The 130,144-nt window shown below is 44.2% G+C and overlaps 4 protein-coding genes and 1 pseudogene across 13 annotated transcripts; 2 read left to right on the forward strand and 3 right to left on the reverse strand.

Annotated features, from left to right (window-relative positions):
* Positions 1-1,478: 1,478 nt before the first annotated feature.
* LOC119159520 (rhodanese domain-containing protein CG4456) lies at positions 1,479-10,574 on the reverse strand. 4 transcript variants are annotated; one of them, XM_075891629.1, is made up of 7 exons: positions 10,453-10,574; positions 7,875-7,980; positions 6,095-6,223; positions 4,701-4,751; positions 3,609-3,728; positions 3,021-3,183; positions 1,479-2,166 (listed from the first exon to the last, which is right to left on the reverse strand). In XM_075891629.1, exons 2-7 carry the CDS (start codon positions 7,975-7,977, stop codon positions 2,100-2,102), a joined length of 633 nt encoding a protein of 210 aa, XP_075747744.1. In that variant the 5' UTR covers positions 7,978-7,980; positions 10,453-10,574; the 3' UTR covers positions 1,479-2,099. The 4 variants fall into 4 exon arrangements, with proteins under 4 accessions (XP_075747744.1, XP_037268210.2, XP_037268209.2 ...); XM_037412313.2 differs by lacking the exon at positions 10,453-10,574 and adding an exon at positions 9,974-10,177 and having other exon boundaries at positions 4,701-4,748; XM_037412312.2 differs by lacking the exon at positions 10,453-10,574 and adding an exon at positions 9,974-10,176.
* A 68-nt stretch (positions 10,575-10,642) lies between these two features.
* LOC119159519 (rhodanese domain-containing protein CG4456) lies at positions 10,643-19,248 on the forward strand. 3 transcript variants are annotated; one of them, XM_075891632.1, is made up of 5 exons: positions 10,644-10,779; positions 11,138-11,207; positions 11,832-11,993; positions 16,341-16,503; positions 19,065-19,248. In XM_075891632.1, exons 3-5 carry the CDS (start codon positions 11,840-11,842, stop codon positions 19,213-19,215), a joined length of 468 nt encoding a protein of 155 aa, XP_075747747.1. In that variant the 5' UTR covers positions 10,644-10,779; positions 11,138-11,207; positions 11,832-11,839; the 3' UTR covers positions 19,216-19,248. The 3 variants fall into 3 exon arrangements, with proteins under 3 accessions (XP_075747748.1, XP_075747747.1, XP_075747746.1); XM_075891633.1 differs by lacking the exon at positions 11,138-11,207 and having other exon boundaries at positions 10,643-10,779; XM_075891631.1 differs by lacking the exon at positions 10,644-10,779 and having other exon boundaries at positions 10,878-11,207.
* A 1,560-nt stretch (positions 19,249-20,808) lies between these two features.
* Positions 20,809-36,588, reverse strand: LOC119166349 (uncharacterized). Its single transcript, XM_037417938.2, has 7 exons — positions 36,453-36,588; positions 35,950-36,117; positions 32,619-32,747; positions 31,508-31,984; positions 30,482-30,793; positions 22,492-22,720; positions 20,809-21,759 (listed from the first exon to the last, which is right to left on the reverse strand). Exons 2-7 carry the CDS (start codon positions 36,055-36,057, stop codon positions 21,011-21,013), a joined length of 2,004 nt encoding a protein of 667 aa, XP_037273835.2. The 5' UTR covers positions 36,058-36,117; positions 36,453-36,588; the 3' UTR covers positions 20,809-21,010.
* Positions 36,589-36,823: 235 nt separating this feature from the next.
* On the forward strand, positions 36,824-121,032 carry msn (serine/threonine-protein kinase msn). Of its 5 annotated transcripts, none has more exons than XM_037412308.2 (29): positions 36,824-37,190; positions 49,485-49,550; positions 49,649-49,705; positions 50,065-50,109; positions 50,740-50,820; positions 50,901-50,949; positions 52,487-52,548; positions 52,668-52,758; positions 53,976-54,048; positions 55,384-55,441; positions 55,652-55,706; positions 56,986-57,182; positions 59,448-59,560; positions 60,357-60,568; positions 67,781-67,959; positions 74,039-74,256; positions 82,875-83,013; positions 84,122-84,625; positions 92,195-92,341; positions 95,161-95,419; positions 96,219-96,430; positions 101,441-101,507; positions 103,770-103,939; positions 105,867-105,947; positions 106,851-106,871; positions 107,691-107,769; positions 111,913-111,993; positions 115,080-115,219; positions 117,044-121,032. In XM_037412308.2, exons 1-29 carry the CDS (start codon positions 37,128-37,130, stop codon positions 117,125-117,127), a joined length of 3,603 nt encoding a protein of 1,200 aa, XP_037268205.2. In that variant the 5' UTR covers positions 36,824-37,127; the 3' UTR covers positions 117,128-121,032. The 5 variants fall into 5 exon arrangements, with proteins under 5 accessions (XP_037268205.2, XP_075747738.1, XP_037268206.2 ...); XM_075891623.1 differs by having other exon boundaries at positions 95,197-95,419; XM_037412309.2 differs by lacking the exon at positions 106,851-106,871.
* LOC142812562 (uncharacterized) lies at positions 68,783-71,429 on the reverse strand (annotated as a pseudogene).
* Positions 121,033-130,144: the final 9,112 nt, after the last annotated feature.

A 130,144-nucleotide genomic window follows, 5' to 3' on the forward strand; every position in this document is an offset into this window, starting at 1 on the left:
CAAATGCTGTCTACCTCTACACTCCCTTCAGGCTTGGCATCACTAGTGCGAAACTGCCTTTTTTATTCTTTTTTTAAACACAAATACGCTCAATTTTACTTGCACTTAGTAAGCAAAAGTAAATACAAGGAGCAGGTGCGTTTGCATAAAAAAATGACGGTGAAAAAGCCACGTTTTACTACGTTTGAACGTCTCGATAAGCGAGGGGATCACTCTTGACGCAGTGTCCTATTCATTTCCCATCAAGTTTGCATCATTGCGCAGCGGATTCCACTCCAGCTTCGTGCGAGGCAATGGAAAATGAAAGAAGAAAGGAAAACGATATCTAAAATAATCCCTACATTTTTTAGGTTCGAACTCGACTGACCCCGCCTATGTTCATTTGTGTACGTGCTTATCGTTCAGAGGCTCGCCATCAGCGCTGGCACCTCATACCAAGATATTGTCGCACTGCTGCGTTCATAGTTTCTTCACAACTATACAATGGCTACATTTACCATTTTTCGCAGCAGCGTATTCGATAAAATACATGTAGGTTCTTACACTACACGCGTAATTGCTTGCAAATATTTGTAAAGTTGGCTTTTTTCACAATGATTCTTAATATACAGAAGACAGCTTTACAGAAGGCGCTTCTGTAAGCTTGCAATGATCTCGCATGGGGCGGTTGGTTTGTGCGACCAACGCCCACGCCCACAACTTCAAGTTGCGGCTCTTCTAAGAAGCGTTTGTTGATATATCCTGTTGTGTACTGCATCAGGCGACAGTGGTGGCGTTATATTACCCCGACAATGCCTCAAAGATTCCTTTGTTGCGCTGGTAAAAAGAAAAAAAGATAACATCACCTGAGGGTGATTCACGGGATAACATAACATTATGCTCGCGAACTTTGGCTTGAAACACAGCCGGAATGCTGGTACCAGCGATGTCGGTTGTCTCCGCAGACCACACGCACTGGTCATATTTGCTTACGCTGCCACTCTTGGAGTACGCTGCAACATGATCCGGGCCCCTCAAGCCACAGCTATCAGATTAACTCATTGAATATACCTACCTTATATTTGTATGTAGCACCCATAAAACACATTCGTTCTTCAGAATGCCTCGGTGTTTTAGAGCAAATACAACTTTGGAACATTACTCTTGCACGATGTCATACCTACTGAAAGCATGGCAGCTCCTTGTATTAGGGACTGCTATATCATTTCTAATAAGCCAAAGGGGCAGCAGCAACAGGCAAGCAGATGCTGCATGGCCATTGTAAGTCACGGGGACGGCGCCACCTTCGACCACGGAGCTTGGGTGCTTCTAAGCATACCATATTATATTTAATGAATCCACAGTAACAGAACACTTTCAACCTCGTAGGCATTTTAATTTATTGACACACAATTGTGGCATGCAGCAGACTGTTTCAACAGGAAATCGTTTATTTTAGGGTTCATGCTTGGAGCTTCAATGAGTAATGAACACAGAGAGACACCAACTGAAGACTTTTATTGCATACTGCACCTGCAGAAATCAGGGCGAATGATCTTTGATTTTTACGTGCGACAGATGGTGAGGGTACATAGCACAGCCAAAGGTAGTTTCCCATGCAAATAACTTTCAGTGTCTTGCATAAACAAGAGTAGGTTGTCACAAGAAACACGACACTGCTCATGATTCAATTAGCACTTTTCTGTTAAGTTATAAAATGCTATATAGCACTACAGGCTGCCTAAACAGAAAGTGTGTACGCAGGGGGCTTTCGAAATTCTCAGAAATTAAGGCATCTGCAGTTATACAATTGGACACAAAGCCACAATAAATCTACAGCAGGTCATTTTTCATAGGGCTATGCTTCATTGTACTAAAGACTATATATTAAATAGGTTCTCGTGCTGTAATATACGCATTTAATGGCAGCGTTAATTTTGCTAGAGGTCAGTTAGCAGTAACAAAGCCCAAGTGGCCATATATAGTTGTGCTTAATTCTCTGAGGCAGCATGCATTTTAAGGAAATGGCCGCACTACTCAGTCTAAAAGCCAAAATAGTTTTGTAAACTATCAATTCTGCTAGCTATTCCTCCAAGAGACTCAATTGAATATGGCAGCATTCATCCCTTGATCACCTCTCCTCCACGTTGCTCCCAGTCACAGAAGCTGCCTCTGTAGAACCGGGCACTGTGAGACATACGGTGAACAGATGTTAGTTGAAATAAGCAATATTTTCACAGTAGAATATCTGATTAATTTCATTATCACAGTTCGAGAAAACTACAACTGAGAGTGCACCAAAATACGATTAAAAGGATGTTGCACATCATACTAGGATAACAAGAGCGACAAAACATTTCCATTAATGCTATGTTGTAAATCAGTGCGAGCAGCCAGAGGCTGCGCCCTAGTTAATGTCAAAGTGAGGTTTTCAGTGCTATTCTCTCTACACATTAAAGAAGCAAAGCCGCTGCTGAATGCCCCAATCACAAAGTAACGAAACTACTCTCCAACGCAAAATACTTTAGATGTTAAAGTGGGCTTCTCCACTCATAAAGTACCGTTGCGGAGAAGCCAAACATTTACAACTGAGGGCCAGTTTCAGAACTTGGGATGATGTCACAATCATATCATTGGCGACACCACCCTGAAGTTTGCGCACCGAAGCCCACGATGTCGCAGATCTAGATGATACCTACTAGGTACTGCAGTACCTAATCAGTAACAATAGGCACAGTATCCTCTGATGGGGCCACAAACTTAAAATCCCAAGTTTCAAGGCGCTTCACTCAGCCAATGTCACCAAAATACCAAAAACGCAACTTGAAATCGATGAAATCGCAAGTCGAATTTTAAGAACGAAACTTTGACCTCGACTTTTTCCTCTATTAGTAAGCCTATGATTGTGAAACTGATGACATTACAGTTCTCAGAGCACAATTTATCAATCTAAACTGACTTTTTATTTTACTTTAGCGTCCTTTTAACTGTGATGACTAATTTCTGAGGGTGAAGAGCCCAGACAACTCAAATAAGCTTACGCATGGTATCCTCTGGCATGAGCTGTCTGCATGGCACTCGTAGCACGAACACCTTTTCGGCAGGAAAAAATAACGTTGGGATCATCTGGAGAAGGCTTGTCACGACCATACTTTTCCTTGAACTTCTCTGGTGGTAGCTCCAAGGCAGCACCGACTTCATTCACTAGCCAATTAAAAGACACAACACAGAGGTTCACTTAGTGCAGAACAACTGAATATCCTTTGTTTATTCCACACAAGATGCGTGAAATACGAAGACCGTGCCCCATTAACTTATGCAAAGATAGCACAAACATGATGATTGAAATCGGTTACATCCTCACAGCCATCAACAACACCAGGCATCACTGAGCACAATACACTTTAATAAAGAGCCAATGCCACAAGATGTCTAAATCTGTGCTTTCCATATCTTAGTGGACTCCTAGCAACTGTGCCGATTTTTAAAAGCTCCCAGTTTTGAAATTTTATTATTATAACCACTAAAAAGATGCAAATAGGCTTAGTAATCCACACATGTAATTCACATGTGCACAAAGGTACAACTGTATCAAGAATAGAATGTTACTAACGAACTATAGCACTCACATGGAATGTTGACGCAACCTGGTATGCGCCCATCATTGACAAGTTCTTTCGGCTCCCTCACATCGACAAAGAAGGCTTTCCCTTTCTCCAGTAGGTCCTTGACTTCCTCATAGTCACAACCTGCAATGCATAGTTGGGCATCATAAGCTCTCATAAAAGTTTGCTGCTTCAGGCTCTAATGAATAGTAACATTTGATTGATATAAGATAAATGAGCAGAGTTGAGTTAAAAACTAGAAATTTTTGCACAATTAAGTACCAAATTGTTAAGGGACCTTGATCACTCCTGAAATGCTTTGAGCACCACTGTTCTGAACCAAGAAATAAAAAATTTAGAGCAGGTTTACCCAAAAATGAAACCTAGTGAGTCGTGGAAGGAACTTAAGATACTTGGCAGTTAAAGTTGCCTGCACATGATATGGTTTGTAGCTAACACTTGAAACAAGCCATACTTCAAATTTTCTTTACAATTAGCAAAATTACTTTCAATCAAATGTGCAAACATTCTTTACAAAAGCTTACTAAACCAGAACTCTACTCAATATGGACCTATATTGCTACTTAGTCAGCTATATGCTCATTTCAATGTCACATAATGTCCACTTCAACATCTCTATAGAGTTCTAGGCACTTTGTTTACTCATGAATCAGCAGATGCATACTTGAAGCTATATCCTTGAAAGTGACATGTCAGGAATACAAAATCAGACAAGGATCTGATGAAAGTGGTACATGCAGAGTTTCACCTCCATCAGCCATTGCGAAGAAAGCCTGTTCCTTTGGTCGTCACCACGATGCAGTATGCAGCCCCAATGCAAATGTTGAGCCCTTTTATATGAAGCTTGCCTTTCACTCCTCCTCAGTGAGGTTAGCATGGACATAATTGCTTTGCAAACAGATCTTTAAATGGGTGGCCAGTGAAACGGAAGTTTGCTGGGCTAATGACCCGACAAAAGATATCCCCATTACGGCCCCTCATCAGTAACACAAGACCCACCCCTCAATGTCTCTAATGATACAGGGTGTCTTAGCAGTAGCTTAGTAATGGTTCTACCATACAGTAAAGAAAACAAGCTTCTTTTTAAAGACTTACTCAACTTATCCAACGAAGCAGCATCCTCGTAATTACTAGTGCTATAACCTGCTAAAGTAGGAAACAAAAAGAAGCAAGATATTACAAATGTACTCTACACACTTGAAAAGAACACAAAGCTGTAGCTTAGAATTTATGCTGTCAGGTGCAAAAGTTATTCAGGTTACCTTTTTTCATCAGTAGCCAATATAATAACTCAGAAGTTTAAGGACATAATTCATAGCAGAATTATTAGATGTTGTATACATTAAGTATTGAGCAAGAAGGACATACTAACATGAAATGGTCTGCTAAACTCTATAAAGGGCTTCCCCACTTTGTTAATTAGATCATTGGACTGACTACAGGCAAAATTAATAGGACTCACTCTAACCATAGCGATGCATGAATAATGAGTGCCAAGGTCTTAAGTAATGTGGCATCAATGCGACAACTATAAAAGGTTTAAAACCATATGATCTGTTCTGTAAATGCTAAACATAGAACAGCCATTAGTGGTAAGTCATTATAACTTACTTAACAGCATTACAGTTCGTTGCTGTCTGTTAACGACTAATGCAAAACGAAATGGGCAAATTTGACTGTATTGAACACAAAACTTGTGCAAGTTATGTACCCTTCGTAGTTGCAAAGTGTTTCTAAATCTTATGCCTAGTCCTTATGAGTTTAATCCGAGATTTTGTCAACGTATCCTATTACTGCTAAGTCAAAGGGGGACACTCAACTATATTTGTAAATACAGACGAAACTGCGACAATGCAGCAGTGCATGTTGTCAGCAATGACTGAAAAAAGTGCAGGAGAATAAAAAGTTGACACACATGTTGCTGTATTAAATGTTTCCTCAATCCATTCACATAATGTCAATTTTACTTATTGGTGGTTACAGGAAGCATGATACTGAAGCTTTGTTTATGTCTGCTAGTACTATATGAAACACTACTTATCAGTTTGTTCACAGATAAACTAAATGCAGGCTTTTCCAGAACATATCAGTTAAAAAAGGCCACAGAAAGTCCATAGCAGCTGTATTTGATCCCTGAATACACAGCCAGTTTAATCACGGTCTTACACCCTTTGTTGGCTATGGTCTCTTAAGCTTCTTCATACAACCAAATGGTATTCTGTAAATATTGCAGATAAAAAAAAATGTGTATTGTCAATTTTAATAAAAAATAACAAGCTTTCAAGAAGTAAAATATGCTAGTCTGATTGATATAAACATTCTATATAATGTGCAAATCCATTTTGTGAGGTATGCTATTTTCTTATTCAAAACAAATTACACACAAATAAATGTTGACAGGATTACATTTTTTTACAATAGTTTAAAAATAGCCAGAATAAATAAACAAGTCTTTTCTTCTCCCTTGAAAACTGTATTCATACACGAACCTTTTGTCTCCTGATGTAATATTTTAGCATAGTCAGGATTCATGAATGGTCTCCTCTTCGGAACATTTAATCTGACTGCTTCTTGTACAAGTGTATTGCTTCTGGAGGTTGAACAAAATTGCAGACATGCTGAAAGGAACATTTTGTGATGGATATATAAAGCGCAATTTAAAAGTGGCAGAACTTAGACAGTGCCTAGTAGAAGCAGAAAGATACATTCAAGAGCAGTTGCAGTTTGCAGTTGACAACAGCTGGAGTTTAATCTATAAGCTCCCCAGTTTTCGTAACAACACTCACACCATGTTCGTATGCAGGAACTTACAAAACAGACAAAAAAAGCTTCCCGTAAGTCTCGAACTACGTTGGCAAAACACTCAAACCTCAATATAACAAAGTGACATATTACGCAAAAATCGGTGTGTTATGTTCAAAAATTTGTTATAAAAATTTATTCCTCACACTATATCAATTACAAGACTATTTTTACTTAGTTATAACCAATGTTCGTTATATCGAGGTATGAGTGTATAGAGCACCATAATGCTGTCAGTGAATGAAGCAAAGAAATTTTCGAGGGCTCGCTTCTTTTGATAGAAAACAAGGTAATGCAGTAAAAAAAGATATAGAAGGCACTAATTGTTTTTTTTATAATTGTAATTGTTTTTTTTTTTTGCTTGGAGTCTAGATCATCTGCCAGTCATCATCGTCATACCCAGCCAGACAGACTTCTGTCAAAAGTTTACATTGAAGTCTAGTTTCATACTACTATAAAAGCTAAGAGCTTGTTTGCTTGCTCTACAAACATCTGACATAGTCCTTAGAAACCCTTACAAAATGTCATGTACAGTCAAACACAAAAGTTGACGAACCATGCGAGCGCATGCTCAAGAACTTCTCTGCTACAAAAGTGGCGATCGACAGCAGTGTTCAGCCCAAGAGGCATATCTCCCCTAATCGATGGCCTGACTTTTTCGCCACCAGGCACGAATGTTTTCCACCTCCAACTTTTTAACATGACGAGCTCTTTGGCAGCCATCGCTATGTACTTTTATCTTGAGAACAGTCTCAGCATAACTGTTATCAGGTGCAGTCGTGCTCCAAACGTGACATCAACCTAATGTATTCTGGTATCGAAATATAGATGTGGCGCTCATACTCACCTTACATACTAGTAAATAATAAGACGCCCTGTTTCCACCCTTCCATTCGACAGTAGATGACACACCGCTAGGTGACACACACGCAATTCAGCACGCCTGACCGTGATTCGTAAAGTTATGTGCTTGACTGTACATGATACTCTTAAAACTGGATGACAATCCATTCTGCCATTGTCAGACTAAGACCTCATGTCCCTCTTTCCCAGTGGTGTAGCCAGGAGACCCCCTCATCCTCTTTTTCAAAACAAATTTTCGTCTATGCCACTGCTCTTTCACAGTAGCACATACAGCTTTGGCGTTAGGTCTGGCAGGACATAGCCTCTTGTAAAAAAAAGAGTTGAAACACAAGTGAAAGCACAGCCCTGCAATAAATACAGACGTCAAAGTGTATAGCTTTTTTTGATTTTGCAGTTTTCCAGATATTACATGTTACTGTTCCATGTACAGAGTGCAGTCTGAGCACTGTTGAAAATCTGTTTCTCATGCTGCCTTACTGCCGTTATCCGATATACTACATGTGACATTTTTGATAAACTTATTTTTGTTTACCACTGAGAACCAAGATGAGCTCATTAAGTAAAGCACTAATCGATTGTGATGTGCCAAAGTAAGGATGTTACCCTGCTCCTCCAGGAAGGATCGATTCCTAAGCAGCAATACAGGCTTCCAAAGACATCTGGAAGCTCGGTTTCCCAGCACAGCTTGTAGCCGGCACATTGCCATAATCTGTTAATATGAAACAGCAAGGAAGGACAACTTAGACTTGAAAGAATAACGAAGACACAAATGTAAAGATGCAAAAAGAAAAGAGAAAAACATCAAGCAGGAGCGCCAGAGGCTCAGTGGTATGTGACTGACTGGCTAAGGTGAGAAATCTTTTAGGATAGCTTGTCGTTGGCCTATACTCTGCTTTACAATTAAGAGGCAAGACAGTGTAGCCACAGAAGCTGCTCTTCACACATTTTACAGTTGGGTTGTTTTCACTCGCGACAACTAACAAAAAATGATTGCTTACTGCACCTACCACTAGCAAGTGCAAGATTACATGAAGTTACTATTGTGCCCACTTGCAGTTACATACAACGTCTGAGCCAAAAGTGCAAGTGGTACACTGCGGCTACTGGTCGCAGAATTGTGCGATTTCACTTGTGCACTGGAAAACTGGCTCGTATGTGCAGCGCCTTTTCTACAATAGTAAGCACAATCAGCGTCAAATGAAACTCGGAACAGCAGCAAGCCTTCGCGATGGTATAGTGCACGCCGTCCACTTATTACTACGAACAGGCACGCATATATGCGCAAAGCTGCTGAACAAGATTCAATTGTGGGCTGCCAATCGTGCTTTCAATTGTGACTTGTCCCTGTTCGGGTTTCATTTGACGCTGATAGTACACCACATATTGCAAGATAAAAAGTACAAGATTCATTGCTCCGTCGAGTCATGTGTGATGCGGCTGATGCAACACCACTAACTTTTCATTCGAGAACTCAAGGGCACATTTTTCAATGTAAAACTTCAGTAATGATGACCCTTGCAGCACTGTTTACAGTATAGCACACAATGCAACTTTAAAGATAATGACATGAAGAAATGAGCCCTTAATCCAACAAAAAAGTGCTCGATATGTTTATCAATGTATGTCTCTCTACTTCAACCTTACACATACTCGTGTTTGTGGACAAAAAAAAAAAAACACTGGCTACAGAACCAAAAGTAATTGTCTCGCCTGACAAAGGCGATGCACCATATGTACAATAGTATAGAATACTGCTTATAAGCAAAGAGCAGTACTTATAATGCAATATATATATATTTTTAAGCCTTTGCAGAATACTGCTACAATTCCACCTTTACAGATAGACAGTACTTTACGCTGCAAGCACTTATGCAGATTCGCTGTAAATAGTACAGCACTAGCAGTTGGCATGCATGTACTGCTCTGTTTTTTTCTCTGCTGCACTGTTTCTTGTCTGGCCAGTTAGCTGGCCATTATTTAATGTGAACACATGTGTGCCAAACAAACTAAAGCTCAGAGAGCACATAAGCTACATCGACTTGTGGTATGTTCCTGCTTGTATGCATATGTTTAAACGAAAACAAAAATGGGAAGTAAAAGGCAATGGTTTTGTTCGTGTTGCTCGCTCGGTGTTGTTACGGGCACAAGAAAACCGCACGCGTTCACCAGTTGTGCATACACGGCCGGTGCCACACCTTGCACATTGAATTAAATTTCTCATTTGAAAATAAACAGTCATTATTGCAGCGTTGCAGCCCCGCTTAAAGCAGTTCATACTTTTGTTTTCTTTCTCTCAACTAAATGAGATGAGCGAGCGGACCCGCACTTCAAATGCAAGTGCTTCTCATCACGGCACTGCGATTATTAGCATGACAGCGTTTCCTTCTATTCAGAGGATCTTAAATTGTCTTTATTTCTCATCTCGCGCTGTATTCACGTACACCAATTTAGCCGATGTAAGTAATACTTTTCCCACGCATAACACATAGCACCCTAATAAAATCACGCAGTAATATCTTCCCTGGTGCATTCTTGCGTCTGCTGTTCGTCAACAATGACGGCAGCTGATGCCGTTGATACTTCGACTGCATGTTTCTTCAGAACGCAGCACCGATTGACTTGTTTTGTGGAAATTAAAACAAAGTATCACATGCACTGGGCCGATGACACGGCAAGCCAACTAACACGAACACGTTACAAACCGCTGGCCAGGCTCCGCGATGCACAGAGGCGCAGAACACCACACAACTATTAGGTATTTGCAGAACCGACGGTACAGCCAACGTTACCACGTTGGTACAGGCAGTTGGTACCGCAAGCACCACCACTGCAGCAACTTTCGTCTGCTCGCGAGTGCAACAGTCTAGTTATTGCCGTATCTCAGCCCATGGCTGATTCGACACAACAGGTCTCTGTTATAGCTTAAAAAATTTAAAAATATATTTACGTAATTTTTTGCATTTTTTAGAGGAGACAACAATAGAAAAATAAACATTTTATATAAACGTTTTTAGTTAGCAGTTACATTATGCTAATAGTAGCATGCCAGCGATGAATTACAAACGTATGAGCGCAAAGAAAAATGACGAATAGAAACTGAAACCACTGAAACCACGGCAGTGCAATAAAACAATAATCGCAGTGAAACTAAAACAAAAGCGTCAAACCAACAGTGTCTTACCGTCTAACTTTACTTTGTGTTTCCTTGTGTTTCGAACACTAAAGAGCGGCGGCGATGTTGCGATTCTGATGATGTGCTAGCTTAATAGTAGCTAATTGTAAAGCTTTTGTTGCGGATGAAATGAGCACGTGGGTGATGCGAGAGCAGTCACCATGACAACACAACCACGCAACCGACGCTTTTCGGCCACCGTTGGTACAGTCGCCGTTCAAGCGTTCAAGGTCGCTACGACCTGGAGATAGCTCTTTAGATGGATTGTTGAGTGGGTCGGAAAATCTTCTGTCGATCGATATCTTTAAGGACGGAGAAGTCTCTCGACCGTAGCCGGTGAGTATCGAGAGTGATACGCCTATTCTTTAGCTTCGATTTCGATTTCTTGTGATCGTACGAAGGTTTTTTTTGTGGGCCGATCGCGCAAACAGTGAAACGTTTTCGCCAGAAATTTCCTGTTTTTCCAGTTCCCATGTTTTCTGCTGGCGCGCGTGCACCGACTGGTGGCAACAGGAAGGTTGTGTGAAAGAAAAAGACAACCGTGCATAAAGGATGCGTGTAGAGCGCGTTCGCAGCCTTATGCGTATCTGACGTTATCACAGCATTGCCGCAGCTTCTCAGGCCGGAGTTAACGATCAAAATGCGGTGTGAAATTTTGTTAATGCTCTGTCTCGTGTCCCTGCCCTGTTGGCAGCTGGCTGATGGTGCTCCGCACCAGCGTCTAATCAAAAGGCCGCACAGAGTTCCGAGGACCAAGCATTCAGGTGAGGGCGTCGCGAGAGCATGGTTTGGAGCATGCACCGTGTTTTGAATTAATACCAGTGTGTGGTATTAGGCGAACTCTGTAGCAATGTCACAAGATTTAGGATATCTTGGCAGCTGTAAGCAAAAGTGCAATAAAATGTGCATAACTTGGGGGTCCCGTTGCGGCCTTGTATTTCTGAACCTCTTGGCTGTATAATTTGTACCTAGCAACCAACCGTGTAAACATAACGCGTGATTGTTAGTTTGTTAAATTGTTTTCTTGTTCGATTAATTGGGTTGTATGGACTGAAATGGCGCTCTTTGGCCATCAATTTTGCCCTTGCGCCATTAAGCACCACACATCATCAATTGGGTTGCATGGTCCCGTTCTAAATTCATGGATGGGCATGTTTTTTTCTCAATTTTAGAAAAAGAGATTTTATGTTTACTGATGCTATTGCCCTGCTCAAATAAATTTCATCCTTACATCCTTACACTTGGCACTATTTGCCTTGTCTACATGACTAAATAAAAAGTTACTCGAGCTGAACTTCATATATCGTCTGCTCATTATTTTGAGTGTTTCCATAATTATAGACTTTATCATTGATTATCAACTGTTATCTCTTTGTTCTTTTTTGTAGCCCCAGAGATGACTGAAGTAAAGGCTCGCTTTCCAGAGGTTACCTTTGAGCAAGTGCAGGATGTTTTAAAACATCATGGCAAGAAAGGAGCCGTGATTGATGTTCGTGAACCCCAGGAGCTCATCGATGATGGCAGAGTCAAAGGCTTTATCAACATTCCTTGCAAGTCTCTTTTTTATGTTCTTTTCTTTTGTAAATGAGATGCACGCTCCAGTACGTCTTAGATAATAGCATTGCAGCTTAGGGATGAATTTGTAGATGGGGCCGGATTAACAGTTCGGAGGGCCCGGTTCAAGAAAATAAGGGGGCTCCTCGCCCCACCCCCTTTCTTTCTAGCTTTGTCATCTGGTCATGCTTGAGACTTGATGCTTCTTAGATTTACCTGCAAAGAACACTAGCCATATTTATTCTAAGTCTCTAAGACTCCCACCACAATGCTCAAGCAATTGCAGTGAGGGTCTGCTGGCAGTCAGATAGCAGGTATAGCTTGTAGATATTTTCTGTGCACAATCTTTACCAAGTGATGGTCTCTTAAGTTTACCTAGATAACCACCAAGCAGGAATTAAAACAGAACGGTAATGCCAGAAGTGAAGAATCAACAATTACTCCTTCGAAGTCATAGCATAATGGGGAAGTTTCGTACCATACAAATATTTCTTGGTGGATTGTTTACACTATAATGAAACCATACTATAGCATACCTATGCATCAGCTTCATACTGGTTATTTTCATTCAGTGCATTAAAGGATATTTCAAACAGGAACCATTTTCTATGCACCTTCGCATTGCGTGTTGGACCGTAGCTGCTAAAATCCTCATCAGGCTACTCTGTGTGTTTATCCGCTGGATCAGCCAGCTCCTTCCCTCTACACGATGCATGGTCTTGGGCGAGTAGAAGGCTTTTATTACAGATTGCAGAACTGTGAGCTGACTTGAAGGTTATGCACATTATGCAATGAACTATCTCTTAGAAGCATGTATTTTGATTATTGAAATAGATAATCTGTTTCTATCAGGAGAACCCAGAAGGAGGGTTAAATTTTTTGAACAAAAGAACAAAGTCAGCCATTTTTTCTGGCCCTCTGGGGGCCCCCTAAAACCAGAGGGCCCGGTTCATTTGAACCCTTTAAACCCTGGATAATCTGCCCCTGTTTGTAGACACAAAACAAAACAGGAACGTTTTTGTAGTTGTGGACTCGTACACAACAATAGAGCAAGTGTGTAGTGCATGTTAGTATTTAGTAGAGCTTGCAAATATTCCGCAGATTGGTTGTGAAGTTTTGCAAATACTCGGACATAACTTCACTATAAAAAAGTATCTCTCTGGGACCATCAGTAGTACTGTAATCATAAACATACTAATCCTCAGCTTCATAACCTCTCTTAAAAGTTTGCATATGAGTTGGAAATTACCTGGCAGTGACCGTCTACTGCGAATTTTTTAGCTGTTTGGGCAATAAAATTAATGTCACAACTTGCGCACATATTTGAATTGTTAGGCTTGATTTTATTTACGATATTTTGAAAATGCTGATCAGTACAAAATATCTATCATCTGTTTCTTGTTCCAAGATCAAGTGTTATATAAGCTTTTCTATTTAGTTACCAGATTGTTATTTTAGTCATTTAGCTGTGAATAACTTCATCGCAAAAGCACAAGTTTCCTATTTAATGTATGAATTAGTCACTCCAGAGTTCACTGTGCATTGGTTGAGCTCGGAAGGACAGGCTGGTTGGCTAGTGGAATAAATCAGACAGTAGCGCAAAAAACCACATGAATTTTGAATCGTCAAGACAGGACACAATGGCGGTGCTGGGTCTCATCTTGATTTTTCGTCGTCCGTGTGATTCTTTGTGCCGCCGTCCAAATTATTGGCTGAATCAATTAAAGTAAATCTGTCATAATCAAAATGAGAAAGTTGCTTTGTGCAGAGTTCATTTCAGGAAAGAAGTACTATTGTAAGACAGAATGAAGCTAGTAAAATTGATCGTTAACCCTTTGCCCCTCCCCCCCTTTAGGAACACACACTATAACTGGCATATGTGGTACTATGAACTGAAGGAAAAGAGGTTCCGTTATTGTCTATAGCCACAGAACACATATATTACAACACTTTGACTGCTATATGAATCTGTCAAGCATATGTGTGCGTAAGTGGACAGTAAGTGTTTTACTCAATCATGAAAAGAATCTTAATGCCATATCTGAAATCCGTGAGGCAATGTAGTGAAAAAAAATTGTTTTCTTGCGAACACTGTAAAGGCTGTTTTGAAATGTTTACCTATTCAACTTTTTCATACAACTATACTTGATTATACATCCTTTTTTTTGTTGTTTTTGCTGGATAGTAAAGAAAGCCCATCTGCAGCATCTGTTGCACTATACTGTAATATGCCTCCTCTCTCCAACTGGTACTGAAGTTCTGCATCTATGAAAGTTCATTTTGCCTTTATGACCTATTGATGTGTCGCTATCAAGCTTCTTAATTTATAATGATGCGAGTTGTGGAAAAGGTACAAAATCGATTAAATTATGGAGATACTGCAAGGAAATACTAAACAAGTTTAGACTGAAGAAGTATTGCGGGGCACGATGCCAGCAGACGGTAGCAAATGGAAGTGTTCCACTCACGCCGTCATAGCTACGATCTGTGCTGACCCAGGTATCAATGCACAGGTATACCCAATGAAGTGGATGGAGGGTGACGACCGCTTTAGCTCAATCGGTAGAGAATCGGACGTGTAATTTGAAGATTGCAGGTTCGGTGCCTGCAGGTGGCAGAGTGAGTGAGATTGACTTTAATAAACATATCCTGAGGAGTCTGAGAAGGGGCCATTCGGACCCTTAATTCAGCCTGGAGGCTCCGCCCAGGATGGCGCTGGCAGCCGAAGGTTTGTAGCGATGTCCCAGGCCCTCTGGACCGCCTATAATTGCTGCTTGTATTTGTTGCTCTTGAGGGCTTCCTGCCAATCCTCTTGGGCATTTTTACTCCCTTTGCAACCATTCCTATTGCAATTTCGAACACATGCTTTGGCTGTGCCCTACCCACAGCGCTGCAGGTGGCAAGTTATCTTTTTATCCGCTCCACTTTCTGCACATCTATATAGTAATAACTACAAATAGCATCCCTCTTACTTTCCATGGCATTATTTGTTATTTCTCATTAATGTACTTGACCAAGAAAAATTAGCACCTTAATTTTCTCTTCTTTTCTTAATGCCAGTGATAGATAGTTTCAGCATTTTTAGTGTTCTGGTATACACAAATGCTTTTGCATAGTATTGGTGCCGGACAATGGTAGCAACATTGTTACGTGCTTCATTTGACCACATTGCCGTGTACCCGTTCCCGTGTTCAGTGATTTTTGTTGACAAAGTGCTTAAACAATCAACATATAAACAATTGCAGCAATGCCGATAATTTACGCCACTAGTGCAGCACAATGCTGTTGGTTTGCAATGACAACTGTGTATTAGCCTGGTTGATTTGTGCATCTTTGTGAACCATCGGCAATTTCAACGCTCATGTTTATGGCTCCAAGCATGGGTAAAGAAGTTTACAGGGGCAATAAAGCACACTAAGCAGTGTGATGTCATAGATTTCAAGGTATTCGTTCGTGTACCCGATCACTGCGTGATGTGCGTGTGCACGTTCAAGTGCAAGTTTAGCAATTGCAGTGTTGGGATAATTAGCCAAAAGGCGTGGATTTCCTACTGGCTGCAGCGGTCGCAATTCAATGAAGGTGGAATGCGATATGTCCGTGTATTTTTATTTAGGTGCACGAATCTCAGGTGGTGGAAATTTGTGAAGACCTTTGCCATGTTGTGCCTCATATTAATAATAATGTGGTATTGACACATAAAACCCCCCAAATTATTATTATTATTATTATTATTATTATTATTATTATTATTATTATTATTATTATTATTATTATTATTATTATTATTATTATTATTATTATGTCAGGGGTTATATGTGCCAATATCATGCTATTAACATGAGGCACAACATGGCAAAGGGCATCACAAATTTTCACCACCTGAGATTATTACTACTACTACTACTACTACTACTACTACTACTACTACTACTACTACTACTACCACTACTAGCTTTTTTTTGCCGCATTTGCTCACTAAAGACTCTTCAAGTTTGCCAGACTAAACCTCGGGCTCCTTTATTGCCATTATAACCATTAAAGAATTATATGGGCCCCTGTAAATGCCACTGAAACACATCACCTTTGAGTGATCTAGCTGGGGAACTTGACCAGCGCAGCACCACCAAGGTACCCTTTCTTTTTTTTCCCTCACTTTTCCTGGCCTACCGTGCATATTCTGGTGCCAAGAGGGGTCTTTTTAATGTTTCAGAAGTTTTCATCAGTTTTCCTCACTGTAGCTAATGGACCTATTGAATCAGCAAGTTCTCATAAATTTTTCCATATGTTCAGTGAGTTTACTTCGACTGTGCATTTTATTTTTACTCTTGTTATGGTTATTGCAGTAAAAGATGTGCAGGAAGCATTTGGGATGCACCCTGAAGATTTCAAGAACCGTTACCACGTGGAGAAGCCCGACCCGAAAAAAGACATCATCTTTAGCTGCCGCTCTGGAAGAAGGGCAGCGATTGCCGCAGAGAAGCTAGAAGAACTGGGCACCTATCACAAGTGAGCCTAAGATGTGTCTTGATTAGTTTATGAATATTGAGCAGATCAGGTGCCCTATGCAAAGCAGCGTATAGAAGTCATCATGACATGCCTACAACTTGGAACACATTATGGCCATATGTATTTAGGCAGATCTATGTGCCTTTTTTAACAACAAAAAAAGTTAATCTCTCCGTCATAGCAATCGGTTTAACACACAGGTAAAACATATTCTTACAGAAGGGAGTCTAATTTTCACTGTACATTGACATGAGAGCTGAATGCAGACCTTGAACTAAGCTCGCCATCCCAAAGGATGTTCAAGAATTCTTGAACATCACGGCTTAACTGCAAGAGAATTCAACATGCATCCTGCCCCCATGTAGCCTGGCCCCGACTTTTCTTGGGGCAAGTGTAAGCGGGGAACACGGTGTCACAACCAGGCAAAGTAAGCGTGTGCCGCATAGATAATTTGGGAATTGATGGATGGATGCTACAATCAAGGCCGATAGTTACGTTGTGGCCACCTCGCGGTGCGTTAAAGCGTTAGCCAAACTGCACCTTTCCAACTCGTCAAATGGGACGGACGCATTGCAGGAGCTTTTCGGGGAGGCCACAGTAATGTTATATTCATTAGATTTACCGCTCCCAGAGGCTGACACCACCCCGCCAACCAAGACTACTGTGCGAGATGTAGAAAAGTGAGAAAAGTGTGAGATGTAAAAGGCGCCCTTGTAAAACCTCCAGAATGTGTGACCATAGTACATTAGATAGCGTGCCTGACATCTATTGTTGCTGATTGAGGGTTCATGGGTTCAACTCCAGTTGATAAAACTTTTTCGTTTGCCATCTAATCATAGGCATTTTTCATGGTCATTTCCATGATAGATATAAGTGACTGAAGTCGTGGTGGACCCCTGCATAAATCACTTTTATGTTAACAATGTTCTTGCTCTGACAAGATGAGTGAGTTATAAAAGCCATTAAATCTAGCCAAATTTTATTATGCATGCCTTTGATGTATGAACATAAGCTATCCTCTGACTTGCAATGGTTATGATGATATGAAGCAGTAGTTGGTTGCATGCAGGACATCAGGCAGATGGAATAAGTATACTGATTGATATGTGGGGTTTAACATCCCATAACCACTACATATATGATTATGAGAGACACTGTAGTGGAGGGCTCCGGAAATTTCGAATACCCGGGGTTCTTTAACGTGCACCCAAATCTGAGCCCACAGGCCTACAATATTTTTGCCTTCATTGGAAATACAGCTGCCGCAGCGGGGGTTCGATCCCGGGACGTGCGGGTCAGCAGTCGAGTACCTTAGCCACTAGACCACCGCGGTGGGGCCGGAATAAGTATACTGAAATGTGATTGCATCAATTGAACAAGTCTTTTTTTTTTTGTAGTAATATGCTAAGTTTAGATTGGCAAGCTAGCAATCTAAATGGCTTATTTTATTATAAGCAATTTAAACACTAGAAATATATTTGGACAGAGCAGTGATGAATAAAACATTGGCACCACACTAGTAATTGCTTTTTACTACTGTGGCGATGCTGCCCTGTCACCACTGATTGCAGGTTTGATCTTTAGCTGCCACGGCAACATTCTGACTGTGGTGTGAAAATGCTTGTGTAGTTGAACTAAGATGTACTTTGGCTCTTATACAGCATTTATCTCTTATCTAGCTGTAGTCACAGATCTTTGTACCAGTGTTGCCAAAGACAAGCCTACTCATTCAAAGTGGACAATTAGGCCAGTTTAAGTATACTACGCGGTAGAAAACAGAGACTGGAAAAAGACATGGTCAAGAAAAAGACACGTACAGGAAAAAGACGAGGACATGCTACGCTTGCCCTTGTCTTTTCCCTGTCAGTGTTTTCTACCACAAAGTATACTTAAATCTACTCATTCAGAACCCCTTTTTGATGGGTGTAGCAGGTGTGCAGCAAAAAATATTTTTCGACGTCACATCTATTGTGGACGTCATAAAGTTGTTTCGCCCACTCACTCACCGAGGGGGGGGGGGGGGGGTCAACTTCCATTTAATATGTATGCTTGATCGTACTTATGTTTGTATGTGTGTGATGAAACATACAAAATGTAAAAATTTCAAGGGAGGCTTGAATCTCCCAAACCACTTCCCAGGCGCTATGCCACTGCCGTTTTTCAAACCAGTCCGAAGTTTCTTGACATGTGAGCCAACAGTGGTGAAGCTTGAAGAGCAAGATAGTGACAGCAGCTTTCATCATCATTATGTCGACAATGCAATAGATTGACAAGAAAAGTCTGTGCATCTGGCACATGACAAAAGAGTACATGCTAATATATCATGTATGCACATTTTATCTATGTTCTTATCTCAGTTTTACGTTCAGTTTTTCGTAATGTAGGAGGGATCCTATGCTTACAACTTGCTCGTTTTAGTGGTATAAACACACACGTCTTTACAACACAATAGGATCATTTTTTATAGTGGTCAGTACTGGTGAGCAACACTCCACTGTAGAGGGCCCTCTGCCTTCTATAGGTTCATAACTTGTGTACGCTTTTGTGTCACCCTCCAACAGGATCAAAGTGTATGCTGGGAGCTTCCAAGACTGGTTTATGCGAAAGGGTGAGTTCATTCAAGGACCTGAAGAGAACACCAAGGCTGCCGGGGATATGAAGAAAAAGGAGAAAAAGGAAAGTGATGGCGCAGATGAAGACAAAGAGGATTAGTCGCATAATAAATGCTGCTTACTATGAAGAAAACATTTTTGATCGCGTGTATCCTTCTGTCAAAAGCCAAGAAAGCAATATCACAATAATGCTTTAGTAAAGTTTGTCAATCCGGTGTGATACGATTCTTAGATAAGGAGTAGTATTTTAAGTAAGGGCTTGTAAAAGTAACGTGCTAGCATGTAGCAATTCTAGAATTTTAGTTCTTTCATAATGCTTTTTTTATATCCTTTGTCTCCCTTCTTTTCAGTCTGTTGGTGGCCCACAGGAGGGGTTTTACATGAATAGCACTTTGACTTTGACGAGTTGGTACATACCCGAATAGGCTTCAGTGCGAATTTGACGAAGACAAATTCTGTTTTTCGTGTGTCTCCTTTGTCTTCGTCAAATTCGCGCTGACGCCTATCCGAGTTTTACATGGAGCTGTGAGCACTTACAGCAGCATTAAGTACTGACTAGTTGTGCAATCATTGACCTAAAGTCGCTCTTACCATATTCCATATTACAAATAAGGGTGCTAATGACTCGAGAAACATCTCTAGTGATTTGCGACAGGTTCATCCATTTAAATTGCAAAAAGTGTGAGGCAGTGCATGGAGATTGTACTTCCTCCAGAAATTTTCGGATTTTTCCTTTATCAGAAGAGATTGAGGAAATTTAAATGTTATGTGACCAGCTGTCAAGAATTGACCATCAGTGGAAGTCTTCCTTCTTTGTATAGTGACTTTCTTGCCTTCTCTTCTACTGAAGCCGACGTACTACGTCACCCTTACATCACGAACCCCTCACCACAAACTCCTCATCACAGTCTTTTGCACTTTTTATTGAGTTCAAGCTTTGTATCTTTTCAATTAAATTTGTTAATGAAGTCACACACTGCAACTAGAAATGTGAACGGTGCCACCGGTGCGAATGAACGCATGCAGGCTTCTTCGGAAGAGCATAACGGATTCTGTTCAAAATTTCAGCTCTTTTCACGCCAGATAGAGATTTCTTATGATACTATGCGGATATGATTGTTATCACGTGATCTACAGCTTGTTTGGTAACTTATCTCATTAGTTGAGGTTAGCGACATTCTAGGCACTCTGGCCCCACTGCTATATTTTACTGCTCCTGGAGGGCTAAAAGCAAAGCCAAACAAAAGCAAAAACAAAAAAATGGCATTAGTGACTGTACAACTTAGTTGTTGAACATAACTTCTGTTGTAAATATTATCATTTTAATGATATTAACTATGGGTGATGGTGCAAGTATGCACTTGTATTTGGTAGAAAATGGAGTTGCATGAGTGCATTTCATGCAACCTGATATGTATGGGTGAGAAGCATGAATTTGCCTGTACATACATATTTGCACTCGGTTAGAAATACCTTGATATGATGGTATAGTTTATATAGCATGCAATATTAGTCATTTACCTCCAAAAAATGCTTCTGGTCAAACTACTGATTTAAAAAAAGTAGCTATATTTTGATATAGCACTTGCTTGCTCCTGCATAAATTCAGTATATTCCCAGCATTTTTTTCGGACTGGCTGATAATTTTTTGAAAGTGCCACTTAACATAAATAATAGTGAAGGTACATAGAAAAAACAGCTATTGGGTTTTATTTGTGCATAATGAAAAAAACAAACAAAAGCAACATGTAAAATGTCAAAATGCTAAACAATGTTTTTCAGCCCAGGGAAGCCTGCGTCCATCTGCAGAGTCAAGCTCTACTGCTGCCTCAGCTTCTTTATAAACGCCTTCACTTGTTTGTCCTGTTTGGCTTCTTTCCTGCTGTAAGTTGTCATCAAGTTCCTAGGCTGGTGCTAGACATGCTCATCATGTCATAGAGGGTCTGTGGATCTGTCACCGTGACACTGTCGTCACTGTCGTCACTGTCTGTGTCCGAGTTGTATTGTGGGTAGAGAGGCGGATCAGACTCTAAGTGGTACCTCAGGTCTTGTGTCAGGTCTAGTGGGCAGCCTAGGTGCGGGTCCAACTCCGCCTGCACTCTGTTCTGCATTTCAGCTGGGATGTTTGCACGCATGGCCATTTCCATGCGCGCTTGCATGTTTGCGACTTCTCGAGGCTGCATGGCCAGCCTGCCGTGTTGGCGGGGAACCTTGTGAGCCTCGACTTGCATCTTGTGTGGCAAACTGGCATGCGTTTCCACCACCACCACGTCGTTCGGCACGTTACTTGGTATCCCGGCTTGCTGCTTATCAATCATGGAAGCCAATGCTGGCTCCAAGATTGGCATGCTCTCCTGCGGCAGTGCCACTGAAGTCCTGCAGGCCATCTGTATGCCTGTACTCTGTCCGCTGGGGTTCCAGCCTCCGCTGTGCTGGGTGTCGTCTAAAGGCTCATTTTTGGACAAATCTGGCAACATCTGCTGCGGTTGCTCTTCTTTGGGTTTGTTTTTCTCATCCTGTTGTTCTTGTTCCTCTTCCTGACCGGCGGGAGTCAACTTGATTATGTGCGGTGCTGGCCGCGGCGGAGGTGGAATGCCGCCTAGTCGTCCCGTGCAGGATGTGCTCGATGCACCAAGGGTGAGACCTGTGGGAAGACAACAATGGTTTATTGGGCCACAGCTATGTATTTTCAACAGCAAAGCATGTCAAGCTGATCATTCCAGCTTCTCATGCTGGACCTTTATTGACAAGGATACCTGCCAGGGTAACTTAACGGCTGAGGTGTTGCTTTTCTGAGTACGAGGGCATGAGTTCGATTGGTGGCCACTGCAGTCTCGCTTTGGTGGGGCCTCAACGCAAAAACAGTCTTGTACCTGAATTTTGCTTCATCTCAAAGTTTCCACGTGATAGAAATTAATCTAGAGTCTTCTGCTGAGCCAACTGAATGATTTTACATAATTTCATCAAACTGTATGAAAATTAAGTTCCTTTTTGTGCCAAAATTTTGTGCAAAAGTTGCCAGTTTTGCCATTGCATGTTTTCTAATAGCAAAGTAAGAAAACTTTCTTGTTCATTCTGTAAAGTACCGAAAAGAATAGGCTAAAGCATCAACAGCAACATCACTGAAAAAAAGCCACTATGATCAAAGGAACTGGGTTTCTCGCGAATTTGCATGATTCAAAGTTTGCTGCTGATGCATTGTGTCTGCACTACGTCGTGAGGTAAATCACTGTTAGTATTTCACAATGGGCATGTACATAGCACAAAACAGAAATAGAAAGGCATGCCATTACCGCATCTCCCGTTTTTCCGTGTTATGCAAGCCCAGTTTCAAAGGTTCGTATGTTGGCAGACATGCACAATTGTCAGCCATTACCTTGGTGCGAGCGCAGGTGGCTGGCCAAGTGTCCACTCTGAGCGAAGGCCTTGTCACAAATGAGGCAGTCATAAGGGCGCTCGCCCGTGTGCATGCGCATGTGGTTGCTCAGGTGGCCCGTCTGGGTGAAGCGCTTCTGGCACACCGGGCATGCGTGCGGGCGTCCACCAGTGTGAAGGCGCATGTGGTTGTTCAGGTGCCCACTCTGAGTGAAGGTCTTGGTGCACACCTGTTGGACGTGTCCAAACACACAGTATTGTCACCGCTTATATTAAATGAAAAAGCAGTAAAAAAGTGCAGCGGTGTTCTAGTGGCTAAGGTACTCGGCTGCTGACCCGCAGGTCGCTGGATAGAATACCGGCAGCAGTGGCTGCAATTTCGAGATAAGTGAAAATGCTGCAGGCCCGTGTGTTCAGATTTTAGTGCACATTAGAGAACCCCAGGTGGTCGAAATTCTTGAAGCCCTCCACAACGGCATTTCATCCTCATAATCATATGGTGGTATTGGGACATTAAACCCCAAGTATCTATCAGTTTAAATGAATTTAACTTGGAGCATATGTAACATGCAACAGTCACGTTAACGGATCAAGAAAAAGGCTAAAATATTTATCTGCATAAAATATTGTGAAATGGAAAGAAGGTCATTTTTATGACGTAATTGCTGACTATTGTAACAAATAGATAAATGCTTTGCTGGCAACAAATATAGCACATTATTTTCATGTGAATGTTTTCATCATATTTTGACCTAGGAACTGCAGCTTACCATGACTCGGTGAACACTAAGTGTCCAAAATTTATATGATGATATCTCGCATGAAATGAATGTGTTCATCAAATTTTTATCTATAAACTGCAGCTTACCAAGACTAGGTAAATAAATACGAAATCCTCAAAATTTATTTCAGGGTATCTTGCATTTGAGTATTTATGTGCATAACGTTTCAAATGGACGAATTCATTGTTAACAATTGCAGCTTGCAGCGTGAACCACAATTTAATGTTGCAGGCCTCTATAAGCTTTTCCTCCATGTTTTTTCTTCATTCTCACAGCATAGAGAGACATAGTGTAATAATTTTCTTTAACCGTTGGTAGAAAATTTTCTCTTCAAATATTTTGTCGCCTCTGAAAGAAAGAGTAATGTTGCAAGTTGAATGCCAAATACATATTTGTGTAAACAAAGTGATATTATACCAAACCACAATTCATCACCGCCACATGTACCTAGCTCACTTTTATGGAAGTGTGAAGTGCTCGCCGCTAACGTCATTGCCAAAAAATAAATTGTGAAGTGCGGGACATTTTTTAGAATTTTTGTATCCCTGTGGAACACGCAACAATAGCCCTTAATGTGGGACAATTCTGCGAATGCACGGGGCTGTCCTGCACCGAGTGCTTTTGTTTCACGCATAGGCGGAGAGAACAGGGGGAAGCTGAGGGGCTCGGGCCCCCTCTGGGCTGCATCATGAGAGACAGAGGTTCCCCCCCCCCTCCCTTGGCACTAGCCTGAGATATTTTTTAAGAGCCTGATCTAGGCTCTCAACCATTGTCAGCAGACTTTTCACCATCCTGTCTCGCAGCTATTTTAAGCTATCAAGTCATAGGGTGTGTTGTGACCGGCGCCGGAGCTGAAGAGGGAGCGGCGCTCCTTTAATCTTCAAACAAGTAACCGAACGACCGGCTGCCTACTGTTAGGACCGGCGCCAGGTCTGACAATGGATCGGCGTTCCTTTTGATGTTCCTTTTTTAGTCGCCAAACGGGTTGGCGGCCTGTGTCCGCCATGTATTGTTCCCCCCTGGCCGGAGGGTGCGGCGTCTTGCCGCCACGACACCGTGAGCAGTTCGGGAGACCACAAGTGCAGCTTCTTCTTTGGAAGATGACGGCGGCGGCGGCGGCCGGAAATCGTCCCGCTAATTGAACGAGTCGTTCGGCGACCATTTGAAGCTTGTTTACGGCGACCCTTTCGATGGATGCAGTCATCAACTTCAGACCCCTCGCCCAGCGACACCCCCTTGACGAGGAGGAGCCACGTTCGTGCCACATGGCCGTGCAGTGACCACGCTTCAATTTTGAACGTTCACGTGGACCGTGCGTGCTCGTCACCCTCGCGGGTAATGTGTGATCCGTGGTTGGACGGTGCCCTCTGTACGCGGTCCCCGATCTAGGGATCTGGGGAGGACAGACCCTTTATAATGAGCCCCCACGGCTCATTCGGTGTGCTTTTTTTCGAGAAGAGAACCAGGCAGAACAGAGCAGAACCGAGCAGAACCATGTAGAACCAAGCACCATGGAGCGCTATGTTAGGCAGAACAGAGCAGAACCGAGCAGAACCATGTAGAACCAAGCACCATGGAGCGCTATGTTAGGAGTCATGTAGAGGCCTGCCACGTTTGAGGGCTCACCGTGTAGGGAGTTCGCAATGTATATATTGTAAATAAACCCTCTTCAAGTCTCTCTTCCTCCTGCCTCGACAACTTCATCCCGGACCTCCGGTGTCTGGAAACCCCGGTCGCAACAACTGGTTGGCAGCGGTGGGATACGAGTCTGCGACGGAGAGCGACATGTACCGGAGGCCAGCCGAAAGCCCTGGAACTCGGCGGGATCGAAGCAGCGTACCACCACCGCACGTAATGGGGTGAGTGCCTGGCTTTGTGCTTGAGATATATCGAGTCTTTTAGCCTAGATTCGTTAAAAGATAGATATAACCAACAACTGCCTGGCCACTGTGGTTGTTATCTCAGCACAAGGCAGCACTGGATGATTATCTGAGCAAGTACGCTAAAGCAGGAAAGCTTAGATGATTCAATAGGAACAAGTGGTAATGTTTCAAAATTTCTAAGGGTACGTTGCGGGTTAAATTTTAGGATGTTGTAAAAAGCAGGAGTGAAAAATTAACAAGAAAAAGTAGAGAGGGATGTTGGCCACGTAGTGCTACTTGGGTGCTTAAGCTTGTGGTCTCCGCTGTGAGATTTGCCAGGCTTCAATTTCTCTAGACCCAGAATTGAAACGCTGGTGGGTTTGTGTTTTGTCACAGCTGAGCCAAAGCAAAGTAGTCGCCATGGATCTTACGAGATTGACGAGAGAGGACCTGCTGAACCTGTGTTGGGATCTGGAGCTAGATTTTAATGATGATATGCCTGCTTCTAAACTCCGCGAAGTGATTCTCGAAAGCAATAGTGACAATGAGGAAATCGAGCACTTCGGGAATATGTACTTATTGGACCAGGAGGAGGAAGTACAAAGGGCGCAAAGAAAGGAAAGATGGCGCCAGGAGGAATTGGAAGCTGAGCGCAGGCATGAAGAACATATAAAAAGGATGCAGGAATTAGATGAAGAGATAGAAAGGCTTAATTGTGAATTGGTGGCATTGCAGCAGAGTGGTCAATCCATAGATGTAGCGCACGAACGGTGCGATGTAGCGGCGGTGCCATTTAAGACCGAAGCGAAGGCTACAGGTCAGACATCTGTAGATGAAGTGCACGAACGGTGCGACGTAGCGGCGGTGCCGATTAAGGCCGAAGAGAGGGCTACAGGTCAGAAATTTGCAGATGTACCGCACGAACGGTGCGTTTCAGCAGCGGTGCCGTTTAGGGCCGAAGAGAGTGCTGCGGGTCTGATATCTGTAGATATAGCGGCGGTGCCGTTTGAGGCCAAAGAGAAGGCTAGTGCCTGTAAGGGAATGGAACAGGTTTTAACCCATTCTGAGGGAAAAGAGCTCGCGGTCACAGCAGGGTGTGAGGGTTCCGTGGTGGTGGAAACGAAGTTAAGATTAACAGAGTGTTCCATCGAACCTTGCAGCCCTGTAGACCATGTTGATGAGCGTCAGAGGCGGACGAAAGGCTCCAGGTTTGGCACCAAGGAATGTGCCAAACGGAGAAAGCGTCCGAAAAACAGAAGCGCGGCAAGGCTCGCGATCAGCGCGGCGCGTTTGACGAGGACCTTCAAACGGCGTGGCGGATTTGCGAGAAAAGGCCCGTTGTCTTCTCTGACTGGCTTAAATCGCATGCGTCTGAGCGGCCGGAGAGTAAGGAACAGAAGTGCGCAATCTACGCGGCCGCGGTCTAACGATGAACTGATAGGCAATCATCAGGACTGGGCGCGCGAGATGGCGGAGGAGCATATCGGTGATGAAGAACGTCAGAGTAGGACGAAAGGCTCCCAGGTCCGCACAAAGAAGCGTGCACAGGGGAGAAAGCGTCCGAAGGGCAACAAAAAGGCAAAGCTCGAGATGAGCACAACGCATTTGAGTAAGGGTTTCAAACGGCGTGGTAAAATCGCGAGAAAAGTGCCGTTGTCATCTCTGACGGGTCTGTATCGTATGCGTCCGAACCGCCGGAAAAGAAAAGCGCATCGTACGCGGCAGTGTTTGAAGGATAGATTGCTAGGCAATTATCCAGACAGTCCGCGCGAAAAATCAGATGAGCATGTGGGTGCTGGTGAGCATCAGAGATGGGCGAAAGGCTCCGTAGACGGCACCAAGAGACGTGCAAAACGGAGAAAACGCCGTAAAAACAGGCAGGCAAAAATCGCGACGCGTTTGAGGAATGTATTCAAATGGCGGAGCGAAATTTCAAGAAAGTTGCCGTATCGCAAGCGTCCAAGCGGCCAGAGAACAAAGAAAAGAGAAGCGCATTGTGTGCGTAAGTGGTCGAGGGGCAAGAGACCCTTCCGTTGTTCTCGCGGTGCATTGGACGGGGTGCGGGGCAAAAGAGTCGGTGGTTTTCGAGGGGCAGGAAGCGACAGCAAGTCGGCTTCGAGGAACGTCGCGGGGTTCGGTAGCAGGGCGATTGACGCGTGTTGTAGACCCCGCTTCTCGAGAAAATCGTTCCGGGCGCGACCACCGCGAGTTCGACTCAGAGTTGTTGCGAACAGCTGTTAGCCTCTCGGAAAACGTCGACTCGGGACTGTTGAAAGGAACATTTTGTTTGTTTTTGTGATTTTGTAAATAACTCGTTTGTACTTTGTTTTCGTTAGCGCTCTATCATTTTGGTAGCCTATATGCGTTGTATAGATCTATTGGAAGGATAGTGACACGCATTAGAGCGTACAGAATTAGGCGTTTGTCATCGGCACCGGAGTTGGTTTGTATGCGTCCGAGCCGCCGGACAAAACGAAAAAAAAAAAAAAAAAGCACGTTGGGTAGAAAGGCAGACCCTTTCGTCGCTCTATCGACGGCATGTTTGATGGACTGCGGGAGTGCGAGGTACTCAGCGAGAGTAAGAACGCAGGTTGTCGGCGCAGAGCTTTGCGGGGGTCGGAGGCGAAGCGAATGGGTTTTGCCATTGTTCCATTTCCCGTTCGCCTAGAAAGACCCACAGGGCGCGACACCGCGCGTTAGTCCCAAAAAGGAGTAGACATCCGTGAGCTTTTGACGATGGTCATTAGTGGATTTATTTTGTTTTGAAATTTGCTTTTGACTGTTTAAGTTGTTTTGGATTTTAATGTGTTTTTTAAGAATCTCGTCTACCAAATAGTGTTTAGGTAACACATTTTTGGTTTTGTTCATTTCTTGGGCGTTGTACGTTTAGCTAAGGTAAGCGTTGTGCGATTGCATAAACGACACGCATAGGAGCCTGCGTCATGGTAGATACGTGTAAATGAGCAGGAGCAACGTTATGAACTAATTATGACTGAGCGTAGAGACGCAAAGTTATTGCTTGCGAGATTTTTCAGGATTCATGCGAAACTTTTTTTGTTGTTCATTTAATGTTTTGTTCGCATGTGTCCGGTGTGTAAGAAAAGCTAGCTCGTGAGTTTATATGTATGCTTTGTGAAAGTGGCAACAGCAAGGGAACGGTTAGGTGGTATCTCCTCCAGGCAGGAGCACTGTGATGTGCGTTTGCGGATGTATAATAAAGATGTTCCTAATGCAGGTGCAGCACGGCAGTTATGCTTTCGTCTTCTCAAAAGGAATTGACGACTGGCTTTGGCGGCACTAAATTTCGGGAACTAAAAGATAGCGTGAAGTAAAATGCTTTATTTTATGAGTATGATACCTGGTGGGTTACGGCGGATTACTCACGCAAGCACTCGGGTATGCCACGGTGAGCGCATCACTTGACAATTAGTTTTCTTGAAAGCAGTTTGATGGGAAGATTATTATCGGATCGGGATTAGGAGTTTTGGTGAAACCTCAGAGAAACGTCCCGATTGCTGCTTTGTGTTTGGTAATACTGCTTAAGTAAGGTTGCTTTTGGATAATTTGTCGGACTCGACGTGTCTCAGTGCGGGCAGGGTGCTCTCCCGTGCCTGTGGTGGTGTGTATGAATGCTTTTCCCAGAGGGGAGCCACAAGGAACGAGAGGGAAAGAGTCCTTGGCTGGGCGTCATCAGCAGTGGCCTGGAAGACAGCACTACACAGCGACACTTCGAGCAACCTGTGCAGCTGGTCACCCTCAGGTCGCTTCTCCCGCCGGCGGACGAGCTGTTGTGACCGGCGCCGGAGCTGAAGAGGGAGCGGCGCTCCTTTAATCTTCAAACAAGTAACCGAACGACCGGCTGCCTACTGTTAGGACCGGCGCCAGGTCTGACAATGGATCGGCGTTCCTTTTGATGTTCCTTTTTTAGTCGCCAAACGGGTTGGCGGCCTGTGTCCGCCATGTATTGTTCCCCCCTGGCCGGAGGGTGCGGCGTCTTGCCGCCACGACACCGTGAGCAGTTCGGGAGACCACAAGTGCAGCTTCTTCTTTGGAAGATGACGGCGGCGGCGGCGGCCGGAAATCGTCCCGCTAATTGAACGAGTCGTTCGGCGACCATTTGAAGCTTGTTTACGGCGACCCTTTCGATGGATGCAGTCATCAACTTCAGACCCCTCGCCCAGCGACACCCCCTTGACGAGGAGGAGCCACGTTCGTGCCACATGGCCGTGCAGTGACCACGCTTCAATTTTGAACGTTCACGTGGACCGTGCGTGCTCGTCACCCTCGCGGGTAATGTGTGATCCGTGGTTGGACGGTGCCCTCTGTACGCGGTCCCCGATCTAGGGATCTGGGGAGGACAGACCCTTTATAATGAGCCCCCACGGCTCATTCGGTGTGCTTTTTTTCGAGAAGAGAACCAGGCAGAACAGAGCAGAACCGAGCAGAACCATGTAGAACCAAGCACCATGGAGCGCTATGTTAGGCAGAACAGAGCAGAACCGAGCAGAACCATGTAGAACCAAGCACCATGGAGCGCTATGTTAGGAGTCATGTAGAGGCCTGCCACGTTTGAGGGCTCACCGTGTAGGGAGTTCGCAATGTATATATTGTAAATAAACCCTCTTCAAGTCTCTCTTCCTCCTGCCTCGACAACTTCATCCCGGACCTCCGGTGTCTGGAAACCCCGGTCGCAACAGGTGACGAAAATTGCAGCTCTTGCACGGCTCTTGTGCTAAGTATGGGATGTATGCAAAAAAAAATTAAAGTTTTGTTTTATGGAACAGACAATTGCTTATTGTCTTCTTAATATTTTCTACAAGTCTCTCTCTCAATATATATATATAGAGAGAGAGAAAGAGAGAATGTGCAAGAGCAAGATGGGTGCCCTGCCCCCTATGTTCCACAAGAGATAACAAAAATTTTCAGAAATGTGCCACATTTCACAATTTATTACTTTTTGGCAGCGCCCCGAGTTCAGTTTTATCTGGCTACTGTGTTTGACGATCTTAGCTGTACGCTCCCCAAGCTTCCGAAAAACCTCCCACGGGTGTCTAGTGGTTATGATACTCCACTGCCGGCCGATCATAAGGTCTTGCGACTAAAACCCAGTTGCGGTGGCCATATTTGGATGGCCAGAGGCCTGTGTGCTTAGATTTAGATGCACATTAGGAAACAATAGAAGGTACAAATTTCTGGAGCCCTTTGATACGGCGTCTCTCATAATCATGGCAAGGTTTTGGGATGTAGAACCCAGACAATTATTTGTTAAACTTCCGATAAGGTCCGATCGTCACATAGTTCAGGGGTGAACTTCACCGATGGTCACCATGTCTGCTTGGGCACATACCTGGCACTCGAAAGGGCGTTCACCCGAGTGGAGGCGCATGTGGTTGGACAGGTGGCCACTCTGGGTGAACCGCTTGGAGCAGACGGTGCACTGGTAGGGCCGCTCGCCCGAGTGCAGCCTCTCGTGGTTGTTCAGGTGGCCACTCTGGGTGAAGCTCTTGTTGCAGTACTTGCACTCGTACGGCCTCTGATTGGTGTGCATGCGTGTGTGGCTCAACAGGTGGCCACTCTGCGTGAACTTCTTCTTGCACACCTGGCACTCATAGGGCTTCTCGCCCGTGTGGAGTCGCACGTGGTTGTTCAGGTGGCCCACCTGGGAGGCAGCGCAACCAAAAAGCTCAACATTGCTGCTCTTAATTTTATGGCGACATGCGCTAAAGCCGCTTTCCCAAGTTCTCACTGCGTCGTCATGACATTTCCTTCAAGAAAAGAAAGCAATCGTGCAGCAGTAGGCATAAAAAGGATGTTGAAAAACTGAGTATGTTCTGGGGAGGGGGTTCTTGTGAGAAGTTCTTGTATAGTATTGAAGAACTTAAATTTTGTGCCTTCATCACATGAACAATGTAACAAAGGTGGGAGAAAGAAGGAACTGACCCAACTTCCATTTCATTTTTTTTTGTGTATATTACTGAAATTAATAGCAGTGAAATTAGCCGGTAAAACAGTTGAGCCGAACCAAGAAGGGCCTGAAAATTTCTGTACTCCAAGTATAATGTACTAACAAAACTGCATGTAAAAGAGAGAGCAAGATTCACGCTACACTTTGTGCCATGTTCTTGGCAATAATTTTGTACACAGTACATTCTTAGCTTCCCTGAACTTGCTCATAGTACCTTTTTTACCCCAAGTCCCCCACACGTGGATATCGGCGACATGCCAGCACCAATTACCTGACAATAGGTAAAAAGCTGCAGAATATGAAGTACAAAATTCCCAATAAGTGCAGCAGAAAATGTGTATGAACTACAAATTTAAAAATGGTGCCCACTTCAAAGCAGTCAACTTTACCGTAGCTATAGGTATGCACCTGTTTAAACTTCTTGGTGCATATGTAGCAGGAGTGCAGTGTTCCCTGATGGGAGCCCCGGCCTGATGAGCTCCGACGAGATGGCGCTCGCGGTGGGGGTGGTGGTGGTGCGTCGGGCAACAGCGGCAGCGGTGGAATCTTGTCGTCGTCTCCAGAGGCCATTGAATGGCCCTCCCCCGTGAATGGGGCATGGAGCTCCATGTGTCTACGCAGGTGCACGGGGTGCTCGAACTTCTTGCCACAGACATAGCACTGGGGCCGCATGTATGACCCCATGGAAGCCCGCTTGGAGCGTGTGTTGTGCGCTGGCCCTACCACAGGATTTGGAGGTGGAAACGAAGGTGGTGGTGACGCATCCATTTGAGAGGTGTCAGACGGAGGCCCATAAGGTGTGGGCATAGGTGCTACCACGCACTCGTATTGCACGGGCATTGAGCAGAAGTCCATCAGGTGCATTGGTGGTGTGATTACAAAGTCCTGCACAGTAAGTGCATGCACACTAGCTATTTTAGCCATTCGGTGGAATGCCATAAAAAAGTGCTAGACAGAGTCATAATAATTCGTTTGACTGCAATATACTCGTTCGCGGTGATATTCTGTAAAGATACAGACTTAAGATGGTACAGTGGGTGAGTTTTTAAAAAATAATTTTTGATGAAACGGCGCATTACTGAACGTAGTACAAGAAAAGGATTGTCAGGACATGCATTGAATTTTCTGTGCACTTCTTTTCTTAAACAACGTTTAGTAACACACTTTATCATTATAAATATGAACAGACCAAACAAACAAGCATGAAATGTCAATTTATTGAGAGCGACCATATATAGCACTAGCTGTCAGTGGAGTAGCCAGGGGTAAGACAACAAGCCCATGCCCTCCCCCTCTTTTTTTCATTGCCACGGCATGCAGTGCGAGAAATGACCATTTCAAAGAGGTGCCCCTCTTCGAAAACATATCTGCCTACGCCCCTGCTAGTTGACCCTCTCAACACGTAACTTTCAAATTTTAAATGCATTGTAAGTAATGTAAACACGTGAACAGTTTCCTCATTCTATGTGACCTAGTTTTTTATCACACTAGCTGTGTATGAACATCAGTAAAGCTTTACCTGCATGCTGTCGCCATTCATAGCCATGATTGCTTTGAACGGATTGGTCTCCCGGCAGACCAAGTCCCGCTTCTGGCACAAGGACAAGACTTCACTTGCCGGAAGAAGAATCGGCCAGAGAGCAGGTGTCTGCCAGTGAAAAAAGTACATCTGTCGTAGCTCGAGGCGCATCTCGGTTAATAAGTAAAGGCCAGAACACTTGCACTTGTATCAAAAACTTTATTAATGACTACAACACAGAGACAACAACAACATGTAAAGATAGTCTACAACATTCAAAGGGACACTAACGCAACTATTAAGTCGATGTTGTTTGTTGAAGTAGCAGTCACCTCGTAGTGTTACATTTGTGCCAAAGAAGAGCTTATTTTTAAATAAAATTGCGTTTTAGTGGCCTGCATCGGGTCAGCGTACTTCAAATTACCCGTCTCAAGCAGGACGTTTCGCGTCACTGCTACCGTGCACAACGTTGCCTGGTTTTATTGTGCGCCACCGACACCAGTAGCAGCAGAATGAAAGTAGTGGAATCCACAGCAGCAACAACGACCATTGAACTCTTTCGTGCTATGGCCTCCGCGATGGCAGACGTGCTTGGTTCAACTGTGCCCCAGTAGATGGCATGACCTGTCCGGTTGAACCATTCGCGCCATTCCCCATACTAACGTCCGGTAGTTTTTCTTTTTTCCATGAAACTAACAAAAACAATTAAGTAGCATTCTATTACACCTCTTGATGCACAGGAGGTTCTTTACTTAGTGCAGCTAGATCGATTACTAGTGAATAATTGTAGGCGGTATGTCATCGGGATCATTTTGCGAATTTCTTAGTCCTAGTGGCGCATGTGTTTTCGTCCATTCACCTTAATTTCTCGCTAAGTAGGGCACTGTTGATAATACTGTCACTTTCAACTTGAGCTTTCACTAAGATGTAAATTGCCATTTGACTCTAGTGTCTCTTGAAAGTGATGAACTAACAAGCATAGAAGTAAATGTGGGGCCACTTGGTCTGGCATAAACTTTATTACTTATGACTCCAACACAAAGACTACAATAACAAGGAAAGTAACTGACAAAATTCAAGGTGTTCAACAAACACGAACCGAACTAAAAGTTAGGCAAGTCGGTCTGGCATGATAACTGCAAAGAGTTTTGCAGCTCGTAAACTGGACAATGTAACAGGGTAATCCTGTTCTTCACACAATGCGCGATTCAATTTTCTTTTCTTGTTTTTTCAGTTAGGTGAAGTAACTATGTGAAGTGAAATGCACCAACACAATGGGTAAATAGGAAGAGTCAACTTGCATACACAACTTCTTATATTTGCATCAGAGCATTCATTTAGCCATTAGCAAAACTATTTTGAACCAGAACTGTGTTCTCAATACTACAGAGAGTAGAACGAAGTATATTAAGGCATCAGCTCAGAGCTGGTGTGCTCAGACTTGCTTTGTTCAAGACACCGAGGTACAATCCTGTAAATCAGCTGTGCCAAGTTGCTGCTAATCTAATAAATCATCCTTCAAGACAAAAAATGACTTGTCTGTGACAGCTTATTTATAGTGTTGAATTTCTATAGAATAAGAATTTTTTAGAGCGACAGCTATAAGTTATGGAAATTCATAATGTATGAATAATGCAGGTCCAGTGGCTATTAACAACTGTTTTTGCTTGAGCAAGTATAAGAAGTGTAAAATTGCATGCAAAGCTGGATGCTTCAGTTTTTAAGCTATGACGCGCAGCACGCACAGAAAAACTCAAGATGTTATATATGCCATACCATATTTTAAAAGTGATCAAGCACTAAAGCTTCAGTATGTTAGATATCTGTACAATTAATAATTTAGTGCATGCTAATTAAGTGTGTATTGCTATGTCCAAGTGCATGAATTAATGCAATGCCTGAAAAAGCACCCGTAGGCAACTATGTGAAAGGTCATTGCAAAAATGTAATGGTGTAATAATGTTTATGACTCCATTAGTTAAACTGAAAATTTCGACATAGTGCAACAGATCAAGATAAAAATCTTTGTTGAATGCAAAATTGCAATATGAATTTCAATGAGGAAATGAAAGCAAAAGTCTGTGCACCATGTCTGTGCACCAAAGAAGTGTGTATCCCATGTTATGGAGTACATCGTGTGCTGATTCTACCAGTGTACACCACATTGTACACAGGGCTGTAACTGGAAGGGAGTTGGTGGGGTTCTAATGCGCTCCTCCCCAAATTTTTTCATGCTTAGTTTTTTGGGTGATACAAAAGTATTCATGCACCTTCACATCGGCCACCAGTTGCCAAAGTTAGCCATTCTACACATAAGCACACCCCGAAATAAATTCCTGGGTACGGCCTTGATTGTATGTGGAATGAAATTACAAAAGAGAAAACATTTAATATAAGAAGTGATCTAACGCCCAAGACACCCTAATGTGTTCATATCGCACATATTCTTGTGTGTGAACTGTGAAATTGACCATTTATTCATCTTCATGATTCGCAAAAAAGTGTGAGCTTTCATTTCCTTCCAAATGCATGCACAACCTACATGTCTTCTAACATTTGTCCATCATTCAAATCACTGTCTTTTTTTTTAATTTAAAATCTAAAAAAATTGTGTCCACATGACCAACCACAATTTCATGTGATCACATGTGTTCACCAGCACTCTGTCCTATAAGTTTTCAGGTTGGCTAACAACATACCTCGCATTTCAATACGATTCCTCCAATTACTTTCCCATATTCAGCTAGCTTTTTTCTAGGCCCTGAAATTTCGGGGACATTCGGGATAAAAATTTACACTATGGCACGTCGATCTCAAATGGATATGATACCGTGCCTAAATTCGTCGTTCATTTAAGTGCATGCCCTAAATTCTGACGCTTTCGCCCATAAATGCTTAAGAAATGCGCGATATGTGCGCTTGTGTGCACGGCGCCGTCTCGTCTGCATTGGGTGATCGCCTACAAAACGTCGCGGTCTTGTCTGGAAAATTAATGACGCATTTTTCGAAGTCTAAACCGACACACACGATTGTATATCCTACTAAAAACAGGTAGAAGCCGAATTCGATCACTTTCGGATAAGCTCACTTTATTACGGCTCATCGATGGAGCACAGGCAAATCATGCGCGGGTGTGCAAAATTATTAGTCCTCCGTCTAGCCCACGTCGACAAGCATGGAAGAGCCGGGGCATCGAGATGATGGAGGCACGATTTGAACGACGGTTAGCGACTGCCGCCCAAACGACTACAGAATGCGGTGACAACAGATTTTTCTTTCTCGTTTTCTAATGAGAGGCCCGGCGCCTGTAGGGAGCAGAAAAAGATCTCACCCGCGGATCCAAGCCGTCGTCTTTTTTGCTGGCCCGCTGGCACGGCTGACGTCGCTGAGCAGGCTCGATGCACGCGAAGCGCGTGCCATGGCTTGTGCGCGCGACCATAACCGCCACCAGCGTGGTCCCTCCGTTTTCTTACCACTTGCCCCCGACAACAATCGGTACCTGTAACCAAAGATGAGCACACCAACATTCCGCAACAAACACCAGACAACGATCGAGTGCGTCAAATGATCGACTACTATAGCCACAATCGTCGGCACCTGCGACACAAATGCTTACAAAGACTTCACTATCTAATACTTAGCATTTAAAAACCGATCCCGAATCACTCGGTAAAAGATCACTTAGTTAGACTGGTAGGAAGAAGGACTGATCGTGCTGTACATGGACGATTCCAGGTGTTTTCGTGCATGCACGTACACAATCGTGCACGACAAAAGGTGCGGTACCGCTTCTGTAACTTTTAAGGCCCATGATAACCGTGCAAACGAGCTTACCTTGTATCTGTAAAGCCCATCTTAATCGGTGTAATGAATTCGAACTCATTTTGCGACCGCTTTCACCCAGAAGTTAAACAACGCTAGTTTAGCTTTCTGCTGCACAATCACGTGCGCGCGCCCACAAACCGAAACTAGCTGTGCAACTTGGTTGTCCGATTAGTTGCACGTATCCGGCTACTGTCATGGTGCAGTGTTATCTATGTTTGTGGAGTTCGGAGGCTCCTTAGTTTCTTTGTACTCTTTTATAAATTGTCGCATTTATTAATGTATTGTAACAAAACGCTTATGAGTCTTTAATTATAAAACTGTTCTTCAATGTACTGTATGCAGCGACCTTATACGGCCGTCGTAATAGTCACGCAAGCAAAGTGTGGAGGCGGGGAAAGGCTTGAAGCCATTGCAGCAGGCTTGTGGTTGATGTAGAGCAAGCATTGACGGCCGGTTGTGTTGGTGAGGTGTGTGAGAACATCTGCAATGAGAATCGTGAAACTACATCGTGTTTGACACTGTTCACCCGAGTAACTGTGTAGAACTAATGTGACGTTACACAGCTACGCTCGAGCCGGCCGGAGTCCCTTTCCGTGTTTTATTCGGCAAGGGAGCCTCCGAGAAGGCTCCGAGGGGCGCTTGGGATCTTTTGTTCCTATCGGCATTCTCGCTGCGCTCAACGCCATGGCGCACACTCAGCCGAGTGTAAACTGCAGTCTGGATGACATCGACCTCAATAGTCTAAAGGTATGTGAGACTCTTCTCTCGGCGTTAACTGGTCCTTCACCTAATTTGTTAATGATTGAGCGTATCGGAGTTCCGCAAGTGTCAAGTCGGGCCCTCTACTTTCGCCAGTTTCCGTCGAGCGGATCTGCAACTTCCTGGCCCCCTTTTAGGATCGTTATAAACGCACTCAAGGGAACTGGAAGGCCTCAAATATCTTGGAAAAATAAGTGTACTGAGAGTCAGCTGGGCTGCCGGAATGCCTCCTTGTGTGCTAGGCCTAACACTTTTGGACATCTCGCTAGCTAGTGTGGAGCCTCCGTTCGACATGGAGAGTTATCGTGGACAGTCCCGATCACTGCTTTTTTGATCTGTTAACACTCGGGAGTAAATGCACGCTTGTGGACAGTTTGAACGCCAGCACATAGTCCGAAGGAGCCACTGTTCTAGCATTCGAGAAAGCGCCGCTCACGCCCAACCGGAGGCGAGATCAACATTTCATGCTTTCTACCTTCACTTCCGGCATGGTTGTGTCTCTGCCGCTGTTTCTTGGGTTTCATTCTTTCTCTGTGTGTAATCGCGGGTAGCACCTGCAAAGCGACGCATACGTCCGCAGTAAAGAACTGTTTGTCCCCTTTTCGTATTGTATTCGTTCCGCTGTGTCAAACTTTTGTGTGGGCCCTGTCGCCACTCGCGCTGCTTCCGTCACAACAGCGACTAGGCCGATGCCCTGTCGCGCACGGCTCGCTTTATCGGATGCCGATTCCCCGAGAAAGAGCACGCCTTCTTCTCTGCATACTTTAGCGCGGGTGGGGTATTTTCGTCAGTGAGGCAACTTGATTTTTTTGTTTGTTTTTTTGACATGGGCTACAATTGGGTTCTGGTTAAGTGCATCTGGGCGTGTCGTAGCTTTGTTAACATATAGTATGTAGCTTTCAGTTCGTCACCGTTCCAAAGCACAGCGAAACCACGGCCAACATTTAGCTTTCTCTATTTTCGCGAAAGAATGAACAAGGTATGGCAAGGAATTCCCAAGTACAGGAGGGTTCGTTGCTCTCAGATCAGGTTTCCATGCGTTGCAGAATGTTTTGCTGATGTTTGTGTGCCTGCATTTCGTGGTTGTGCGTAGCTGCTGAGATTGCTTCAGTTCCTGCGCCTCTCCTGAAGGCGTATTCGTGTGCTGCATCTGTAAATAGCATTGAAACGTCCTGCGGTATATTTTTTCAAGATTCGAAAAGGTAGGAAAAAAAAGTGTAGTAAACGAACTGTTCAATGTTAGTCCAAAGTGTGGACCAACTTCGAGACGTCGAATACTCGTGTTTGTTTTCTTTCTGCCTACACGCGATTATTTTTTCTTTTCTTAGAGGGACAGCACACAAGAGCTTAGTTCCGCCAAGCATGCTCGTCAGTGATTCGTAGTGGCCCGTCATAATCACTGGAGTTTGTTACCTGGAATGTTGCCCAAGTGGGTCGCGATAGATGATCCCAAATGAGTCACAACATTGTGTTGCAGCCATTTGGCATGATGCCAGAAAATGAGTACAGATTGCACTGCATCCTCGTTGCAACGCACCGTGATGAAGTGTCTAGATAAAATACCAGTGTATAAGCCGAATATAAAGTATTCGTAATAGGGACTCAACAGTATAGCTTTTATAGTATACACCGTACGTCAACATGGCATGGAAAATAGTGTTTGACGGATATTGTTATTTTGCGCTGTCTCTCTGCATGCAGTTATGAAAGTCGGATAAGGCCGATTAAAATTTGATATAGTTTGTATATATCATTCGTGAATTGGTTTCTGTAACGTGGTATGACAAAGGGTTGCTTTTAATCAGACTGGCATGCAAACCTTGTTTTGACTGCACTCTTGGGACAACGTGGGGTGTATTATGATTTGATGTTATTACTACCTCATCACAAGACAAATCGGCGCATATAGAGTCGGCGCATATAGAGCCCCGCCTCCTTCCTTTGTGTATTGAGTAGGGGCTGAATGTTTCTTCAATAGGGAAAAGATATATATTTTTATTTTGTTAAAGGTAATCACGAGTTTAGGGTCCTTACAGCCTTGAAATGTTTCTTTCAGTTTTATAAGTTCCTGCATACGAGCTGTCGACATACGAGCTGTCGATTACATGTGCGTTCATAAGTAGAGACCGGATTTTTAGGCACTAAAAAAAATGCCATTAGGCGCCAAAGACAGGCAGGTTCGTTTTTGGCGTTTTAGGCCTTCAAAACCATTAATTTAGGCACAAATTTCTACAAACATTGAAATAATTTAGAGCGACGTCGGTGACTTGTATGTAAGACATGAAGACTATTGAAAATAGGCATGCATTTGGCCAAGCGATTCGCAAATTACAGTATTTCGCTTATTACTTGGCATGGTGCGTTAAGTGTCCATTGTCCAGTCGACACTGTCTCTTTTGTTTCATCGTGGCTGGAAAGGGCAGCGCAGGAGCCAATAACCAGACCACTGATATCCCAGAAGAGAGGGATGCCAAATCCAATTGCTTAGGATCAATTTCTCCCCTGTCGGTGAACACCTTAGAGGGCTCCTCACTAGGTTTGGGCATTTCAAGCTTACAAGCGTAAGGGATGCACTGGGCACTCTGGATGATGCCTTTTTAAGATTTTCAACACTGCATGTCGCAGAAAAAGGCTGAATTTCTACTGAAAGCTCCTTGCCCTTCTTGCGGGTGTCCGCCGCGAAGTGGAAGGAGAGACGTACAACAAAAATGGTCCTGCTTTTACGTCGCTCCTTTACGTTAACATTGGTGCTCTGACGTCGCTCACCATAATCTCTTCATCAGAACTTGGTTAAATGCTAGCTATTTCTAGAAAAACAGACAAAAACTTGATTGTATCTTGCATTTTAAGCAGTACATCATTAAGCATTGCATTTGACATTATTCTAGTTGGCATGTGTACTTTGTGCGTTCTGTTATGTAGCATGAATGAGAATTACTTTGGTTTGGGCTAGCTGCTTCATATCAATTTCGAAGGGAAGTGCAAGGTGGAGGCGGTAATGTTGTAGGCCCATGTACTCAGATTTCGACACACATTAAAGAACCCCAGGTGGTCGAAATTTCTGGAGCCCTTCACTACGGCGTCTCTCATAATCATATGGTGGTTTTGGGACGTTAAACCCCGCATATCAATCAATCAAAGGGAAGCGCAAAGACAAAGGGGAAAGAAATACAGCGCTATTTGTCTGTCTTTTTTTTTTTTTTCATGTCTGCATTGCCCTTTCAAGATGAGTATAATGAAGGAAAGCTAAGAAAAATAAAACCCGCAAACTGAAAGTCAGCTTATTATTTTTATATTTGTTTTCAATAGCCGCGAGATGCTACACACTAATCCGCCTTCATTTCGTGTCCACCTCTGTGAACCAGTGGCTTGGGTTCTCCGCCGCTGATCCGAATGTCGCGGGCTCGATTCCGATCGCGGTGGCCGCATCTAGATGTAGGTGAAACAGTAGATGATGAAACGAATGAGTGAATGTCAAAGAACACCACATGGTCAAATTTTCCGGAGACCTCCACTACGGCATCCCTCGTAACTCTATCGGGGTTTATTCACGTAAACCCATACATACTAGCACCACTACTATTACTACTACCACCCCATTTCGGTTGCGTTCGTCTTCTCGCAGTTCGTGCATCGTGCCTTCACCAACCCTGACAACGCTTAGATTGGGTTTGGTGCGTCATTTCTGACCACAGCTTAAGCGGAGCGACGTCGTGTATCGCAGTCCGATACATGATCCATGCCAGCCTCTCCAAAAGTGCGCACACTGACTGATCCATCACACAGAAACGGTTAATACACAACAGAGAATGCCTAAACGACATAACATCGATGGTGGTGTACATGCACGAGTAGGCTGGGGCACGTCATTCGAGTGTGACCTTGTTTACGCATGATGTTCTTGGTGCGTATACATCATGAGACCCTCCAGCCCCGAAACCGAAGAGAGCAGGGAAGGAATTAGGCTTGCGATGGCTACATTGTGCGAGAGGCAAGGGATTCAAGCTTGCCTCTTCGCTTCGTCATTTTGTGGATCGTAGCAAACCAATTTGAAAAATTATAGTGGTAGAACGCTTTTCATTGGGCATGCAAGAACTTCTAGTGTTTAACTACAACTTCTTATGTCGCCTAGAGAGGGATGCTTAAAGGAGTAAATTATAAACAAAACAAAAGCCGCGTGCAAATCACATTTTTTTACCCGAAGGCACTGCAGAAGATAGGTTACATTGTAAAAAAGAAGCACGCCTTCATTGATACAGCACACTTGTTCTCTCTTTTAAGCCATTTCATTTGGTCATGAAACTAACAAAAATGAAATAATATAAAAGTTACATACGATACGACATTCTACAATCTGAAAACATTTACTAGTGTATAAAAAGGACTGTTAAGTACATTTATTTTTTATGCAAGTTTTATCATTAAACCCTTCACATAGGAGCATTAACTGCAGTTTTATTCGACGCAATAATTGCGATTCCCATTCTAGTTCATTCTTCATGTTGGTACAACTGTCATTTTTTTTTAGTAATGGCTTATGACAAACGTTACCACCCTGTTCTGCATTTCTTCATGTTTGTCACTTAAAGACATATGCCAAGGAATCTCATACGGCACAAGCGTATTCGGGCACAGGAAGAATGTATGCTAAATACACCATTGATTGCAAACATGCTGGTGCCTGTTTCAGGCTTCGCTGTACGAATTATAACGATTTGGTGGTTTTTGCCACCGCTGAATCAACACGAGCATTCTATAAGTGGCCCTCTATGGTTTTTCATTCATTCTCCACCTAGCCGCGGCTGTTCATAAAAACCTGCTGTTTCTTTCCCACCGTAACACACAGGTTTTCAGGGGGGTTGTTCAGTTCCTTCAGGACACTGTGCAGCTGTCTGTAGAAGACGGTCGCCGCGTCCTGGGCCATAGACGCCACTTTTATTTTCTTATCCCATCTTTAATTCTCTCTCCTCATTCGCCTGCAGATGCTGAGATGTGCTTTCACTTAAGGCTGCAGAAGTAGCGTCTTTTGCACTCCTCATGCTCTTCCTCCAATCGCTCGCAGCATGTCAGCTCTGTGGTATATGGTGGCCAGCAAGTGCCATTTCATTGCGGTCAGCAGTTATGTTGCGAAAGTTGCTAGAAATAAAGGACTCCGTTGAACCTCGTAGTGTTTGGAAATAGCAATGTCGCCTCTTGTATATGAATAACGGTTTCATACCATGCTTGAAAACAAATTTTGGGCTTAAATAGCGCTCATGTAGGTGCTGATTTGGAAAATAGTCATTTATAGGCACTTATAGGCACTATAGAAACACTATAAAAGCCCTTTTTAACTTCTAATTCATGCTCATATATCAAAATGGCACGATAGGAACGCAAGGAACTAAATGGACATTTGACTATAATGCAGTCTCTATTCATAAGTGTCTCGAAATTCGAAAAATCATAAGCTTTAAACATTATCAATCTCATTACTGCTCATTATTTCAAAAGTTTGACCTGGTATGTGCAGTTTCCAATATAAAATGCAAATGTTCAAAAATTAATTAAAATACATTGGGGTCTTTCATTTTGATTAATGGCTTTGGTCTAGCCAATGAAAAGTATTTCAAGACTGTTAGTAGAGTCTGAGCGTTGTTTTCTCTTAAACAACCATTCCAAAATGAGATCGAAAAGGTGAGACGAGTGGTCAGTCCTGGTTAAGTCGCCTGCCTTGGAGCTTTTCATTTATGCATTGTCTGGGCTTGATGTATTTACCAAGCTACCTTGTTTATTGGTGTATGCAGCCTTGCTGTCAATTTATAAGTGTCATATCATTATCGGGCTTTGCTGTATGTTATCTGGTGAGGTAGGCACGTTCGTAAAATATTATATAGACCTGAGAATTTGTAGTAGGCAGCCATATACTGACCTCTAGCAATGAATGTGCTGTATACAGAGAATTTCAAGTAATTTCTAGGGAGAAATGTGTGATGCTTAATACCTCTATAATTACTCTTTCATTGATGTGAACATCTTGGCATTACTAAAAATTACTAGATATGCTAAATATTAGATTAATCAAAGAAATGAATTTAATTAGCTGTTCAATTAGAGGACACAGGTAGCAGGTTCAAGTAGGCAAATTAGTGTCCCTTCTCTGGATACTCGATTACCACTTTGAGATTTCCAGAAAACAGTGGCTGATAATATTTCGTATAACAAAATTAGCTGGCCAAACCAAAACTGAAGCATATAAGGCTGCAACTACAGTCTCCAGTCGAGACGCCCGAAATGCCTACACTGTTACTGATAGTAACTGCAGTGGTGTTTCTTTCGCATTTGTTAATCTTCATGCATTATGTGCATTATTCAGGCTAGTGCATCCCACACACTCGTTAAGTGAAAATCAACCGTTAATGATAATGCTTGCTCAATGTGGGGGTACCAAGGGGTATGGTAGTTGCTCTCTTCGGCACTCTCGTTTCATCAGTGATCAGATTTGATCACTTGATCAGATTTTATCGCTCTGCAAAAAGTTACCAGTTGTCACTTTTTGTCTCAGTGACATTTGGCTCTTGAGAGGGAAGACTTCAGTTCTCTTGTTTGACCCAATTTCCTGTATGCTCTAATTAATAGCTGATTATCTGAATATCTTTATTTGCTGCTGTAATTAATACAAGCAGCCATATTCGGTAACTGCCACCCCAGAAAAAGTTGTGCCTTTTGGGCTTTGTGTTTACGGAGTTTATTTTTCTTGAAATACGGTAAATGTTTTGAGGCTCTTTATTCTTTTTTTCTTCTGCAGGAATTTATTAGTTATCAGAGTTTAATTTGTGTGAATGAATCCCCGGAAGTAAATCTGACAATGCCCCAGTATCTTAAATACAAGAACATAAGAACGTACAAAGCTTATTTTAGTATCCTAGAAGGTTTGGGTGCACAAACACATGTAAACAATCACAAATACTCCAGACAAGACACCCGTGTTTGTAGGTTGTTTTGTATCCTTAAAGGGCCACTCACCAGGTTTGACAATTTTGAGCTGACAAGCGCAATGCGTAGACGAGGCGTTCATGATCACGTCTGCCAAACTTTGCAACGCTACGCGCTGTGGAAATACGTCAAATTTCAAGATGAACGCTGCTCCCCCTCCCTTCTCCTGCACGCGCCCAGAGAATAAGGGCATGACGTGCGCGTATAAATGGCCATACGTACATGGCAATGCAGTGACGTCGTTGGTCCTCTACGTAGACGACTCTGCTCTGACGTTGCAAACTGTGGCACGTGACATGGCGAAAGTTATTTAACACGGCATGCATAGTTTATTAAATTGTTGCTTGAAGAGATTAATAAAGCTCTAGATAAATAATGAGACGCAATAAGGGAATGTGAGCGTCTTCTTTCCATTCTTCTCCCGTGAATTGCAACGAGATGAGGGGTTAATGTGTCGGCGTTTCGTATGCGTTTGTGTCCCCGCAGTCAGCACATCGAGCAGATGACCGCCGTGGAATGCTCCTACGCGTTCGCGCAACCATTGTGCTCATCTACTCTACCGCATCTAAGAAAGCGTTTCCAAACCATCCTGCAAAAACAGGCAGAAGACCACAAAATAATTCTGGTCAACAAAGTAACGCCGCTCACGTGCTCGGGGGTTGGACTTGTTTGGGCACGTCACGCGCACGTGACCTCATGGTCGCATGCCAGAGAGGGTGAGGAAGAGATCTGCCTTGCGAGGAAACCCTTGCGAGCGGCAAGGGTTCGCCTCCTCTCATCCTCATTTCCCGCTGCTTCAAAAAACCTGTTTTCTCCGCTCGTGATGAACCGATTCAAAATATTTTTGTGGCAAAATGTTCCTCATAAAACACCCTACAGCTTCCACTGTAACCAAAATTTGGTATGGGGCCTGGTGAGTGGCCCTTTAAAGAGTTCCTACAACATTTTTTCAGCATGGTCAGAAAACGACGCCAAGCAGTCGAGGCTCCTGGGAACACGTGAGCCAATTATTATAATGAAGCACGCTACCTGGAATTCACGTTTAATTCTCAGTGAGCTTTCGCTTCTTTTCACAAATGATGCCGTATACCCGTATTACTGCACCACACACCCAAAGTTCACAGTCGTTAGCTGATCTGAGCTTTACAAGCAGCATAGTTACCGTGGCTGCAGTGGGGTGATGCCACTTGCACTTGGGCTCGCAATTACACTGAAAGTAAGCCACACATTCGGTGAAAAAACCAACTGTGCTCCAAGTCGTGAAGCACACTGATAGACGCATCTTCTTGCCCCCTTGACATTTCCCTCCTTATGTAGCTTTCAGTATGCTCCCTGGAACAAATGTAGAGAAAAAGCGACTAAAGGGGCCGACAGCTGGCTTGAATGTGTGGATAAATCCTGGTAGAAATAGAAAGACCTTGAAATATATTTGCAGATTTCAGCATGCTTTTCATGTTGAGTAGGATTTACGTTTTTGAATTGCATGTAAAAGTAACAAAGACCAGTATGTCATGCAGCGTAGTGCTGAAGAGCCTTGAAGCTGGCTACATGACTACACATTTTGCTGTATGCAGTCACATAGTCTGATGGTGTCATGTGTACCATAGTCGCTTTAGTCCATGCTGCTTACGAGGTAAAATTAGTTGCTCGGTGAAAAATCAGCATTGCCTTTGCAGCAGCCAGTGGGTCATAGCAAGCCACAGTGCATGTACATGGAAAGCAGGCACGTGCAGTGAACCACTGTGCTTAGACACAAACCACTCTCGCGCTCATTGTTTGTAGCATGCGATGTCACATGTGTCTACAACTTCATATTCTTTGCAGATAAAAAAAATTGTTATTACAAATGTTTCACAGACTTTTCCCCCTTTTTCATTTTGTAATTAGACACTGCCCGGTTAGTTTTTCATCGCACAGCAAGAAATGGGTACCATAAAAGTTGGTTGAAAGGCATGTGGTGAATCCCTGTAGCTCCGCTCGTGCTTGGTGGATTCTGAAAACTTTTGAGGTGGTCAATTTATGCGGCAATAAGCTCTCTTAATGAAGCCATTAGTTAATAATTGAGAAAAAGTGTGGCAAGGTTCATTTAGTCAAAAGTATTGAATCCGTTTCATAACTTAAAGGCTCGTTGTAATAGATGCAGGCATGCTTTAAAGAGTTACATATATTCGACAGCGTTTATTAGCCTGTGCCAGGAAACTTGTATAAAAATGTCTTCTCTCACTCCCGGGAACCCTACATCGACGACTGCTCTCGCTCCATGCGGAAAAAGCACTTTGTGGAATGTGCGATGAGTGCACTCAGCACAATGTTTTTGAAATGAGGTAAAGTTACATTGGCAAAACCAGCTGAGGTGTCAATCACCACTTAGAACATGCCCTTCGATGAAAAACAGAATAGGGCTATAATGAGTTTATCAAATCGATTCAAATTGTCAAAAAATTTTATACCAGCAAGTGTTGATCATATTTTTTCGGATTTGTCTGAAAACACAGAGCCCTACTAATGTTGTAGCGCGCTGGTATCAGAGTTTCCTTTTACGTAGGTTGATGTGCTGCACCAATTGGGCCATTCCACACCAAACTACCCTTGTTGCACCAAAACATTGTTTTAATGCAGTCTTGTGGGCCAGTTGGTTACACATTTCTATATGACCACACTGTACAAAAACCTAAAAAAAAAAACGGAGGAAGCAGGAACACGAATGCTACATAGTGTCTTCTTAGTCAATCTATGTCAAGATTTAGTGTGCCGACATCATATAGACAGGTACTTTGTTTCAGTTGAACTCGAAAATTAGGCTATGATCATTTCTGCTCAGGCAACATTTGGTGTACGTGCTCTGCTGGTTCTCTCTACTCATGGCAATGCGAATTGCGGGAGAAGGTTTAGTGAAAACATACATATCATTCATCGAAACTGATTGTCCATATCGAGCCTTGAACAAGCCCGAGCCTACATGAATTGCTATGACAATGTCAGAGCTGTTGAAGTTCATGGCAAGGAGTTGCTGAATGTTCCGAAAATGCTTAGACACTGAACAACCAATGCCCCAGAAACGCTAACGTGAAGAGAAGCTGACTGGGAGCTTAGAGAGGAAAAGGCTGATAGATGGGAGGGCAATCCTGCAGAGAGCCTCATGGCTTTTAAATTTAGCCATGCATGCTCAGCAGTGCACGACTGATCATAAATGGAGTGGGATCAGAAGAGGGAAACACGGTGGAGAGTAGGAAACTTCAGCTTGACGTGAATTTACTGCCAGGTGCACTAGACTGAATCAAAGAAATTGACTTGGATCCTAATTCAATGCGAGGTGAAGTTCCATTTTTTGTAAGTAATGACAGCTTCAGCTATCTTAATAATGTGCTTTGTTGAGGCAACCTGGGAAACTTGAGTGGCACCAGCAGTGAGAATACTGATTTCTGCTGTGTATTTCATGCCTCACAAGCTCAACACAGGTCTTTGCTGCTATTGTGTGGTGTTCTCATCCTTAATGTTTTAGAACTTTACTGCTGTTAAAGATTCCTTGGGCTGCAGATTGATTGGATATCTATTTTTAAATTGCTTGAAGAGAAAAGCATTGATTAGTCTGCAGAAATATCACCTTTGAGCAGGAACTTTTCTTTCTTATCATTTACATTTGATGAAAGATATAGTTCGCTAAAAGTATAGCCCTGGGATGGCAAGCGCTCCTAGACTGATTTTTTATGCAGCAAAATTACTCAATTGTTGCTGCTCCAACGCCACTCCAAAAGTAGCGTTTTCATGTTAGATGAGTTAATGCTGTAGTTATTTGTGTTTAGGTCGTAAGGCCGAACTGGTTGTAACATATTTTAATTATTTTTGCAAACCTATGTCAAGTCGGGACTCGATTCCTCTAACCAAACTGGAACCCTGTAAAAGAGAGAGAGAGAGAGAGAGGGTGTGTGTGTGTGTGTGTGTGTGTGTGTGTGTGTGTGTGTGTGTGTGTGTGTGTGATAGAGAGAGAGAGAGAGACATTTTAATGACTATCAGACATTATGAACATAGCAGCCAGTTATTTCTATGCTCAAAATATTTCCTTGCCTTGTCTATGTAGTTTATACAAGATCTAGTGCAACTCTATACAAGATCTAGTGCAACAAGATCTATGTGGCTTTCTTTAAACATTGCAGCCACATGCTGCCCCTGGTTGTAGCAGGTAGATATTTCAAAGTGGGGGCAATGGTGTACCTTCATCTGTCAGGAAATGATGCTGCTGTGTCACATTATAACCAAAGATGACAGACAGTGCAGTAGGCAATTATGTTGCTTTATCTGAACATCATGCCAGCACTAAATACTTGCACGTTCATGGACAGTGTAGTGGACGTTGTACTGTATGCCCGTACTACAATATTACGCACAGCTGTGATTGAGTTGCATTAACGATATTGCATTCTTAGCAGCTGTAGTGTTGGGCCATATTCAGAAACATTTTGTTGGAATAGACTTATGAGTAAAAGTGCCTTTTACTGCCATGCCCAAATCTCGCGTTATATGCCTAATAATTCATGCAGGCCACAGCACTACCCCCTAAGCTTTAAAAGGGACCTGCAATACTTTTTACAGTAGCCATGGAATGGATTCACTAAAAGCTTATTATCTCAGGAATTTGCCGCGCCCCAATATTTTAGAATCCGTCCAGTACGAGCGAGATTACAAACATTTGTGCCCACGAAAGCACTGAAAGCTAAGCAGGGAGGGATGGTATGGGGAAACAAAACATGTCACGTGTGCCTTGTGGCTTTGAGCGCTTTTTCTCTCCCTCTTTCTCCCCCTTTTTTAATTTGCAGACTTTCGGTGCAACAGCGCATGCTCGCATGGCGAAATCGCGGCCTCTCACAACTGCCCCAGTAACGACCGAGCACACCATGCTCAAATTAGCCAATGGCTGATACAATGGCTGTCACGAGTGATTCTTAAGCTTGTAACTTCATTTGTCGAGAGATGAGAAAGCATTTTTAGCTGACTTGGAGAATTTTTTTAGGCTGCCTGCAGCACTATAATGTTTAGCTCGCGTGATCTCGGAAGCCTTGATTACCGATTGGCAGCGCTTTCTGACCATGCTCAAGAAGTGTTGCAGGGCTCCTGTAAGCAGATGGATGTCACTGCAATTGAAGGCATACATTTAAGTTTACTTTGACCAGTTCACAGTCAGGATTTGTAAATCAACAAGACACTTTTTTGAGTGTATGGTTATGTTGTTAGCCTTGATTTTGAAGAGCCACACTGTCTGCAATCAATTTCAGTTGAGTGGTGCTAATTGTTTCATTGTTAATCCTGCAGGACCCCGCTGGTATATTTGAACTAATTGAAGTGGTTGGAAATGGCACCTATGGCCAAGTATACAAGGTTTGTATATTTGCTATGTATTTAATTGTCTGAACCAATTTCTTGTTTTAGTACAGAGAAATTCACGCCCGCCACCATTTTTTCTTTTTTCGTCGTAGGGTCGTCACACCAAAACTGGACAGCTTGCTGCCATCAAGATTATGGATGTCACTGAGGTGGGTATTTTTATTAAGGATAGATGTATTGCACAGAGGTTGCTCACGAGGGGTGTCGTAGTGCTTAGCTAGTAGGGGTCAGTGATACCTGTTCACAAGGCCATTGTGACGCCACATGTAATTTCAGTGTTGTTTTGTCTTGTTGCAGCATTTCCTGTCTCCTGCTCATTAGCATCAAGAATCGATTTTGCTTTAGTCATGAGTTTGCTATTTTTGAAGCACAGATAATAGCCCGAACTACAGAACACTTGCAGTCAAACAGAATCACTTAAATTCATCGGATATAGCTTGTTTCTCCCTCTTTTTTTTTCTTTCAAAAGACCAAAGTATTTATGTTTCTTTGTCTTTTGGCATTGCAGGATGAAGAGGAAGAAATTAAGCTAGAGATTAATGTTCTGAAAAAGGTAAGTGCATCAACGAAGCATTATGCTTACGATTGCAAGTGTTAAGGTTAAACTTTCGTTTATTTGAGAGCAAGTATTGTAATGAGCCCTTTTGGATAGCTGGTAGAAACTTCCTGGAAGTTTCACATGAAACATAGGTGTTTTTTTTCTCTCTCTTGTTCATTATTTTTACGTAAAGAACTTTTCAAACTTGTGTAACAGGACAGTGAGTAATGCACGAGAAATATGATTGTTGAGGTATGTTCAAGTGATGGGAAGACGGCACAGTTTATTCAGTATCAAGTGAATCTGAGTGCTACACCAGCTGGGGATAAGGAGAAAGAAGTGAGATTGGGCAGGTCTTGCAATGCGAAAAAGATAAACTATTCAAAGGTCCAATGAAGCCATAGCTCTGCTAAGACGGGGACCACAGGAAGGGGACAGGACATGCGCTAATTAAAGGTATTTCAGAGTAGCGTAACAAAAAGATGCTCAAAAAGAGTAAATTCAGTCATTTTTTTTCAATGAAGGAATAAAAAATTTGCTGCTCAGGCAGGGTAATTGGAATTGAATTCTTTGGGAGGATCTTTTACTTGCCGTAGTAAATTAGCTGCTGTGGCTTATGTCTGCTTTCTTTTGTTCTCCATGCAGTATTCTCACCACCGCAATATTGCCACCTACTATGGGGCATTCATACAGAAGAGCCCACCGGGCAAAGACGATAAGCTTTGGGTGGGTATTTCACCTTAGTCTGCTACCGAGTAGATGTGTGCGCAGGCTGGGGTCCTCACAGCTGGTTTTGTCATTTTCAGTTGGTCATGGAGTACTGTGGTGCTGGTTCAGTCACAGATCTTGTCAAGTGTAAGTCTTGATACTTTTATTATCCCTCCATTTAAACAAGTGTCTTTCTAGCTCGTTTGGTGTTATACATACAATACCATTGTAGAAATCTTTTTCTTCTATTAGTTCTTTCGTGAAAGCTTTCCGTCGTAGTGGAATTGCCTAGCTAGAGGATCGAGGTTGCCTGGTGCCTTTAAATGGTAGATCGAAAGTTTACCTAGGTAGATTGAAATGCTGTTCGAAGATGTAAAGTGGCTCTAATAATTGCGGCTGCTTTATTAAGGAACAGGCAGCATTTCAGGACGTGCATTTCATTTTGCACAAATTTACTTTTATTGGGATGTTCATTGGATTGATCCCATCCAATCGCTACGTTAAAACATAACCATTGAACAAAAGCTATATTTCAGAATCGGCATTTAGGTTTCAGTCATTTTGAAGATTGAGCTGTACTCATACGAAAGACAAAATTGCTATTTGAGCCTGCGAATCGCTATCTATGTCACCTTATGTCAGCCATTCCGGCGTTCTCGCTTTGGTCTGTGCAAGGCGATTAATGAAACGGTGGAAACCCATATTATAATTGGGATCCTCGGTGAGCGATTCTGAAACGCTCGCCTGTAGCGTTAATTCTTTCTTATCGTGTAAATGCTGGTTGCAGAGGCATCTGAATCACATTGTACAACTGATCCATTCGCAACTATGTTCGTAATGTTGAATATAGCTTTAGTATCAATATTCTTCATGAAACCGGACAAATTCTTTTAAAAAATAACCGATATATGAGATCTTGGAAAAGGCCTGCCAAATGGCAATGTTAGCTGCCATTTTGTCGAAACAAAATGTCAAGTGTATGTGTGTGTGTGTGTGTGTGTGTGTGTGTGTGTGTGCACGCGTGCGTGTGCGTGCGTGCATGTGTGTATGAACACGCGTGCGCGAGGGTGCATGTCTGGTTACCCATCGGTTTCTGAAACAAAGCAACTCATTAAATTTGCATGATTGAAGTGGTCGCTTGTTGCAGTGTGATTGATAGGGGTGGTCCTTGCAGTTTGCAGGTTTATTTTCAAATATTTCTACTCAACAAAGGACTATGGGTATCATGTTTCATGCAGTCATGGGCTTCTATGTCGGAAGCAATATTATATAAAAGTGTTTTCGGCATGAATGCATGAAAATTTAGCAGTGTGCTTGATAATTAAATTTAAAACAACTAATAAAATGCCTCCAACGGTCAAGGACTATTCTTTTAACAGACTACCTGTGCCACTTTAACTAGAACCGGAAAATTCACTACAGTCGGTGAACTTTAGCAGCCTTTATTGCTGTATTGTAGCCGAAACTGCATAGGAGATATGTGTATTTAGCATTCAATAAGTGAATGCTAGACAAGTCAAGGTCACCCTGCATGTGGAAAAATTTATGGAGAACAGCGGCTAGTTCAGTTAAGCTGCGGTATAGCCCTCAACTCTATGTAATAAAGGAACAGGTTTGAAGCTGAAGTGCTTTAGTGTACATTAAAAAGTGCCAGCCATGACTGCAACCAATGTGGTATTTACAGCAACCAAGGGCCAGTCATTGAAGGAAGAGTGGATTGCATACATTTGCAGAGAGATCCTCAGGGTAGGAGATAGTTTGCTGCTGCAATTCTTAGCCTTTTAATTTTTCGGTTTTCCCATTGCCAACTTGCTACTCACTTGTGCCCTCTCTTCCCCTGCACTCCTCTCTTCCTCCTCATTTAGGGCCTGAGCCATTTGCACGCCAACAAGATTATACACAGGGACATCAAGGGACAAAATGTCTTGCTCACCGACAATGCTGAAGTGAAGCTTGGTAAGTAGTGTGGTGTAGTGATGCCTCGAACACATGTTCTTGTTTCAGTTGTTGAAACTAAGCTTGGTTTGATTGTGTTATGCCTGTTCGGTAGGGGGTTAAGCGCTGCACGTGCAATTTACTGTTGTTGGTTATTGGAGATGCGAGAGAACTATGAAGTACTACTTCATGGCTACTATTACCAGAGTAACCAGTTGCATTTATAATGAGCAAATTTAGGTCTCTTTTTTGACCGGGTCACCTGAATTTTCCAGTGGCTCGTCGCAGTTTTAGGCCTTAGTTGCGTTTGCCCAGAAAAGTTATTTTAGTGATCATCACTTCTAGCAACAGCACATTGGTCATACACTGATGGTGCATTATCGATGAATTTGAGTACACAAGTGTTGAAGTCAAACATACGTTGGGAGAATCGACAAGTAACGGTAATCATGCACTGTAAATGTGTATTCAATTAAATGGAGACTACCCTGAATATGTGCTTTCATTCATAGTTGTACACGTTTTTGCTGTACAAAATAGCGATTTTTTTTCAACTCCCCATCATATTTTTGCAATATTGTTTTATTATAGTACAAATATTCTCGAGTGGAAAGATCAATTTTGCACTTCTTCTGGGTTTCTTTGCAAAAGTTGTGCCACTTTTTCTGTATTTCTTTTGAAATGATTATTTGTTTGTTATCTTGGCTACCTCTGGCAAATCTTGGCTACCTCTGGCAAATCTTGACTACTAAACAATGTCTCACTTGGTAATGACAACTCACTTAATATGCATTTGTATCATCTTATGGTCTCTGAGAAAGATGGTGAGATTCAATTATTTGGTCTCTAAATGGTTATGAATCAAGTGGACTACTTCTTATTGGCATTTGAACATTCTCATTAGTGAGATTCAATTATTTGGTCTCTAAATGGTTATGAATCAAATGGACTACTTCTGATTGGCATTTGAACATTCTCATTAGATTGTTCGAAAACCAGATTAGAAAAGTAGACTGAAGCCGCTAGTGAATATTTCTAAATTGCTTTTATTTCTTCTCCTCTCCTTTTTTTAAAGGATTTCGTTTGGAACTTGGGAACTTTGCTTCATGGCAAAATTGAAATAAATTTGTTCCCTTGCACATTGGCCAGCTCGTGCACTGGTTTCAAAAATTCATGCTGTACCTTGCTGTCAATTGTCGCATTCATATTTATATTTGGTATTTCTTTGTTCTGAACAGTGGACTTTGGAGTAAGTGCTCAGTTGGACCGTACAATAGGACGGCGTAACACATTTATTGGAACTCCTTACTGGTAAGTACTGTTCAGAGGTGCTTGGTTATTCGTGCTCTTTTATGAAGCTTCTCATTACTCTATTATTGTTAGTGTTGGGCTGTGGTAATCTTTCAACAGCATTCAATGTAGACGGGCCTATGTTTTAAAGGCTGTCATTAGCCCAATGCAGTCTATTGGCAGCAGTCCATTGTCGGAAGGGGTTAATAAACTTCAAAGGGCTAAAGCCAAAATGAACTGCCCATATATTGCTGTTAGATTTGGGCACAAAATAAATAGCAAAGTAAAGATCCTACGGCCATTAGCGTGGGTCTGGTCTTAGCGAGCCGCAGGGCACGCGTTAACCGTCGCCGTGGCGAGAACACAATACTGCTCAAGGTTGCAACACTTTATTGTCTGTGGCAACACCAAAACGCAGTACAGCCCGTTGCTAAGGCGCGGCGGGAAAGCAAATGGGCTTACCCACGCCACGGGCGGAAAGTACTACACAGGGTGCCACGAGCACGTCTCTATGGTAAAAGTGATTCACGGAGACACCGGGACCAAGGCCCGGTTGCTCAAGCGAAGGCAAAGGCGCTCGCGTTGGCTTCTGAGGGAGACTAGTCAGTGTAGCTTGGCCACGCACTAGGACACCGTACCGCCCTTCGGCCGAGCGTAAGCAAAGGGGCAACAAAAGGTGAGCGTTCGCTCTGGCGCGAGGCGCCGTCAGCGAAATCCCGACCGGCCCCAAGCAACGGGAGTCGACGGACGGAAAAGGGAATGCGTGCTCACCGTAAGCTGTCCTAGATAATCTTTGACCCGCTCCCGACGCACGCGTGATACCTCTCGGGAGACTTCCCACACGGCGCCACAGTCGACATCTGCAATTGGGTGAGGGGGATAAACATCACTCCTCGCCCTCCCAGCGCGGCAGACATCGCAGGAGGGGAGTCATTCATGTTGGGACATGAGAACGGCAGAAAAGGCGGCAGAGCCCACGTGTAGGCAGCGGGCTAGCCTCAATTCCCACAAGAGCAACATAAAAAGCATAGTGAGAAGATATTGCAAAATTTTTGAGCATTTTTTGTCGTAGTTGCTTGCACAAGGCGTGACAGACGATAGCGAGAACTCAGGGAACAGCATTTGTACTGCAGTTTTCAAAACTGAGCCGTTGGTAATAGGGAGAAAATAAATTTCCAGGAAGGAAAGGCATAAGGATGCAGTTCTAGGCGAGTCAGTAAAGGAAGGCAGCTTTAAATTCTGCCGACTTAAGTTAATTTTCTGCTCTTTTTATGCACACATGCTTACATTAGAAATAATAAGTGTCCTCTGCAAAAGACCATGCCTAAGTTGTTTTTAATTTTTTTTAATACGCAGGATGGCTCCAGAAGTAATTGCTTGTGATGAGAACCCAGATGCCACATATGACAACAGGGTAAATATACATTCGGCATGCATTTAGTGCCTACACTGACTAGTTGCATGCAAAAATGGTTCTTCGGCACTTTGCTTTCCTACATTTTCACCTTTATGTTTGTGTGTTTAGGTTGTTGTTATTTTGGTAAGAAACTTGCCATGTATATCGTGGCTTCAACTGCTGCCAAAGTTTTCCTCGGCATCCCCTACATTGTGTGTACTGTTTCAGAGTGATCTGTGGTCACTTGGAATCACTGCGCTGGAAATGGCAGAGTCGCAGCCTCGTGAGTCATTTAGCTTTCCTCATCTCTTAGAACTGTGTTGTACGTAATGACTGGCAGTGATGGAAGCGCTACTTCAATTGCTTCAAACTGCTCCAAAAAAGAAATGCTGCTCCAAGTCGCATTTGTTAATGATTGCTCCATACGTGCTCCAAAATCGCACTTGGAGAGTAAGAATGACGAACTTTTACTGTCAGACCTCCTCATAAATCCTAAAGAAACTGAAATAAATTGTGTATTATCTTCTAAGTATTACTTGTGTGCAACATTATCTGCTCTCATCTTATCTTATATGCAACAAGAACTGGCAAATTAAGCATACAGCTCATTTGGCTGTGTTCTTTTTTTCTAAGCTAGACATGCAGGCTAGTGTGGTAAAATGTAAAAATGAGCATGATTGTTTTTATCTCATACCCATTATCTATTGCTTATTTGGTAACAGTTACATGGGACTGTGGTTACTTCTAAAATGTGGAACTCAGTGTTTCTGGTTTGATTTGATTTCTGCCACAAATAGTTGGATTTTAAATTGTAGCTCATTTTATATCACATTGTAACCATTTGCCATTTTCTGTTTCATGAAATTTGCAATGATTGTTGTCTGTTGAATATATTTCATAATAAATATTAGTTTTTATGAGATGCTTCGGCAATACGCTGCACCCCAATTAAGTATGGCCAATGTAATATCTGCTCCTAAAACAGCAATAGCTTCTCTAAACTAACATTTTTTATTTTGCTCCGAAAACACTTTGGTTACAAAGCAGTACTTTTCCTGTTTCAAGGTATGCTTCAGAAAGTAAAAAGTCGCTTCCATCACTGGGCCGGCTTATCTTGCCTGGCTGCTAATGTGTGCATTGTAACTGAAAGCCCATATTGTAACCTCTGTAATGATTGAAATGCTCTCTATGTAGATGACGCAGCCTGTAGCTTTTTCACTTCCCCGTAAACTCCTTCTTGGGTTAATGACAAGAAATAATGATAAGAAATGCAAATCTCCATTCCAACCTAGTAGTGATTTGTCATAAATAAATTGTGAAGTGCTGTAGGGGCACTTTGCCTCCATTATTTGTATGACTGGATGTGACAAAAAGAGCTAGGACAGGGCTAATAGAAGCGCATACTGTGTCCTGACTTTTTTTCGTATATGTGAAATACCACGCACAGTTGCAACTCCCACAAAACCATGTTTCCAAGCCGCGCAGTTTGTTTTCCTCGTTTTGTTTAATTCCCTTTGGAACAATGTCATTTACCATGTGCATTCCTGCTGCCCTCATTTCAGCTTTGTGCGATATGCATCCAATGCGGGCACTATTCCTGATCCCCCGGAACCCGCCACCTCGGCTCAAGTCACGCAAATGGGCAAAGAAGTTTCACAGCTTCATCGAGACTGTGCTTGTCAAGGACTACCAGCAGAGACCCTACACAGAGCAGCTGCTCAAGCACCCGTTCATCAAAGATCAGCCCACCGAAAGACAGGTACACATCCAGGGTGTTGAAGCCGTTGTCATTTTGGGTTATACAATAGTTAAACCACAACATAATGAAGTTAGTAAAATCTGGGATTCAGAAGTATTGTAAAGTGTTGATGCTTGGGCAAGTTGGTTATCTTAGAACTTAGCTTGTATTAGCGCGGCTCTATCAAAACATCGTTACATTGAAATTAAACCTTTTAACCGAAGTACGGTCACCACAGGTTCCTTTTGGAATCTGGAAATTCAGGAGATTGGTCGAGTAATGCGGCTGCGCAAGTAGTCATTTTATCAACACGCACAAAAAAAAAATTCAATTTACTTAACCCTGAGTTTCAGTGGCAATGGCTTGACCTTGTTTGCTTGTACCACGCGTGCGACTAATTTTATGGTCAAGCCAGGCCAAGCTACATGAAAAGTCGACATAGCTGCTCTTTCCCATGGTCGCTCAGTTGGCTCAAAGTGTACTTCGCAACGGATCAGCAAGGTTATAGTAAATTCTATGGGAGTCATGCCTAGAATGGCAAAACATTATGTGACAGTTGGGTAAATACAGCAGTAAAAAACGTTATGGCAAGGTTCTACTATAGCCCCACCGTGGTGGTCTAGTGGCTAAGGTACGCCTTGCCGCGGTGGTCTAGTGGCTAGGGTACTCGGCTGCTGACCCGCAGGTCGCGGTTCGAATCCCAGCTGCGGCGGCTGCATTTCCGATGGAGGCGGAAATGTTGTAGGCCCGTGTGCTCAGATTTGGATGCACGTTAAAGAACCCCAGGTGGTCTAAATTTCCGGAGCCCTCCACTACGGCGTCTCTCATAATCATATGGTGGTTTTTGGACGCTAAACCCCACATAAAAGTGGCTAAGGTACTCGGCTGCTAACCTGCCAGTTGCGGGATCGAATCCCCGCTGCGGCGACTGCATTTCCCATAGAGGCGGAAATGTTGTAGGCCTGTGTGCTCAGGTTTTGGGTGCACGTTAAAGAACCCCTAATGGACAAAATTTCCGGAGCCCTCCACTACGGCGTCTCTCAATCATATGGTGGTTTTGGGACATGAAACCCCACATATCAATCAATCTGTTCTGGCAGTGAAGTTGTTTTGGCAACTACTAAAGGTCATGCATATACCCAGAAGCAATGCAGGTCCAATGTGTTGTGGTAATATGGGACAAGCATTCACAGAAATCACGTGCAGCTCAACCATATAGCTACAGGCCCAAGCAGACCTGTCAATTTACCTCTTAGCTCTTCCACTAGTGCAGCACTGAAACTATCTGGCGTTAAAATCATGGAAACACTTACTTCATTACATTGAGGTTCAAAATGCATTGCTTTCTATGAACATGGAGTTGAGAAAAGAGACATACTTCATTATATGATGAAGTGAGATCGTTATGATGAAGTGCATCATATCGAGGCTTAGCTGTAGCTGCACTTTTGAGTATTTCATTTTTCAGCCTGTTTAAAAAGTACAAGTATTTGTATTGTAATTTGCATGTGAAACGTGGCATGGGGGCACCCATCGTGGTAGCTCAGCAGCTGTAGTGTTAAGCTACTGTGCATGAGGATTCAGGTTCCCAGCCATAAATTACATTGGAAGCATAATACCAAGGGCACAATGAAAAAACTCCAGTTGATCAAAATTTATCTCATATCTCCTATGGTGGGCCTCATTGTCATATTGATTTTTGCATGTACATCTCCAAAATTTCTTATTTCTAAATCATGAATGTTATTTGTGTGTGTGTGTGTGTGTGTGTGTGTGTTTTCACTAACATCGTGGGGATACCATTGTACTTTCATGGTATGGTACTTACATGGTACATTGTACTGACATGTAGACAAGCTGGTGCATATCCAACTAACATAGCTGCTAAGTTTACTTTCGACTAATGAAACATTGCTAGAACAAGATGAAAGACAAGAGAGCACAAACATGGATGTTTTGCTGGTTCTGCTATTCTGGCGCTGTTTTATCCAAAATCAGTATGTACCAATCAGTCTAAAGCAAGATTCTATTACTGTGAAGTTGACCCTTTCAACCACCACTTTCTGGTCTCACTGTTTGTATTTCATTTATCCTATTCTCTTATTTGTTGCTCAGGGCAACAAGAATGACATAACATTAGGTTGTAATTGTTGTCTCACGTAATAGGTGTTTTTTACAAATGTGTATCGTTTGTGATGTAATTCTGTCTGAGGCGAAGGGGGGGCATTTTCTAAATTTTATTTTTCATCATTTTGCTTAAGTTGCGCTCGTTCCTTCTCGATGCAGGTGCGTATCCAACTCAAAGACCATATGGACCGATGCCGTAAACATAAGCGCTCAGCCACGGGAGCAGGAGGTCCCAGGGAGGTGCCAGGAGGGCCCGATGATTACCGCTACAGGTTCGTGGCTCACTGAAGCCGTTGTTGCTCGCAACCATGGTGGGAAGTGGCACTAGTTCAGACTTGCATGGCTTGATCACTTTCTCGATATGCTGGTGAGTGAATGAGAGTGTGAAGGTTTTGGTAGCCCCATGGATGTGTATTGCACTTGCAACATGGAAACATGTGGGCCTGGCTCCTGCCTGTCACTTTGTGCATTTTCCATCATCTTGCTTCTACATGTCTTTAATTGCTCACTGCCTACTGCCTTTGTAACTAGGAAAAAAAAATACTCTCAGTTCTCCTAAATATCCTCAGTATTTTAAGTCGAAAGCCTCAGACGCCCCATAAAAAGCGAAAATTTATCTCGAACAGTGGCGGCGTCAACACGACTGATGCAAAAAATATTTGTGTGTTGACATCATTACGTCACATACTAGAAAAAGTGTGATGTTATCATGACATCATCACGGTCGAAGATGGGCAGTTGTGGAGGCAGTGCTAAGCCAGGTGAGGTGCCAGAAAGCTTTTAATCCCTCAGATCCTAAAGGCAGTGCCAAAACACGTTAGGTGCAGCAAACATTTGCCTTCTATCTTTAAGGCAGTGCAAAACCATATTAGAGGCAGAAAGCTTTTTCATAGGGGGTGGGGGTAGATAAATAGATAAGGTCACTTTGTCTTTGGGTTGTCTTAGGCGAACAGATAGCAATGCACTACAAAAAGTGTTCTTGGAATTAGTTTGGCAGTCTGCAAAGGAGAGCATACTGGGCATGCCCTAGGGAAAGTGGTTACTAAAATGCGAGTTTCATCTCTGCAGTGGCAGCGAAGGTGAGGACGAAGATGGTACAGCGGGTGAGCCAGGCTCCGTGGAGCCGGCACAGCGTGACTTGACCCTGAAGCGGAACTTCCAGCAGCTACAGGCCCGGGATGGTACACTCACTTCTCCACAGCAGCAGCAGCAGCAGCAACCAAGCAAGCCTCCCGAGCTTCCTGCCAGGCCACCACCAGTGCCACCACAGAGGGTTATAGGTGAGCGGTATCCACATCCTTATAAGCACCGCATATTTTCTTTTGGATGTAAGTCCCGGTATTTAGGTGTTCTTGTTTTTTGTATGTAACTGAGATAAGCCATGCCTCTCTTGTGTACAAGTGCAGTTTTTGAATGTGTACGCCTCCATGCATGCCGCAGTGGGCGGCCTATTCAACCAACCAGTTATGAAAAAGTGTTTAAGGCAGCCGTATTGTGTTTTCAATGGCAAAGCGTAGGCTTAAAGGTTGAAAGAAACCTTTGCCGAGACATCGGTCAATGGCAACCAACCAAGGATGATAGTTGGAAAATCGTGTCCCCCTTTTCTCAGCTTGCAAAATGATTGCCGGAGTGAGGCCAATCACGGTGGCCTGCAGTTACAGTTATTTATGGTAGATCCCATTTGTTTGTATACAAATCAACAAGCTTTTTAGTATTTAAAACTCTATGAATCTTGACTAGACCATGCCTCCTGTTTGAAAATTTGAAAAATCAGGATCACATAGCATTTACTGATCTGCAACTTCATTGAAAACTTTTGAAAACTTCCTTTGTGGGTGCCATGTTGTTCATACTGAATGTAAGAACATAGTAGCTAAATTATTTCTCTAGCATTGTACACATATTCTCTCTCTAATGGCAGGTTGGATGTATTGACAAAACAGTTGATTTCATCTGTTGCTCAGATGGTCAGACTGCTTGCACCCACAAGCAACAGATGTTATCAATACGATGGCACTCCTGTTGACTCTGTAAAGACGTGAGGACGCTCTATCGAAAATCCAGGCAAATGGAATTGCTCCAAGCGTAGTACAAGAAGGGCATTGCTGGCATTCTGGCTTCAAGCCGCTTTAATGGACCAATAAGGGGGGACATAGTGTGTAGAAATATTTTCTGTGTTTTTTAGACCAAACATGATGAAAATATAACGCTTATGTAGTTTTTCCTGCTGATTTCAAATATGCTCTATTGTTTTGGGGGACAATGTGAAAGAAAGTGCTTGTCAAAAAGTGGATATTATTGTACAGCTAGACAGTGCGATTAGCAATAATTGCAATGCTGCAAGCAGATTTCAGATCAAAGAAGAGCTGGTGATTCTGAATATGATGAAAGTTCAGGAGTCATGTCATGGCTATTACATACTAATAAATTTAAAACGTTTTAAATATATATGGGCAGCAAATGGAAATTCTGTTCTCAGCACTTTGTAATACACAGATTGGCCTTTATGTTAACGAAAAAATTGTTGCTCTAGTTCTTCTAGATAGTAAAATATCAACCCGACAAACTAGGAAAGTCACCAAAGAGCATGTTTTGAGAAAACTGAGAAAAAAAAAAACTCATTCATTTACATTGCTGGACTTGAAAATGCTCAGTATGCACCAGGCATAGTCTTTTTGACTACGAGCCCATGTGTGGGGCTTTTTCAGGGACTGGTTGCTCAGGGGCTGGTTCAGTGGCTTGTCGCTTCTTGGCTGATGCTGCCTGTGCTGTCGACTCTTTTTAGCTTTGCGGCTGCGGCTTTGCTAGCTGGGGTTTTGGCTCAGCTCTTTGATTATGTCTCCTGATGCTTTGATTGCTTTCGTTTAACTTGAGTTCTGATTCTGCCACAGCTGCCTCCAATGTGAATAGAGAAGCATGTCGCTTCTTTGGTGCCAGTGCCCAGATGATTGAATGCAGGCATTCATTGTTGTTTTGGGTTTTCCCACGCTGGCATCGTAACTCTTGGCAGACATGTGGAGGCAGCTTTCGACGAAGTTTGGGAACGAGCTCCCCCTTCGCCTTTGCCGCATTTTGTTTACACCAGGAATTTGGGCCAGCTGGTCACGGAGAGTGGTTTGCCATATCATCATTGGACGTGATGTGATGATAAGTGGCCATCACTGCTGTGTGCATAGCATCAACATCACCACTGTGGGTCTTCAGGGCCCACCCATAATGAATGGTGAACTTAGAGGTCGGGTCTCCTGTCAAGCGGCCCTTTCCCCCAGGGCCTTTGTGTTTTGCAATCAAGTTGCGCAAAGCAGTGCCCATACACTTTTGGACGTGATTAATGCAGTCCTCTTTTTCCACTGGTATATAACTGTAATCCTTATCTTGTAGTGCAAGGTAACTACGGCTGTCCCTGTCGCAAAGCACCGTGGTGTAGCGCAGGTTGTGCCGCTCAAGAGACCTCTTGAACAGGATGAGGGCAGCCTCAATCTCCATTTCCCCAGCGTTCTTGTCACTGTTTTTCTGACACTGGTGATGTTCCTTCCACGCTGCATAAGAAGGGTCGCTTCCCTTGGGGCCCGACTCGCATCCAGCACAAAAGTTGCTCAAAACAACGAAGTCAAGCACCAGCCCGCTGAGCAATTCAATGACTGTGCCGCGACAGAGACCAATATGCGACGAATGACGGCGAGTCATCCATGACCCATCAAACGATATCGCGATGTTTCCCATGTGGCCTATATTAAGTTCGGCGTAAAGTTCGCGAACCGACCGCGCGCATTCGCTCGTCAAATTGCGTGCAGCACGATTGGCCGCGGGTGCCAACTTAGTCTTTACGTAGTGTTGCCACGTTTTCGTGTGAAGACCCCGACGACCGATGCCCATCAACGTGAATACATCATCAGTGCGGTCTGTCTGTTCCCCGTAGCCTGCATGGCATGCGCAGTTAAAATGTTCACAGCAAAAGGGTTATGCACGGAGCGCAGCGAGCTCCATAACGACGCAGTCTCACGCAGGTCGAGCACACAAAACTCAACTTCACGGCGAGTCCAATTTCTCGGTCGTCATGGACAATCTGCAGTTTTCCGTTGCATGCGGTGCACTTTGAAAATGCCAACAAAGCGCTGTTCAGTGTGTCCAAATGTACAGTCGAAACCTGCAATAACGAAATCGCTGGGGAAATCGAAAAATTTCGTTTTCGCGAGAATTTTGTTGCCGCGAGTATGAGACTTAAAAACAGTGATACGGCCAGCAGGGGGGAAATTTATTGCCAGAAGTCGGTCAACTTACCTTGCTGACCCTTGCCATGTAACAACTTCAAAGCTCTCCCTTCGCACTGGAAAAAGTGGTCTCTTGCAACGTCGTCGTCATGTGCGCCGAAGAAGGAGCGAAGGGTGTCCAGTGCACCCAAAACAAGCCGCGGGTTGTTTTGGATGCGCTACCGCGTCGTTCTTGCCCGCAGTCTCGCTGTCAGCGGAGTTAAGGCTAAAGCCGACTACGATAACACGACGCGCTCGTAGACCGCACACCCGCTCGTAGTAATCTGATCATGCATCCAGTGCGGCCACTTGTAGTAATCTGACCGTGCTGCTGCTTACAGCTTCGTTGCATGCGACGAAGCACGTCGCCACGAGTGCGCTAGCGCGTCGTTCCTGCCAAGCAGTCTCGCTGTCCGCGGAGTGAGGGCTAAAGACGACTCCGATGACACGCCGCGCTCGTAGTAACCAGATCGCGCATCCGCCTACTGCTCCTAACTGAAGCGTAATTATATCTTCAGTGATCATCGAGCCTTGAACACGTCGTGAAGTAGCAATTTTGAGAGCCATGTCATCGCGATGCACAAGCAGCAGACGACGATCTCCCGGAGCTAGCATCAGGTCAATGGCGAGGCGAGCTGAGGCAACATGGCGGCCACAGCCAATGAAGCGCCTCGAAGCGACCTTCAAATATTTGCTTTTTGTACGCTTGTTTTTAAAGGGAGAAGCCAGCTGAGGCGGGAAAGTTAAACACGGAGAAATGCTCTTTCCAATGAGCCCAAGAAGCCGGCTCCCGGCCTCGTCATCGCGCAGCCATAATTTTTTAAAAATTGCTGTTTTCTCGCGATTTCCAGAAAAAGTTTCGCTACCTAGGTGGGTGAAATTAACTTTCCGAAGCACTTCTGCGCGGTTTTCAGTGTAGATATTTTGGAATCGGATAGAGAAAGGGTTCCAGAAACTGAAAACTTGATTTTCAAAAAATCGATTTTTTCGCCATTTTTCGCAATCCCAAAGTCGTCGCGTCCCCCCCTTAAGTAAACAAAAGTGGCTGTACCCACGCTAGCGCGGCAAAAGCAGACGTTTACAAATTTTGAGTGCACATAACACGCATACGAGCATATTTTCGACAAATAACTTTTGGCGGGAGGGTAAAATAAGACCCGCACCGTGGTAGAAAATTCGTTAATGCGGGATCGCTGTCCAAGAACATTGCGCTGCCACGAGATACGTAATACATGGGCTTCTGTGAACATTCTCCGGGGATCCGGAACTATTTCGTTGCCGCGGGGATTTCGTACTTGCGGGCTTTCGTTATTGCGGGTTTCGACTGTATAATTGTGAACGTGGTTTTATCAGGCGGCCGAGCTGCTCCATCCGCACTGTCACACAGGAATGCGCGTTTTCGCTTTGTCGCTGCAGCCGACGACAACTCTGAGAACTCACCTTCGGCTTTCGCTCGCTCCTTTTCCAAGTCAGCTTATTGCCGATAGATAGTATCTAGAGGCAACGCACCGCTTCTCGAAGGGTCGGCGGCCAACGGACTTTGCACAGGCTCCGTGACAACTGATGTGGGTGCTAGGCCTTACGTGCTTGCATTGACGACATTGCCATGGGACTCTGAGAGCGTAGCGTCTCCGGGGGGGGGGAGGGGGGGGGTTGCGATATCATGGAGCGCTTCTCAAAATTCGCCACTAGCGTCCGTTGCACTTTTTTTTGCACCAAACTTGTGCCGCGTGCGGAATTTGCGCTCAGGATTTGACATCGTGAAAAGTGTTGTTGCTGACTCTAAGGCACGATGGCACGCATGGACACGCGCCTCAATACGCGGAGCAGACGAATCCAGGAGCCTCTACCAATAGGGAGGCAAGCTCAAGTCGCATGTCATAAGTAGTGAATAGGAAGGCGCCCTGATACCTCTTTTTGTCGCGCATTTTCTAAGCTTCCAATGGTTGAATCAGGCCCGTTCTGGCGGGAATTTGGAGGCGAAAGACTTCACTTTCTCATGAGACCAAGCGGGCCACGCTGGCACGCATGGAGAAGCAAGGGTGCGTCACGGAAAGTGTGAGATTTCAACATCGATATTGACTCAGATTTAGCTAAAAAGTGCTGTATAAAGGGTCCTAGCAGCTAAAATATTGACATTATAGGCATGAAATTCACGGTATAAGTTAGAAGCTGTAGATTTCAAAAACGCAAGTAAAAGAAACAAGTTTTTTTCTCGAGATTTTTCAGTCTCCACAAGCAGTGTCTTAAACAGGCTCAGACTTTTTTTTTTACATTCCCAAATAAGCTTTCCAATTCATACAGTGGACTGAGGCAATCGTGTTCTCAGAATATTGCACCGCTGCACGCTGTGCAGGCCCTTTGAAAAGCAATTTTTTCACCCGACTAATTTCTCTCATATGTGCAATGACATTAACTTGCCCTTGACGTACCAACGAGTTCGTTGATTGGTGCTTTGCCCTAAGAAACGGCACCTTGGCCCTGTGGTAATCCACGTTCGGTCATGCAGTCCATATTTTCATTTTTCTGTGCTACCCTCTCCTGTTTTGTAAAGCCCAGGATGACTGGGAGAAGGAGTATTGCCAGAACGAAACCTCCAAAATAAAGTGGCGTCTCGCTACTTTACCGCAAGTGGAAGGGTGCTCCTTTCACCGCACTTTTTGTTTCATGACACCGGCTCATGTGGGAGAAGCCCTACTCGGTCGTTGGCTACCCACCGATGACAAATTGCTGACGTGTCATGTTGCCAAAGTGGGTGAAGTCGCACAAAGCAGGCTGGTTTTTCCCTTTTCTATGGTGATGTGCTTCTGTTACAATAGAATCTCAATGATACAATTACAGTTGTTGTGAATTTCACAATGTCACAAATTTTAAGGTTGGTTGGAATAGACTACATTATGTAAGATACGCCATGATTTGGTGTTATACGAACGTTTTCCCCAGCCACCACAGATGATACGAGCGTGCGATTGACCGCTCCTAACATCTGCACGCAAGCGGCGCAATGCAGCTCGTCTATGGGACCAAGCCCGTTCACACTTCGCCTCGAAGGGAGTGAATGTGGCAAAATTTACCAGAATTTTTCTTACTTTGCCACCTTAGTGGCTGGAAGACCACGCCGCGAGGCCGATTCGACAAAATCAGTCAGAGGCCAACTTTTCCGCCGCACATTGACAGCTCGCCTTTTTGCTTCACAGCTTTGGCTACACCGGCTGCAATAGCTCTCATACCACGTGATGTTAACAACCAGCTGAAAATTCAGCATGGCAAAAGACGTTGATGGAGGCTGGCGTCGGCACGATCATGAACTACCCGTGCAGCACATCAAAACTCACGGCATCTACAAGAATGTGTTCATCAAGAGCCTGGTTTGGATTTCAATTGCCGCGAACATCTGAAGTAGAAGGTGCAGCATTAGTGAGTCTGCATGCCCTAGCGTGTCTCACTTTTGCACTGCTGGCTGAATCTGTTGCCACCATTGCCGGTGCATCCGCTCATGTTGTTTCTGCTAGCTGTTCCTCGAAACAATGTTTGTAAAGGTGTAAACTGTTTCTTCTCAGTGCTTTGCATGCATAATTAGAACTTAGTACAAATTTTATATCATAAAATGGGCAAAATGGAATGAATTTTCGAGCGGTGAAGGCGGTGACAATGGCAATGGCATGTACAAGGGGCAAAACAAAAGTGAACATTTTCGACGTGTGTTCACGTGGTTTCCCAGCTGCTCTGGCATTTTCTTGTTAATTCTCCGGGACTGATTTCTTTCATGTCAACTTCGCAGCGCGATTTTCTGGCTGCTGAAGCGGCGAAACTTCCAAGGAGTTTAGCCACTTTAGCTTGTTCGATGAAAAGTGCGAACACGCCTTTAGTGCCTGCAGTATGAGTGAGAAAACCGCGGCACTTTATTGGGAGATGGTGAAGGCAGGAAAGTTCAAATGAACGTAATGGACTTTTTTCAGCAAGAAGTAGTTGACCCCACTAAATTCCTTGTTCATTTTTATGATCAGCATTAATTTGTTTTTTGTCCATACGAATTTGGGATGATACGAATATTTTGCGTGCTCCCTTCGAATTCGTATAATCAAGATTCTACTGTACTACGAAAGCTGGCACTATGGGAAAGCTATTTCGCATAATGAAGATAGCTGCATCACATTTTTTTTGCATGCTCAAGGGCTGTGACTGAGTACAACAAACGGGTGTCTTCAGTAAGTGCTTTGCCAATGCTTTTACGCCATGCAGTGGTGCCCGATCCTCCGCCACCCAGCAAGCCATTGCCACCAATCCCAGTGGAGGAAGAACGCAAGCCGGCTACACCACCACGCAACCATCAGGCTGGGGGAGCCCGCGGAAGCTCCTCATCTCACCAGCAGCCCCTGCCGCCTCCACCAAACAGCAGAGGCCCCAACCGAAGGCCTGAGGTAGGCTACCTTTTCTTTGCGCTGCTGTTGGAAATCGCTGCACAAATGGGAAGGAAAGACACTTGCACCAAACAGTGCAGACAGGAGAAAAAAACTATTCTCTTTATTCGTTTTGTTTTTTAATAGCATGAAGCTGCTTCGACAATTGGCTGACATAATTTATTACTCTAAATTAGGCTTGTATGAATATTCGAGCTATTCGAATTTAAATAATTGGGAATTTTGGAGTATTCGAAATGAACAAATAGGTGTATACAGTCGGGCCCACATATAACGGCCCCACTTAAAAGACAAACATTTGCTTAAAATGAACAATATCTGTGTGACTATGAAAATATACATTGTTTCAATGACACAAAATCGCACTTACAACGATCGTCTTCAAGCGCCGCCGATCGGTTTCAGCGAACGGCGACGGCGCTCTGCTGACTTCCCGGGAAACCACTTTCAACCACTGATCAGGCATTGGCGAGGTGCCCATAGATTCTTATTGTTAAGGGGAGATGCTACTCGAAAAAGGTTTTTTTTTTTTATTTCATAACCCAGCTCCTTGAAATTTTAGGTGTTAGTAAAGCTTGCAGTGCTGATTTCATAACTGCAATTATTTTTTTGATAGCTATAGTAGTTCCGGAGTTACTACAACTTTGATATCAAAATATAGTGTTTTTTGTGCACATAATAAAGCTTACTAAAAATTTTCACATAGAATTGCAAAATGGCTCATTCTGCTGCACTTGAGCAGTACAATACAGAAAAGTACCTCAAACAGAAAATTTATTTGCTGCATTTAAAAAAAAATTAAAAGTACTAAATGCATATTTTACATCTCTCTATCAGTGTATCAAGTTGTGTAACAAAAAATCTGTGATGTATAATGCAACCTAAAGTAGATACTTGTATTCTAGAGTGGCTGATTAAGCTCTGTGCAAAATTTCATCAAGATAGGACTATTTTATGCCTAAAAAAGATTGTGCACAAGATGAGAGAATTACCTCAAAATGGAAATCGAGAAAAATGCATTTGAAAGTTGTAAATATGTTTACTCATGATTACACAGTGCGATTTGCACAAAACTTGGTGATATCATAGAAGGGACACAGCTAGAGCACCTAAAATTGTCCTGCTCCATATGTGGATCCTTCTCGCCGCTTGAGAAGGGAGTCATCAAGGCGCGCTCTCTTTGCCACGTTCCGCCGATGGGCCCTTGCCTCGGCTGTTTCACACGCAGACATTCTTTCGATTCTCCTCTGGTCGCGGGATTGGCCCAGGGTGATCAGTTAATCTGGTGGGACTACACCAAGCTCCTCTAGCACGTATTCAAAGCTTGAATGTCCTTTATTGAACCACAACACGGCCATAGCAGCTGCAGTTTCCACTGTTGTCCGGGAGGCAAACTTAGTCTTCGGACACAACAACCAGATTTTGCTGTTCAAAGATTCTGCAGCGTTTTGGGTCTTCCCTTGGATACAACGCACCAGCAACTTTTCATCTGTGAGCCGCTTGTAAATGGGAAGCACAGCCAATCCTTGAGCCTTGGTCAAGATTGGTGTGTGGTCGGGTGGGGCCTCCCCAAGCGCTTCGGCTCGCCTATGCTTGCACCAGGAAGTCGCCCCTTCTGGACAGTATCGGTGGCTGCCTGCTGTGTTGCTCGATGATGAATGGAAATATGAGACCCAGATGGCACGATGCATTTTCAGAATATCACCTCTGTTGTTTGTGATTGCAATACGGTAATAGTTCTGCAGCTTCTGAATTGTGCCATCTGTCAGCTTTTCCCCTCGTGGAAGTCGTGTTGGCAGTTTCCGAAGTGCAGTGCCTAGACGCTTGGCCACATGGTTTGTGCACTCCTCCTTGACCACAACAGCTTCACCATATACCTTGGCCTCAGCGACAGCGGTATAAGCTTTGCTGTCCCCATAACTGAGGAACTTGGTGAAGCGCAATGGTGTTGTGTATGAGGATGTCCTGCCCCATATGCGCAAAGCTGCCCCAGTCTCCATGGCATGAGAGGAGCACTCTGTATTTTTTTCGCCGACAGGTGTGTGGAATGCTTGCCATATTTCTTCCTCATCACCCAAGTCCTGGTGCCGGCTACAGGCAAGGCAGTAATTTGATAGCACTTCAAAATCTAGGCACAAACCAGTGTCCACAGACACAGCAGTGCCAATGCCATTGTGGCTCTTGTGCCCTCTTTTTTGCCATGTGCCATCATACATGACAGCAACATCAGCCCCATCCACTTTCTCTTTAGTTATCATCCGCGCTTTCGCCAGGTTTTCTTGCACAGCTTTGGTAGCTGCAGCATGAACTTTTTTGCCGATTGCAATAAAAGTCTTATGATGCATAGGTATTGGCAGTCCAAGAATAGCGCAAAAACGCGACAGCTGTTCATGCCCAATGTCTATTGCACGCGCAGCCACAACTACCTTCACATTGACAGCGAAGCTGTCGGGCGAGCTGCCGCTTCGGTAGCTCCAGTCATCACCGGCATCGGTGGGCTGTCTTTCCGGCAGAACACGCGGAGAACTATGCACGGCAGAAACCCCTGACTCAGGACACTCACTGTTATCACAGTGCAGCTCGAGGAACGAAGAGAGGCCCTTACGTTTACTTGCGGTGTCGCGAACGACGAGTCCAGCGGTGTGGCATGTTGGACAAACAGCACGGCTTACCATCGATGTCAGTGCGCCGATGTCACAAAATACTCCGCTCACAGAGCCACAAACACTCTTCGTTCTTTCGCTTTCGAACTGTTCAATCTTTTTTTCTGATGCGCTGATGAACTTGATCGCGGCGTCGATTTCGTCAAAGTTCCCGCAAGCCGCCGTATCCCCGCTACCTTGATTAGGCCTAGTGGCCCGCGGCTCGCATTCTTCTACCGCTGCTTTGCGCTTCGGTTTACGTCGACGCCCTTGGTACTTGTTCTTGCTTGCAAACTTTCGTGCTCGGAAGTCTCGCTTCTTCGAGTTATCCATGGTAAACTCGGGAAAAACATAGATACGCACGGCAAGTGCCGATCGTCGCAAGCGCTCAGCGAGCGAGGCCAATCAGATGTAGCCAATGGCGGCCTCGGTAGCGTACCATGTGACCGGTAGAGATGCGCAAAGCGGCTGCAGCTTGGCTTTAAACCGACTTGGAAACGACTGTTTTGTGAAATTCCTCACTAAAATACGAAACTAGGGGGACGCCTGTACACTAGAAGGAGCCTTGATCTACATCACCGAACAAATCCCGATGGCAGACGTCATCGTGTTGCCGAGTGGCGGATTTTCAAAAATAGCCGTCGGATGCGTGAATTGGCGACTTTGGCAGCTACCTTCACTAGCGCTGATCGACTTTTTACCACTTTCTTGTTTGAATTCAGCTATGACCTTGGGGGAAATGATAGTTGAATGATCAAAAGTGATTTTAGAAGCAATGTCTCAAAAGTGGAAATTTTCGCAAAAAAACGCGATTTTTCGACCCGCATCTCCCCTTAAACGCTGATCCTGCCTCCGCGCACATCTAGTTGCCGCCCTCCCCAACCGCTTTTGTTACGCACCCTCCGTTCTTTGTCCCCTCGCTACTCTGAGCACCCTGCATCACCAGACGCGGCCCGTGTTTTCACACTGCTACTAATCCGTCGAAGACCGGTCGAGCATTCCTCCTGTTTTTAATCGCTGGTACTGTTGTTGGAGTCGCCGGTTTGGAGTGACCTGACCATTTGTTAACATCGTCTGTATCCGATCATCTGCGTCTTGTCTTATTTTATCATTCTAGTGAACGCACGTGCGCTACCCCACGCTCTAGGATAATTCGTGATTCGTTTCATGTTTAGAACCTGTTCTCGCTCACTTTGCACTCGGCTCAACATGCCCTCCGCACGCGTGGGGAAGCATAAAAATGGCTATTATTTGCGTGGAACGAATCGCGAAATATTGAAGTCAGTGAGACCGCGCAAACTCGCTGGCACTACAAAACGATTCTTTGACCACGGCCGCCGATTCTTTGAACACCGCCGCACGCGCCGATCCAGGCAGACGTGCTTAGACTTCTGTGTGCACAGGCCCTCTTTCAAGATTTCTTGCACGCGAGTTGCACGTTTTGCGGATTTTTCAAGCAAGCTACCCGACCTGCCTCCTTCCCGCGTGTTTTGGTTTTCAAGGTCGCTTTCCTGTGACCTTGAAAACCAAAACACGCCGTTTCCTGCCGTATTCTCCCCTCTCGTCACTCTATCGCAACTTCTTGCCCTTCTCTCGCACATCTGCTCTCCTCTCTTGATCACAACTCCTTCACCCGTCCCCACAGCTCCGCGACGCCAGCCAAGATGGCTCAAATTCAGAAGTTTTGTTTTCTGGCTAGAAATGGGCCCAAAGCTGTTCCAGGCGTTTTGGCATGTCGTGTGCGCACGTCTTGCTCACTTTCGGTGTGCGTGTGTTGTCACGATGGGGGATGGGAGGGTTTGTGCACTTTTTCCTGCCGCTCAACAAAATACCCAAAGTGTGATCGCTTGGTTCGGGCTTAATCCGCGCGCTAGGTGCCGCGTCGCGGAGCGCTTGCTCATAGCTGTTGACCACTTGGCAGCCAACTTGCGGCTTCGGGCGTCCCAGTATTCAGCTGTGGAGATTGTGAATATCTCGTAGATGGCTCTGACAGCTACATGCACGCGAAACTGTTTTCGCGAGGCCGACTTTGTCGACGTCGGGCCCAATGCCAAGCCTGAAGCTTCTGAACAGGACCACTGTGACGGCGATTTGTGGTAGCACGTTGTCAACTCCGACATGGGAGAGCGGGTGGGACATCTGTCGCGATAGTTTCATTACGGCCAATGATGATGCCTACACCACGGAACCCGGCACAGATTAGGTCGTTGTGAATGAAGTATGCGGCGAGACTGTTTTGGAGGAATCAGATTGCGAGAACGACAAAACTTTGGAGCCAGTGCCTTATGCAGCTTATGCCATGGGCCTCGGCGAAGAGCACGCTGCTGTTTGAAACTCGAGACCACCCTTATCGATTCTACTCTTCGAAACACGTGCATCACAGACATTTGACGCGTCTTTCAACGCGTCAAATTCTAGACTCGATTCGACATAGTTTCTGTGTAATGCGCATAATCGAGGTGGTCTGGTAGTCAGCGAATTTCTGCGATGGTGCTTTGATTTGTTAGACCCCTCCCCCCCCCCCCCCCCCCCCCATTCGTGTCCATTTCATTGGAAACACGTCTTTGGACGTTAAATTCATTTAACATTCAGAAATTTAAATGTTAGCAAGCATGCAAACCATGTTTCGGTTCTCAGACACTCGAAGCTACATGCTCCACACATTTTGCACAAGTGTGCTCCTTGAAAAAGGTTGTTTTAGTTATAGTGTGGTACCGCTTATAGTGCGGATATTCGGGACCCTTGTGACTTACATTATAAGCGGTCTATACTGTACTATTCAAAGTGTTTACCACTTTCCTTGTACCAAATAAAACGTAAGCACATGCCTTGTTTCTGTTTTAGTTGCACACCTTAGTTGTGTCATTACAAATATGCTTTTCTTCTTTTTTCTTTGTGTGATGCATACTATTCTAATTCGATTCGAAATAATTTGGCCAAATCACTATTCGCTTCAAACCTAAAATTTACTTTTTACACAAGCCTACTATAAATGTTTTCAAAGCTGCCAGCTCGTAGTAATATCACGTGCTACGTGAGGTCAAACAGACAGAAAACAAGTGTACCACACTTGCTCTCATTGCTACAGGCAGCGCTGACTAAAGCTCTCTTGTTTAATTCGCATATATATCCATTAAAGTGGATGGGAAGGATAGCTGCCATGGTAAGCAACAGACGCGTTATTCGAAGGTCACAGGTTTGGTCTCTGCCCACGCCAAGTAACTTTCCATTCACTTTTCTTAGCAGACAACCAGCACACCTAGCAGACAACCATACAAGGGGCAGCAACATGTACTAAATGGATGCCTACCTGCCTTGGAAACATCATGCGATCAACCTTTAATTTTTTTTTTTTTCATTACTGAACCATTGCAGGGTAGTAAACCGAACCTTATTCTCCTTCCTTTTTTGACACCTACTTCATTGTTTTCTTGCAGGAGCTGGAAGTGTTGGCGCAGCAGCTGAATGAGCTTGCCCTGAGTGGTGCTGGGGGACGGGGCTCAAATGGAGCGCGCCTGGCACCATCGCAGAGGCTCAATGGCGCCCAGCCCAGGCCACCTGCTTCATCAGAGATGGTGGGCTCAGACTCTGACGAAGACGATGGCCTCATCCAGAATGATGGCACTCTGCTGGCATCGGACCCACCGAGGCCCTTGTAAGTGACCCGATTGTCTTTCGCTTCATCTTCTTGGTGGTAATTCACCTTTATATTGCAGAATTTTACCATAGGGGCCTCTAAGAGGGGAGGCGGGAATCAGATCACGAAAATCGCGAGAAAGATCGATTTTTGGAAATCACTCATTTTGGCCTCTGCAGTGCCTATTCTATGCCGTACCAAACCTCTTTGGCTGAAAACCAACCCCGAATTCCCAAAAAGAAGTAAGTTTGTCAGCGCGATCGGCGAGAAAGAGGCTCAAAATTGCACAAAAACACCGATGTTCATCAAGCGTTTATCTCTCGCGCCACCGATCGCCGCCATATTGGTATCCTTCGAAACGTCGATGCTTTGCCTTCCTGCTTTCACGCATTCCAAACGTCACTGGCAAAGAAGAAATGCGCAAAAAGCAAAAAATGCACATTCAAAAAACATTGAAAAAAGCAAAATAAAAGCATCGAAAACTACGTTTCGTGCACGTTTTTTGACACTTGTTGCACGCACGGCGTTATGGAATCTCGCTCGTTCAAAAAGAAGTTTTGGACGACTCACTCATTTGGAAAACGAAAACAAAAGCCTCCTACGCCGAAAAAAAGACGGCGGTTAGCGGGAGCAGCAGAATATCCAACGACTGTTCTGGAATCAACGGAACACGTGAATGACATGCCAAGTTGCCTTGCACCGCGTCACCCCCAAGAACCCAGTGGTGAATCTAACAGTCTTACTGTGACATCAATAACGCCGTTGTCTGGTGATCGCCACGGAACACTGTCAATGAAGGACACATCCAATGCTTCCCCGAGTACGACGACTCTCGACTCGATGCGCAGGTGCTCGCTTGCGTAGCCGACATGAAATCGCCGACTACCGTTCGAATGAAATGTCACCGTCAAAGTCTGCGAAAGCGTGCCCGTTATCTACGAGCGATTTTCGACGGTCGACAAGCTTCAACGTGAACGATGATTCACTGTGTACGATCGCTTCAAGTTCCTCAACGCCGTCGACCGCGCGCCGAGATGAAATCGTCGACAGCCGTTGGGATCAAAGGTCGCCGTCGCCGGCAAAGCCTGTGGAAGCGCACAGGGAGCGTTCTTCACGCGTCGACGAGCTTCAACGGAAACTTCGATTCACCATGTGCCTGTGGTTCGAAAAGTTACCCAACGTCGTTAACTGATCATTGCCCCATTCAGGTGCACTTGGAGACTCGCTATATATCAGCGGGAGCGGTGGAGGCGCAAGCATCGAGCATTCGCGACTCTCTTCGGGCGGTGTCCGCCACTCAGAGGAAGCTGTCTTTGGTGGGCCAGCAAGGTGAAGAAGAAATTTCGGGGACACCTGGAGATGAATTTATACTTAGGCAAGCTGCTGCTATCAACGCAATGCTGGCTGACACTCTCTGCCCGAAATGCCGAAAACATTCTGTGGGCATGAATTTCGAGACAAGGCTGGGTCTGGCAGTGAAAATGGCATTTTCATGCAGTACTTGTGACAGCATATCCTCCCCTGGTCTTCTCAAAAGATGGATGACTCCAGAGCGTTTGATGTGAACATTAGCTCAATGCTAGAAATACAAACCATTGGCAAGGGACAAACGGCTCTGAATGACTTGTGGGCCACCATGAACGTTTATCACCGCTGCTTACATTATAAAACCTACCAAGGTCATTTGAAAAGGTTATTCAAGCCTGCAGCTGAGGCGGCTTCAAACAACGTATTTGCAGATGCTGTTCGTACTGTCAAGAGAGTGAGTGTACACAGAGATGGTCGTTGGTTTTTCTAAAAATATCACTGTTGACACGTGGTCATCGATCACATACTGGAGTTGGCTGCATAACAGAGTTCCATACAGGGCTTGTGACAGAGTTGTTTTATCTAATTTCTGCCTCGGATTCAATCTAGAACCAGCAGAGGACGACCCTGTGTATCTCCAGGGGAGGCAGCACCATCAGTGCCAAAAAAAAAACACAGACGTTGGATCTGGTCGGATGGAGATGGAGGCCGCGCTGCAGCTTTTTGGCCCCTCATTGGCCAATAATGGTCTAAGGTACTGCAGTGTGGTCTGTGATGGAGACAGCAGCTTTCAGGCATTGAGTGAGGAGCAGACCTATGGATTTACACAAATAACTAAGGAGGACTGTATAAATCATGTGAAGAAGAGAATAGGCACAGCTCATTCTAGGACCAACATGCCTCCCTTTTTGCTGTAGAGACAGTAGTAAATGAGGCAGTAATGAAATATAATTCGGGATGTGCGCGTATGTACTCGGAAACATGTGTTACATTGGGTGTGCATCCTGGTTCCATGGCCCTCCACAAAGGGCTCAAGAAAAAGACTGCCTGAGTCTCAAAAAATCATGTAAAAGTGAAGAAACCACTCTACGCAGTAATGCCAAAGTCTATAGCCCTGGGGCATTTCAATAAAGGTGCAACATTTGCAAAACCTTAAAAGCCATTTTCTGGGATGTTTTTTTTTTTTTTTAATCAACCACCTTGCTCATGGAAAGCATTGCACAACTGTGGTTGGACCGATTTTCATTCTGTTTGTATTATTGTAACTCGTAGATTTTGCCATAACTGAAGGCAGTTTTCAAATAGCTTCCATTTTTTTTTTTTTCAATTTCACAATTACTGAAAGGCAGTACTTTATGAAGCACATGCATATGCAAATAATGTTCAGAAGAATATTGTTAGGGCATTAAAAAAAGTCTGGCACTGTCTTCGGCTACAAGCAATGTGTACACGTACATTAAAAGTTGTTCCTGCACTTAAGCAAGTTTCCTTGCTGTGCCAGACTCTCCATAAGTGACAAACTTAAGAATGTTTTTTATAAAATGAGAACTAGTAAAGATATCTTTATGTAAATTTGCATTCATCTCTTTAATGTGATTTTTAATGTGTATACCTAATTTCATGAAACTAGGCCAAGAAACAAAAAAGTTGCAAACAATCTCCACATTCCCTCTTAAAGGCTGTGTCGATGTTGGAGCTTTGCAGAGTGAGGTGAGGCTGTGCTTTCACTGTTTGGGTATTGAATTTGCACGGCCATTACAACTAAGAACAGAAGCTGCAATGAGCACTGAAATAAATGGAGATGAAGAAATTGCCTTTAATGCACCTTGCTATTCAAATGCTAAGTGTGTGTTCAACTATTTGTTTGCAGTGATTTTGCTAAAGGATTAACTTATGGCTTACAGCCCTGCAATACAGGTTAGGGTATAGACACTCCATTTAATGGAGTTCTGTAGAATACAGTCAAATTTGTTATAGTGAACCTCAGATTAACGAGATTAATAGTAGTAGGGCACTGCTGTTCATTTTAGACATCATACATTGAGCTTTCGCTGTGACATTGTTATTTGCCTTTAATGTCCCTTTAAGGGGAAATTCTGGTCGAAAAAGCGTGATTATTTTTGTTGTGTTTTGTGTTCCTCCAAACATTCTCCGTAATATATTAAATAATCAAAGCTGAGAATCAACTTGAAGTTATCGGAAAATACAATTGAACCACTCGCGGTGGCTTGCGAAAATGCAAAAGTAACAGACTTTTGCGCACGCGGCACTTCTCTCTGCAGCATCGTCGGCTCTTGAAATTTTGCGAGTATGTAAACCTAACCCTCTTCTCCTAGTGCCCATACGGATGCGCGGCATTCTCAGTAAAGATACAAGGTATCGTTTCCCCACTGTATTTTAGCGTGGCGAGCGGGCCTTTGAAGTCACATGGTATGATCGGAGCCCTTTCATTTGTTGCGTGCATTACGCCGTGCAGCCTGACGCAAGCTCTCTTTCTTTGTTTTCTTGCTTTTGCCGAGACATCGAGGAATGCAACCACCTGTGTTACTTTTTTCCTGTCATAAATGCTGGCGAGAAACGCGACTTTAATATACGGAAGTTCATGACAAGGCACCAGTACTACGGAAGACTCCCCATACGCAAGCGGTGAGCTCCGGTGACGGAAGCTTTTTCCCGCTTCTAGACCTAGCCGCAGCATCGGTGGCGCGCCCGATTTGGATTGTTCGAGCTTCATTCATAGTGTCGATAACTTCTTCAGTGCTTCAAAGCGAAAGATGAAGATGTTCTACAACGAAAGCAAGCATTGGAATGAACACGAAAGCGCAGTTACTTGTGAGACCGATTCGATGCGCGTCCTCATCATCCACGCAGTTTGCCCCAACTGCGGGTGGTGCGAGCTGTCTATTTCGAGAATCGGTAGTAGACTATTAGGACTCGCATCGTTCTTGGATTTTTATTGCCGAAAGGATGCATGTGCTGCTACTGTTGTTTCGTCCTCGTACACGTCAAGCCGCGTGTATGCGTCATGCAGTGGAAGCAAGGAGACATCCACAAGCAGCACTTCATGTTCTCGCGTTCGATCGGCGTTGGATGCGAGCAGCTTGGATGGTTTTGTGCAATCCTTAGTAGTCCAAAACTAGTGCACCACAAGACTCACTGCCATCGCCCAAAAAAGGCATGCGCTGCCGAAAACCTCGCACGAGTCAGAAAGCAATGGCCTATCGCTGCAGCCCGCCGAAAGGAGGCAGCTCGCAGAGACTGTTGAGGTGAAACATATGGCGAACCCACATACAATGGGCTCCCATTAAACGAAACTCGCTTAAACGGAAAAGCCGCATAAATGAAACTGTCTAGACACATTTGGTTGTTCTCCTATATATTAAATGATAAAAAGTTTTGGGTAATAGGAACATTTATTTTTTTTTTTTCGTTTACATCGGTTAAGTGAAACTAAAACGGGCAAAATTCATGAATGGTGGAAGTGATCACGGCAGTCTTGCAACCATGAAACAAATGCTGAAGCTAGCCTAGCCAATCCAATCCAGCGATCGCACATATCCCCACACGCCGTGCAGCAAACGATCCATCTTGTTTCCATTTTGTTTGTTTGTTTGTTTGTTTCTATCTCGTCGTGAACTTGAGATGCAAAGAAACAGTAGCACAATGCACTTTTGCTCGCAACGAAAGTAAAAATAATTCAAGAACTTCACCGCAACGGTGTATCGAAGACAGAAATTGTGAAGAAGTTCAATATTCCCAAGTCCACACTGTTGAGGATACTCAAGAACAAAGGGAAAGTTGAAGAAGCTACAAAGCTTGGGAAATTCGCCACGGACAGATTGCGGATGAGAACGGCGCCTTACAAAGAAATGGAAGTTGCTATTTTTCTCTGATTCAAGTGTGCGCGCGGTGCAAACTTCCCGATCAGCGGCCCCATTTTCGAAGAGAAGGCCAAAGAGATTGCTACTCGCGTGGGGATCGAACACTTGAGGGTGAGCAATGGCTGTCTGAGCTGTTTTAAAAATCAGTGTAGCTTTGTCTTTAAGATAGTTTCTGGAGAAAGTGTGGCTGTAAACAGAGATATCTGTAAGCAATATTAGCGACATTTTTCTTTCTAATCATCTGTATAAGTATTGTATACTTTAAAATGTTTTTGTCCAGTCAGCCACAGTTGGTGCTTTTGAAATAGTCATATTTCATTCATTTTGTGGGCCTTCCCCAAATGAAACTTCTCATAAACGGAACAAATTTTCTTGCCATATGAGTTTTGTTTAAGAGGAGTCCACTGTATATCGAATTTCGGGTTATGTCGAACTCTCAAGTTATCCCCTTGAAGTTTTACAAACTATAGAAATTTGCACGTTTATATCGAACGGTATTAAATAGTGTAATCAACTTATTGATGCAGTTTATGTGTGTTCTTTATTTTAGCAGAAATTTGCACGTTTATATCGAACGGTATTAAATAGTATAATCAACTTATTGATGCAGTTTATGTGTGTTCTTTATTTTAGCAGAGTGAACATGGTTTTATTATATTCAAACATCAGAAAACCTTCGTTGTTCATTAACCTGCACGACATATTCAGACTGCCAGATTGTGCTCAAATATAGAGTAATTCATTGTAGCGAAAAGTTCTTCCCACATTCTTTTTACAGCAGTGCTTTTATGGTCAAGGTTATCTATCTGTCGCAAATAAAAAAAATTATCAACATCATGAACCAGTATACTGTACAGATGGTTAACAAGAGAGGCCGAAACGTGCAGCTTCTAATGGGTACCACACATGTTCCCTCAATTTTTAGCGGATCGGTGGGTGGAGAGTGGTTTTTCCCCATTTCGGTAGCACGTGCTATTAGCCCCGAGAACAAACACTGCCGTCTCTGCAGTCGGGACAAATGACGTCACGGCACGGACTCGCCTGGTCCGTCTGATATCGGTGGTCGCTTCTTTTCGAGCCTGCCGTGTACCCGCTCTTCAGCTATACAGTGGTCATTTCTTCTCAATTTCACATAGTAGATTACTAAAAGTACAAAGTAAAGGTATTTATTGCTGTTGAAATTCAAGTAAGCTGAATAAACTATGGATCCACTTTGAAAATGAAGGTGCAGGACAGCGAGACATTAGTTGTTTTCATCATGCACGTACTCAACGAAATCGATGCTAAGAAAATATTCGTGCTAAATAGGTTCGATTTCATAATAACTTGGCATAGACTACGCGATTAAACGTTTGTGTCGAAGCATAAAAAATGAAATTTTCAGTTTTCTCACAGCCTTGCGATTTACCGTGCAAGTTATGCCTGCCTCTGCAAATAAAGTAGCTGATTAGACAGAATTCCGCTTCCAGATGCTGGAGACTTTAGATGGATCTGTCTTTCATACACACTTACTTATGATAGTGAGAAAATAGTAACGCTGCAATCCACAGAATGGTTTCCAGAATTCTGAGAAGTCGGTATACTCGGATCTCATGCACAGATTCCTTCTCAACAGTCGTCAGGATTACGTAGTTGCATACCCTGATTTATGCAAACAGCTGACTTGATCAACCATCACATCATAAACGGTAATGTTCACTTCAGGTTGGAGCACTGCTGATAGCAATCGTTCGCAAAACAAATGCCACAAGGTCGAAATGAACTGTTTCGATGGCGCATGCCGCTTCGTGGCCCATGTGATAATGAAATGCCCTTTGCCTCAGGGAAGCAACGATTGGTCTTGCACGTCATGTCCATATACAGAGTAATACTGTTCTGGGGTAATCAACTATGGGAAAAATTTTTTCATTAGGTGGCTATCTAAACTTGTACTTACAAGCATGACAGTACAGTTGCTAAGATGTTTCACGTAAACACTAACTGAAATCAGTAGCAGTTTCTGCAATTAACCTCAACTTGTTTTTCTATGAAACGGAGTGCAAAAATTACTCTGATGAACATGAAGCTAAATAACGGGATGAAATATGAGGAACCAGGCACAAGAAAATTTAACGCAACAGCTGCGGTGGTATTCTCAGGCGAGCGCATTCGAGATATTTTGTGACACTCTATACCAACTTAAGCACGCCGATGCGTCCCCATACCCCGATGTGTCCCAAGTACCCCGATGCGTCCGATACAGATACCAATTGTGGAGGGGAAACAATCACATTTTTTTTTAAGGAATTGCCCGTGAACAATGCAACCTGAAATGCAAGTAAGCTGTTGAATACATTTCAGAAGCACAATATGATTGTGAGGCACACTGCAGAGTTATTGTGGTCATCTTCCATATTCTAACCTGCTACACCTGCGTTGTCTCGCTGTTCACCCCTGTCGGAGTGTGGCTACCGTGGCCGAGAATGGAACCCATTGATGCATGGATTGATATGGCTATACCCTTTAGATCGGGCGGCGGCTAACGTCATATAGCCGTAATGCTTAGTGAACATAAACCAGATTTATCTTTTTATCTTTAAATAGTGAAGTTAAGGACTGGCACTTTGCAAGTGAAGGATTTAATTTTTATTCGTGCCTTGATTGTAGCCACCAATCAGATAACCTCCTTCTAGTTATTTCTACCAGCTTAGTCTATTTTGCCCTCCCTGTCCTTAAACCCCAGTGCTTTGAAATATTCTGCGCCATCATTATGGGTAAAGCCCATAAAGGGCCACTTACCAGATTTGACAATTTTGAGCTGACAAGCGCTATACGTAGATGAGACGTTCATGATCACGTCTGCCAAAATTTGCAACGCTCTGCGCCGCGAAAATGGGTCAAATTTCAAAATGAATGCTGCTCCCCCTTCTTTTTGCGGGCGCGCGCCCAGAAAATGAGGGCTTGACGTGCGCGTATGAGTGGCCCTTCGTACGCGGCAATGCAGTGATGTTGGTCTTCTACGTAGATGACTATACTGACATTGCCAACAGTGGCACGTGACATGGCAAAAATTATTCGACACGACATGCGTAGTTTATGTATTTGTTGCTTAAAGAGATTAATATATCACTAAATAAATAATGAGACAAAATAAGAGAATCTGAGCGTTCTTTTCTCTTTTTTTTTCATTTTTCACCCGTGAATCGCAACGAGATGCAAGGCTAATGGCCAACGTTTGTGAAAGCGAAGCCACGACCAGCTAGGGCACAGCAGTTCTGGTGTGATTCAGCCTTGAGTCACCTGGTGAAGGCTGCACCTCTTCTTTTTCTTTTTTCTTTTTTTTGTGTGTGTTTGTAAGGAGCTGCAAGCATTGTTATATGGCTCCTATACTCGGAATGTAAATGGGCTGCAAGGAGGGTGCATTTGTTCTTGCTATGAGGGTCACACCTGCACGCTCGTTTTGTACAGACCTCCAGACGGCTACAACCAGGAGACTCTGCGCTGCCTAGCCTCCGAGGACCCGCTGTGCCAGGCCCCCAACCGACCTCTGCCTCCGACACCAGACGAAGAGGAAGGTCGCAACGATGCCACACTTGTTATGCGCAGGGTTGGCCCTCCTTTCTCTTTTCTCTCACTTGTGTGGCCCGTGGCCAACTTCTCTTTCTGGTCCGGTCACAGGCTGTGACCGCATCTAATCTTGGAAGTCCTCGCATGTTCTTTTGGTGTCACTTACCCTCTACGATTTCTGGTCCTCTTTGGTTGCCTTATGTGCAGCACCTTGACACAAGTACCAGAAATATTTTGTGTTTTTGTGTTCATTCTCTTTTTGGTAGCCCTATGTGCAGCACCTTGACACAAGTACCAGAAATATTTTGTGTTTTTGTGTTCATTCTCTTTTTGTTCACTTCTGTTGATGTGTTAGCAATTGTCTAGTTATCGCTGCCATGGCGTGCAGCGTGACTGATTTATTTTGCTAGCTCACCATCTTTGCACAAGTTCTCTGCTTTAAAAACAGTAAAAAAAAACAAAACATTGTAATTCTTATGTGACGTGACATTGTATTTAATTTTGGTGGGCGAATCGAGCAGCAAAGAAGCGTGGTTACTGTTGGCTGTGAATTCATGCTATGTTTTTCTGCTTAGATTTTTTTCATCAGCATAATGTATCAAATATGTCAAATAAGGATCACCCTAGCCAACGTGACATCACACCTGTATTCACTGTTGTCATCTCTGTTGAGGATATCTCAACCAGCAATTTTTTTAAGAACTCTGCACATTGGGTTGGGGTGCCAGTGTACTGCAGTGCGACTCTCGCTGCTCGTAGGCTACTGAAGCACTGATGCAGCATGCAAAAGCTTTATAAACTTATAAACTCCAAAGCGAAATCTGTAGTTCCCCGAGTGAGAGTTGTGTAAGTTAATAGTGTAACTGAAATCTCAAAGTGGTCACATTCATTCTGGCCATCTGCTGAACCCTGAATCTCTTCATGTAAAGGGTTCCAGTTTGACTTTAACCTGTTGTCTAAATTAGTGCCTTGTGCTACCGAGGGAGGAAACCTTTGTGCAAATTTGATAGCACATGTGAAATATTTTGGCTTACTCCATGTTTCAGTTTGACCTTGTCGCATTGCTAGTGAGCAACTTTGCTATAGGTTTTAAAATTAAATTTTGATTGCGTAAACTGAGAAGTTGAATGCTAGGCGCAACCTTACAGATACCAAGCAACAGCAGCGGCAGCAATGAACAGAGGCATTCATCATCTGCTGGAAAAAATGATCACGGTAAGGTGCCCTCAACCAGCAGCGCAGCAGCAGCAGCCCCCAGCGCCGGTAGCCGGCGATCTGAAGAGCACCCACGACGGTCCAGTCACTCCCAGCAACAGCAGCAGCATCGACCCAAAGAACGACCACGAGAGAGCAAAGGTCGCCGGAAAGAGTCATCTGCATCAGCGACTACTGCGGCTGAAGTGGCCGGCCGACAAGAATCGCGTCGTCCCACCGAGCGGAAGCATTCGCAGCAACTTCCAGACCGCACGGATCGCAACCCAGCGGCGGTCGCCGAGTGGCTCATGAAGCACTCTGGATCGCCCGCAGTCAGGTCATCGCTCAACTCCTCTGCTGGCGCAACCAGTGCTGAAAGGCAGTCACGACGTGAGGCAGCAGATTCTGCAAATTCAAGTGGTGACGCTGCCCTCTTGCGAGAGGAGACAAGTAGTAAGGTCAGTGAGGGAATGCAGGAGGGCCCATTGTTTTGGCTCATTGCCTGCTATTTAAACCAGCTGTAACTCATCTTAAGCCACCATAAATCAAACTGCAGGCTAGTTATCATTTAAGTGGCTGTTTATCTGTGTGTATGAGCATGCGTGATAATGTCAGTGAAAAACGGAGCCCTCCTCCTGCATTGGGACAGTATCATTTATTGTGGAAAGGAAGATGCTTTCCATTTTTTGTTATTGAGCTTTCATTTTGGATTTTAGAATTAAGAGGCACATTTGCTTCGAAGACAAATGCATTCAGGGTCGGAAAGCCAACCTGAAGGACCATTCATTAATTTTTTGTGTTCTGCCAGATTTCTCGCATCACCTGCCATTGCCACTGATGTGCTTCAGTGAAACGAAAATAATCGCCTAGGATTCGGTGGGTAGAACTTGGGTTGCTCTCATAACTCTAGAAAGCAATACACAAGGTCTTTAGAGTTTCAGAGCCTTGAAGCATCAGAGCATCTGTTGTGTGCTTTAAAACACAGCCTAGTGATCGGCCCTATGACTGGCGGTGGCTCGAGGGGGGAGGGGGGAGGGGGGAAGGGCTCACGTTTCATTAATGATTTAGTACAGGGCCACCACATGCCTACTAGCACATTGCTGCTTGTCAGCAAAAGTACATTACTAGTCTCCAAGGTTACTCGACAATTTTGGGTTTCAATCTTTGTGTCCTTGAGATTTTGTCTTGTCTCATTGATTGTGCTTTTTGTGCTGATGTACTTGTATTACATGCCACATTCGTAGCTGTATGTGTCTCCCCTCCCCTTCTCTTCTCACTTGCCTCCTCTACTAACACTTTCTTTCTCTGGCTAACATTGCTTTCTCTTGGCTACTAACCACACTTTCATTCTTCATCAAGGTCTTCTGTCCAGTGAGCTCAGTCTCTTCTCTGAATTATCCTTCTCATTTTGCATGGCCCCTTTGCGATCATTTGGCGTGAGTGTGCCTGCTTGTCTTTTGCAGTTTCAGCCAATGTGCGGCAGCGTCCTACTGATGTCGCGCCAGCGAGGCGTGTGCTTAGTATGTGCTTTATTGTTTATTGCGATTAACAGAGCGTTTGAGTATTTAAAAAAACATCATACTCAATAGTGGATACTCGGAAAGTGTCGTTTCGGAAACTTTTGCAATATCTGTTTCAGGGTAAAGACGATCAATAAAAATGGTTTTATTGCATTTCTGCGAGCAAGCAGGCAATATCGATGCTCTTTTTAGGGAAATATGTGTAATTGAAGTTCTACAAGCACTTTCAGATAACTAAAATGGCACATGCATAAAAATAGTTGAACAATAACTACCTATATCTAAGAGAAGCACACAGTATTACCCACACAGTAGAATTGTGTTGATTAGTCTTTTAAATAACTGTAGGAAATCAACGTAAGATTGAGGAAACATAACTGAAAAAAAATAACAAAAATATTTAGTGGTGCAGAATTAAATTTCAATACTTACGCTTAGAAAACAATTGTGTTGTGTTAAAGGTGCCCTAAACACTTTTTTTGAGTAACCATGGAATGAATTCACTGGAAAAGCGTAATGCCTCACAAATTAAATGCCACAAAGATTTTGAGAATTTGTCCGGTGCGAGCGGAGTTATTAAGATTTATCACACGCTGCAATAACATTCTCTTCTCTCGTCCAGACGAAAGCACTGCAAGCTAAGCAGGGAGGAATCTGAGGGGCGAAAAAAAAAAGTCACTCACATATCTTTACTTTTTTTTTCTTCGAATAGGCGGCTTTTTCGGTGCGATCGCGCACGCACGCGTGGACAAGTAACAGCCTCTCGCGGCGACCTCTGTAACAACCGAGCGCGCCATGTTCAGATCGGTAAATGGCTGATGGATGGGCTTACTGGTCTCAATTCTGTGATTTGTCGAGAGAAGAGAAAGCTATTTTTTAGCTGACTATGCTAATTTATTGGGAATTCCAGGCCCCGTGTTGCACCATAATATTTGGCTCGCGTGTTGTCGGGAGCCTCTACTATTGATCGGCAGCGTTTTTTGAACATGCTCAAAAAGTGTGGCAGGGCCTCTTTAAGTTGCTCAGTGCAGTTATCGCACCCGATCAGCATGGAAAGTTTTTCGGGCACATGTAGTGTCACATACTTCAATAAATCTGGTGCCATCGTGGCTAACACAGAGCAAGCGATCATTTTTGGTGATGCCCTCTCAAAATTGTCAGTGTATACATCGGCATCTCCAAGGGGTAATTGTAGGGAACTTTTGGCAGAGTGTCGGGTCATCATAGCTTGCAGCAGACGTTAAAACGATTTGCGAAAGAAAAAGTACTTGCGAAAGCGATTGTCAAAAAAAATTACCCCTGCTCCACCAACTGCTAACTCCATCACTAACGCAGTCAGCCACAATATACAGTTAAACCTGCTTATAATGAACCTCTGTATTGGGCGTGAAGGCATACCGTGGAGCCACCATGCGGAGGCATCCCTGTGACGTCTGTGGTTGGATTGCTCTGCCGCCCTCTCACGCGCAGCCAGCAGCCGCTTTCGCGTGTCCTTTTTTTATTAATATTATTATTATTGTACTTGAAAAAAATCGGTAAAATACTGCTGCAGCTTGTTCCCTCACCGTACGAAGTGGTAAATAACTGCCCAGGAATAGTGTTACGCTTTTCACAATGCCTGACTGCCGGCGTCGTCTGCTGTGACCACCTAAATGAAAAAACCAGGGCGGCCGAGAGCGCTGCCTCTGTAAAAGGTGACGACTCATGCCGTGTCAACGGATATTAACGGCAAAGAAACTAGCTATGAGAAGTGCGCGCAATCACGCTACTTTATTCATTGTAGGTTTGTATCTAAAGACAGGCTGCAGTTGACATGACAAGTATGCACAAATTGCATCTATGTTTAGCACACATAACCCTACGAAGCACAGCGTAACCGTATTCCCTGCTATGCGGGAAGCAACACAGCATTCCGAGTCTGACAGCCGCATGCAGCCGCAACTTTACTGTTATGATTGCGGGCAAACGTGAGAATCGCGCACATGCATGCTTCACTCAGAGCCGTCATTCTTCTCTGCGGCACGCTCCTTATATTTATTGTGCAAAATTTTTACGGTGGTCACACATTGCACATTCTATCGCCATCTAGCCACATATGGGTGAAAACTGTGAATGATTGGTTCAACTTGATTGGTTCAGTTGCAGTGCTTCTATGAAGGGATAAACAATGATTTAAAAATTGCGATCAGCCAGCCATATCATTTTACGCCCTTGAGCGTGCTGCGAGATCCTGCGTACGGTGATCTAAATGGCAATTTCATATTTCAGTAAAATTGCCTTTGTCCAGGGCTTTCTTTTTTTTTTTGCAGTTTCATTCATAAGCTGTGTGATATTTCACAGCAGCTCTTCGAAGACAAATACGTTTTCGAAGCTGACCACGTTTTCACCTGCAGATCAAAACAACATTAAGAGGAAGTCACAGTGGCTATGGGCCTAGTGTACAGACATAAGCTATGAGCAAGAAACCCCGTGAGCTGTAGTCGTGGACGGCAGGCGCATTGGCAGACATTTTTTTCAGAGGCGGGACCATCTTGATTAGAACTGGGAGCCGAGCAGGCAGGTGTGGGCGACTGTTATTTTGTGCGCTAGACATAAGCTATGAGCAAGAAACCCTGTGAGCTGTAGCCGTGGACGGCAGGCGCAATGGCAGAAATTTTTTTTTCGGAGGCGGGATCACCTTGATTAGAACTGGGGGCCGAGCAGGCATGTGTGGGCGACTGTTATTTTGTGCGCTATATACTTTGAGGGGGGAGGCACGGGCTTGGTGTGCCACCTCCTGGCTACGCCACTGGCGTATGGAAACCCGCGTGTTCCGGTACACAGAAGGGGAAGAACGCCCGGGGAGGAGGATGGTGGCGCAGACTTCTTACTGTGGCGAGAACAATAAGCTTTAGCAAAGATTAGAGTGGCACATGTATGGTGCAAGAAAGAAGGTTTCGTCAAACTTGCTGGCCGAACACGCAGAAGCAACTGGCCATGAAATAGACTGGAATAAGGTAAAAATAACAAAGGGAAAGGAGCTGGACATCCGAGCTATATCTTGACTTTGACAACTCAAAATCCCATTTTAATATATATATAATTGAACTGTTTCCACATTTATTTTTCATTGTGAACGAGGCTCCTGTGCGGAAACTGAAACATGCTTTTATGTGAACGTTCACGGTCCGTGTTCATTTTAACCTCAAAGGCTTGAAATAACAACTACAACAACAAAGAAAGAGAGAGGTGACAGCGGCCGCGACAGTGGCATCGCGTACGTAGCGCACTGTGCACGCCTCCGGTAACGTTTACTGCAACTTTTCGCATTGTGTAGTTTGCAGAAGTCCGCACAAATGAAGTCGGAGCAATACAACGCTGTTCAAGAATGAAAACACCGCGAAATTGCCATTAAAAACAACACATGCAACCACCAGCTTTCCTTCTCCAGGGCGAGGCGAGATCACGTGATCCAACCCTGCACGTCACAGCGATTGCAGCGCTCGCGCCCAATAACAAAGTCCTCGATATTACGAAGATTTTCTTTCTCCCTCCACTACTCCATAGAAGCACATGTATTTGCAACCTCTATATAACAAAGTAACAGTGGGAGACATCTTTGATATAAAAAGTTTTCACTACGGATTCCAGGAATTTTGCCACGGATTTTGTCTTTTTCGCATCAGCATGCATCTTTCGCAGTTGCCCCGCCTCCAACAAAGTGCCAAGCAGCGCGCGCAAGGCGGGCAGGCGCATGCGGGTATGTGCCCTACCCCTTCCTCCAAACCAAAAGGTTGGCAGCCACCCTTTTAGTTAGCAGCACAAATGTGGGGTCGCGCTACATATGGAGGACACTTTACAGAATAGTTTTCCCGCTGTTACAGGGTTATAGGGTTGGAACCAGGGTTACAGGGTTACAGGGTTGGAACATCGGTCTAAGCTGGTTTCAAATTTTCGCGCGGACCCGCCCCCCTTCTCCCTTCCATGAAGGGAAAGGTGTAGCCCATCACCGTGACTCCGCCCACTTCGGCAACGTGACACCACGTCAGCAATTGACGTCATCGGCGAACTCGATCAGTCACAACGCACTTCCGCTTGCTGCGAAGCCTGGTTGTTTCTTTACCGTTTGCCGAACCAGCCGCAGGTCAACCGTGTAAGTGTCAGGTGCGAAGTGTCGACCACAAACGATCAGGTCCCCTACATACGTCGCTGGATGGCCGATTCGCTTCAGCCATGCAGCGCGCAGGGCACTATCGTGAGGCCTCGGTGCCGATGCTTCTCCGCTGCCCAGTCCCTCGATTTGCAGCCGACGACAGAGCAATGCTTTTTACCCGTGTTGCTCATGTCAAGGGCGAAGTACGTTCATACGTTCACACAGGCACTGTAGTTGAGCAAGGAGTGTACACGTGCACGCGACAACTGCGAGGCTGGTTCTTTCACCGCAGTGCCAAGAAACAAGGGGCAGTGTCGTAGCTGTGGGTGGGAACAGGAACCGATGTTGACTTCACTACTGTTTTTTCACACCTGATTTAGGCCAATCGGCGAGCTTCTTCGGCAAGCTGCGTGCTACGTCACGTCACCTATTGCCGAGTTGACGTCACTGCGCGTGCAAGGGGGTCGGTCAGGCATTGGAAAGATGCGCGGGAATTGTTTTTCAAAATAGAGGCTCTGCGTGGCGCGCAGCACTGTGATGTTCAGAAAACATGATGCTGCGGTCTAATCTACAAATTGCCGAGCTTGTATGGGGGGGGGGGGTGTTAAAAAAAAGTCGGAGCCTGTTTACTGGCCCTTTAAAATGAAGGTGCATTGTTGCTATTCGAGCGCCACCCCCCACTCCCCGCATTTTCTTGTGCTTGTTCAAGACGCATGGTTTTCTTTCTGTTTCAGCATTCGACGGTGGTTATAAAATGCGGGGTGTATTGAATGCGTCATCCAGGCAGTGGAGATAGGCTGGCTCGTATGGTCTCTGCTTCAGCAGGGCTGGCATGCTTTTACCCGCTCGTAAAAGACGCAATGCACATGGGCGTGTTCTCAATTTTTTACTTGTTACGAAACATGGCAGCAATATCAAGAACCCACTAAGCGTGCCCTCGAAATTGCTATCAAAATAATAACGCAGTTTTTTACCGCCAAATAAGTGTTTTTGGCTAGCTGTGCCTTCAGTTTTCCTTTTGTTCGATTTGTGTGTTTATTTTTTTTTAATTTTCGTACCGAAACTGCATATAACAAAGACCTCTTTATATCAATTTTCTCCGGGAGTTTGTAAATTTCATTATAGCCAGGTTTAACTGTAGTAAACAAATGGAACCATGCAGCTGATAACGGCATCATCCTTAGAAATGTAATCAGCATATGCGATTATTTTGGCAGCAACAGTTGTAAGCATGAAAGAACTATGCAAAAGCAACAGAAACAGTGCAACAAGTTGAACCGTGAACTGCACGAACCCTTCCAACAAATAACGATGATGATGATGAGTCCACACTAATGCAACAGAAGAAACAAACGCCAATCTCAAAAGCATTTCTTTCGCCAAAAGTCTAAAACAAATTGAGTCTTAGATGGCATCTTTGCAGTACAAATCTCGAAGGCTATGCTTGTGTTTGCGAAAACCGAAAGTATGCTATGCATTTTCCTTGTGCCACTCGTGCGACTAATTTTATGGTCAAGCCAGGCCAAGCTACATGAAAAGTCAACGTAGCCGCTCTTCTTCCCATGATCGCTCGGTTGGCTCGGAGTGTACTTCGCAACGGATCAGCAGGGTTATAGTAGATTCTATGGGAGTTATGTCGGGAATGGCACAAAATTGTGTGACAGCCGTGTAAACACAACAGTAAGGAACGTAACAGCAACGTTCTACTGTATACCCGCCGCGGTGGTCTAGTGGCTAAGGTACTCCGCTGCCGACCCGAAGGTTGGGGTATCGAATCCCAGCTGTGGCGGCTGCATTTCCGTTGGAGGCGGAAAGGCTGTAGGCTCGTGGGCTAAGATTTGGGTGCACATTAAAAAACCCAGGTGGTCGAAATTTCCGAAACCCTCCACTACAACGTCTCTCATAATCATATGGTGGTTTTGGGACATTAGAACCCACATATCAATCAAGGTTCTATTGTATTCATAGGCATTCAGCAAATTAAATTATGCAATGAAAAAAAAACTGATGTTCTAAGAACAAACGCCTTGATTATAAGACTTCCCTTTTGCTTTGTGTTGTCTGAGTATCCATTGTTAATATGATGATGCAAATAATAGCTGAGCATATTTGGTGCCTAAAAGATGCTGTGGCTGGTATGCTGTACAATAATTGTACCCGGATGCTTGGCCTGTAGTAAGCATTGCAAGTGCATGTGCATCAACATTTTATACGTGTGGGGCTTAATGCACGAATTCCTGCATTGTTGAAGACTTAGATCTCATTGTGTATAGCTTCCATTGCACTTCACTAAGTTATATAACTGAGCATGTTTGGAGCCTTGCAGTATTTACAGGCAACTGGGTGCTCAGGGTTTCTGCATTTGGGGTGTGTAGGGCAACCATGATGACCGACTGGGACGGTCAGACCTGTCCCAGAGTTCGTCGGGAAACCTGTCCAATGCTCGGTCGAGTGGCGAGCTTCCAGATTTGCTGCCACGTCATGCGCAGCAGCGCCAACAGGACAAGTCAACATCTGACGAGGTATGCAGTAATTTTGTTAATACTGAAACTGAAATAGTTATAAGAACATGCTTGTGAACATAACCTTATGAGCACTTGTGCCACTATTTTCATCAGTAGCACCACTTGCAGCAGTGAGCTCTCCTGTATAGTGTTCAATGTTCATGGCCCCCTACTTCTGTTCAAAATATTCAATTGCAAACACCTTTGTGCCCGATAGAAGCAATAATGTGGATGGTGCTCTTTCTCGACTTGTCTTGAAATATTCGTTGGTCAGTGTATTACACAGTTGTTTTTGACAAAAAGTGAGAGGCCCCCTCCCCCCCCTTTTTTTTCCGGTTTTGTAACAGTTGCAGTAAAACAGGGGAAATGTATGTTCTAAGCATGTGGTGCAAAAATTAAAACTGCTTGGGTAAACAGAATTTTAACCTGCATGCGGTAGAATTCTTTTTAGGCATATAAAACTGCAGGGAGAGTTGCAGCTACACTTGATGACAATTAATCTTGACCAATTAGAGCGAAAGCTATGGAGGCAGGGTTCGCACACAGACATGTAGCTCCACAAGTAGTATGGCAGCTTGCAGCTGATTTCGGTGTTGCTCACTCGCATCGTTAACACATTTGGAAAATTATATACACGAAAAAAAGAGATTGGTATAAACATTTTCATTGCTGAGTGTAAATTTTAGCATCATGTTATCAGTATATGTTCCGTGGAGCACTAAACTGCACGTTTGCAGACGCACACTGAACCACTGTCATGGACACAATGTTTACCTTGGAAAACGGGCACGCTGAAAAGACGGTGCTATCTAAGAAAGAAAAGGGAAAGGAAGGCACTCTTGTAAATTGAATAACACTACTTTACCTGAGCTTTCTTGCAACTAGTCTAGCCTCATAAATAAAGCAGCATTTATTTCAGCAAGTCCAATGAGAAAATTATATGTAATCATAATTGTGGGCATGCGCTTCAATTCAGTAGCTTCCACAGTGCTGTTAAAAATAGTTGTCGCCGAGTATAACTATAGATCAGTTGATGCTCGTTTACTATTTCGGTGTTTGTCATGGACGCAGGTGTTCACATTTTAACTTTCTGGGAACATTTGATCTGTGGGAGCTATGTTTTCCAGCCTTCAGCCTGTTTTTCTAGTCACCTTTGGTGTTAGTTCTATTTAGGCTGAAGTAGGCCCGTAGCAGCATTAGCACTGTTGAAAGCTTTGTTTTAGTGAACTATATTTGCGTTGCAGCACGACCCATATGGCATAGCACCAAAATGTGATGGCACGATGCTTTGGGCTCGGATAAATGGATATTTGTGATAGCCCAGTAATTTGTTCGTTGTACTTCTGCTTTTTTGCATGGTTGTTCAATGAAAATGCTTGCTAAAAATCTTTTTTCATGTGACTTTAGAGCATTTGCGACAGAACCCCACCAGCTAGGTGTTGTATGAAGGAATCTAATATTGTGCTGAATTGTGAATTCAACAAAAGCATTGGAAGGTTTAATTGTTTATTTATTGTGTGTTTGGAGACAATATATGTTGATGGGAACCGAGCAAAGGGAACTCTTATGAATCAGCTTAGAAAGACAGCCGAGTAAGCAGTGTGTCTATTTTAAACCTTCTATACATTGGTAATAACAGGCAGCTGTTGTGATAGCATGTCTCATGGCAGCATGTCTCATACTTGCTCACTATCAGCACTCCTAATTGATATCGCCACTTGCTATGGCTGCAAGTGTGTGGTGTAGAAGGTAAATCTACAGCTACCGACACTGTCCACAAGCTTTCGCAAGCAGCCTGCATGGTGAGATGGCTCGTCGTACACCCCAATGCAACGCCACGTGTTGCTCTAATGCTGCCCAGTAATGCTTTTTTTTGTTGTCATTAATGCATGTTTGAGATGAAAGAGCCGAGATCACTGGACAATGCAGCAGGGCAACAATTATCTTGCAGATCAATGCACAATACACAATAGCCCATGCTTTGGTTCACAATTAAGCCTCTTGTCTCAACCTTATAGGGTGAAGTGTAGCAGCTGTCTGTGGACTTGAGATGGTGCTCCTGAATGCTACTCTAAAGCAAATCATAAAGCAAGCACCTAGTTGAGAAACATCCTTTTTCTGCAGTATATTTGTGCATTTGAGTGTTCTTAGCTATGAAGATGCAGCTCAAGAATCCTTGAATGAGCTTGTTGAATAGCAGTTGACCAACTGAACACATTTTATGACTTTTATTTGCATGTATTTTAAATTTTATCTCACAACGAATGATGCTAACTCCGTAATTTTTACGAAACAAGCTCTTTAGTGTTGTCGCATTAATAGGGGTTAGCTCTTTGCACATGTCATGATTACTATTATTACTATTCGTCACATGCAGTTTTTAATCTTATACTGACAACCTCATTGCTGTCTCGCACGGGAAGAATAGGGTTGCGGAGGTGTGATTATAAATCTGAATGGTGAATAACTTTAACTAAAGTAATAGTGCTTTGATCTGGGAGGACTGCAGCTCAGACATTTACATGCCTGTACTGACGCTCACAAATAGTGTGCACTGAGCATTTTATTTTTAATAGGCCCACTTCGGCAAAGGCTGTAATGCACTTTGCCCTCTCCTAGGAGGTGTTGGCCTTCGTTGTGCCTTCTTTTATCGGTTGTGGCTGGACTATGGGCAGGTTTTGGGTTTTGCGCGCTGTTGTGTGCATGGCATTCCTTTCCACTGGTGTCTGCCTGCATGTGTACCTAAGGCCTGGCCACCTTGTGTGTGTGTCCCGTCTTCTTTTTTTATTTCTCCTTCCCCCTCCCCTTTCTTTATTTTTCCCTCCCACCTCCCGTAGTACCGACAGGCTCTTAACCCACCGGCTCCACCTCAGTTGCAGTTGCAACAGAAGCAACGCTCCTTCCTGACATTTGGCTTTAGCGCGGGTGGGGGCAGCACAACAGGGGGTGGGGGCCCCCCAGCCCCATCTCCTCGACGGGAGTCCCACGTCAATGTCAACGTCACACCCACCTCGCATGAGGCAGTGAGCACCACCCCGGAGATCCGCAAGTACAAGAAACGCTTCTACTCGGAAATCCTCTGTGCAGCTCTCTGGGGTACGTCACATCTTCCGCCTTGTGTCCCTCCTTTACTAAGGTGCACTGCAGCATCTGGCAGAAAAGAGATGAGACAAAAAAAAAAAAAAAACATCGATGCCAAAGTGATACCTTGCTTGGAAATAAACTTGTTAACTTGTTTCAACTGGAGAAAATGTGCAGCCTGCAAAACTAATGTCAGCAGCATTGTTAAACGTTCTTGTTTCACCTGTTTTCATTCTTATTAGGTGTTTAGCCTTTACATGAAGTTACATAAAGAAACTATGACTTTCATTTATGCAGTAATACATTCTTTTCCATTGAAGGAATTCATATAATGGTGTTGCCGTCTTTATAATATAGACAGTACAAATGTGGGGTCATATATGGAAATGGCCAATAGTTCTTTCATGCACACATATCATGTTCACTGCTATCGTTAGGTCATAACTGTGTGCAAACGTGTTTTGCCAATTGTGCGTATGTTGCAGTATTGCTCTAGCCACAGTTTCTTTGCAAATAAACTAAATGTAGAATACTCGACTGCCACTAATAGTACAGGCAGACAACTACATCGCCAAGTAATGCTGCAGCTGTGATTTCATAGCAGCTTTTGCTGTAAAGAAAAAAACTAATGTGGACGTAAAGCCCATTTCAGTGACAAGTTTTGCCCCTCTTCTTTCTGTAAGCAGTTGACAATGCTAAAGGTGAAATGATTCTCAAGAGTGGTTATTCTTGACTCTTCCCCCCCCCTCCCCATATGAATATTTTACCCAGTAAATTATTAATCTCATCTCGTTTTTCACTTCTTTCAATTCAGGGGTGAATCTGCTGATTGGCACGGAGAATGGCCTGATGCTGCTGGACCGCAGTGGGCAGGGCAAGGTGTACCAGCTCATTTCGCGCCGGCGCTTTCAGCAAATGGAGGTGCTCGAAGGCCAGAATATCTTGGTCACCATCTCGGGCAAAAAACAGCGTGTGCGCGTCTACTATCTTTCCTGGCTCAAAAGCAAGATCCTGCGCACCGATGCGGTCAGTCTGCCTTCTTCTGAATTGGAGGAAGCTCTCTTTAAAACTAGCCTCATGGTCAAAGCACTGCAAGTCATGCGAGTTGTGAAAGCATGCTTTAGCAAGCTTGTGTATAAAAATTTACCATACATACGATTCAACTGCAGCATTTCTTTGTTGCTACCAGGAATTACGTCCAGATAACTGTGTAATGAGTTTTTCCACATATGCCAGCATTGTTGACTCCTTGGAAGTCTGAATCTTCGTGCTCTACTGTGACCAATTCTGTTCAGCACGTTTGCACTTCTAGCCCAGTAAGAACACTTGCAAGGGCCTTGCAAATATTGAACAGCTACATATGAACTCGGCAGAAAGCTGGTGCTTTTTATCACTTGTATGAGAAGTTATGAGAATTTACTGGGCAAAAGGAGAGGCTACACTTGATGCGCAAGGTTCTTGTTTATGTATAGATCTGAACGAAATTTTCAGTTTGTGTATTTATATGTGCATATTCTAAAAATATAATCACTTTTTTGATAGGTCACGTAGTTTCCAAGATACTCCACAATCAATGTACCGTATTTACACGATTGTAAGACGACTCGAATGTAAGACGACCCCCCCAAAATCGCATCTCGAAAAAAAAAAAAAAAAAACTCACGTAGGCCGCAAGCTTCGCCTCTAGTTCCGGAAAGCGGCCAGACTTCGGCCCGCGAAAGCCACGGCGCTTGGAGTCGCACGAGAAAATTTCCTCGCGCTGAAGCCGCCACTTCCGCACGACACATTCACCGATTCCGAACTTTCGTCCTCATGTCACGGCACTCATGTCAGACAGAAGTGACTCGAGAGAGCCGGTCGTGGACACAAGCGACAGGAGCGGCGACGCGCCCGCTTAGAAAATTGTATCACAAAGAGGAGCTCTTCCGTCAACTACCAATACCCCCTCTACGGCGGCTCTTCCATCGATTACCCGTGCTCCCTCAAGAGCCGTGCGCTCGTCATAAAGGCACTTGTAATGCGCGCAGTAGATGCTAAAAAAGAAAAGCTTTTGTATAAGCACGCGGAAAACTATGCGCTTTGGGTTGAGCGGGAAACTATTCGAGATGACAATACATATGGTTCGATTTCAATTCTAAGACGACCCCCCAACATTGGATTGTCAAATTTGAAAAAAAGGGTCGTCTTACAATCGTGTAAATACGGTATAACCTGGGTCCTTTGTTTGGAGACTAATTAGCATCTAAGCAGAAAGCACCAAAACATTGGCGACAGTGTATAAACAATGTAGAAAGTTTAAGGAGTGTAATGTGCTATAAATCAATTTGCTGGGCCAATTTCAACAAGAGTTAGAGGACATCAATGCTCACAAAGAAAAAAGCCACCTTCACCTTTCATGCATATGACCCAATTAAAAATGTTCTGTATATTGCCTTCAAAATAGGCATACTGCATACTGCATGCATTTATCTTTCTGGCAAAAAAAAAATTATGCTGATAGCTCAAATGGAACAGAAGTTATTTCCCTTCAACTTGGCATATTTGCCAAAATTGCTGTTTTGAGAAAACGAGAAAAAAATGTTTTGAAACATGTTTATTGAAAAAATACTAATAATATCTTATGAAAATGCATCAGGGGCATAATCTGGATGCATCCCACCCTTATGCTTCTTCTTGATCAGCTTTTGCAGACTTTGGGACGCTTCTCTATTTATTTGAGGTTGCACTCTGATGACAGTCCTTCTCCCTAGCTTTCGGGAATCTGCTGCTGAATATTGTGATGTCCAGCTGCTCTAGAATCGCAGCAAATGCATCGACGTTGCCAATGTTGAAGCACAGTACAGCTTTTGCTACAGCAGCTTGCACAGCAAAAAGAGAAGCATGCTGCTCGTTTGATACCAAACTCCAAATGACAGACTGGAGGATTTCTTGTGAATTCCGAGTCTTGCCTTGCTGGCATCTTGCCTCGCTGCCGCACCACTTGACTCCAAAAATAGCTAAATTTTTTGCGCTGTTGCCGACATCGATGAAAGACCCTCAAGCGTCATGGTTGTCTCGCGGGTGTGCGCGTCGCGAACTTCACTGGCACTTATCACATCAGTGTCTAACTGCACACGGCCGGAGTCGACATAGTGGGCGCTGTCAGGAAGGCCCGTGTATACGTGCACTTCACTGTTGACAATAGCATTGGCGCGATCATAATCCACAGAGCGTCCGTTATTCGGGGAAGCCGTCTCGGCTCACTCCTTCATTAATAATATCTTCAGTACACGTGCGGCCAGCGTCAACGCCGCGCACGCACGAGAAACCGCCTTCGGTTACGACGGCGTTATCAAACAACGTCCGCGCTTGCTCCCGCGACAGAGTAGCAGCACCATTGGGCTTTCTGCCTCGGCCTTTCTTCCGTGAACAGCCAAAATTATGCTGCAATCAGAACTTTTTCGCACCGCCGGGCACAGCGTGACGCACAAGCACGTTAGGGATAAGGGTTACGACACATTTGCAAGGCCAATACCCTTTCAAAATGGCGGCAGGCACTGCCAGCGAGTTTTTCTGGCCAATCGGGAAGCGCCATTTTAGTCACGTGCGTCAAGAAACCAATAGAATCATGCCCTGCTCGAGATTTTGACTTCGCTTTTTTTGCTTTTGCGAGGTCACGTAGTTGTATACTGAAAAATAAAAAAAAAGCTAGAAATGCGACCTTTCCAACAAGACCTAAATGGCTTCGGTGGAATACGTGCCGTCGGCGGTTGAAGTACGGTTGAAGTACAGTTTACTCTTCAATTTAAAGGTCTGCTTGTGTGAAGTTGCTCTCTTTATGGGAAATAAGTGGAATTTCGAAGCCAAATTTTGCTGATACAGTCGATCCCGGATATATCTAACTCGGATATATAGAATCATTGGTTATATCAAACAGTTGAAAAATTTTCTTGAATTTCCCATGCAAAAGTATGGGACCGGTGCACCCGTATATCAAACTCCCGTAGAGTGGGACATCCGGTATATCAAACGCTGCGCCGTGCCGAAGCCCAGAAAGTGTATTTTTCCTAACAAATATTGATCCATACTAGACCACATTCTAACCAGCTCCGATCCTTTCTCGCGCGCAGGTGACAAAAAAAAAACAGTGTCATTTCATCGCGCTGATCTGGTTCGTTGCGCGGCACTTGCGTGTAGATCGGTTCTTATCGTGCGGGCATAGTGTTTTCCAAAAGACCGATTGCCGAGGGCACTGAAAGAGAATGCGAAGTGACTCTGTGATCTCAGTGCAATTTTCGCATGTGGTTCGAATTCCCTTCCTTGTTTGTGCGACCATGTGAGGTATTATTTAAGTGTTTTCAGTTTCAGATTGCATGTCTTGGAGGCTATGCTTTTTTTTTATCGTTTTGCATTAAAGCCTCTAAAACTAGCGGCTGTCAGCTACTAAGCCACAATGACATTGATATCGCCAACATGTCGACAGTGAGAACTCCGGCAAACTCGGCGTTGCATCTTTTGAGCCTTGTGGCCTTCTCGCCTCGTTCCTGATAAATCCTCATTCGGGAGTTAAACTGAACGTTAAACTGCGCGTAGCGGTGAAAATTACGACTTGCGCTTGAAGCAGCGTCGAGTAAAACACTGTCATAAACGTTCCTTGCGGGCCAGGTGATGACTACGAGTGTGTCATGGCCGCTGACAACGGTGTACGATGCCTCAGTGAATTCTGCGACTTATCAGCTCTTCAGGGCACCGTCTCGGACAATAGCGACTTCATTGGTACAGATGACTGCGTTTCTGACTGCATCGATGCTGAGATTTTGGCTGCTGTTGCCGGTGCCGTGGAAGTATAGCCGTGCAGTTACGAATGCGCGAACGCCTTCGCTTCTGCTGCTAACCAAGCTTTTGCCGTAGAAAAAAAGATTGCATTGGTGTTCTGCATCAATCAACATTGTGGGCGAAGGAGTTTCAATGATAGCTTCAATGATATTAAGGATGACTGGAACTTGATGGCGTGCAAGAAGTAAGACAAGTTTACGGACTAAGTCAAGTGGGGTAACCTGCAGCTCGCATCTTGTCTTTGAGCGAATCGTTATGTTAGCTCTTCTAATGATTTCTGAGGCCTGAAATTCAATTTATGCCTCCAAAATGCATATTTTGTATTTCGAATTCTCGATATATCGAACTGTTTCACGATCACCTTCGAGTTCGATATATCCGGGATCGACTGTAAGGAAGCATCGGGAACGCGAAAATTATTAAGAGGGCTAATACGATTTTTGGGCCGATTTTCGACGTCTAAGTGCCGCATTCCCCCTTAATTAACCTACAATTGACTTGCAGATTGTTCTAATGGGGGTATAATCTTGTTTTACATGAGGTTGTGTGTGTTTTCTTTGTGACTTGGTCTTTACAACTAGCTTAATTGCCAGAAAGGACCAGCTTGTGAATTTTCAGTCGCAGTGTAGCAATGCCTTAGAACTATACAATGGCTCATCCTCTCCAGCGCCTTCTAGTGGGTTACCCTCTTCAAAGCAGAGCAGCTCGTGCAGAGAGTCGGTCCTCTCGCTTTAACTGTAGCTGTTGCGCATCGTCGCCGAGTGCCCGCCAATAAACGTCTTAACAGCACGTACATTCCAATTCTGGAGACATACAAAATCAGTGCTTATTAATGTACAAAGCGGAAATCTGCATCGACAGTAGTGTTAAATATCATGCTTTCTTAGTTTTGTAGTTTTTAGGGCGAGGACCAACATTTCTTGTCTTTAGCAGTAGTGCTACCTCCGCAGGGTCTTTGTCCTGACACAGTGGCTCAGTTTGTTGTGGTGTTTTTCTGCCGAATACAAGTTCACGCATGCAGTCTCAGTCCGCGAAGGCGCATTCTAATGATGGTAGAATTTAAAAACACATTTACTATTCTCTTGGTAGACTGTGAGCTTAAGATGGTCAGAATTTATCACCACTCCTCCGCTACATAGCCTCTCTTACCCTGTATACGATTTGGAATGTTTCGTTCCACAGATAAATGAGTGCCTTCTTTCCGTTTTGCATTGCTTGCAGCAAGTTGAAAAGCGCAATGGCTGGATAAATGTCGGAGACCTCCATGGTGCAGTGCACTTCAAAATAGGTGAGTCCACGGGGATTTTTTTTATTCTTGTTTTTAAATGTTGGCTTATGTGCCTGGTGCACGCTGTGAATTGTATGAAAGTGCTAAAGTGCAGTGTTTAAACTGCTTACTCACTCTTCTAAATCTATTACTGTGATCTTTTTGTAGTGTATGTATTCCCACTGCAGCTGTGGCTCTTCTTCCTTCTTTACGTTCACATGACTGTCCACTTTTTCTTGAGCTTTTTTAGTAAAGGAAAGGCAGGCTGCTGTCCTTCCCTGAAAGTAGTGTTGCATGTTGTAATAAAGGCGTTTACTTTTTTTCTTTTACCACTGCCACTTGACTCTGCTGAATCAGGTGGGGTGTTGACCGCACCACTTCGTGAAAGCTTCATAATTGTGTTCAGCGGTAGGTGTGAGTGAAATTAGGTTGATGATAAGCTTTTAGCGTAATGAGCATTTGCTTTGAGTCACGTGATTACCTGCCACTTGTGTTTTTGCCGGTGTCACATTTAATGTAGTGCCAAGAAGGAGCGGGGGGCACTGCAGACATGCTAGCAGCAAACATTAAAGCTTGCTTGTGCCAAAGTTTGGAAGCGTTATTTCAACAATTTTGCTAATGATAAGGCTCAGACATTGGCATAACCATTAGCTTATACTTCAGCATTGTCTTTCTACCGAGGGTCCCACAGTGCTGTTTAGTGAGGTAGTAGGCTTGACTTTCACTGAGTGGTAGAAGAGCTGCGTTCTGGTCTAAATTATTTAAAGGCCCTTTCAAGACTAGGTTTATCTCAGCTGAGGTGTTGCTTTGAGGTGTTCAGTAATCTACTGAGCGTCGTTTGCGTGAATGTGACAGTACAAGATCACGTTTCCAAGTGTGTTTAAGAAAGCCGCCATGACACTGTTTATATGTAGTACAAGTTTTTCCCTGAGGTCGTAGTGCCACAAGGTGTCTCATGAGGGAATTGCCGGTACACCAGGCTCAACAACCGCAGTTACCATTTTCCAACACCGAACAGTCTTTCGAGACGTTGTGGTGCCAACAAGCTTTTATGGATTCTGGCCGCTGCTTAACCATCCTTGCGGTATATCACCTAATTCCATCACATCTTTCATAACGCTAAGACATGCCTGTGTTTACATGCTTTGTACAAGTCTACTCGGATTCTTCGCCCTCGCCTGAGCACATTAATGTGATGCAACACTGTCCCATTCACGTAAGCGTGGCTGCAGTCAATGCAGTATTGGTGCAAGCACATTCTTGTTGAGCACAGTCGAGTGCCCAACCTAAGTCTGAGTATCGTAGTGATACCTTGAAGCTCTCCATAGGCATTGGCTGTGGTGCTTTTCTTGTCGCTCCATGTAGCCTTTGTGCGTGTAGAGGGGACTGCCAGCGTCCGTTCCCCCCTGGCCCTTCCCGTTTCAGTCGTGCATGTTTCACTTTGTGTGTTTGCCCCTTTGCAAGGCCCAAGCAGCAGCTTTCTGACAGAAATATTTTTTTTTTCTTTTCTTCTCTTCTTTCTTCTGCTTCCCCCTGGCTTTCTCTTCACTCTCCCGGGGGCCTTCTCTGCCCCTTCCTCCCCGTGACTCGCTGAGCGCAGTGGTGTGGTCAATTCCCCAACACGATCTAAAGGAGTGGGAAAATACCTTTCGAATTTGGAGTGGCAACGGTAACTAGTGCTTTCATCCCATTTCTTGAAGCCCTTGGCCCCGTTCTGTGATTTCCTTTGGTGGGGCCATTTCTGCTTTTTGGAATGCGTTTTACCGGAAGGGACCATTTCCTTGTTTTATCTATGCTTTTGCCTTGGTCTTGCCCAACGCTTGCCTGCATGCGCTCTTCGGAGATGTTTATGGGCAGTTTTAATGGTAATGATGCATAGACTGCTTTTTGATTGCTTCTCGCTGTTACGAAAAAGCGTGCCCCATTTTTCCTGCATGAATAAATTTAGTTGGCACTTTCAGTGTTCACACTGCCCTGCCAGTTTGTTTGCCTAATGTTTTGCATGAAAAAGTGATTGTTGTCGGTTGCCAAGATTCGAACTTTCTCATTTTCGCAAAAGTTGAGGGAGCATGCACAACCTTCAAAAAAAAAAAAAGTGTTGGTCTGAAGTTGAGTTCAAATATAGTAACACAAAGCTGCCCATTTATTCATTTATTCAGCTCCATCTTTCGAAAATATTTTCAACCGGTGCATGCGAGTGCTGTTTCAGAAGTATCCTGCTTGCTACTTGACAAACAGCCGTGTGTGCTCTAGCGTATCGTCTTTTTTTTTTCCACTTTTCAGTGAAGTACGAGCGCATCAAGTTTCTGGTGATAGCGCTAAGGGACAGCATTGAGATCTATGCCTGGGCACCCAAGCCGTACCACAAGTTCATGGCGTTCAAGTCTTTTCCCGAGCTGATCCACAAACCTCTGGTGGTGGACATGACCATCGAGGAAAACATTCGCCTTAAGGTGAGCACCACATGCTCTCGCTACTGCAATTTAGAGATTCTCGGCCTGCATAATTTGTCGAGTGCCACCAGCCACAGCAGTCTGGTCGTTATGGTGCTTTGCAGCTGACCTGAAGGTCACGGGATCAAATCCCTGCTGCCATAGCTGCATTTCGACAGAGCAGAGACGAAAATGCTAGAAGCTCGCGTGCTTTGATTTATTTACACATTGAAAAAACCCAGCTGCTTGAACTCATTGGAGCCCTCCAGTACAGTGTGTCTCGTAACCCTGTCATGGTTTTGTGGCTAAGACCGCACAGTTATTACTTGTCTAGTGCCTGGAAGAGTGAGCAAGAAAATGCTTTCGCAATACGCCAAAGAGATTGACGAGTACCGTAACTACTCGAATCTAACGCGCACCTTTTTCCGAATAAACGAGTTCATAAATCGCATGCACGTTAGAATCGAGTACGAAAAAAAAAAAAATGAATATGGTCATTCTATTGAAATCGGCATTTCTAAAATGGCCGCCCCCTACGTGCGTCGGCATGGCGCGTCGACCATTTCTGCCTACGTGTTTCCCATGTGCGGCACTTCGTACGTGTGCTGAGGAATTGGTCATCTTGTAGTGCATATGGAAGAGCCGACTCCAAAAACTCGAGCGCACCACGATGCCGCTTTTAAAAGTAAAGTCATCGCGTGTGCTGAAACGAACGGAAATCGGGCCGCATCGCGGTTGTTTGGAGTTCCCGAAACGTGCGTGCGGGACTGGCGAAAACAAAAGCAGAAGATTGTCGACAGCAAAGCTTCACGCAAAGGCTTCAGTGGACCACAGCAGGGTTGGTTTCCGCAAATTAAAGAGCTGCTCGGCGAGTATGTACTTGATCAGCGAGCGGCACAGCGGCCCGTGACGACAGAACTGCTCCAAGTGCGGGCTATGCAATTAGCCTTAGAAAAAGGTCTAACGCGGAGCCAGTTTGAAGCGAGCAGGTGCTGGCTAACTAACTTTATGAAGAGGAAAGGCTTTTCCCTCCGAAGGTTAACAGGCATATGCGAAACGTTTTGCGGAGGAGTACGATGAAAAGCTTCACAGTTTTCAGAGGTTCGTCCTAAACATGCGGCACAACAACGGCTACCTGCTTGGGCAAATTGGGAATGCCGATCAGACGCCTCTTTACTTCGACATGCCTGGCACCACAACCGTCGAGAAGAAGGGGGCGAAGCAAGTTCGCGTGCTGACATCGGTCCACGGTAAAACTACAGTGACGGCAATGCTCTGTTACACGTCAGATGGGCACAAGCTTCCCCCGTACCTCATATTTAAATGGAAGACGCTCCTGAAAGGAGTCGTTTTTTCGAGTGGTGTGATCGTGCGGGCCAGTGAGAAAAATGGGTGCGTGTTGTAATCGATCTCTTAATTTTTTTTTTTTTTTTCGACGTGGAAATCGGGTGCGCGTTACGATTGAGGGCGCGGTAAAATTGAGTAAATACGGTATGTAACCACTGCCAGTAGATTTAGGAAATGGGGAATATAAAGAAAGACCCCAGACTAGCGAGAGAGCAAGGAACTGGAAGTAATCATTGAAGAGACTGACTTGGTATTTCTAAAACAAAAAGTTTTCAGCTATGGAACACTGATGTAGGGACGAAGAATGTATCGTAGCAAGGCACATAGAGTAGACCATTTCATTTCATAAATATTAGAAAGCTTTCTGCTCTAAATGCTCTTTCAATAGTCTAGACGTTAAGTGTGCATTTTTTCAGCATTATTGGTCTCCTGTAGTACTGCCCGCTTGAATTTCTCAAAATTTTCTCAACTCCGCATGCAGATCCAAAATGCAGTTGGCTCATAAAGAAGTCTCGCGTTGTGTGTGCTGTCGCCCTATGTATTTTAGCCCAAACACTTGAAACCGTGGATTCTTCAAATTATTTTTCTGAATTCACCTCAGGTGGTGTATGGATCAAGCCAAGGGTTTCATGCAGTGGATTTGGACTCGGGAGCTGTTTATGATGTTTACATTCCTTCCCATGTAAGTCTTCTTTATCAGGTTGTGCGGTGTGTGTGTGTCCCCTCTGCAATAACTTCACATTCAACTTGTATTCGATTGCTCCGCCACGGTGGTCTAGTGGCTAAGGTACTTGGCGTGGGATCAATTCCCAGCTGCTGCGGCTGCATTTCTGATGGAGGCGGAAATGTTGTAGGCCCGTGTGCTCAGATTTGGGTGCACGTTAAAGAACCCCAGGTGGTCGAAATTTCCGGAGCCCTCCACTGCGGCGTCTCTCATAATCATATAGTGGTTTTAAGACGTTAAACTTCACATATCAATCAACTTGTATTCCATTTATAAATTCTTGCTGGCCAGCAGATATTCACTGGGGCCATTTGGTTTCGTCGAGGGATGAAAAAGCGTTGTCAAGTGCAGGAGGGTAATAAATGGTGGTTGTAAAATATACTGCACTAGCAGCAAAACTTAGGCGAGTAAATCAGGGGCGAATATTTTTTTACCGATGCTTTTTTATTGGTAATGCTTTTGTGCTTCTTGAGCTTCAACCATGGTTGGGTCAACCACCTGTGCAATTAACGGGGTTAGCTGGCCTTGAACTGCTGATGGTAAGACTAGAACTGAGCATGGCACATCACTACAAAATACCGGCCTAGTGCACCTCGGCACACAGTTCCTTGAGTGCGAACATACCCTATTTTCATGACGTCATCTTTATTGCTGTGGTTCTTGTAAAGTACGAAGGGATGATGTCGGGGAAAATCAGCAGTAGCACGGTGTTGTCTTCATCAAGGTGCAAGGTTTCACTGTGAGAAACCTACACCCAGCAACACGGGAATAATAAAGTTCATGATGTCTGGTAGTGATATTTATTATAAGAGGGCATGTGTGTTTCATTTGTGCTTTTCCTTTTGTGCTGTCGAGGAGCAGTTCCAGGATCGTGCAGCGGGGGTAAGCATTGTGCTGATTTTCGGCTTGCTGAAAAACTTGTAGTTTATGCAGTGCTGAGGAAGAACGTATATAAGCACCATCTTTGAAATTGCTGTAATGCATGGTCACAAGCACGCTGCACTCTCAGCTATCAAGTTTGCTACTTGTTCTCCTGAAGCAAGTTACTTCCTTGCACATGAAAATCATTTGAACTTAATGGCGCATGTCTGTGCATTCTAGAAGGTCAGATGTACTTGCACTTACAATTTAAGGTTGCGTTGGTATGAAATTTTACCGACTTGATAGCACAACTATTTTTCACACTCGAAGAGAGACTTGGAGGTATCATTATCAAACTTTACTGTTTGCACCGTTGAAAGATTTTCGCTATACTTGGCACTACCCCTTTAAGGTGCTCCTCACTCTGTTGAGCTTGGATTGTTATTGATGCTGTAGTTTCACTAAAATATAAAAGTTAGTGTTGGCATCACACTGGATAAAAGTTAGTGTTGGCATCACACTGGATTACTGTGCACACTTTTCTAATGGGTTACTGCTCGAAATGCATTGTTGTGTCTAGACATTCCTTTCATTTTCTCCATAGAAGTTGCTTAACGGTAAGTTAACTTCACGAATTTTTGTGCAAGTGCAGCTGCTTGTATATTTCTACTCATGTCTTGTGTCTTGTTTGTTCAATATTCAAGAATGGCTTGTCTCCCCACACTTATCTATATATATACAAGTATGAGTTGCTGCACTCTGGCTGCATTTGCGTAGTGACACAAGTATTGCGCACTTCTGTAAAAACTGGCGCTCACAGATGATTTTCTTACCTTTCAGAACCAGGGCCAGATTACCCCCCACACCATTGTGACTCTTCCAAACTCCAAAGGAGTTCAACTACTGCTCTGCTACGACAGTAAGGCTGTCTATTCACATTTTTGCGCATCACTGTAATGAAGTACAAGTCTCTAATGAAGTTAGACGTGTCTATTCTCTTGGTATACATTTCGTTGTTTGCTTGTCTGGTGCCTTGTCAATTAAAGCTGTGCAGTAGGTTCACTCTGTAGAGCTTTGTGGCAATTTTTTAATGCTGAAACCTCAGCAAGGTCTTTTCTGTTGGCTAGTGCACCTTGGCACATCCTTTGCAGAAGGGGACAGGCAGTGTAGGGCTTGTGTGAAAGGCAGCTCAGTTTGTCATAAAGTGTGAAGAATATATTTTCATTGTGAATTTAAGATATAACAAAGTATTTTTGTGGCAGATGCGACTTTGTTATAATGAGTAAAAAGTACACTCATTATAACATTGTAACATTTTTAGTGTACAAAGCTGGTAGGTAGCATTTTAGGGAGTGATGCTGTCATGATATTTTCTAGCCCGGTTTATTCCCAGCAAAATTTTAATACTAGAAATAATGTATTAAAAACTTTGGTTATACAATGCAGTTTTACGGCGACCCCGCATCTTACGACGGCTTTCAGAATTCGTCAAAAAAGGAACACATTTACTCGGATAAATGTTGACCAAATACAGTCAAACCTCGATATATTGAACACGGATATATCGAATTTTTGCCTATATCGAACGATTCCTATATCACGCGGGAAATCGCATGCATTATTGATTTTTTATTTCAAAGTTTGACATATAATGGATATATCGAACTCGGCCACCCCAAACCGCCCGCGCTCCATTGACAGGCGGCGAGCTTTCCCGCAACTCGCGAAAGTAGCGGTAGAGCGGCGGGCGTTTACGAATGCTGCACACATCGATGGCGCCGAGAGCGCCACTTTTAAGGTAGCGGTGTACTCGCGCCGCAGCCTTGCAGCTTGCAGTCGTTGCAGTCTCTATGGTGTCAACAGCACACTGCGCACTTGTTGGGAGGATTCGCACGCAGGATTCCAAGCTTAATGGTTGTGCCCTCGCGATTTCCGGCGCCAGCGTAACTCCCGCTGACTGGTTCGCCCTCCGCGGTCTCCTGACGCCGTGCAGCTCTCGCATTGTGGCGTCCCGCCCTTGGACTGCTTCGACCGGATCCCCACTTTCATATCCCCTTCTTTTTTCCGTGGCTTGCCTGTCTATTTCTTCATCTATTTCCTTCTATTCTTTTTATCCCTCCTTCCCCCACCCCTATAAGGCACTGCGCCTTGTCGCCTGAAGGCAGACAGAAATTGGGTGCCTTTTCCCTCTTCCTTACAACCACTACCACCACCACTTGTTGCAAGCTCCTCCCCCGTAGCATCGGCAGGCATCGGTCGTTGTGCTCGCAGTGTTCGTGCGTTCGGAGTTCGGCCTGTCGCGCGCTGTGGTGCGCGACAGGCCTAACTCTGAACGGCGGAGCTCACGGATGTGGAGATTGTGGTCGAAGCTACTGCTGAGCAGCCAAATGAAAACTCTGCCGAGGTGGATCCCGCAAGCGCTGATGATGCCCCGCTCCCGACATCAGCTGAGGTCGTAGCTGCCTTGGCCCTTGTGCGCCGCCACTGCGGCCCGATTGAAGGCACCGGCCTATCACTTACGGATCGCCTGGATTATATTGAGGACGCAGTCGTGCGCGACAGGCCTAACTCTGAACGGCGGAGCTCACGGATGTGGAGATTGTCGCCGAAGCTACTGTTGAGCAGCCAAATGAAAACTCTGCCGAGGTGGATCCCGCAAGCGCTGATGATGCCCCGCTCCTGACATCAGCTGAGGTCGTAGCTGCCTTGGCCCTTGTGCGCCGCCACTGCGGCCCGATTGAAGGCACCGGCCTATCACTTATGGATCGCCTGGACTATATTGAGGACGCAGTCGTCAAACACGCCATGGCCAACAAAAAGCAGGCTACTCTTTCTCAATATTTTAAACCAACACAATAAATACTATGTTTGAATTTTCAAGTGAGTATTTACTGCACCATGCTTGAACGGTTCGTTGGTTGTTTTCAGCAAGCTGTTGGCGCATTTTTTTCGTGATTTTTTTATATCGAATTCCAGATATATCGAACTATTTCGCGATCGCCGCGCCGTTCGATATATAGAGGTTCGACTGTATTCACGAACACGAAATTTCTACTTGTGTTCCCTTAGGTTGACAATGTCTTTTTGGAATGGAAAATTTATTCACCTGGAAGTTCATGCGCTTCTGTATATGCGTCGATTGTATGCGTACGTATCCAGGGTCGTTACCTAGTCAAGCTCTATATACACAGAGTAGCTTCAGACGGCCTAAAAACTGATAATTTTAAGTCTTCAGTACAGGGAAACTTTTTCTAGTCGACATACAGCTGATCTCCTGCCTTTGTCACACTCTGTCACAGGCTTGCACATGCACAAGGGTGCGATGCACCTCTTTTCATCGTGCAAAATTACTTTCACTGGCCGTAAATGTTCATAATATAAGCGGGACATCACCAGTTGAACTTCACAGGCCAACAAATTACAACACGCACAGATTAGTCGTGAGCGAAGGCATTCTATGGAAACTCGTAGTCTGTTGCCATTATGTGATGATGATGACACTGTGTCAGACAGACTCTTCTGATGGGAGACTGTTGCCAGCACGGTCTCAATTTCGTTTCTCACGCGTAGGCAATTTTTGGGCTTTGTTTATCAGTAGAAAGATGTGCATTGGATTCGACTTTTTATAAAGTTGAAAATAAAGATCCGCTCCCACCTCCTTCACTTATGTTGGGCTGCCATTAGATGCCACTGGCAAGAATATTTTAATCTGCCTTCCTTGCAGAGGCACAAGTTCTTACTGTGGGCTTACTCAGCCAGTCTGTACCTCTTTTCTCGGCAAGGCTTAGTGCCACTGCCTACAATCTTGTTTTTTTTTTTTTTTTTTTTTGGTTATACAATGCCCAGATTATAGGACCATTTTGCATGGTCCCCTGAAAGTCGAATAATCAGGGCTTCACTGTTTGGGGAGAGTATTTTCTTCGTTGCACATTTGTCATTGTGTCAGGCACATCAGCATCATGCACAATGAAGAAGCTTCTGAAGCAGCATTTCGTTGTCCAGCATGGCGACGAGATCGACAGGATGGGCGGCAGTAGAGCACGTCATTAATGACAAGGAGGATTACCAACGTGCAATAGGTAGCATAACCACTACTGCAGTTGTCGTGTGGTTGTTAGTGCTCGGCAGATCTTTGGTTTCATCCATGATTGCATTGGAAGGTTACTTGGCAGCTGTAGTAGAGCTGGTGGGGTAGCCTTGCTGGGTGCACAACAGTGTACAGGTATGCAGTTATTTCATTCGAGTGCATAGAACCATGGATGCTGTGAGTAATGGACTTTAAGATAAAAGCTATGGGGCCATCTTCTTGCTTGGCAAGGCAGGCTAGCACTTCACCTGGGTAAATCTCTAGACTGAGGCACAGTCTGAGGCAGTTTGTTGCATGAATAGCAACTTATGACCAAGGATCTGGTTGTGGCAGTGCCTTGCATGGACTTTTGGGTGGGAACTCTATTCCGAGGCTGTGCCAATCTTGATGTGCGCTGGCCTGACTGAGAAAGAAGTGTGGGTCTATATGAAAAAACTATACCTCAGTGTTGCTCCTAGGTGATGCCATAAGGAGTGGCATGTCATCTGCAGGCAATTTTCGTTTGGAGCCAAGGGTGCAATTCCCACAATTGACCACAATGATGTCATCAATATGCGTAAGTTGTCCATGAAGGCAACAGTGGCCACACTTGTTATAAAAGAGTCACTGGTCATGTGGCTCGGCCATCCACTTAGCTGCCGACTAGCAAACGTTCTTTGCACGAGTCTGTTTTGGTTATTTTTGCTAATCAGGGTTGTGTCTGGCAGTAATGCTGCAATGACACCCTTTGATGAATGGCACACTGTTTGGATATCTTTTCGGCAGCTCAACTACAACCTTGAGTCGGCTCTGAGGCATCTTTTTATGAACATGTAATTTCCTTGCAACTAACACAACGATTTTGCGAATTGAATACAAAATTTCAACTTTTTCTTTAGCATAGCATTGCTTGTACATGTGATCTTAACTGTGTATTGTTAGTGTTACTGTAGGATCATGCAATCACTTACATGGCACTGCCTATTTTGTTTCCAGATGAAGGTGTCTATGTGAGCATTTATGGCCGAGTCAGCAAGAACATTGTCCTGCAATGGGGAGAAATGCCGACGTCAGTTGGTAAGATCTATGTAATATTTTAAATGCGAATGCATTTCTTAGTCAGGTTACGTCAGCCGTCCGCTCGCCGGCAGGTGTCATAGCTCTTCTCTCACTTGCTCTCTCATGGCAACAGCTATGGGCACATGCACTTATTCTCGCGCCTAACAACTGGAGCAGGTGGTGCGAGTGGACAGGAGGAGCCCGCTCGTGCGTGTGAGGGCACTCCCACTGCCAGAGCTCGGCGGAGCTCCCGCGTATGTGGAGGCAGTGTAGGCGAGGGTAGGTGCAGTGCTTTGTCGCTCTTCTCGCCGTTTGCTCTCTCTCCTCCATGCACCCCACTCTCCTGTCCGCTCGCTGGTACATATATACAGTCGAATCTCATTTATTCTGTAGTGAAGAAGATGAGTGCTTTATAAAAGAGTGCCACTCTAAAACGCCTCATTTTAATTTGAACTTACGGTTAATTTGAACTCGCGCTGAGGTCCCGTAAAAACTACGTGCATTCCATGGGGTGAAACTCCCCGTAATTCGAACGCGCAAGCATTTGCGACGATCAATTCGAACGTGCTGCTGAAAATGCTCTCAGCGCCACGCCCAATCCTGCGGCGGCTCCTCCGACACCTCAACCCTGTGTGCTAAAGAAAAGAAAAAGGGAAAAAAGCCTCCAGTAGAATGTTTGCTCTCTCTCAAATGCTGATCTGCAACGCACCTGTGCCAGGCTTCTCCCTTTCCCGTCCCTGCCGCGTGAAGACCCTTCTCCTTTCAATGCAGCGCGTAGAGGGAGAGGAAAAAAAGAAAGCTGTTGCTCTCTCTTACGCGCCGGTGCTAGGCTTCTTCCCCCTTTCCTGTTCCTGCCATGTAGATCTTTCACCTTTCAACAACATGTGCGAAAAGAGCAAAAAAAAAAGGGCTGCTGTGGAGTGTTGGTTTTTTCTCAAATGCCAATCTGCTTCTCTCCGTGTCGAGACGCAGTTGTTGTGATCGTCTTTAGAGTGTCGGCGCTGGACATTGCCACACGCAACTTCTTTTGCCAGGAGAATGCTCAAGCCGAAATAGAAATGCTTTACAAGCTTCGTGCGAAATTTACTCTCTGCAAGGCAAACGTGTGCAGACGCGCATCACCGATTACTTCAATTAATTACGGATGTCCTGTGATTTGTGAATAAATCTTTCTTCTGAAACTTTTCCCTCGTGTGTTAGCTCAATGCACAAGCGCCACTGCATGGTGATCCCTCGGTTCATTTAGCTTTCATTAATTCGAACTTATTTTATCAAAATAATTTTGGGGCCCTATCAATTCGAATTATCGTGATTCGACTGTATGAATGGAGGGAAGCGTGCACCTCACTCTCGACCGTTAGCTGGCTGATGAATGTGTAAATAAAGAGTTACGATATAAATCCTCGTCTTATCATTAATTTACGCCATTAAAATTACTATGCCACGCACACATTTCGTTTGTATGTTTTATTATTTCTATCATCCTTGATACTTCTCTTCAAGCAATAGATTGCATAAGTTACACATGTCACATCTACTAGTTCTCACAGTGTCATATACTACTTTGGTGTATGCAAGACCATTCCTTGTTGTATACGTCAACTCCACCGTGTTGGGGCGCACTCAGTGGTATGAAGGTCAATCGGTGTTCAGTCTAATATTTCACCTCTTTCTGTGCCGCGCAGCATCGCAAATCTTAGCAGATGAGATTGTGAGCGCCCAGTACATGCATTCCTGTTGCCTGCTCAAATTCTCAAACATGGTGAACGACCCTTTAAGGCGATCGCCGGCAGAAGAGAAGCTGACCTTGTTCGGTTAGACTAAGTTAATATGAATGAAAAAGACCCTTCTGGCCAATTAGCACACTGGCTATTTGCTCCTTTGTAGCCCTTCTCAGTCATGCCGAAAAAAAGAGAGAGAGAGAGAGACCCAGGAACGTGTTTATTTGACAGTGGACACTTAAATCACCATGCTAGACTAGAAAAAGGATAGACCGTATTCTTCAAACCCTGCGGGGAGAAAAAAATTCTATGGCTATGCTAACCATTAGCGCCTTTGTTACCGTCATAAACTATAACATTTCTGCTTGCTTTCCTTGTCTACACACAGATTCCACAGGTCTTTCTTCGGAAAGTTGAATTTTTGGAGAAATTTTATTATGTATATATTTACGGTTTTGGGGACCTAAAACTGTGTTTTTTCTGCCTATTTTTGGCACCTAATACCCGATTTTTTAATGCCTATAAATCCGGTTTCTAGTGATGACGATAAATTTTAAGTTTTCATTCTGTGAAGTTAAAGTTAAGTAGTTTTGACATTATTTATCATCAAAATAGTGGGCAAGCCTAATATTTATTTGAAATGCCGACACATTCTTTGAGTACTTTTTTTTCTTTTACTAGTGTGTGTGTCTAGATTTTTTTTTCTTTAAATTCATAAAAACAGTTAGCTGTGTTTGGCTTGGAGGCATGTCAGGATCTTGAGCAGAAACTGTTAACTGAATTGGCATTGTGTTGTGAGTGTTCTCGCCTTAATCAGATCTCCTCAATCATACGAGAGTCAATGCAACGGAAGCCTGCTATACTTGTAGCAATCCTGCCTTGAAGCTTTCATACCAGCTCACCATACCATTATAAATTTCAATGGTCTGTTCAAGCCTAGTTCATTTTTTATTAGTAAATGTCAACTTTTATTTTTCTTAAGGAGCAAAAGATTAAAACCAGCATGTTTAAGTACTTTTAAATGTATCACAGTAGCCTTATAAGATAATATGAAATTCATAATATTACAACGATGCATGGGTGCTTAAATATCAACATGCAATAGTACAATCCAAAATTTTTTTCCTTCTTTTCTCTTCTAATGATCAACCTCTCACGTCAAATGTAATGAAAATACACTTCCCCTCTCTCACTTTTGTTAAGCTGGGTTACGGTAAGTCTGTGTTTACTCATTGTTACTGTGTAGTTGCTGTATTCAGTAAGCTGTGGTACATTGGTTGAAGATATGTTGGCTCGGTATTGCCTGTTGAGACCGTGTAGTTGTGCTTTGTTCGGCTATGTTTTGCCTTCCAGTGACTCTGCATTTTATCTGTCGCAATGCAGCGTACGTCGGCACAGGACAAATTATGGGCTGGGGCAACAAGGCCATTGAAATTCGTAGCGTCGAGTCTGGCCACTTGGACGGCGTGTTTATGCACAAGAAGTCACAAAAGCTCAAGTTTCTCTGTGAACGCAACGACAAGGTATGGCCACATGACTGCAACACATTCTCGCATGGTTCAGTTGCTGGAGGGGTTAGCTATGTGGGAAAGCCAATCTCTCTGTGAGAAAAGGCACATGTTTTGCTTGCGAATGATAACACAAATGTTTTTCAATAAATCATAAGTCTATAGTTCGATGTGCTGAAGCAATACCTGTCAACTTTATGCTGTTTGACATGCACATTCTTCTATTTTCACACGTGCGCTGAGGTGAACAATTCTTGCTGATCCAACCAATGTGAAAAAATCGGCAAGTAGCCAGGTTGCGGGTTCAATCTTAATCGTTGTGGTTGCATTTCGGTAAAGGTGAAACGGTAGAGGCTGGTGTACTGTGTGACATCAGTGCACGCTAAAGAACGCCAGGCGGTCAAATTTCCAGAGCCCTCCACTACGGCGTCCTTCGTAATCGTATTGTGGTTTTGGGACGTAAAACCCCACATGTTATTAATCGGCAAGTAGTTGCATGGGCCGAATTTATTGTTTGTGCCAAGCATTACAAAGTGCATCAACAGGTTTGTGTAAATAAAATATTTGCCCATATATTTTAGGCTTGCCAGGCATATAGATCAAAATAACGTGTAAAAGGTAGCCAAGGCCTAACGTAACGTCAGCGCTCGTGTTCGAGCGGAGATTTCGGTTTTATCGCAAGCAAGTGGACGCTTTGTTGTGATAATGTGCGCACCATAAGTAGCACTTGTCGTTATATTCGACCGATGCTTGGCCGTGGCTTGTCTATATTTATTGTGCTTTTTTGAAAACGGGTGGCCTACAGTGTAAGCACAAATGGCGTTTTTCCAACAATATGCTTGTAGAGGGCCTTTATGCTAAGCAGTTTAAAGCACGAGCATGGCTCTGTGGCAGTATACTGGACTGCCATGCAAAATGCCAGAGTTTGACTCTGGCTCGAAATGCCATTTTTTATTCTTCACTTCAGTCGGGTTTTTTTTGTTTGTTTGCACCGTCGAGGCCAGTACCAGATCCTAGACATGAGTCTCTCAACGCTTTCGCATAAAGTTTCCAAAGTTCATTTTTGCTGTGCCTGGCTTGATGTACTACTCAAGAGTCACCTGTGGGGGTATACCAGTACACCATGGGTAGCGTTATACAGGTATGTGCCAAATGTGACTGCTCGGGATTTCGCAATTTAAGTGACAAGCAAGTCGGGTTATTCATTTCAAGACCCATGAATCAAGTTAGTCATGCACTCCTCTGCCAATCTTGGTATACACCAAGTTGAGGGGATGACCACGAGAGCATGCAGAAATGTAAACGGCTAGAAAGATGGGCCAAAGTGCCATTGGTTCACTAAGAAACGTTTCGCATTCAAAACTGCCCCGGTGATGAGCCTTTGCTAAAGGCAGAATGTGCCTTTTCACCATTCAGCTCCAGTTTTATTAGCAAGTTTGTATACTTATCATCACCTTTTGACTTGTCTGAAATAATTTGTGGGTTCCTCTTGTGGACTGTCTTCAAAGCTTGCATTTGGATGTGACCAAGTACAGCATCTTGACAGGGTGCCAGTAACAGCTGTTGCTCTTAACTCTAGCATGGTCTTTGCAGAAGTGCGGTTTTTCAAACGATGCCAAAGGTCTACATGCCTCTGAACTTCTCTGCTTTTAGTTTTTGAGTTCACAGGCCGGGTTTTATCGTATATTGCTTCTAGTACTAGTACTAAGCGGCTTTGTAAAAGTTTTCTGTAAATCGTTGTTTTGTAATTGAGCCACCAGAGCTCGACCTTTTTCTTTTTTTCCTTTGGACGCACCATTTGTGAAGGTGCTCATTAACATATTTTTCTGTGCTTTGTAGGTGTTCTTTTCGTCGGCCAAGGGGGGCACCTCCTGCCAGATCTACTTCATGACGCTGAACAAGCCAGGAATGGCTAACTGGTAACCATGGTACCAGCAGGCCGCCTCTTAGAGCCAGCAGGCATCAAAAGGCGTAGTTTACAATTTCCCTTAAAAAATGTCTCCATCCTGCTCGAGCAAATGCAGCAGTTTTTCCATCTTTCTGGAATTGGTAATTCAGTCTTGGAGAACAATTGATGACTTTTTTTTCTCCTACTATAATGGAAGCTGGGGCTCAAACTAAGCGAATATTTCGGCTGCCAGTGGCAATTCAGGCCATTCTCTAGCCTCAGGCAAGCTGCACTCAACGCTTTGCAGCTGCCTTCGGTGGTGATGTACTGCGTGTGCAGTTCATAAAGTCGCTTTCCCCCGAAGTTACTCAATATAGCTGCACTACAAAGAGGAATTGTTTAGCCTCGCCTAGTCCATTACATATGATATTTTGTATTTTCACTTACGAGTACCGCGCATTTCAAGCCTGATTGTGCTCTACGCAGCCTTGCAGTGTGATACTTTTATTAAGTAGTTTAATCATTTCACCTTCGTAAGTTAATTTCATGTTAATTTACCTTTTGTTATTTTCTTTTTGCCATCCACCTGGCACACGGTTTATGCAACTCAAATTATGAGTATGAGCAAACAGATCTAGTATTTTACGAAGATTTTTTTTTATTTTCTTTTATCATTTCTTTATCCTTGCAGTGTTTGAAATGCTATGTGTGTGTACTTAGCAGCATTTCTGAAACAGTGCAGTGTTTTGCAGAGTTGTAAAACTGCTGCATTTGCTGCAGTGTGCTTACTTCTGCCTGGACTGCAATTCGCTTGTCACAGCCAAGTGACTGTCTGACTTTGAATGTTCTCTATTTTGGGGCCATGTCATGCTTCTGTCATGTTGACCAGCTAGCAGCCCCGAGGTGTGCAACTGGCTGTGCCGTTTTGGCGGCACAGCCAGTTAGCGCCTGCTGTTAGCGCCTTCTGCAAGCTCTTGCTGCTCATGATTCACTGTTGATTCGTCAAACCCAGATTTTAAAAAGCGATTTTGCCTGAGGGATGCACTGTGTTCTCTAAGCATAGCTTCAGTGGCTTAAAACATGAAAAAATAAACAGGCGACTGCTGCTGCGGCCTTGTTGTGGAGTTGGCCATGTCACATAGTGCACATAGTTACGGTTACATATCTACATTTTTTTGTTTGTGCAATACTCCTCTTAGTCTATCTGAGCAGGTGGGCCCTGTATGCTGCTTTCCTTTATACTGCTTGTGTCATTTGTGGTCCAAGGCATGGTTGCTCCTAAGTTTTCTTATATACATATTATACATACATATTATATACATATATATATATAGCAGTGGCATGTGAAGGCTGTTGTCTCTTCAGCTTTTGGTAAATGTCGTGAACTGTATTTATCGTGTACAGAATTTATCTATTTATCGTCCCATGCTGAAGGGAGGGGAAAGACTTGCTTTCACCCAATAGCTGTTCGCTGTTTGTATGTTTGTTCTTTCTTTAAGTGCCACTCGACAAACAAAGCAGTTTGTGTTCTCTTAGCATAGTGCTCTTCGTGACAGTGCTTGACACATTTACACTGGCAGGCCTGTTTCTGGAGTGTGCATACTAAGGGCATGGTCTGAAATGCATGGAGTGGACTGGGTTGCAGGAAATATAACATGCTTTTGTCTAGGTGGTGTGCAACTGGCAAGGACCGCTAATATAAACTTATTTTGTGCGTTTGCCTCGCGTCGACCAGTAGGTGCTTAACTAAACACCTGGAAGCGTAGGTACCTTTATTTAACATGGCAATGTGATCTGTCTTTTAAAATGGCATTTGCTCTGCATCGAATTACTATTGCTGGCTGTATTTGTACAGTCTGCTCTTTTTTGTGCCACCTTAATTTTTATATATATTATGGCAGCAGAATAGACAGTTTCTTACATTGAGGTGAACTATGAAATACACCCACGAGGTACTGGGCATGAGCTAAGCACTCAGGCAGTCATTGTAGTTGGTAATAGAGTATGATGTACATTTTGTTTGCTCAAAATTTCACAGTCACTGAAGAAAGGGGGAAAGAAACTAGGTTTCTACCACTGGTGGGCTTAAGAAAAAGCCCTCGCACTTTCCTGTTCGTTATTGTACAGGTGCTAGTCTAACACCCTCTGACTTTGCTCTTCCCATGCTTATGTGTGCACAACCACAGGCATATCTGTTGCCCAACATCCACACAAATTATCATTGCATATTTAAACTTGAGCACGATACATTGCCTTATAGCTTGTGGCAGCAGCAACAGCTTCAATGAACGGGGTGGCTTTGAGGGCCCATGCTTTGTTCCAGCACCGTTTTCAATTTGGGTTGAAATCGGCTGACAGAACAGTGTATCCTATTTGTCTGAAAAGGCCTTGTAGTTGCTCAATGTGACCTAGCTGGTCTATTCAAAGCGAGCGGCTGGGCACTGTTTCCCAATATCAGTGCCTCCTTGAAGCTTGGCTGCCACCAGTGTGTCTGTGTGCCAGCACTTGGCATGATGGCATGTGCTGTTGATTTACCTACTTTGCACCAGTTCTTCACAAGCTGCTCATCTGGAGCACCGTGCTCAAGGGAGCCTCAGCCCTCTTCCTCTTTTTTGTATTTGCTTTGCTGTAATTTGCTATGGTGTTTATATAACGTCTGGATACTGCAAATTTTTGTATAAGTGTCCAGTGGACAATAAGTTATCACAGCTCTGTAATGTTCCTTGTCTTCATTTTATTTTTTTATTGAAACAAGTCCTCCTTCATTTCATGCTGGAGATGGCGTATGTTGATCATGTGGATTTCAAAAGAATTTGTTTTCTCACTGGTTAACCTGTTCATGCCCATTTATTTCTTTTTGTTCCTCACGTGCGTGCCCACTTCTTTCTCCCCTTCCTTTACATATATATATATATATTTTTTTGTTCATGTTTGCAGTTTGATGGCTTTGTTTTGTTGTCCTAGTTTATTGCAAAGTAGTCAGTGTGACCGTGGAGCTATATTTTGTATATATTGACAAAAGCTCCTTTTGCTTATAGTAGGTTTAAAATGGCGAACAAACTCATTCAATCACAAGCGGGAAGGAATATTGTCAAAGTTTAATCAGCGTTTACCACAGGCTCACTGCAATGTCAATAATAGTGCCAAAGCCTTCCCCTACCCCCCCCCCCTCCTTTTTTTTTTGTTACGGGGCTCTTGTTGCAAGTGGCACTTGATCCCTCTGTGCGTTTATTAGTTAGTTTTTTTTTTTTTCGTGCGTCCTGCACATGTCAGAGGTGCGTCTGATAGTCAACTGTACGCGATGAGAAAAATGTGTGTCCATGTATATAAACATATGCGTATGTGACATGATTTACGAGTAATCGCATCCTTTTGCATATCTGCTTTCTGGAGCATATATGGTACTTTATAGAAAACTAATAACCTTTAGCATATTTATGGCTGACCACTGCACGACCGCAGAGCTTTGGAAAAATGTCAAGTGTGTGCACGCTCAGAGGTTTCCCCCTTTATGCTAAACATAAGATACGGCCATGGTGGTATTTCCGGAGTTTTCTCGGACAAGTGGTAGGGTGTAGTTGGCATTTCACGTGCAGGCAACGCAGCCAGTCGTCAGCATCAGATACATAATCAGCGTTTCAATCTGGCTGCGTGCAGTGTAGCTTTGCGATCGTGCTGTGTAGAGAAAAGGTGGAGCGAACCAAGGTGTACAATGGTAGACCCATATCTATTGAGCTACTACTTCACAAGTGTTTGACCAGGGCTATGTATACTGAATGATGTGTCATATAAGCCAATCTTTTGCAAGGCGTTATCCCAGGAGAACTTTTTTAATGCATCCTTGAGAAAGATTAAAAAAAAAAAACACAGCGGCTATGTAACATACACGTGCGATTTTATATGTTTTAGTGATTCTGTCAATAAAGTTTTACAGATTTTTCTCTGGTTTTGTGCCTGGACAATGTGCATAATTTGCACGGCACAACTTTTTGTGGTTAAGACATTTATAACTTGGCTGAACTGCGCATTGCACAAGCAAATTGGGTCATTCAGATCACAATGTTCAATGATTTGAAATTGGCCACTGCTCTCATTCTTATGGTCACTAATACACATTCATCTGTTTAATTGACCCACTATATCAATTTGTGTATATGAAATGTGGCCGTTAACTGAAATTTCATTGACTGCCAAACAACCCAAGCGATTTTCAGTTTTCTGCCATATTTGTGACACCATTGAAATTAAGACTCTCCTGGCAATGCTCATCACGCAACCTTTCAGACTCCTGAAAATACCAGGGCTTCTGGTCAGTAATCACTACAGCGACGCTGATATGTACGTCCTTGCACGTTTTCCCAAGCAATATGGAGTGATATGGCTACTGCCTGTTTCCAGTCTGCCACACTCAAGCTGTCTCTTATGCAAGAACAGATGATACTGCATGTAATTTTTCATTGCAGGGTCAAAAAAACCGATAGCTCTTATTCACGCGTAAGATACATCCATATTTGTAATATACTAGTCACATTTCGATGTGCCAACTGCATTAACACCATGCTGAAAGATGACCGAAACATTTAAAAGGCGCATCTTTTTTTGTAAGCATGAATTCCTAAGACCATTTAACAAAACAAAAAAGATGAAATTTTAGTTTTTATTGTGCCCTTTGCTCGCAAAGAGCCAAGTTTTGTCCACAATGATCACAAGCTCGTAGCTTTGAGAAAGACATGCTGAGGCGTCTGCATCTGAAGTTTCCATGGACCAGTTGGCCACTACCTCTTCCTTTGTCGGAGCAGTAAATGAAGCGCATGAAGGCATAATGGAGTTAAATGGAAGGGCAACACTTCACAAGCTTTATTCCAAGCCTGCTCTCATCCCTACAGGTTTTTAACTTCCCAGAGAAGTTGTTCATCGACATATTTCATCACTTCTTCAATTGCGAGATCTAGCATTGCTGGAACTTCATTCGAATGGTGCCCCCGCAGCATTGGGGGGGGGTCACGGAAGAAAAATGTTGCGAGACGTTAAAAGTTGTCTAACAAGTTTGAGCTCATTAGTGGTGTTTTTATGCCAAAAGTCAGCGCTAGAGCAAAGTGCACAGAAACGATAGGTTTCTATACTCAGCGCCCGTCTTTCTGTATACGGATTTCATGATGTTTAATTTGTAAACGTAATAATTTAGCTTCCTGAAAATAGCCACTAATTCTGCAGCGACAGTTCCACCTGTGGCGTTTAATTTACAGTGCGCCATTAGTCGGTCATTCCCCTATTACTCCTTGCTTTTCGACTTCAGCTTCCAGCTGCTACAATTAAAGCTCCGATTGACCTTCAGAGACCTCGTGCGGTAAAGAAGGTTCGGCTCTCCTTTAAAAGCTGTCGTAAAGCTCCGATTGACCTCCAGAGACCTCGTTTGGTAAAGAAGGCTCGGCTCTCCTTTAAAAGCTGTAGGTTCACCACTATGGCCTCTGAGATTGCGGGCGCGTAGCGTGGTACTCTCCGGCCGTCCCAATCGCCGCGCTCCCCAGCAATACTAGCAAATCTCGCCTCACGCGCCCGGCACCGCTAGAGCGCGCGTTTAATGTGGGTTCTTCTGTCGCTTCTGTCGCTGGAGAGTGTGGTAGAGGTCGGACGTGTTTTTGGAGAGCTCCGGAATGACAGCTACAGATAAGTGTTTTTGCATGTTTCCAGCTTGCCTCTGTCTGTAGCGTTATGAGAACGTAAGGCGCTAGCGTAAAGCTTGATTAGGTCTATTACGGTGTACGTTTTTTTTTAGTATTTTGTACTGTCTTTTTTTTCTCCAGCCACCACGTGGCTGAGGTCTGCGCGTGGACCGACCACGTGCATGCGCAGGTGCTGTGAAGTGTAGCGTATTTATTTATTATTGTGGTTCTTTTTGGCTTAGACCAGTGTATTTTAGTACAGTTTTCTAACACGTGGGCATCGGTAAACTGAGCTAGCCATGGTCAAAAAGACCGTAAAGTGTTCAGAGTGCGGGGTAGGTTGGAAGGTGGAAGTTAGAGCGGAGGAGAAAGCAGAAGATGACGCCAAGTGTAGACAGTGCGAGTTCGAGGAGAAAATGAAAAATATGATGGCGGTCCAGAGTGGGCTCATGGAGAAAATCGCAGAGCTGGAGAATGCATTGGCGAAGGAGCGAGAGAAAACGTCAGCCATGGAAGAAAGGCTCCGGTCAGCCGAGAAGGGCCTATCGAAGGTCGTGAAAGGGAACGAAGACGCAGGTGACGGCGGAAGCATTATGGCGACGACCCCCCGTGCGGGAGAGATGAAGGAAACAGGCATGACAAAGGCAGATACATTGGTCACAGGGCCCAGCTACCGGGAAGTAGTTTTGAGGGAGGGAGGGAGCAAACCAGCAGCCGTGACTCACGCTAGTCACCTAGTCAGCAGCCAGGTGCAGGTTTCAGAAGGAATGTCTGAACAGGTCATCATCGCCGGTGACTCAAATTTAGTCCGATGCGCAGCGGCAATCAAAGAAAGGGTGAAAGGCGACAAGAGAGTTGCGATAGGGACGTTTCCAGGACAAACGCTGGGGACAGTAATGAGTCAAGCGGGTGAACAACTCGCAGCTAAAGCTAACAATCGTAACCTCGTTGTAATTGCGGGAGGGCTAAATGACGTCCTGAAAGAAGAATCGTCAGGACTAGCGACGACCTTGGCGAAAGGGGTGGATGACATGCGCGCCGTGTCCCCCCAGGTGCAAATTGTAGTATGCACAGTACCGGAAGTACCAGTGCGCAACGTCAACCTGCAAAGAGCGGTTGTCGACGCAAACAAAGAGATATGGCGAATTAGTCGAGAGAAGGGTTTCGAGGTAGTGGATTTAAACAGGGAAGTGCACAGGTGGGGTGGATTCCAAATAGACAAGATTCATTTCGATAAGAGGCTTGGACACGAGGTGGGCTGGCGACTGGCAGGACGCGCAGTAGCTTTTTTGGGGGGCTCACGGGCCCTTCGGAGTCCGGGGTAGATCGTAACAGGGAAAACAACCAGGAGGACGCTTTGACAGGTAGAATTGCGAAAAACCAGAAAAAAGGTAAAAGAAAAAGGGAAAAGGCGCGTGTTGCAATTAGTTACATAAACATGCAGGGTGGCAGAAAGAAGGCAAAATGGTTAGAGATTGAGGAGCAGTTAAACAAAGAACAGATAGGCGTGTATGCGGTTACAGAAACACACCTTAGAGACTTGGAAGAGCCACCACATATTGAAAATTATGTTTGGGAAGGGTGTAACAGGACCATATCGGAAAGGAAAGGTGGGGGTGTAGGAATGCTAATTCATCGCGGAGCCAAATGGGTTAGAGTGAAACAGACGTGTTCAGAGCACCTCTGGGTTCTGGGCACAGTAGGTGGAAAGGAAACGTGGCTAGGGGTAGCCTACTTGTGGACGGGGAATAACTGCAGAGAAAAGAATCAGGAGATAGTGGATTGCATGAGTGCGGATATTAAGGAATTTGGTAATGGGGCCGAAATCATCCTTCTAGGGGACATGAATGCCCACATACATGACCTTGACGGATATTCAGACACCAATGGGAAGTTATTACTAGATCTTTGCGAGCAACATAGTCTGGAGATAGTTAACACGGGGCCTAAATGTGACGGCCAGATCACATGGGAAGTCGGAAACAGGCAATCAAGTATTGATTATTGTCTCATGACTGAAGGAATTTACCACAAACTGACAGAAATGAGGATAGACGAGGAAGGCATTAACAGCTTGGGTAGTGATCATAAACGAATAACATTACAAATGGGATACGAAACTGAAAATATGAGCATGGAATCAAAGTCTGGCAGCTCGTATTTAAATGACAAACAAATAATAAATATAGCCGCAAGAGTCGAGGAAGAAGTAGGCGAAATACCAGGCAAGGACTGGGAGTATAGTGAGCTGTTACATCTAATGACGAAGGAGATAGGGAAAGAGAAGAAAACTGTTTGCTGGAAAGGAAAAAGGAAGCCAAAAAGTTGGTGGAACAAGGAAATCCGGGAGGCGATCGAGAAGCGACGCGAAGCATCACGGGAGCATAGAAAGGCAAAAAAGGAGAAGCGGCCGCAGGACGAAGTCAAAAAAATATGGGAAATATATTTAGAGAAAAAATCCCTTGTACAGAAATTGGTAGAGGCAAAAATTAAAGGTGAAAGTGAACGCTGGATGACAGAGATACACGAAAAAAAGGAGGCCGCGCCTAGGATTTTTTGGAGTCACATAAAGGCGCTAGGTAGGAAGTCTGTCACAACGCAACAACATATTCTAGATGAAGGAGGAAATCAATTGGAAGGGTACGAAGCGCTAGGTTACATCCAAAAGGTAACAGCCGATTCGTTTAAAAAGAGCGTCCAGGGGATCTCCCCGGTGAGTAAAAGTGTGGCGGAAAAAGCAACAGAGGAAGAGCTAGTACTTGATAATTTCAACTGGAAAAAGGCCGAAGGAAAAATTCCAAAGCGCACTGCCGCGGGTTTAGATGGGATTCCCGTTAGCCTCATTAACGAACTAGGACATAACACTAAAGAAGCATTGTTAAAAGCAGTAGAAAAAAGCTTAAAGGACGGACAAATACCGGACAGTTGGCGACAAAGTAGAATGAACTTAATCTATAAAGGCAAGGGAGAAAAGGACAAGATTCGCTCGTATAGACCACTAACCATTACATCGGTACTATACAGGTTGGCGATGCAAGCAGTAAAAATGAAAATAGAAACATGGGCCGAACATAACGATATTTTGGGAGAACTTCAGAACGGATTTCGAGTCGACAGGCGGTTAGACGATAACCTGTTTGTTCTCACTCAGTGTATAGAAATATCTAAAATAGAGAATAGGCCCTTGTACGTGGCTTTTCTAGACATCACTGGGGCATACGAGAACGTTAATCAGGAAATTTTGTGGGATATATTGAAAGGAATGGGCATGGGCGACGACTGTATACAGCTTTTGAGGGAGATATACCGAGAAAATACAGTTTGCATAGAGTGGGAAGGAATGCGTAGCAAAGAGAACGTTGAGGTTAGCAAGGGTCTGAGACAGGGATGGCCTTTGTCCCCGCTGTTATTCATGCTGTACATGGTGAGTATGGAAAAAGCGCTAGAAGGTAGCAACATTGGTTTTAATCTGTCACACAAACAGGGCGGCATGATGATTGAGCAGAAGCTTCCAGGTTTATTTTATGCGGACGATATCGTCTTATTTGCGGACAGTCGAGATGATATACAACAGCTGGCGAATATATGCGGAAGGGAAGGTGAAGCTCTTGGACTAGGATTCAGTGTAACGAAGTGTGGATTGATGGTATTCAATGATCCCTGTGATCAGACGGTGTCCATACAAGGCCAAGAAATACCGAGGGTAAGTGAATACAAGTACCTTGGAGTATGGGTAAATGAGAGTGATAGATACATGGAGGTACAGGAAAAAGCCTCGGCAGCAAAAGGAAAGAGGAATGCGGCAATAATGAAGCACAGAGCGTTGTGGGGATACAATAGGTATGAGGTGCTTCGAGGTCTGTGGAAGGGTGTAATGGTTCCAGGGCTTACTTTTGGGAACTCAGTGGTGTGCATGAGGGCAGAGGTGCAATCGGGAATGGATGTAAATCAAAGGACTGTGGGACGCCTCGCGTTGGGTGCTCACGGGAAGACGACAAACGAGGCTGTGAAGGGCGATATGGGGTGGGCAGGTTTTGAGGCGAGGGAAGCGCAGAGCAAGATAAGGTTCGAAGAGAGGCTAAGAAATATGAAGGAGAGTAGATGGGCAGAGAAGGTGTTCCGTTATTTGTATAGGAAGAGCGTGGACACACAGTGGAGAAAAAGAACTAGAAGACTCACTAGTAAATATACGGCTGGTATTGTAAGCCATATGTCAACAAAGAGCGTTAAGGGAAAAGTCAGGGAGGCGGAGAGGATTTACTGGATGGCAGCTATGGAGGAAAAACCGGCTTTGAGTAACTACCGAAAGGGCAAAAATAAAATAAGGAGGGAGGCATTTTACGATAATTCAAGGGGAAGCGCTTTACTGTTTGAAGCGAGATCGGGTTGCCTTAGAACGCGTAGTTATAAAGCAAGATTCAGTAAAGAAGAAGAACAATGCACATGCTGCGGGAAAGATAAGGAAACGGCGGAGCATGTTCTGATTGAATGTGGAGATATCCACCCAGGTGTACGTTTGGGCACGAGCCTACAGGAAGCCTTGGGTTTTAGGGACAACAATGGAAAGCTGAACACACCCGCGATTGAAATAAGTAAGAGACGGTTAGAGTATTGGTGGCAGAAAATTAGAGAGAAAGGACAAAAATAAATATTGGAAAAATAAGATATGGACAGTGTGCCGTAAATGGCAGAGAACTTAAGCTGAAAATTTACCTTTTATTCCATTAAGATAGAATTTATCGAAGTAGAGGCATTAGGCCAACATCAAAAAAGAAAAAAGGTTTTTTTTTTTTTTTTTGTCGAGCCTGGTGGCATACTTGTCACCACCCCGTTATAAAGGGGACGCTCATAGCATCCATCCATCCATTCGAGCGGTGGAGAGACCACGGCAAAAAGCAAAGCGCGCGGGATTTTAATGTGCGTATGTTTTTGTTTTTGCTTTCCTCGCGTGCGAGCAAAAATTACCGACAAATCTTCTGGCTGCACTGAAGGCAAGTTTTTTTTTGTGTGTGTGTTACTGCTTTTATTTTGGTCCACTTGGCGAATAGAAGCATGGCAACTGCTAAACTTTTCTTATAAAGATGTTATTTCGTCCGTGACAGAAGCGTTCTACCATTCCCCATTTCTGGAGACGCGTTTATGGTTGAAAGCTGCGCAGATTATCGTCGTTGAAGTACATTGCCCTCCTATCGTTAGAGATCGTATTACTATTTTGTCGCGTACCGATATTTACCAGCTGGTCGACCGAATTCCACTTACGCTCTAGATAATCAAGTGTCGCGATCATGCCACTTATCATTATGATAAGTAATTTTGGCGGAATATTGTGAAAAGGTATGATTAGCCGACCTACATATACTCCTCACGTCCTCCACAGTGAAAGTGCTCTGGTTATTATCGTCCCCTTTTTCCCGTCACCTGTCTTTTGATTATGTTTTGGTAGCAAAATGGCAATATCAGTATCGCGTTCATTTACAGTAATATCGACTACATCCAAATCAAAGGGCCGCACGTGTGGCCGAACGGCGTCTTTCAGTAAACCATGTTTTCGTCGAGGTAGACTGCTAAAGAATAAAAAGTGCGAATTGTCACTGCTATGTAACGCGCAGTGTTTCATATCACATACACAAAACTCTAAACGCATGCGGCGTTCTCCAACAAGCAAAACATCTTGCTATTTGTTCTTACATTCCTCAACATATCGACTGAACACCGTAGAACTCGCGGTGCGAGTGGGCGACCGTAAGTGACCGAAGCGCACCTGTAACCAGCCCGTGGTCGTCGCAGAGCCGGTGACGTTCAGTCTAGATGTACTCTCCTCCCTGTCTCCTGCGGTGCGACGGGAGGTAGTTGGAAAGAGGAACTGGGGATGCCTCGCGCCGCGGGCGAGTGCGAAGCGCTATAGCCTAGTAGGCTTTGAGGGCGCGGATTTCGCGCTTGACTTGAAGACGTCGGCACATTGCGAGGAGAGAGCAAGACAAACGTTGAGCAAGACAGTTACTGACGCTGAGCGGTGAGATTGGTCGGCTCGGTGACCCTTCACCTCCAGCGGGTGTTATTTCTTCGTTACGAGCTCATGCCGTGGCGTTCGCGTGGTTACCTTGCGTGCATGCGTCGCTGGCATTCTGCATAGAAAAGAGAAAATTTCGGAGTGTAAGTCGAAATGAATTGATTCAATTGTAGCGATTTATTAAGTTGCCGATTGGTTATGGTTCAAACAATTGATGCTATGTCAATGCTGCAGTTTTTTTTTTTTCCCTGTTAGAGAAGGTGACGTCAGGTTTTGTTTCTTCCGTTTAATTTCAAGAATATGTCATAGTCACGCGTGCTCTTCTGCACATTAGATAGGGGGAAAAAGGTCGGACACGAGACGCCAGCGTGCGCAGTGGCGGTGTCAACGACGCCGCCGACGCCTGATTTGCGAGTAGGTGCGATTATGAAACGCTCCACGTTTAATGAAAAGAGACGTACATCTCAATCCACAAGCTAAATCAGAATGCCGCATTCTGCGCTCACGGGTTGATTTATATTGGACCTGATTTATATTGGACGTTGTTTAGACAATTATTACAGGCGCGCTGACGTAATCACAGCTGCGATGCGTAGCGCGACGTGGTTTTATTGCTTTTAGGAACGAAGCTTTTTATAGTATCACATTCGTCGGTCGTAAACTTCTATCCAGCGTAGCCAGCATATCCTCTGAGTGAATGATATGATGAGCGGGGCGAAGCGTCCTTCCGTCTGGTGCTTGCTGTAGAGTTATAGGAGTCGACGAACGCATGGACGAACGAATGCACGGACGGACGGATTAATGGGTGGACGCTTCACCATCACTAATCATTCACTCAGTGTATATGCTGCAATTTTGTTTATCCTTCGCGCACCGAACAGCGTTTTGCTTGTCGTTCACAAGTCCCACTGAACGTTCCTCATATATAGTGAAGACCAGTTTTGGCGAGCACGGCTGGATGGCCGGCGTGTTAGCCTAAGAAACGAAGAACGCTTCTGAGAAGCAATAAAACGAAGTCGTGGCACAGCTGTGATCATATGAGGGCGTCTGCGAGAATTCTCGAAACAGCGTTACAATGAAAAGCAGCACTAGTTCAATGAGAGCAAGAATTAATCCATTCAATAGAGTGTAAAAAGTAATCCATGGACGTAGAACGCTGCAGTCGTCTGACCGCGCTTGCGGATTAGGGCGCCATTTCTTTGTTTCTTCTTCACCGGTGCCCATAAAGTTTCATACAATAGTACTCTATGCTAGTGCCCCACCTTTTACACAGCCCGCGAACTTTGAGGTATAGTTTCGAGCACATGCAGATTCCATGCAGAGGCATCGCAATTATAACTTCTCTAGTATGGGCGGCGCCAATCTACAGCAAAATAAAA

Source organism: Rhipicephalus microplus, chromosome 1 (assembly GCF_043290135.1).
Source record: "Rhipicephalus microplus isolate Deutch F79 chromosome 1, USDA_Rmic, whole genome shotgun sequence".
Classification (NCBI taxonomy): Eukaryota; Metazoa; Arthropoda; class Arachnida; order Ixodida; family Ixodidae; genus Rhipicephalus; species Rhipicephalus microplus.

Excerpts from the sequence above, each read along its gene's own strand:
- LOC119166349 (XM_037417938.2), bottom strand. The coding sequence starts at position 36,057 with ATGGTCGCGCGCACAAGCCATGGCACGCGCTTCGCGTGCATCGAGCCT. Across the intron at positions 32,748-35,949 it reads ACGACGGCTTGGATCCGCGG|ACACCTGCTCTCTGGCCGAT; the intron begins GTGAGATCTTTT and ends TTTCACTGGCAG. Across the intron at positions 31,985-32,618 it reads TGAATGGCGACAGCATGCAG|GACTTTGTAATCACACCACC; the intron begins GTAAAGCTTTAC and ends CTTACTGTGCAG.
- LOC119159520 (XM_075891629.1), bottom strand. The coding sequence starts at position 7,977 with ATGGCAATGTGCCGGCTACAAGCTGTGCTGGGAAACCGAGCTTCCAGA. Across the intron at positions 4,752-6,094 it reads ATTACATCAGGAGACAAAAG|CAGGTTATAGCACTAGTAAT; the intron begins GTTCGTGTATGA and ends TTCCTACTTTAG. Across the intron at positions 3,729-4,700 it reads TGCTTCGTTGGATAAGTTGA|GTTGTGACTATGAGGAAGTC; the intron begins GTAAGTCTTTAA and ends TATGCATTGCAG.
- msn (XM_037412308.2), top strand. The coding sequence starts at position 37,128 with ATGGCGCACACTCAGCCGAGTGTAAACTGCAGTCTGGATGACATCGAC. Across the intron at positions 59,561-60,356 it reads CCCGATGATTACCGCTACAG|TGGCAGCGAAGGTGAGGACG; the intron begins GTTCGTGGCTCA and ends TCATCTCTGCAG. Across the intron at positions 74,257-82,874 it reads TCGGACCCACCGAGGCCCTT|ACCTCCAGACGGCTACAACC; the intron begins GTAAGTGACCCG and ends CGTTTTGTACAG.
- LOC119159519 (XM_075891631.1), top strand. The coding sequence starts at position 11,084 with ATGCGGTGTGAAATTTTGTTAATGCTCTGTCTCGTGTCCCTGCCCTGT. Across the intron at positions 11,994-16,340 it reads AGGCTTTATCAACATTCCTT|TAAAAGATGTGCAGGAAGCA; the intron begins GCAAGTCTCTTT and ends TGGTTATTGCAG. Across the intron at positions 16,504-19,064 it reads GAACTGGGCACCTATCACAA|GATCAAAGTGTATGCTGGGA; the intron begins GTGAGCCTAAGA and ends ACCCTCCAACAG.